The sequence below is a fragment of the Amia ocellicauda genome, chromosome 7 (assembly GCF_036373705.1).
Source record: "Amia ocellicauda isolate fAmiCal2 chromosome 7, fAmiCal2.hap1, whole genome shotgun sequence".
Lineage (NCBI taxonomy): Eukaryota > Metazoa > Chordata > Actinopteri > Amiiformes > Amiidae > Amia > Amia ocellicauda.
The window spans coordinates 46054535-46198713 of record NC_089856.1 but is presented as its reverse complement, the minus strand read 5'-3'; the positions used below and the strand labels follow the sequence as shown (position 1 = coordinate 46198713).

Below are 144179 nucleotides of genomic sequence, written 5' to 3'. Positions count from 1 at the left end.
TATAAAGAAGTACGGTGACATTTACCGTGTGGGGAGAGAAAAAAAAACAGTGAAGGAGATGTGGAGCTTGGATGAATTTCTTTAATCATATCTTAATTACGACGGCTGGGTGTCCTGCATGATAAACCAGGGAGTGTATAGGTGCACATACATCAACACACGACACAAACAACGTCTGTGTATAATCAGATATGAGCCGAAACTCCGCTTAACCTGTATAATGGCCCGACACTAACCCTGAGCATAAACAATTGACTTTCTTGCGGTAAAGACCTAGAATACCCCACCAATCATAAGAACATAAGAACATAAGACAGTGTCCAATCGAGAGGAGACCTCGACAATACCCCATCACTGTGACCTGCACTTTAAGAAACAATCTTTACTAAACACCTCAATGGACGAATCATGTTTTTTCAAATGTAGGGTGGCAACAAATGTCTGCTGCTGAATGTATAAATACACACACACATACTGTATATATAAATATATCACCATAACCATCAGCCTATATCGATCCACTGCTGGATGAAGGCCTCACCAAGATGTTTCCACTTGCTTCGATCTACAGCTTCTCTTTTCCATGTCACGCCTGCAAAGTTTATGATTTCATCTGCCCATCTTTCATGTGGTTGACTTCTAGGTCTTTTTTCATGTCTTGGTTATATATTTATATATATACACACACACACACACACACACACACACACACACACCTACTATCTCAATAGTCCTGTTACATTTTTCAGGCCGAGGTTTTTTTGCTCCTGCCAACACGAGACATTCCTGACACTCTTTCCAACTGCAATATTTTACATTATTGACGTTTCTGCTGTTATCTGTCCGCTTTACAGCCCAGAGAGAGGGGAGATAAAAACGAACACACACACACACACACACACAAAGACAGAACCCACTCCCTACCGATCTTTATATTTTGTTTTAGTATTGGGAGACTGTTCTGACTCCCTCCTCTGCAGTTTAGACTTGTAGGTTTGTAGAAACGCCAGCTCTGAAATCACAGAGGGAATAAGTGTTTGTCTACATGCCAATAATATTGCGTTGCCTGCAATAAACCCCACTGAAACCACACAGTACGACTGAAGCCAGACGGATTCTCACCCGTGTTTGGCAGTAATGGGAGCTGGACAGCCCACCTGAGTTTGTGTGGCCAGAGTACGTGTTTTTGTTTGTGTGTGTGTTTGGGTTCCCCACTGCAACCACGCAAGCAACCTTTGCCCAGCGTACAGAGCACCAGATGGTATTTGTCATCACGAAAAGGCTCCCCTTAGGAGCCAAAAAAAGGGAACAGGTTATATAAGACAAAAAAATGTCAAACTCCGCTGTGACTCCGGAGATGACCATGTTTAATTCATGCTGGAAACAGAGCAAACAAACAAAACAAAAGAAAACAACAACAGAAACAGAAAAGCTGACGTACGTCGTTGTGCTTTGTTTCTGATCGACCCTTGTGGGCCGTGGCACTGTGGGGGCACTGGGCGTGGGCTTCTCCCTGGGTTTATGCAAAGCAGCCCACTAATGGAGTGTATTCCCTGCACTTTGACGAAAGGTCTATTTCTGATTTCGCCGGTGTTTTCCCGTCTGCGCTGGAGGATGGGGGTAGCGCAGGGGAGGAGGGGATCTATTCCTGGTGGCTGCAGTGACTTGCATGAAGCAGGGTTTTATTTCTGGTGCCTCTCATCCTGGGCTTCCTGGGGGACTGATCTATTTCTGGTGCTCGGAGTCAGCGCACACTGCGGCGAGGGCTGTCAGAGAGCGCCGCCTGCACCGCACCGCCCTCTGTGGCTCTTCAGCTATTCCTACTGCTCTCATTTCGCCTGCATTCACTCCTCGCACTTTTAATTGCCTTAATTGTAACTGCCTTTGTTACTTTTCGCTAAATAGGCCTGTCTGTCCCCATGGCATGCGCTACCGATTTAACTATTTCCGCATTCCTGCCAGCAGTATCTGGATTTCTGGCCATATAAGGATCTGGCACGGCGTGTTGTCCCTGCTCTGGTTTCAATTGTTTCAGTGTGGAAAATCCTCGATGTAGCTTTCTTCTTCTTTCACTTGAATGGACGTCTCTTGGACTGTGTCATGACTCCATGCTTTGGTCCCTCTACTCCCATCTCTTTGGGGAGCTGTAGACTCTTTGGTCCACCTCTCTGCTTTGCAATCTATAAACTGGTATCACCACACTTTTCCCATGGTTTTACTAAGGTGATTTTACAGTGGTTTTAGTGTGCCTTCACTGTGCTTTTACCACAGCCTACAAGGAGCAATGCAGCCCACCACAGATCAATCAGATGTCCAGTTTGGAGTTGAACATTGTTTGCTGTTGACGTGAACTTCATCCCTGCACCTTATTGGCTGTATCTGGCTGCAGGTGGCACTTTATTGTTCTCCAGTGAAAACCCTTTGCATTTCGTTGTATTGTATTCTCGTGTTTGTCTTTAACTGTTCTGCACTATATTCTTCTCTAATGCTAGTCATATTTTACCAAGGTATCAGACAGATGAAACATATGATTATAGCTCCCTGGCTGCTCCCCTTTTCCCCTGTCCAATATATACACAGTACTGTGCAAATGTTTTAGGCAGGTGTGAAAAAATCCTTTCAAAAATAGACATGTTAATAGATTATATTTATCAATTGACAAAATCCAAAGTGAATGAACAGAAGAAAAATCTACATCAAATCAATATTTGGTGTGACCATCCTTCGCCTTCAAAACAGCATCAATTCTTCTAGGTACACTTGCACACAGTTTTTGAAGGAACTCGGCAGGTAGGTTGGTCCAAACATCAGTTCTTCTGTGGATTTAGGCAGCCTCAGTTGCTTCTCTCTCTTCATGAAATCCCAGACAGACTCGATGTTGAGATCAGGGCTCTGTGGGGGACATACCATCACTTCCAGGAATCCTTGTTGTTCTTTACGCTGAAGATAGTTCTTAATGACTGTTGCTGTATGTTTGGTGTCATTGTCATATTGCAGAATAAATTTGGTGCCAATCAGATGCCTCCCTGATGGAATTGCATGATGGATAAGTATCTGCCTGTACTTCTCAGCATTGAAGAGACCATTAATTCTGACCAAATCCCCAGCTCCATTTGCAGAAATGCAGCCCCAAACTTGCAAGGAACCTCCACCATGTTTCACTGTTGACTGCAGACACTCATTCGTGTACTGCTCTCCAGCCCTTCGGCCAACAAACTGCCTTCTGCTACAGCAAAATATTTCAAAATTTGACTCATCAGTCCAGAGCACCTGCTGCCATTTTTCTGCACCCCAGTTCCTGTGTTTTCAAGCATAGTTGAGTCGCTTGGTCTTGTTGCCATGTCAGAGGTAAGTCGTCCATGAAGGCCACTTCTGACCAGACTTCTCCGGACAGTAGATGGGTGTACCAGGGTCCCACTGTTTTCTGCCAATTCTGAGCTGATGGCAGTGCTGGACATCTTCCAATTGTGAAGGGAAGTAAGCATGATGTGTCTTTTATCTGCTTCAGTAAGTTTCCTTGGCCGACCACTGCATCTACGGTCCTCAGTGTTGCCCGTTTCTTTGTGCTTCTTCAAAAGAGCTTGGACAGCACATCTGGAAACCCCTGTCTGCCTTGAACTGTCTGCCTGGGAGAGACCTTGCTGATGCAGTAGAACTACCTTGTGTCTTGTTGCTGTGCTCAGTCTTTCCATGGTGTCTGACTTTTGACAGTAAACTGTCTTCAGCAGCCTCAACTTGTTAGCTGAGTTTGGCTGTTCCTCACCCAGTTTTATTCCTCCTACACAGCTGTTTCTGTTTCACTTAATGATTGTGTTTCAACCTACATATTGCATTGATGATCATTAGCACCTTGGAGCCAGACTGCAAACACACTGACTGACTGCTCTGACAAGGGCTGCTTTACCACCTGATTACAACAGGAACCATTGCTTCCTCTGACAAACGCCTGATCAAGCCTCAGTAATGTCTTTGCTCCATTTGCCTCCGTGACCCTTGCCCAGTTCACTCTCGAGTCTGCAGCGCAGCAGGGACTTCAGCCTGTGGTCAGCAGGTAGGAAAGCAATGGGTTTTCTTCAGGAGTGGATGGCTAGAAAAATGTCAGCCAAACTCTTCGGCAGATACCCGTGATTGAGTTCAGGAATGGCCATGGTTTAATAGTGGCAATTACAGGTAGAGTGACAGAGAACTGGTAGCTGTATCGATATTGACATCAATGGTGCCAGAAAAGACCCCCTTTTCCATTTGATATCTCTGTGTCTTTTAATCAGCACATCGTCAAGTGTTACAGAACGCTGCAAGTGGTGTGATTTATTTTAATAAGACCTCCAGAGGAATGAGGCCAACTCCTTTCTTTTCTTGGCCCCAGACACAAAAGGAGGCATTTTGCATATTCATATTTCCAGTGATGAGACAAAAGAGAAAGGATCACCCTACAGACTACATTTCAAATGCTGGGGATTTAAAGGTTAGAGTGTTTACAACTGCCCTGATTCTTTCAATAAAGCAGCACCACTATATATATATATATATATATATATATATATATATACAGATTATAGCACCCTATGCATAATAGGACATTTGTACATTTAATATGGTTTTACTAGGATTGTAACATACTTATAGTTTCCTATGATTTTAACTGTACTTTACTTCCATATAAAATGTTCCTTGGAAATAATGATCATGGTATACCCATAGTCCACTGTAGTAAAGCACATTGAACCATGGTAAAAGTAAAACACTCCTGTGGTAAAAGTAGCAGAGTAATTTGCATGAGAGTAGGACTGGGGTGAGTCCTTGGTTGAGCACTTTACACAAACTTCCATAGCAATGTTAACGAGACAACCTTCTTCCCAACAGCTATGAATCGTACCAGGGGTCGTGCTTTGTGTGGACACTGGGTTCTGTGAGGGACACCCTGTCCACCATGCATATAGACATCACGGAGAGTGGGACACAGGGCTTATAAGAAACTCTGCCCAGCACTTGACTCACTGAACACAACAATAATGGAATCACCAATTTCTTAAAACACCTGCTTGTTTGAGAAAAAAACACAGGGAGGATCTTTAAACATGGTGTCCAATCACTATCAAATCATGTCTGGAGACTCAGTTTTAAGCCAGGGATCAAACCCATTATTTTCCGAGAGCTGTCAAACCCTCCACCGAGCCAGGTTACAGGGCCACGGCGCGATAGACGAACAATGCCGGAGCAGAGGAGGACAAGCCCGCGAGTTCAGAATAACATTTAAACAACGAGAAAGAAATTGCAAACCGCAATCAGGCTGACAAGCCCGAGATGAAGGGCATGGTGCAGTGTACAATTGCAGCATAATCGCACGAGCCTCTGGAATTTAAATGAAGCTGAGGATCTCGGTGAAATCCCAATGCACTGATGAACTGGGGACGGCTCCCGGGAAGAGAAACAGTAAAGATCCGAGACAACAGTTTAATCAGATCTATCAAATATTAAGACGTGGAGGAGAGGGACAGGCTGTGAGCTGAAACCACCGCCAGTCCTGCGCTGGGGGCTGAATAACAATGGATCGGACGCATTCACTGCTTGTTCAGCGCTACCTATAAAATACATTATCACCGCACCCCGGTCAGCACTGATTGTCAGCGTTTGCCATTGACTGTGCCTTGCAGGGTGGCAGGAAGGATGGGAGCGAGGGAGTGACCGCCTCTCGCCCTCAACACTTTTTCCGCAATCCGCAGAGCAGAGAAGTGTCTATGATTGCCAAGCCTCTCTGTCTGCGCTGCTCTGTCCTGATGTCTCTCCTTCTGCACCCCCCCAGATCCAATAATCCTGACTGCCGGCACGGCGAACGCCAACCGGCAAACCATATGTCTGTTGTTTTACCTTTCAAATGTCTGGAGATCCACTAGTTGAGGTTTGTTCTAAAAGTTATGATTGATTTAATCTGCCTCATCATTCATTATTAGAAATATTGAGGAATATCTGCTAAGGGAATAAAGGTCGTAAACTATAGCTCTGTTAGATCTTATCCGTATGGTTAATAAACAAACAGTAACTTCGGTTTCTTTCTTCATCCAAATCTGCACTATGTAAGCAATGGCATTTTCAGCTGGGCCTTCTGGAAATCATTTGTAATACAGTTGCCAGACAAATAAAACACAACTAATACTAATAGAAGGATTGCCCTGGTTTTCGCATTGACCCCCGCCGGCATATCTTTAATTCAGTCACAGGGGGCTGCAAAAAGTATTTTTCATTTGGTACAGCAGGAAAAAAACATATAAATGCAAGTTGTACAGTGACGGGAGCCTGGTTTTGGGAAATCAGGTCACATCTTCACAAATTTGTATTAAAAAAAACTCACATCATGAGCCTGCAGGAGGAAATTACTCTTTCTGTGGCAGTCAACAACTACCCTCCGCCACTCGCTCGCTCCAAACAATTTGTAAGAACTCTGACTCATTAGTGGGACTGGAAATGGCAGCACAGCAGTGAGTGCCAATCTCACAAAGAGCATTTTCCCCTTTGTGCTGGAGAGTGTGTGCGTGACTGAAGTAAACCAGCACGGTTAAGACTCTTCTTTGAAGATTGTGATTTGCGCTGTAATGACACATGTCTACCTGGGCTATAACACATGTATTACTATTGTATAACACATATAATACCGCTGTAGTTTTTGACACAAAGCCAGGAGCAACAGAATATCAATGGGTGAGTTTTGTTATTCATCGAATCATCACATCATCACATAAGGGAAATACAGTCCTAAGTGTGAAACACGTTTGAGATGTCCTCCTTTCTGTGAAATGACGCGTTGAATTCAAATGATGAAACTCTGCTGTAGCGCTTGCAGACTTTCTGCAGGATTGAAAACACGTCTTGCTCAGTTCGGAACAATATCAACACCGCAGTCCCTGAGAACAGGAATGTTATTCTCCAGAAGAGCGAGGTAAACGTTAGAACAGTCTGTGTCTTCAGCAAACAGGGGTAAGAATACACCAGTGCTCGAAAGGGCAACTCCGCACCGTAGCTGGTCAACAATGCACATCACAGACGCACCGTGGGTTTTGAAAAGATCAAAAGCCAGCATTCTGTTTCTTCCCATCTAATGTTGGCAAACTAAATTCCCAATAAAGACTGCAACTAAAAAATTTTGACCAATACAGGAAATCACCTGTGTGCCTGGTTGTATGATTATCTGAATTACTCTCCTTTGCACTTTTTGAATTGCACTTTTACAGCTTGAGAAGGAATAAATGTAATGCAATAATTTTCAGCATGTCACTTTGCATTAGTGCAGACAGACAGACAGACAGGCAGAGACAGACAAACAGAAGCCTTGAGGACCCCCACACACAGCTATCTTAACCGCTGAAGGAAAAAATCTTCATCAGTAGTACAAATCGGCTCCAGTTCAAAGTGCTTCTTTGCTTCGGTAACAGTTTGGAAGCAAACGTGTTCAGCGAGATTACATTGCATAATGAAACACATGTGGATAGTCAGCAAACGCCGGAGAGTAGTAGGGTTTCATTTCTAAAACACAACAACAGATTCAAAGAACAATAAAAACACACATACGAGCCTGGCAAACAAACAGATTAGAGAAGGAAATCCTTACAGATTATGCACATTTCAGGTTAGAATCAAGTCAGGATGTAAAAAGTAAATACAAGACAAAGCAAAAACAACACGAGACACAAAGCTGAATGCACACTTACTCGGTTTAGAAATTCAATATAAGATACAATTTAGACAAACTGCCCAATCTCTAGTTTCCTTTCCGAAATGGGTGGATACCATCTGTTATAATGAGCTGCCTCTGACAGACAAAAAACACCAAGCACAAAATGGAGCTGTCACAAACACACCTGTATCTGGGATGTCAGCAGATGCTCAGATAAGAGGCAGATATGTATACCAGCATCATGCAGCATTCAAATTCAGTGTATTGTCTGGTGGGGCCAAAGTACAACTGTTTAGTAAAACAGAACTAGTTATGAAATCACAATTAGCATCAGTCTCCTCGGTGCTTCATCGCTGAGATCTCTGCATCCTTGGTTGTCCTTTCTATAGAAAGCTCTTATCTTTAAAAATAGCCCGGGACAGCCGCAAAGCCCAGCATTTTTCACCTCACACAAAAGCATGTTTCCCGCATGCATGACAGAGCATATTGAATGTCAGCCCTGCAAAGTCAACTGATTTTGTATTTTTTTTATTTATTTATTTGTTTATTGCTCATCTTACCAAAGTGACATTGACTATCACCTTGTGCACAGAGGAAGAACAGCCACCTCTTGGGATTCGGGTAGGCAATGTCTCGCGGCTGACCTGCTACTTACATCTACAAAGCCCGATTTGCCCCACGCCCTCGGCCCCCAGCCTCTTGGCCAATAGTTCTGCTCAAGCGACTTGTGGAGCTCTTCAGAAGAAAGTGAGATGAATAAAAATGATATAACCCTGGTTCAGAAGGATTAGTCTAAGCAGTTTTGGGATTGCCAGTGGGATTGAAGCTCAGCCGTTGACGTAAAACGAGTTCTTCTAGACCTCTCTCTGTCTCTCTGCCCATAGTAAGTCTGACTGAACCCTCTCCCACACAGCGGTCTGACGATCGCTTGGTCATTATGTAAGGGGGAACAGATCACTGCGGCCTCCCAGAATAAAATGAGCAAAATGAGCAAAAGGGATAAGTAACATTTAAGACACAAAAAACAACCCGAAAAACCCCCACAAAAACAAACAACACAGAAGGTATCCAGCTTTCTCAATGTAATTGCAGCCCAATAAAATATTAACAGTAAGTTTAATTACTGTAGGATGGGTAGGTGATTGGGTCCTTCTAGTATACAGCCCTCGATTCAGACTGCTTTCTGACTTCTCTGATTATAAAAGCCAAAGAGGAGAGACACTGCATCATGTGACTGCTGTGTCACTGTTGTTAGGTACTCAACCCTATTTTAAAGTATGATTTCTACTCTGCATATTTCCTTTTTTGCACATCTTTCTCTCTGACGGTAAATACTGCACTGCTACAAAGAGACGTTTTTTTTAACCGAGACAGTCTGCCACAGAGAAGCCGAACGCGAGGCTATTAACATTTCGCTCCCGCAAGAGGGAATTCCACAGGTAGCAGCAACAGCGCGCACTGCGTCCCGAGAACATGGGGGGTGAGGCGTTATCTGGGGCGTGATGTAGAGGAAGAAGCAGAAATACTGTCACTGCTCGGCAACTGCTTTGTGTGCTGTGGGTTTCTCATTTATGTTTCTTTATGGGGAGGTCGGAGGGCAGGCCAGAGAGAGATACCCCCCTCTCCGAAACCACCTCCCCATCTCTCCACCCCCCTGAAAACTAATACCACCATTCCCCATCATGTAGTTATTCAACCTTTTAAGGAACAAGAGCTGAGTTTAAGTTAATTGCTGGGGTGGGAGGGGGAAGAGTTCCAATGAATCAAAGAGAACAAAATTTTTAAAAAACGTTGATGCTCCAGTGCTTTTAATGAAAACTGTAATTGAACATCAGGGGAAAATAGAGCAATGCAAACGAACAAACAGAAAATAACCTTCCAATACTCCGTTCCAACCCCTTTAAGGAAATGTTGCTCCTCAGCACACCGTCTCTGTCATGTCCCGCTATATGAATTATTAACGTAAATAAACAGTAGGGCAGCGTGCCCAGCTGTAATAAAGCACAGTGCGATCCCCCTGGCTCGAGTGGCAGCGTGATGGACGGCGCGGACCGATGCCAGAGAGGCACCACTCTGCCCGTCAGAGCTGTAACGACTTTAGGGATCTTCAGATATTAATAAAATAAAAATAATAACAACAACAAGCCGGGCCCCCTGACTGTTGTTGTGATTATTACTGTTACAGGCATCTCTCTCTCTCTCCCTCCCTCTCACTCACTCTCTCTTCTTCTCTCTCTCTCGCTTCAATCTCTTACTCTCTATCTTGTGATGCTTCCTGTCAAGCCCATCCGACCACCCGCCCTCCCACAAAAGAAAGCCAAGGCTGAGAACGAGAGAAAACAGCACATTTGTGGAATTAAAAAAGGAGAATGGAAAACATTGACTGGCCTTGGCGAGGGAGATTGTGTGAGCCGTTTTCCCCACTGGCTCTTCGCCCTTCCTCTTCGCTCAGTGTGCGGGAGCAGAGCAGAGCTCAGGGCCAACGTGGAATATCATCTTTCCCAGCATTCAACAGTTCCCAGGTTGACGTCTGGTCCCATTTTGTTCTCGGTAAAGAAAATGCCCTGTTGTACAAATTGGCTGCACAAGTACAGCCTCTCTCTATTTAAGGAGGTGAACGGTTCCTTATCTGTTCGTCTCACACAGACAAGACTTCCCAAGGTCAGGACCTCATGTTAGCACGTGTTCGAGTGATGTTAAAAAATCCGCCCCCGTTTAGATTCTATTCTACAGGTTTCGTCTTGTTAGAAGTCTTGTCCAAACATATGAAATAAAGCTTTCTTGTAATTGTAAAGATGGATCTGGAAACTTGGTACGCCGGGACCTGTTGTATCCCTCACCATGTCAGGTTTGTGTAAAGTGTAAAGTCAAGCAGATGAGGTAACCGGTTTTAATATAGCATCTCCTCCCTTTTTAATGTTTTGCTTAACACCGGGTAATACATGTAAAATAAAACTGTTCACAGTGTGTGAAAACAGGTTTGACAGACATGTTGATAGACATAAACAGGGCAGTCAGAGATTGATCATCAATACACACTCACGTACATGTACCTGCCTACAGAGCTGCCGAAGGAATCACAACAGACTGACTGAAGACACAGGGGTCCATGTCTCTCTCGCAGTCTGTTCTATAGGGGCCTGTGCAGGGCTGCGTCCTTGTGCAGCATGTGGAATATAAATACGCGCCCATGTTGGATGGGGTTGTATTCTTGTGTGTCTAGTCCCCTGTGTGATTGTGTTGTGCTCCTCTTGTGCCTCACCCTGCTTCTTCTACCTGTGAGGGAATGAGCGGGGCCAGACAAATGCTTCCTGAACAAATACTGAACTGACAGCTCGCCCAGAGCAGCTCTCACCCAGCGATCAGTCCATTAGCATTCGTCTAACAGCGGCGTTCTTCCTGAGGAGGGCAGTTGTAATGAGAAACGGGGGGGGGGGGAAGGCGTAGAGGAAGACAAAAAAAGGGTAGAAAGGTAAGAATCATTAAAAAGCTATTTGAAGCTAATCACTAAGCTGTGCATAAACAGAGGACACCTGACAGTGTTTTGCATTCAGCGCTATTATCATTGTCATTGCTGTTGTCATTAATATGCATTTTTCCATAACGATGGCCTCTCTGCAATAACCTTGGATGGCAGCGGCACAGAAGACAGGCCAGTCTGTCCACATCCACCGCTTTCCAGTCGACTTGTTCGGATGCACCAGTCCAGTCAGGTCCATCTGGGCCACACTGTAGCCCACCCAGGTTACTACAGCCAGAGACAAAGCTGCTGTCCAAGCCATCCCTGTGAGACAGTGATGCATCTTGAGCCATACATCCCTTAATGCTCATGAGATACCAACATCTTAACTGCACTTTACACCATGCGTAGTAGGACCAGGGCACAGTATCGTATTCCTTCAGCCAGTTAAAGCGATTGAAGACTGGGGCTGTACCCTGATAAGTGTGTTGTGAACAGCTGTCATTAAGTGTAAGTCTGCTTGCTGATTCATAAATAGTGCATCACCTGTAGTCAGCTGCGCTTGACATGCACTGCAGGTCTATGGATAGATAAACAACAGTTGTCCCAATGCCCTACCGGGTTATACATGCTAATGCTGTTTATTGCGTGTTTTCCTTTTTGCACAGCTTGCACAATGGCACTTTTGTATTTTATATTTATGTCTAACAAGCAAATGGGCGGAAAACTTGACACCGTTTCTTTTAATTAAAATGCTCGTACAAGCAGTACAGGGTTGTTTGCCAGCAAATGGGAGCCGTGGTGTTTACAATACAGATGGCTGTGCACGCTAGCAGCTGGTAAAGTGAACTCTCTCTCGATACGTACAGGGGATCAGACGACAAAAGTGTTATTATTGTTTTTTGTTTTGGTTCTTCCGTGGATTTAGAGAAGGCTTAAAAATTCATCTTCTGAAAATAAATAAAAAGCATCATATTTAAAAGAAAGAAAACCACAAAACACCATTCGACTCCCACGGCTTATGCAAAGCGTTTTGTCAGTTTCTTGAGATAAGGACACAGTAGTAACACCTATCAACGGTTTCCAAGCTATGATTGATTCGCTGCAAATAACAAACGGGAAAAAAAAGCCGAGTACGGATTTAGCGTCATACGTTTTCGATAATCCTCTATTAAAGGAACATGAAGCGCTGAGAAAATACAATATTTGTTCTTAAAATCAAACCAGAAAAAAGGAGCATGGCAGTAAATCAATTTACAAATTAAAGTGTGAAATTTGTTCATATTAGAGATGTAGTACATGACTGAGAATTATAGGATGAGGAAAACTCTCATAACAATTTAGCTGTGTGGAGATTTTTTGTGTTTGATTAATGTATGGCCTGTTAAGAGTCCTGACCTCAATCTCACACAAAGAGCACATGTGGGAGGAACTGGAACAGTGCCTCTGTGGACTCTTCCTTCAGTTGAAACTGCTGTGGATGGAACGGCATAGCATTTTGTATTCTTCCACTCTTTCACCAAAAGGATTGTGGCAGCAGTGATTAAGGCAGACCTTCCTCCCAGTAAATGTGATGTGAACAGCTGTCTTCTGATATTTGGCTGCTGCCCCAAAACATTTGGTTATATAGTGTAGCCTTTTCCCTGTAGTTAACCAGAGCTATTAAACAGTTGTGGATTATTAAACCATGTTAAACACGTTGCTGAAAGATTAGGCTGCAATACCTAACAGAGATCAACACAGAAAGAATACACCAATCACCCGGCAAAACTTTCTCTCGCTCTACTTCAAACTTATTATTATAATTTTGTCGTTCCTGACCTCATTTTCAAAGGGCTACGGCATTAGCGGGAGCAAGAGAAAATTATAATTGATTTTTATTTTCTTAAATGTGGGGGAGAGAACGGAGAGGAATAAAATGAAAATGCTACAACGTGACATTATTCAAGACCTGACCTTTAAGCTGTTCTCGTGCTACAATACGTGCTTTCCGGAAGATCAATGGCTATTTTCTTAAATCTGGTCCGACGTGGAGTCCGCGGCACAGAACAGAAGCGCTACGGGAGTCGCAGTACAGAGGCTAAAGACGCTGTGGTCCAAGAGCAGAGCAAACCAGGCTTTGAGGCAGAAGAGAGAATGTTTGAATCAAAGGTGTGTGTAGTGGCTCTTGGAAGGGGTGCAGGGATGTAAAAAAACATACACAACAGGACTGTATCAGTGTTGTATCAATGCTGTCAGTCCAGCTGCTTCATTCGTCCTGGGAAATCTGTGTCTGTTTTGTCACTCAGGCCATCCAGAACAGCGCACATCGAAATCCCATCAAGCCTGTCATTGTAGATCTATTTATTTATTATTTATTAAGAGGCAGGTGTATCAGGAGGGGAGGGGGAAGAAAAGTTGACATTGGCAGTAGTTAATAAACGACCATCCTGGACTCAAATCTAGAGCCGATCGATAAGCTATTTGTGGATGGGGGTAGAGACCTGCTGTGAATCCCTCTATGATGAGCCGTTCCCAACCCCCGCACCCCCACACCACACCCCCAGAGCTGCCCTGTCGATATTTCTCAATCAAACACAGAGATCCTGCTTTTCTTGACTCAGCTGGTGAGTATATATGATGAAAAGAGGGACACAGAGGAGCCCGGTCGGAAAACAGGCATCAGAGTGCCTCGACACACAGACTGGAAAACAGTGCTTCAGCTGGAGAGGTTAGACAAAGGTTTTATGTCTCGTCCTCCTCTTCACTGCAGATCTGCCCTCCCTCCCCGGCACTCTTACTGTATTATTATCCATCTGCCTTTGTCTCTGCTGTCTTTGTTGTTTGCCGGCTCGTCAGATTAAGAAAGCCTCTCAAACTGCAGAGGGGAAACAGGTGGAGGAGCCTGCAGTCGTTCTCGCACTTCCCCGAGTGACGGAGTGAGTGGTGATGCTAACTCCTCAGGGCGGCACGGTGGCGGTCACTTTGACTGTGGTTTTAGTGCCTCCCTCTCGTGCAGAAGGCCCGGAGATGTTTTCGAAATGCTTTGCAAAGGGCAAGGCGATGAATTTGTAACACAGAGACAGCGGCACTTTCAATATCCTTAAACGGTTCCACTAGCGAAGGCATTGACTGCCTTTCTGAAAGGTAACTTTTCTTTGAGTGTTTTTTCATTTTTTGTATTTGACACAACATGCCGCTAAAAGACTCCGGGGCACATCCGGCACAGAACACGCAATCTCTTAAGTTCTGGAACCTGTCGGGCATTAATCATCTATTGCTACTTAAGGTGTAGCAGCAAAAACGTTTTGTTCATTTCCATTTAAATGTAAAACATGCGTTCAAAAGCGACGTGCTCTATTACAAACATTTACATATACTCTGCAGGGCAAATATTAGTAAATTGTTTTTTTTCTGCTGTGATACGGCCCTGTTCCTGTGATCTCTATAGCTGTAGGTGTGAGTTCATTAAAGATTGCTTGGGAAGGAAAAAAAAGGAAAACGAAAGCAATTGATTTTGAACTGCTGGTTACGGTGCTGCCGGGGGCAAAGCACATACCTTCTGTGATTGCAGATGCAGTTTGTGTGATCACATTTCCTGTTCTACTGAAGGGGAGCAGCGCAACCATAACAGCCTACAGTGACAGCATTGTAATATCCTGTCCATTCAGACAATAGCAGGGGAAAAACACTTGCACAATTAGTACAAAGACGGTATACTTCATTAAAAGAACCCCCCCCCTCTTGATGTGAATTTGATTCATTCACCTCCGTACCGCTGTGCCTGTTTCGTAGCGACAGAGCCCTTAGAAGCACATCCATCACACGCATGCAGTGCATTATCAACATTAAGGCTGAAAGCGCTATAACTCTGGTGTGTCACTGCAAGGGGAAAAAAAGACACTGTGCAATACTGCCTGGCACGGCACAGAAGGGAAAAGCTTTTCATTGCCGCACAGACACCGTTCTCTTTAGTGAGGGAACCTATAAATGAATTGTATCTGAGCGCATTAGGAGTAGACTTGGGGTCGATTACAGCGGTGCAGTTCTGTAATTGATATAATTGATGAATTATGGCGCACGTGCCGTGCTCAAGGTTTCGGAATTCAATAAACACACCGTCCTCGGCTGGCTCATTTTGCTCAATGACCATTATAATATACCTGTTTATACTGCATGCCGTATTACCCTCTATGTCATTGTTCTGTGGGATAATTGTACTTGAACAGAATATCACAGGAGTCACTACAACAAATGTTAATGCTATGATTGTAGTTTAAGTATGACTGGCCCCAGATCTGATTGAGAGCCACAGGGCCTCCTGTAAGAGGTTCTGAGAGGCCTAACCGCGCTCCCATAAATTAGGTGAAACAATCAGGCAACTTGTAGCACCTCAAGAGCAGTAATCACACAGCCATTCAGAGCCACTCACACCAAATTGTGAATGTCGGGAATTGGGCATTGTTGACAACCCATGGTGACTGGATTAGTGTTTCCCTGCGACGGGCACCCATCGTTCACTGCTGAGGGATCATGCACAGTGACAAGTATAACGAAGCATACTGGAGCAAATCCTTGTGGCCTGTGACATCACAGCAAACACGGCAAGACAGGATTCACTGGCTCAAAGTATACCAGATTATATTATATATATGCAAAACATATGATATTGCTCTGTGCAGTGATGTTAGTATTAAAGGTTTACATATTTTAATTAATATCAGCAAAAAAATCTTAATAATAAAGATTGCACACTTGCATTTCTTCTGCAAACCATCTATTTGTTACAATTTATCAACGGTGGTAATACATTCGGAGGGCAATATATACATACGTATATATTTGTTTGCTATTTATACATTGAAGTGTAGTTGGCGAAATGAATCCTGGTAGCCTGAGGGGGGAATTGGTCTGAAGATTAGCATAATTCTCGAAAACCTACTGTGGCATATTAGCTCGGTGATGGTTTATGTGAAATGATTAGGCTAAAACGGCAGGAGATTAGAAGATAATCAGATGATGAAATTAAATAAAGGAGAATGCAATAAAGAAGAAAACACGGAAAAATAATTTACAGTGTGCATGGCTGGCTGTGGTCCTGGTAGCCTTCGTTACAGTTTTTAAAACCTCAATAGAGATCCAGCCCCGGGATCTGAGAATACTAGGTTTTAATCACTGATTATATTTAAGCAAGTAAGAGCTTGAGTGGAATAAAAACAAGAGTTACTCCCCTCTGGACCCAGTCTTTTACCATTTCTAATATAGGCTGTGGGGGAATAAAATAATAATTATAATAATAAACAAACAGTGAGCCAAGGTTTGCTTTGTATCAACAATCAAGGAGAGTAGAATAGCATTATTTTAATTTCAAACGAATGCGGTGCATGGGCACACCGCTTTCAAATCCCACGAGGATGAAAATGCTGAGGGCTTTAATTGAAATGCCATTGCAGACAAGTGTGATCCGGCTCAGGATTTGGAAGGAGTTCCAGAGCTCTGGCACAACCTTCACAGGGAGAAGGAAAGTGAATAAATACATCTAAACTCACCTGGTTCTGTCAAAGGAATCAAAGGGAAATTGTGTACACTACGAGAGCCAGATGCTCGAAAGGGAAACCTGGACTGTCTCTAACTGCTGTGGTTGTTCAGCTATGAAACACAGTTAATTTGTCTTTAAAAGTCACACCTAAGGAACTCTGCACAGGGTTCTTGTTTTAAGCGAGTTGCAAACATCAAACAGGCTTGACGGAAATATATTATCCCTTTTTACCAGGTCTATCTATCAGACATATATGCTACACTTGGTTCCAAAAGTATTATTTCAGAAGCCTCTCACAAATAGGTTTCCTATTATCACTGACTGGGCTAAATCTGTAGCTACACCAAACCAGCGGGAGGCATCGAAGGATCCCTGCATGCTGTACATCTTCATCTGACTCATATGGCACCTGAATCAAACTAGTATGAAGGAATTAGGGTGTCTTGTTCACACAGTGCATCACATTACAGATAAAGTGGTGGGTGTGCCAATTATCTCTCTCACACACACACACATCATTAATTCTTTATTTTTTGCACTAGTCTATTCATTGATTTATTTTTCTTTCTGTGAATCAGATCACCGTCTGCACAAAGGGAATATGGGGTGGTGGATTCTTGCCCAACATTATGTATTAAAGGACAGCATTAACATTGGTCAAAGGTATGGGAATTAACTGACATAATCCAAACAACCTCTGCCTGGTTGGATCCTCACATAAACTCCTTGCTATAGCACTAAGCCTCTTATGCCTCATTGAAGCTTGGACATGTGAGCTTAACTTTGAACTATACAACAGGTCAGGAATTAGGGAAGTCAGGTACAGGTACAGGGCGAAGGCACTGTCTGTCTATTATTGTCCATGCATATACCTGGATGACTTATATGCAGGCATCCCTGAAAAGATGCCCTTCTCCTTTTTTTCAAATCCCACTCTAACACCAATGAGCATGTTGTCTCAGAAGTGTGCTGGCTGCCCCATGTGCCCCTCTATTACTAGGCAAAATATCAGGAGTTTATTTTGGCCTAGACTCACTCCACTGAGGGAAGGATGATCTGACCATGAGGACCAGGCCATCAGCCCCCCACCCACTAGGCAGAATGAGCCAATGAACTGCTGCAAAGGTGTTTTTTGGGGTTGGGGAGGAGGAAAAGCAGTGGATGCTGGGGAGTGTGTTAGGAAACTATGTGTTCACATAAATTGTTCAGTCAGTGCCAAGAACAACCTGTGAAAGTAGGTCTCAACTCCAAACCCATGGATCTTCATTCTGCAGGTGTACACTGTGTGGCAGCAGTCAGACTTGGCAGTAATCTGGCAGTGTTTTGCCTTCGGGATCAGAGAGAGATCCAGCTCTTATTCTGCACAGAGTCAGAGTCCTATACTCATCAGGAATTCAATTTTTTTTAAGCAGGTTTATTTTTTCCTCCCCTTTCCAAGACGTTTATAAAAGAGTAATTTTGCAAATGTATGCAGGAGGAGATGGTGTGTATATATTAAAGTGTCAATCTGTGAAATTCAAGCCCTGTGGAAGCATGCTAAGTGAGAGCAAGGGGAGAGAGGAGGCAAGGTAGGCAAGGAGGAAGAGAGAGAGAGAGAGAGAGAGAGAGAGAAATGAGGCATACTCATTTTTAATACAGAATTGATCTTCCTCAAGGTGTTTGTTTGCTTAGGAGATTGTATGGGAACAAAAGGATCTTTTGCACAGAGTGGCCTGACTACAAGCTGTTCAATTTGAGCAGCGCTGTGTTAAACAAGATCCCAGTACAGCAGTACAGTACAGAGATGAGATGCAGCCATTTAGTCTCCATACACTCCACCTCTTAGTATACAGACCTGCTTTACCTATTCCAGTCATTGAGCCAACCTGATCAACTGACCAGCTAAATAATTCATTTTTACGAGAGATTTCCGGCAATATATATATATAATATATTTGCTCTGTGGTCCAGTGCTGTAAGACATACAGTCGAGGCAAAGAGTAGGAAATCAGTACCCAAAGTGCTGATGAAGTTTTGATCTTGGTCAGCAAATTAAAATAATGCACAGAAATAAACACAGAAAACTGACGAAGTAGCCCATTGTGTGATTGTTTTGGGGACTTTGATACGGCAAAAATTCGACATTTAACATGAAGGATAAACAGTGGATAAAAAAACAAATGAGTCTGTGCTTTTTTTTGGAAGTGTGATGGAGATCGTCACATTGTAGCTGGGACTCACAGATCCCAATGAGGCCTTACAGAAATGTAACACGTCATGCCATTGCTTCTGGGAAGAGAAAGACTTCCATATTCCCCAAAGATGCTGAGCCGCATCCAAGAGCTGTTAACATTATCCTCTGTTTGCAGTATGAATGACCCAGCTCCTTGTGTTAGCTTATTTTCAGCCGCCTGCAGCTTGTAGTGAAACCATGACTCAAACTGCTTTGTGAAGGGAATCCCATTACCAATTTGTGATCTGCGTGCGGATAACAAGCTGTGTCTCGATAAAATGGACTTAGAAACAAGCCATTAATGCTGCCCTGCCCTGCCCTCCCTGCACAGGCCTAGAGATCTTTGGGGTGTCTGTGAACTTGCCTGGGTGAAATATTGACCATTAAGGACCCTCACTGGAGTGGTTCCACCGACACCTTTAAAGAATTAAGAAAAATACATATATTTTAAAAGACTGCGGGCAAGATGGGCTGCAAGCTATGGAATAATGTGTACGGGGGGTTAGGCTGACGGGCACAGGGCTTACGAATGATGCCCAAAGCAGGCAGGAAATGGACTCGTGTCTTTGTGTCTCCTGTGCAGCGACAGAAGGGTTTCACACACTCAGCATGCAGGCGGCAGATTGATGATCTCAGGGGAAAGGGAAACACAAACAGCCAGGCCGACCCAGTAAGTCATCTGGCCGAGGGAAGCACTTTACTTCCGCAGTACACTCCTGTGATGCGTAATTAAGGGCCCCTCTCTCGCTGTCCCTGCTTTTTCTCTTAACTGCACATATTCAATCATTAGACACTAAATGCTGGGGTCCTCTTTTCTCTTTTTTCTTATCTTTCCCAGCTCGGCAATTTTAATTAATAATGGCTATATACACTTTCCTTTGTCGCTCGCTGTCACTGAGTCTGCTAGCTCATACTATATGATTTACTGCCAATTTAAGAAGTAACACATTCCATGAATATGCTTCTTGCCTAAATTTTATAGGTGGCATTTTAAGAAAGCAAGGAGGGTACTATTGGTTTAATATAATTAGGGATCTTCAAAATCAAGTCTGGGGAAGTACTGAATTAATGTTTAAGATACATATTCTTATCGTTGACTACAATAACAAACCCGTTAACTCTGATCTGATCAGACTGTCGATGGTCAGTCCGATCCTGCTCTGGTTCTGGCTCTAGTTCACTTTTCATCATCTTTCTCAGGGTTTGTTTTAAGACTTGGAGTAGATGTGAGATTTTGATCGATACATTGTGTACACTCTGTTCAATTACATCTTGAACTCTGCTCCCCATAGGCTGCAGCCTGCTCAGGTTTTCTTTCCAAATGATATCTAAAACAACTTAATGGGGAGAAACACCTGCTTAAACTGTCCAAAATGAGGGTTTAACAAGCCTGGTGAATCTAATCCTTTAAAACTGTCAGGGATCTGGCTCTCCCGGTCCAGACTCATGCTAGAACTACTGAGGATACAAATATACCTAGAATTAATGAAGAAGTAGCTTTACCTTTGGGCCTACCTTCACTGGTTACATTGTCCAAAACTTGTTGGGACTGTGAGTCTCTATTATTGTTATGAAGCTCTGTCATTAAATCGATTATTTAGTTAGTTTACTGGTTTACAATGCTTTGAGATCATATCTGACACAAAAGCACTGCCTGGGTGAGAAAGTTCAATAACGTCCTGGACTTTATTAAAGGGGAACAACACTGCAGTAAAGACCTGAACGTTCCCCGTTTCTCACACTGAGAAAGCCGCCAGGGAAGAAATGCATGAGCCATACAGTGGCGTGATGAAGATTGACAGGTGGTAGCAGCCATTCGGGGGAATGGCGATGTGGGCGTCATGCTGAAGACGTCCTTGATGTGTCAGATGGGTGTCATTAAAGAAAGGAAATCAATAATTTCTGTGGAGGTGATTTACAGACCTTCTCAGGACACACAGTTGGCCCTCTGAATCTGCAGATTACCTGGACCAGGGGTGGCTAACCCTGGTCCTGGAGAGCCGCAGTGCCTACAGGCTTTTGTTCTATCCAGATTGTTAACTGCTTTATTGCACCAATTATGGGTCTTAATTAGGAAAAATGTCTCTATGTTCAAGGTATCCAATGATTGGTGATTTAGAGAGATCTGGAAAACTTGCAGGATTGCGGCTCTCCAGGACCAGGTTTAGCCACCCCTGACCTAGACCCTCTCGGGAGCCTGGAGCTGTGATGTCACTCTGACAGGCGCACGTGACATGCATAAACACTCGCGTAAGTGCACAGGAGTCAGCCAATCAGAGACCACACACTGAGCCGCGATTATTTACATGAGATGTTGACAGCATGTGTGCTGAGAGTAGGACCATCCTGCAGTACTCGGTATAAAGAGACGACAAAAGAGAGAACGAGAAGAAAGAAAATAATAGTAAAGCCTCGGGTAAGACTTGGTAGGAAAGGAAAGATGTGCATTAAGCAGCTCATTGATACTGAAAACACCTTCTGGAAATGCCATAATGGACTGTGATGCTCAGAGCACAAATCATGTGACCAGGATGCCGGACGGTGAAAGCGTGCCTCCACTGGGCTCTCAAACAGCTTGGTTGATGTGGCTGTACCACATCCCTTGACTTCCCCTTTCCCCTACAAAGACACAAAGCTGCACTGCCAAGATCGCCTGGGACTGCCAAGACTGCCAAGAAGACAGAACCGTGGCAGTAACATCTGCAAAGAGTGACTCTGGAGCTCTGTTGCAGTCCGTACAATCATGCGAAACAACGACGACCACAAACAACTGGAGAATTACTTATTCACGGCAGAAATATGTTGTTTTATTTTGTCATCCCAGCTTTGATTTTCTGGTTGATAGATCAGTGGTAAGTCCTTGTACAGATGTGACCTTTAATTAAAATCCAAACTCCCACGGGCTGGCAGGATTGTGTTTTAGCTCCCCGCTGCACCGCTTTTTAGTTCAAAGGAGAGACAATGATCTGATATTTAAATGGGCATCTGATTTACATGGGAAGGAACATTATTTCATGCTGCTCCATTCCACTCTTAAGGAGATGATGTAGGAAAATGAAGAGATAATAATAATTGCACTTTTCCATCTATTCATGGCATTATGCTTCACAGTGTGGGCAGAGAATAAAAAATGTCGTAGGTACAGAATATATAATGTAAATCAGACTTGGAGGAATTGCATGCACCATATTATTCCATGTGACAAGCACAGCCCAAAACAGAAGACAATCATTGGTTACTTCAAAGATCATACACACAGATCAATGCATAGAAACATTTAGAAATATGTCTCAGTATCTACCACAGAATGCATTTTAATGGCCTGATTAGAAGCCCACACGTTATTTGTTCCCCATTCATTGTGCATGGAAATTTGCTGTTTTATTGTAAAAAGACAACGACTCCATAAAACCACGTCTTGCTCTGCAAAACCCGGGCATTACCACAGATGCATCCAATTAAGGAAAGAGCAGCAGATTTAAAAACAAATCGAGCATTCGACTTTCCCCAGGGTTGCCACAGCTGATTAAGTTACACATCTGTCATTTTTGTCTCTGTCATTCAAATCCTGGCTTGTTGAAATCGCTGCTCTTCTGAAAAAGGCGAGAGGGCACCTCTAAAAACGGCACGCTATGGGATTACCATACGACACATGTAGAGGATTGTGAATCAGATCAATATGTCCGTGTGTTTTCTTTCCCTGGGTAGATGTGTCCCAAAGACCTTATTGGGTGACCTCTGAGGAGCATTTCTTGAGGACCTGACGAAGCCGCAGCTGAGGGATAGTGAATGGTTGGGCTCTTAATCCATTACAACACAAGCCTTGGAGTCCAAGACCAGGCCCTGGGGATCAGGCTAAATATCAGGACTTCCTCCCATCTCTGTGCTGTATCTGAAAACCTGACAGGAGTTGCCGCCCCCTCTCTGTCACTCCCTTTAAAGACTTCAATCAAAACTCCCTGAAGCCTTCTCTGTGTGAGGGAAAAAAAAGTACAAATCACTTAACCTGTCTGTGTAAATCAAGGCAATTAACCCGGGGACGACCGCGGCTGCCCCTCTCCCGTCTTCTTGTCTCATTCTGTTATATATTTATGACGACCTGCGTGGAGACAGTTCTGAAGAGGTCTAACCAGAGTGTTATACATTCAGCAGCGTGTCAGTGTGCCGTACATAACTCCCACTGCTCAGTTACAAAGTCACACGCCAGCTCTGCTCTCAGTGCTGGAGCTCAGGATAGTCATATGTGTTTCATACTGAGTACTTTCACCCATGTAGGCAACAGGCCCTTACAGAGGGTCCAAAATAAAAACAAGGAACCGATCCATTTCTAAACTGCTGCCATGGTAAATCTGCATTCAGGGACTTGCATTAAACACTGGCCCAGAGGTGTCTGTGCCCGCTCTGTTTTCTCCTAGGTGTTGTGTTGCAAACTGCAGTGATCTCTGAGACCAGGCTACCGATGTCGCTGCTTCTCTGGCTCCTGAAACGCTTCCTGGACATGCCATCAATGTGAGCTGGGCCTTCAAGACACCGTGCCCTCCTTCTCTGGTACAGAGCCCCTGCCACGTGTGAACCCATGGCGCTGACGGTATCGGATTATACACTGGAAACTCCTGATGACAAGATGCAGAGAAGCCCTTCGTACAGGAAGAGAATGAGAGACTTTGATTTCCTAAAAGACCATCAAAGCTTTAGGAGGGGATATTATGGAGTGATGGGAGAATTATAATTTATTTTGCCTTGAGAGAGCAGGTTAACATTTATATCCAGTGACTCCATTTATTTATTTATTTATCCATCCATTTTCAATAACCACTTCACCCAGTATAGGCTCACGGTGAACTGGAACCATACCTGGCTGACACTGGGCACAAGGCAGGGCACACCCTGGACAGGATGCCAGTACATCACAGGGCATTAATTTATTTGGGAAATCTTACATGGCAATTCTTGGCTTTGGCTCGTAAGTTTGGTTGTCAGGGCAGTCGGCGCTCACAAAACAGAAACAAAGTTAACAGCGATTTCCACTTTACAGCTATTTATTTAAGTGGTTTCAGCTGAGGGGTATCTTTAGAGCAGGATATTGCTGACATATTGACTTTCTTCAGGCCAATAAACAGCCCGGCGCTCAGAGCACCCCACAGGCAAGCGACGTGAGAAGCCTGCCTGGCACAGCCTGCTGTCAATCACTCCCCCCACTCCGACAGCGCCTCTCTGCATATCTATGGAAGGGCCCTCAAAGTCCGGGGTGAAAGAGGCTCGGATTAGGATTTGGACAGCAAAGAACAGCAAACTCAAATGTTTAACTACACCTCTCTACAGTTTTCCACACTCTACATTGTCTCCATTACTTCCTCAATAGTATTGAAATGTCATATGGGAAAATATAATTATTATAATAATAATACCATAATACCAGCCCCCATTAACCCCCAATGATATCGTATAATGTTATGGCAACATCCTCTGTTGCTGCAACGTTTTGTGGTTATGTGGCCACTTTGTTACAATGTTGCCTCACTGTTATTTGGTTGGCTGGGTGCTGAATCAGTTCCATCCCCTCCTGATTAAACCTGCATGCTGTGTACATGTGTGACTCAGTGTTTAGTCTGCATGACAAACAGAAAGTGCCTGAGATTTCAGCTGAACTCTTTAAGAAGTGACTCCGTGTTCAACCATGGCTCTGACAGTCAGCAAAACTGACTGTGGCACAAACTGAGTGGAACAGGGATACTGCTCCCTGCGTGATCTCAGAACCGTGCTTCTCCCCAGACCGACATTTAAGAATACCTTCCATTAGATATTCAGCCTATTCAGGGGATATTTAAAAATGGAGATTACTTGATTTCAAGCTTGCGTTGTCGCTTAAACAAGTGGAAATAAAGGGGCAGTTTTATTTATAGAGTTTGTGCCCAGCTTGACACCTCAAATACCCACTCAAACTTTAAATGTTTAAATATTGATCAGTATACATCAATAGAGAATAACATAATTTGCATCAGACAATTTGGAGGTAAGTGCTGGCAATTAAATGGGGGGGAGACTTTGCAGCATTTGCACCCCATTGAAAATCATCGACACAAAATCATTAGTTGCATTATGCCAGGAAATCATTGTAAAGAAGTTTTCATCTGGGTAATAAATTCCCAACCATTCATAACTGCACCATCAGCAGAACACGATTCTCTGAAGATGTTCATTCACTTGCGAGGGTCTATTAGAGATGGATTAATGATCGGCAGGTATATGTATCTAAATATATATTGAGCAAATGGCAGACAAGATCAATCCCACACTCATTAAGTCAACCTCCAGCCAGCATCTCTACGGGCTCCACATACACTGCACTGAGCAGAGAAGTTGTTTCGAAACAAGGACATTGTTGCACTCTCTTATTGTCCAGTTCAGGGGTCTTAAAAGCACAGGGAAGTCGACTTGGTTGTCTTCATGCTTTACCACTTTCATGACAAGACAGAGAGACACATAATTGATGAAGTAATGATCATTTGTTGCTTATTTACCCCAAAGTCACCATCCCATTAGTGATGCTGTTCTAATTCTTCAATAAGCTAATTGCTTAGGAGGTGCAGTGGGGAAACGATGGTAAATATCAGGAGACTAACTTGGGGGGGATGGGGGACAATGACGGAGGATTGGCGTGGAGGTGGAATGTGGAGAAATGAAGAGCGCAAGAAGAACAATGAAGTCAGGGGAGGAACCAGCAAGTGGGGACGACTGGAAGGGCAGCATCAGACGCATGCGTAATGCCGGCCATCCATTATGTATGGATGATGATTCTGGGCACTGCAATAAAAATCCACCGTAAACGGACATCTCATGTCAGACTAATGGTCCTGAGTGAAGGTCTGATTCACACAAAGAGCCTCACAAGGATGGCGAGGCCGCAATGAGGTGGCAGGAGCTGCGAGTCAATTAGACCTCCGCCACGACCCCCGGACCAAGCCATCGAGGGCTGCTGCAACTGAACACACACAGTGTAACTCATGTGTCACTCGCTTTACACACCGTTCACCTTCTTCTTTCATCCACGCTTTGCCTCCCTCCCTGTCTGTCTGTCTGTCTTTCAATTAACACTAGAGTTGAGCCTGATTGCTGCATGGGCAGTCTTGGTTTTTGATCTTTGAAGTAGCAGTAAAACCACAGCATGCTTTATCCCTGTGCTACAAAAACTATTAACTATGTTGCCACATTCACTGCAGACTTGAAGTGTATTTTATTCCAAAGAGTATAGCGCAAAAGCATAAGCTCTTACCCAGCACTCAACTAACAGGGCTGAGTTGCTTCTTTTCCTCCAGGATGGCCCTGGAAATGTACAACACATATCACCTGGAAACTCAGCACTCCCTCCTGCACACATCGATTCTTTGAGAAGTCTTCAGAAACGATTGTGCTGCGGGGTTGGATTCATTATCGCCGCGGGAGCCGAATGAACAACGAGGGATAAGAAACGAACAACAACATCAGAAGCTGCTCAGGTGGAAACTGCTCCTTAAATGCCTTGCTTAGTTAGCAGTAAAACGGATAATGAGTATTGAGATTGAGGAAAGACAAGCTGTTTTTGTGTTGGCTCTTAAACTCATTTGATTTTATTCTATTCTATTCCTGTTGTGTGGTTTATTTATTCTGCGTCGAGCCAGCAGTGAAAGATCATCACAGTGTGTGCGTGTGCATGTGTGTGTGCGTGTGTGGGTATGTTATACACAGCAATGGCGAGTAAAGGCAGTCAAGCACTCAGCGTGGGCATCACACAGAACTGAAGACTGACCTCTGGGCACGGTTTGCTATTGTGAGTCCCCGAGGACTTCCTTAGAGTAGAGCCTCTTACCTGTGGAAGGAAAAAACACAGCAGACTGGCAGGGCAGCAGGTTAATGCAGCGGCCGCTTTACCTGTGCCGCTGATTGAATCTGGCTCACGCTTTATAAGGAGGTCACGCAGCACAGAAGCTAAACAACGAAGGAAGAAAGCACCACGGTGTTCTCAACCGTGTGAAAGAACGCCTCTGCTCTCCCCGTTGTTATTGTTACTGCATTCTTGCCAGACATCCCTATTGGTGTCGCCTCGCATTCAAACCACTGCACATGACAACAGGGAACTGCGAGGAGTTAAGATGGCATGGAGCGGATTAGCGGAAATGCGAGTACAGAGGCAGCAACTGGCCTCAATGAGGTGAAGGATTATAGCCCAGATAGGATTCTGAAAGAGCAATCTTGTGGTGGGACAGAGAATGAGACAAAAAGGTGCCCGTGATCTCATCCCCCAACGTGGGATGGGGCAGTGTGTGGTGCTGGTGATAACAGTTTACGGGCTGCAAGGCAGAGAGAGGATTGGTAGGGTCCACAGGGGTGGATTGGATAGGGGAGGTTCGGGGAGTTTAATACCCCCTTGATCTCTTTAACCACCAACTCCAATCTGTCCTCGAACCCTTTTCAGAGCCACGGCAGAGGGCACTGTCTGACTCCACAGCTCAACGCTGAGGCGAAGCAGAGCAGGTTACAGCCCATCCGTCTCCCCCACGTCTTAATGTTTGATTGATTCGATTAAACTACCATCTGCGATCGTTACAGTTTCACTTTTCGCAAGTCATCCTGCCATCTCAAGTGCACAGAACTTATCCAACTTCCCTGGCACATTTCACGAAGGCCGCGGTGATGTTTGAAACCTAAAACACCTTGAAATGCAGTTCTTCATTTGCGGCAGGGAGACTGTATTTGTTATTTTTCATCTGAAAGTGGATTGCTTTGTGTAATTTGCTCCTGTACTGTAAATGGGACCTGAGTGTAACTTTCTAAAGGGCTCGGAGATGGTGCTTAATAAGAAAGAGACTGTATAAAACCCCAATGAAACAATCAATCATGTGACGACCAACAACTCATTTTGGCCTCTCCGATCCTGCCACTCAAAACGCCCAGGTCCGACCTCTTCGCTAACAACAACATAACAACCACACAAAATAAAAGCCTCTCACACTCAACCTTATTAAAGTGAGCAGGTAGCGGCGGCGCATTTGTTGACTGCACCTGTGGGAGTGATTACTCAGATTGCGGAGCTGTCAAGCCTCTCCTTGCGCTCGGATCTCCGTGTGCGGGAATCGCAGTTGTAGCAAACGATTCAGCCTGACAATTAAACATCTGCTGCCAAACCAAATAACTCTGTTAATAACTCATACATCTGGTGCCCGAAACCAGTGCCGACTGAACGCGTGGGTTGAGGATGGAGGTGGGGGGTATCAATGTGCCTCTACCCCCGACACAGCAATAATGGGATATTTTATTACACATCCTCTGTAATTATCGCGGCAAGATCTTGGGGGGTTTGATTTTTGTTTCCTTTGTATCAAAGCGCAGCCATGTTGTCAGTGACTTGGTGATGTGTTTCTCATCCACCTCCCCTTTCTCTGGAAAGAAGCATCTGCGGAATAACTAATTGATATTATTTTTAGGGTCATTAATATTTACAAGATGTCCTCGGTTAGAAGGAGAAAGACTGAGAACACATCCCAAGCTGCTGCAAAGTGGCAAAGCAGAGTTCGGAAGACAGACAAAGTTTGAAAATGTCAATTCGTTACAATGTATGTCCTCTCATTTACTTGCATTCAAATTATAATAAAGCAACAGAGCGAAAACACATATATGAATCTGTTACTTTTTTTAAATGTCACAGTTGCCGAGGGTAAGAAAGACTGAAATGAAGTAAGCAAGACGTTTTCTCTGCTGTGCATGGATGTCAAAGGAACAGAAAGGTCAAAGGTAAAGAAATACATACATACATACATACATACATACATACATACATACATACATACATACATACATAAATACATTCTTTAAAAAGCAACTTGTGCTGTGAGGTTTCACCCGAGACCTCGGCACAGACAGGTAACCGAGGAATCGAGCGCAACCAAACATGGCCCGCAACAGCTTGTTCTGAGAAGTTAATACCACCAGTTACTGGTATGAGGTGTTGATAAAGCTCCATTAAATTTAATTTCATGTTTTGCTCACACTCAGAAGCCATTTGCCATTATAGCTGTTTCAGTAATTGAACAAGCCCGAATGAGCGCGTCCGCTAGCTTATTACAGAGAGTGCTTCTGTAGGCTCAGAGGTGGAGTGGGGGGATTGATTCCACTGTGAGATCTCCAACTAAATCCACTGCGAAGAGCTTTAGTAGGAGGAAAACTTTACCCCCAAAAAAGTACGTCCCAGCACAACAGTGAGCTGGATCTCCGGTCACTACAGTGAAACGATCCCCACAGACGTTTTCATTAAAGGACCGTGAGATAAAGGCCTGTGATTTTCTCTCTCTATCCTGGTGATTGAGGCCTACTCTCGAGTGATCCCAGTCTTTATTCCCAGCAAAGCCCTTAATGACATTGGCTTATTGAGCCCTTTGAGTGAAGGGTTCCCTTCATTAGCCCTTCCTTAACAGTGGTTCTGAGAAAGAGCGATACAGAGTTTATTACAGGAGTGAGCAATACATGCAGTTCCCACCTGTCTCTGTACACAGGAATGAAAATCAGACAGATACTCTGGCCGCCATAAAGAGAAGGCCGGATAACCTTCTGTGCTAATGATCGACACTTTCTTTGCCTTAACTCGCTCTTCCCTGAGTCACAATGGTGTGTAAACTACCAGAAGGTCAGTCACGTGAATTCTTTCCCTTGACACTGCAAAGGTCATACGTGTCATGTGCATGTGTGTGTGCAGACACGCACTGTGCGGCCCATTGTCTTGAGATGTCGGACAGACAGATTTGCTATTGTACCGTAAACGTACTGTGGCAAGACCGTAAACCTGCCTCTAGGGTTTGGCGACGGTGGAGAAGTGTTGTATAAAATGCCAGCAACTGATCAGAAGCAGGAGCACCAGGATGTGAGGTTCGGGTGTCCAGAGAGGTGCCTGAGCCCAAGTGCAGACGGTTTCACAAACACTTGGTAAGATCTGCCCAGTCATGCATGTGGTGTTTTAATGAACAAAATCATCTGGAATCAACCCCCCGATATCAAACATGCATTCCCTATCTTCAGAAAACCGGAGAGTTAGGATGAGCTATAAAACTCCCCGGACCATTCCTCCAGACCTCATTAGGGGCCGCCAGTGGTCATCTATCAGGCCGGACTCTATAGATGTCAGCAGCGTGCAACCGCAGCGCCGCTCAATACCCGATACATCTGGTTTCCCGGCAGAGATGGAGCGTGACACTCATTAGCGCCTCACAGAGGGCCATCGATCCCCCCTGCTCCGTGTCCAGGCCTGCGGGAGGGGAGCCGGGAGTGTCAACACCTCTGACATGAAGCTTGTGTCAACACTGCTGCACTTGTGCGTCGGTACGGGTTCAATCAATTGCTGGAGAGTCCTGCAAGTTTATTTACATACTTATTTCTCACAAATGCATTATATAGATACATAAATATTGTTAGACCACTCTATAAAGCATTTGCACTAGGTAACACGTGTTGTTTTCTTTATAAGTTTTATTTTTTGTTGAGTTCTCTTGCTTTGCTCAAAGGTAGGGTTAACATATCCATCTTAAAAGCACCTTCAAATGATTACTACAAATATAGTTCGCTCTAGACAATGAAGCCAACAAATCATAAAAATTGCGTATCTCCCCTTGTGTTCCCTCTTATTAAACTGCAATTCTTGATCAAGGTTTTAAGATCGATAATCCCCAGACATCTGACTGGTATTAACTCCCTCGATTTCATCAAACCTTTTAAAATTCTGTAAGTTTCATAAAACATGATGTAAAAAGCCTGATGCATCGATCATACTCTCCATACAGATCTCCAGACGGGCCTCGCCGGTACTGAGACACGGCCACATGGAGCCCATATGTGCAGGTCAGAGGAGCAGCCAGCGATGAAAACATATTAAACCCTCTCTTAAACCTTTTTAAAATGAGATCCTTCGACACACATCTCTCACCCAGTTTCCTGTCTGAAGCTTAGCCACCCTGTTCCCGATCGCTGTCAGCAATCAAACCCAGTGCATGTGCCCCCCAATTAAGGGAACCTCGTAAAGGACTCAGCTTGGCGGTGGGTCTAGGAGGTCCCGGTGGTCTTAGCATGCACAGTGCCGTCTGAAGGGGCTCGTTTTATTCTCCACAGAAAGGGGAGCAAATGCAGAGCAGGGTGCCCACCACCAGCCCTGCCACTCAGTAATTTACACAGCGATGCCATGTTAAACATCCTTGCAAATCAGAAATGCCACACTCGGCTACACAGATACAATGGTGCCCTGGCAGAGCACGGTTTTACTGCTCAGCGCCTGTCAGGTTCAGGGGGCTTTACATTTCTCTTTTTATGACCACCCCTCCTCCCACCCAGCCCCGTATTTAAGCATTTCGGATGCATAATCACCTCCTGGCTCTGATTAAAACCTCCCTGCTAAGATGGCGTTCCCCCATGCCCTAACCTCCTCCATTTCCATAGCAGTGCAGAAACCTTCCTCCGTCACCTCATTGTCATTCACAAAGCAGCCATATCAAGATGCAGGACACAGTCCGAGTTGAAATCACATTTCAGAGTTTCCAACAACGAGCGGCTAACTATAACACCTGCCTGATTGCATCCCATTAACTCTGATAAATACGGGCTGCTGAGATTTCCAAGTCATCACCCTTATTCATTAGCACCTTACTACAGTGTAGCATCTGTAGAGCTGACAGGATCGTTCCGGTAGATAGGAGGACACCCCCGAACACAGAGCTGGCTAATTTAGAAATGATCAGTAGAAATTATCAGCCGTGATTTATTTTTAACAACACATCAGTCTGCACAAAACAAACAGGCCATCGCTGTCTCGTCTGGGCTGATTTGGGGACGTATCGAGCTCTCGCCAAACACAAGCCAGTGTGAGCAGACTGCCTCCCGCGGCTGTGGGCAGGATCTCCACTGCAACACACAATGCCAAGGGGTTTTGTATGAGCTAAACTGCAGTCTGTGCCACCCTTCAACTCCATGAATACTTCATCACATCAGGAAGCTTGCACAGCACTGGCCTGCCTTACTACCTCCATAGCCCAGGTCAGGGCCAGACTGGATGCACAGGTGCACGTGGCCACGCTGGACTCACAGGGGTCCGGGGCCACATTGGATCAAAGGGACCCGGGGCCAGAGTGGTCTCACCGGGGCCCAGGGCCAGACTGGACTTTACAGTGCCCAGGGCCATGCTGGACTCACAGGGGCCAGGGTTTGAGGTGGGGGGGGAGGGACAGGTCTCAGTTTCACAGACCCTCATGACTGCAGGAGCGCATTTAGGAGACATCTTTACTGTTCACTTGTCAAAGAGAATAAGAATACTGTTTAAGATTCTTCAGATCTTTATAGATACTTCCCCAGTAATGAATTACAAAGATATTAGATATAATTTATTTCCAAATATAAAAAAATGAAAAAGGCACTAAGTGTAACATACATCAGAGAAATGTACTGAAATGCGAGAAATGTAATCTGATCAAGCATTAATTGAGTCAAATTGCCTCGGGGTAGCGTTGTGACGCTTATCCATCTGAATGTGAAGCATATGTGTGCAATTACAAATTTTGTATATGGAACTTTGCAAAGGACTTTGTATATTTATATATTTGTTTTCCACAGATGTGTGAATCTCATTTCATGCAACATTTTTCTTTTGCAATTCCTTAAACGGTTGTGAGAAAATCGAGAAAAAAACAACAACCACATCTTGTCTGACTGGCAAATCATTTTGTTTCATGGTTGATGAAAAACAATTTCCTTTTGCATACATTTAGTTCAGGAAGAAAAGTCACGCTTTTTAAATGTCTATCAAATACTCTCAAACACACACATGTATAATAAAAACATAAGATGCTGTCCTGTGCACGATTGGAACTAGCTCTCTTTGTAAAAGGAGCAGAATTCTCCTCAAAGTCAGTGACAAAGGTCCCGGGGATCCACATCTTGTTTGCCAACACCAGTATATTGGATTTCAGATCTTCAAACAGGTATTTCCAGCCTCTGACGTGATGTCATTTAAAGTGCGAGATTGCAGGAGATAGCTGTCTACGATGATGGGAACATCTAACAGCTTCTTAACAACAAACCCCGTCCCCCAACCCCCTCACCACCACAAAACGAATCATTGTGTCACTGCAGACTCCTCTGAAGCGCCTCAGGGTGCTGTGTACAATCAAAGATAGGCTGATTGATCGATTGATTAGACACACACACCTGGCGATGCTCTTCCGTGAGTTTGATTCAGAATCGATTTTGCAGTGACGTGCCGAGCACCCAGTTAATTTCCAACATGATCTGATATGTACGGTGAACACAGTCGTAAATTCCTTTATCCTGATACGGTTTGGATGCTTAGAACATCTGTGCCGAATGTATATGCTATACTTTTTTGCGGGATCTATATTAATTGTATATTAATACGTGAACATTTAGCGTAAATATGTAATTAAGAAGAATTTGAACAGAGATTGACACAGAAATTAACCGTTTTGCTAACAACGTGGAAAATGATTTCCCAATGCATTGCTATTCTAGGGGTGAGATTAATTCTCTCCATTGCTTTGACTGCTTGGTTGGGAAGATAGGTAACAGATTAAGTTTTATTTCTCAGTGCAGGTTGTGCAGTGCCATTAAATGTTTTGTTTGTGTGAGGAGGTGGGGGTGGCTAATGTCTGCAGGTGTTAATAAAATATCTCTCCAAACCCAATAGAGAAAATAACAGAATGACATTTACCGCCAATGCTTTTCTTCAGTCTCATTTTGTCCTGAGAAACATGGGGACAGCGATGTCATTTACATTTCTCTAAAGGTCAACTCCGCAGCCTTGGCACAATATAAAAAACAAATTGCTATTTTATACCTCTATTATATAATCCAAATTGCTCCATTATGGCCTCCAACTGCGGCCATTCAGGTGGAGAGATAACACTGGCCCTGCTTCTGCTGCCTGGGCAACACAAGGCCTCCAAACCTCGATGGACAGCGAGTGCATCCCTTGCGTGTTCACTGGACACATCCCTGCAGAAGCATCATACTCCGTAGTGTCAAGACTGTGTTTGTCTTTTACTGTGAATGTGTTTCTTTATATATGGTTACTTAAAATATGTGTACATATATATTTCATTTCCAATAAAAAAAATGTTCGAGGAAAGTATAGACTGACAGCGAACCAAAGCCCTGAAGCAATAAAACAGGGACAATAATGCAGCGCAGAAGTCGTTGGTTCTTACATGAAGGGAGCTGATTGCATTACTGTGGCATATTCATACGCAGCGAATGTGTGTGTCTTATTCCTAAAATGTATATCTCTGCCAGGCTTTTTTCATTAAGCTCCCGGTCTAGATATGTAAAATGTGTTAGCGGCAGAGAGCGGTACCTGTCCCTATTCCTTTCTCCTGTCTTCCAGATTAAATAAAGTCATTTACAACTCGGGGGTGGGGGGGTGAGGAGATGTAAAAGAGCGGAAGAGAGGCAAAGACAAGATTAGATTTCGCCGCTCCCTTGGAAATACAGCGCATGCATCAGCAGTTTCCTTTGGTGCGTTTTGTTTGTCAGAGTGGTGGAAATGTGAAAAATCACTACGAACTAAACGCTCTTGGCTGAGCGGCGAGAAAGCAAACGAAGGGAGGGAGGAGGGAGGAGGGCGATCTCACCAAAAACACACCGAGAGCCCCGAAGTCTTGCTTCCCATTCTGCACCATGCCCCAGCAATTATCATCGAGCGCTGCCTTGTCCGAGATAACGGGAAAGAAAAAGGATACGGAGCTTAGAAGAGTGCCCGATCTCAAACAAAACTAGGGTACCTATAAACCACGGTTTAAAACAAATCCCCACCTGTCTGCAGCAGTTCCCCCCCGCACTGTTCGTGTTCTCTGATGCCCTTTGATTCCTTCAGACAGCGCTGGATTAAAGGAGTCGAGAAGGTGCGTTTATACTTTTGGCTTCCTCTGAGGGATTCTTTGATAGTTAGTGTACTGTCTGCAAGACTGAAGGCTTGAAATTAGAGATCTGACGTTGTTTTTCCACCTATAACAAATACTAGTATGAGTACATCAACATTTTTCCTGAATTAACTACAGGAATAATCACTCAGGAAGGGCTGAAGGTAGGAATCCAAACCCAAACACTGTGCCCAGACCTAATCTAACTCATTAAACAGAACGGATTCAACTAGTGTAAGTAAAGCCAAGCTAGAGTGCCTTGACAACCCGTTCCACCATTTGTAAGCTATATTCAACAGCCTGTGAAAATGAAATGATCGAGAAACATGCAGAATGTGTGCATTCATTTAAAAAAGGCCAGCACAGCTACAAACACATTTTGATTTCTGTATGGCGATCTATTGGATGGTGAAAAGCAACTAGAAGATAATCTGGCCTTTTTTTTTATTGCACAGAACAAATTCAGGCTCATCCACTGCAACGTCTGTGAAACTCCATCCAAACATGCAGAGCGGGCCAAACGATGAAACACATTAGATATTACATTTCCGGGCGCCCATTGTCTCAGCCGGACTATTGATATCAATGTGTTTTACATCTACACTTACAGAACACTTAGAGAGAAAACGAACTGGGATTTTAGGTTTAAATGCTTCGATACACGAGCAAATATACGATTAGGGGTTTGCCACGAAGACCAGCAAAGACTAAACTGAACAAGGGTTTATCCTGCACAGGACACAGATGGCTGTGATGGCGTGAAAAGTGCATCTTACCTTTCTGCAGAGGCTCTGAGCTCTAGGGATGTCAAGACAAGATCCATGTCTGTCCAGCACCACGGAAAGACCCCAGGGCCAGTGGAAGAAGCTGTGGGTTGCTGTGGCGTTACACCGGATGCTGCTGTAGGAGGTAAAGGGTTATTTAAATAACACCAGCTGATGGTTCTGAAGACACACATGCTGGGTCCAATCTGGGCTCTTAAAGGAGTCACTGACCTTCTTAGACCTGAACTGAAAGTTGACTAAAGATTTGCAGTTTTTTTGCAGTATTGATTACTTTCTCCCCTTCTTTGTGTGTATGTGTGTTTGTGTGTGTGCGTGTGTGTGCGTGTGTGCGTATGTGCTTGTCTTTACTGGGGCTGTGGGTTTAACGTGGTTCAATCAACAGGACTCCTGACAGCGTTCTCTGGACTGAATCAGCGCCAGGCATGTGTTCACAGGCCCGAATTCACCGGCTCCATTGCCGTTACCTCAGCACGCCTCTCAGCGGGATCACGCAGAGCCCGTCTCCCATCTTTCAATCGGCTGGAGTTCATTATTATAACTAATTATTATTTTAACATTATCTATTTATTTCCAGGTGGCATGTAATTTATTATACTGCCGGCAGATGTATAATGAGACGTGGGATTTCTCAGGCATGCTGCCGATGCACTGCGTCCGTGTTACTAACGAGGGAAATCTCACCGGAGCCCCCAGAGAAGACATCCGTTATCATGTCGGCTGATCGAGGGTAAAATCATACACGTGTGTGTATAACAACTAGATGAAGATCAGAACCACATGGTGTTCACATGGAAATGCGTCCCATTAGAAAGAAATAAACACACACACATACATACAGTTGCCATGGTTATTCCAATGACCATGGAAAACAATACTATATTAAAAATAAAATAGTCAATCAGGCATTGCTCTTTTATATCACAGTTCATAATTGTACAACTATGCTTAACCTGCTCCATGCACATTCATATTTACATTTAAATATATATTCTATAACATATAGTACCTGCTGTAGTATGTATATATTTCTTCCTAGATATTGTTTGGGAGATCTGTAATACATCTGATGAGCTATGGTAGTTGACTGGGCTCAGAACTGCAGCCATCTGAAAACTGGTGCAGGAATCGCAACACCACACTGATACTGCAGCCCTGGAAAGAGTCCAGAGAGGCAGCATGGGATTGATATTGGGCTGGAGAGGCACATCATATACAGATAGATTCAAATCCACACACACACACACACAACTTTTAAACCCAGAACAGAGGAGACTACGTGGGGACTTGATCCAAGTCTTCAAAATCATGAAAGGCATCGACCACTTCAAACCAGAGGAGCTTTTCCAGATCAGCAGGGACACACGCACCCGGGGACACAAATGGAAATTGGGCTTCAAGGCATTCAAGACAGAAAACAGGAGACACTTCTTCACAGAGAGGCGTCACAATCTGAACAAACTCCCCAGCGATGTGGTAGAAGCTGAAAGTTTGGGAACATTTAAACATAGTCTGGATAGGATCCTTGGATCACTTAGACATTAATGGAGACCAAACGAGCACGATGGGACGAATGGCCTCCTCTCGTTTGTAAACTTTCTTATGTTCTTATGTTCTAATACAGATGACTTTTGAAATATTGAAAACTCTAAAAGGAACTGAAATTACGTCAATGCTGATTTCAGATCTTAACTGCAACCCCAAGCTTACAGAGAGCAGGAGCTGAGGGGATTCGGTTTCCATCCAGGCCTGAGAGCAGGAACAGCCTGAGATTTGGACTAGGGTTGGGGTTTAGGAAGAGAATGGACAAGTGGGATAGGCTGGACTCAACCTGTGCTGGCACCTTCAGAGTTGTACCAAAAACCAGGAGTTACAATATGTTTCGAAGCTGTAGATGGGACAGTAAAAAAGCAAAAGAAAGGAAATAGGAGCAGTGCTTTGCCTGTTGCTGGTGGGTTCCTGGTGCCCTCAGACCCCCAGCCAGCGAGACTCGCCTCACCGAGTGAATTAGGGGCCAGTTATTCCATCATCTGATCTCCGTCCACTGTGGCACTGGAACCGGCAGGTCAACACAGTGTTCAAACTGGGGGGGGGGAGATAATGCAAATGTAAGCGAGTCAATGTCAGCACTAATCATTGCACTTTGAATTATGTCCTCACCTGGCTTTGATTACCTTTGCTATGGCAACTTTAGGCAAGCTGCAATTAATGTTAAATAGGGTCAAGCCTTTCCTTTTCTCCCCTCTGCTGTTAAATATAGCAATTATCCTTAAAATGTCTGGAGCCCTGGTGGATAGCCGGCATTAATTGAACTAATTATTTTTTCTTAGTTAAAGGGAAGGAGGAGAAGTGTTTAAATAATGATAGTGATATAGAGAGATTAGGCGTTCACAGACAGACAGGTAGATAGCGTGGGAGTGCGTCAGCCATCGGGCAGATCTACACACGAACAGGCATTTAAATATATGTGTGTGTGTGTGTGTGGGCTCAGAATGGGAATCTATTTTAGAAGCTGTTTTGAGGGTTGTGTGCTCTTCTGCAGCACTTCAGTGACAATAATGTGGGTGTAAATCATCAATCTCCAAATACAAGCGCAGCTATCGGTGTCACAGCACAGCCTGTGTCCTTATCCGAGTGTAAACCCAGTCTGGCTCTTCCCACACTGTTTCACTGGATGACAGTGTAACTATTTCACTGGACTCAGGCTAGGAGATGGAAATGAAAATTAGTTATCAGGGTTTTATTAAATTGAATGCAGATTCAGCATTCGAGTGCTTCAGCTCTACCCTGTGCACAACTCAGGGAACACAAATACTGTGGAGGAATTCAAACCAAATCTCTCGTCCAGAGGTGGAAAAGGGCAACAGCAGGAAACTCGAGTTGTGTGAGTGTTTGTGAGTTACACTCGAATCAGAAGACTATTGGCTCCAATGGTGGCTGTCAGATATTGATTCTGGCCAAATTGCCTTTGCCACTGTATCCCAGGGGAAAAGAAGGAGAAGAAAGAACACAAAATCTGTTCCCGCCAGCCCCCCACAGTTAGGTTATGATAATAATCGTGGTGGGAAATGACTATTTCTTTCCATTTCCAACGCTAATTACAGGCTTGTAGGACTCGATTTCCATGGATTAGAACAGTTTAATCATCCTTCAAAATATGTATTCAAGGTAATGAGTTATAATCCCTGTTTTAAGAGCCACCACACCAAACCTAAATTGCCACCCAATTATGTGATTTGAAAATGATTAAGTATAATTAGCGTGAGCTATCACTCCTCCATAAAGAACATATTTTGTCCTGGTAATTTTGAAAATGGATAAATTATGTTTTTTTTATGAATCTTATGATTAAAAATAATGTATTGTACATAGCAAAGAACACAGCAAGAACATGAAAATTATTTATAAGCAGAACAAGGTGGTGCAGTTGATAAATCAGATGCAGAGGCAGCTCATACGATTAGGCAATTGAGGCACGGCTTCACTAAGAATGAACGGTTTAATCAGAATACCACAACATTAAAATAAAAATAATAATATAATGCATATCCCTTTTTTCTTGTTCTTGCACCCGTTGAAAGAAAATACAAAAAACAGTGTTCGAATTGAGGGGGGGCTGAGGGGGTCTGGGACCCCCCATAAGAGAAAAAACTTTGAACTTGGGGGGTCCCGATATTTCAGTGAATAAAAATATTATTTATTGTCGAAATGAATGCCCTGACTCAAGACGACTTTGTCAGATCTTCCAGTTTCCATCAGTGTTCCAGATTCGATTTTATAATTTTTCTCCAGTGACGTTCTAAACACGCGCATATGGGGAGCATCTCGTTACGAGTTTCGTGTTTTGTCGTGAGGGCGGGATTTACAGGGAGGCGTGGATCCTGGGTCTCCACTGGTCCAGCAGGTTTGAGTGACGGGTCTTCTGACCCAATCAGCGCGCAGGTGGGCTGGTCCGGATGGTGTCGACCGGTTCAGCGACTCATTAAACCCCTGTGTGCGCAGACCTGCAGTCAAGAGCTGCACAAACACTGATCACCGCCATTGAGCCCAACATACAGCACTGACACACAACACAGGACTCACCTGCTGCGTGCTCAGTGACATGTTTAATATCATGTGCATATTAATGTCACCTGCAGAGCACTTTCATTCAGCTGCTCAGATAACACAGCGCCAGACTGATGGAGATCACAGCCTTCAGCAAGAGGCAAATGGAGGGGCATCGCATTCATAAAGAGCATGTGATGCCCAGTTTATGTGTAGAAAAGAAACGCACACACACATACACACATACATGCACACTATATATATGTCACCTACAAAATTACTGGCGCCATTGCTAAAGATGCGAATAAAGGCTGTATGAAATAAACACATGTAATATGTAGAAAGCGATTGTCCACAACTTTTATTAAAAGCACGCTTTGTTTATAATTAAATTCCGAGGCCATGTAGCGGCACCGCTCAGTCTATGGGTCAGTCAGTGTGACGTCAGATGTGTCGCAGTGACTGTCAGACCAGCCCACCTGCTCACTGATTGGGTCAGGAAGAGCCGTCACTCAAACCTGCTGGACCAATGGAGACCCAGGAGCCACGCCTCCCTGTAAATCCCGCCCTCACGACAAAACAGCGCCAAAACTCGTAACGAAAAAAACAAAACTGAAAGCAAAGAAACTGGCAGCGAAAGCAAAATTTCGATACATTTTTGTTTTTGTTTACAATTCTATACATTTTGCATTCGATTTTTTTTTTTTTTGATCTCAACATCAATTTTTTCTCAAGTTTTTTTTTGTTTACAATCTTTTTTTTTGAATGTGATATATATTTTTTTAATTTGAGCCCATGGAAAACTGTCCAAAAGAGCTGCAAGCGTGTGGAGAACTGCACAGCGCAATGCGTAAACGCAACTGTACATGAGTAAACGATGTTGAATGAGAGCAGAACTGAATAGCAAGCATACAATAAAAACCGCAAGTGTAGTTTTGCACATACAAGTTGTATTTCTGTGCTCACTAATTTTGACAGTGAATTCACTCCATACTATTCTCCTTAAACCGCCGTGTTACTCTGTGTTATGCTGTGTTGGAGCATTTACTTTGACCCAGCCTGTAAAACCTGAGGAAAAAGTACACAAGCAGTACCTGCACCGCAGTCACCCTCCTCCCCCTCAGACATCACCGGCAGAGGGAGGCTGTTCACATTCATTGTGGTAATGTGGTTAATATACGAGAGAGAGAGAAGCTAGGAAAGCAAGCAGAGTGAGGGAGAGAGCAAATATTGTCTCACCCACAGAGACAAAGCTTTTGAGCATGCTGTGTTTCTCTTCTCATTAAAAACAAAAGCAAGTGGATGTTCTGCATGGCCAGAAGACACAAGGCATTTCCATTGGGACATCGGGGGGGCAGCTTTTTACCACTGTGGATAATAGTAATATTAAAATAATAGTGATAGATGAGAAATAGTAGGCAGTGCTCGCTTTGCAATGTGCACAGATAGGTGTGAATTTACTTATGACGGATGGGGAATTATCGGATTGTGTTTCTCATGACAGTTAGCTCAGAAAAAAACGTCCGGCAGAACCTCAGCTCAAGGGGGGAGAATAAATTGTACTGCAGGACTTCAGTTCAGCTAGTATATCACACTCTTCACTGAACCTTAATTACTTAATTGGTATATCTTCTGCAGATGACTGAAGGGCTGGGTGGGAACATTAATGTTCCCCCTGGGCTTTATTGTAAGGCTCTTGGGCAGTGTTATACTCACCAGCCATGCGTTTACAGCATGTGAGTATATTTATAAAATAAAAAAGGGAGAGAGGGAGAAAAAAAGGAAAAAAGCCCAGTAATGTGATAACATTATTCATATTTGTGTTGCACTCCCCAGTTTTCCCATATTATTCATTATAAAGTCAAATCTGATCATTGCAAAGAGCCTGCAGAGACAGAGAGACGGAGAGAGAGAGTACAGGGAGGGGGGGAGAGAGAGAGAGAGAGAGAAACATGTTACCTTGTTATCTCCTCTCTCTCTATCTGCTGTGACTGCTACATTTATTAGATTAACGACAGCCAATCTGTGATCTGAATGATCGCATCCAGTGTTTTCAGATCAGCGATCACAGCATGTGCTGTTGCAAGTCTCTCTCTCCCGTGTGTCTGTCGGGAGTGCAGGGTTTGTTCCCCTTGGCGTGCAGCGCTGCCCACAGTGATTACACACTTAACAGCTTCTGATCTGAGAATTTAGACCACCGTGCGTCAGACATGACTCCCAAGACCCTTAATCTGAACTCAAAGTGGCTTTTTACTGTGCAGCCCGAGCAGAAGCTAATGCAACCATCCTGATTCCACTGTGACATTCACAAGGATGGCAGTAACTCTGATTGACCACAGTGTGGCACTGCATGTCATGTGACAACCTTCAGAAATTACATGTAAAAAGGGTGTGGCTAACATGTTTTGGAATCATCTATGAGAAGGGCCCATTAAACCGGACCTGTTTTACAGGACTTTATTTCCACTGTTCTCCAATTGTAGCTCTTCAGCCACATGCTGCCAATTTTATAGGTCTGTTTAATCCATCACATGCATTGGGGACCAATTAAGTAAGTAAATGAATTAAATAGTAAGGAGATCCTTTAAACACACTGAAAACATGTAACCAGGATGTGAGTGGAGGGGTAAAACACAAGAGAGCCGTGCTGGGCTTGCACAGTGGGACCCTGTACTCAAGCTGGGCGCTATTGGCCACATCAGTAATTGCTACTGTTCACACACAAGTGAAATGGGATCCGATGTCTCAGTTGTGGGAAGCGACACAAGCTGAGTTTGCAATGTTTGAAAATGGGTTTACTGCAGAGCGTGGACACATTTTCTTCACCGAGTCTCAATCTGCCATGACTGTGACCCATGCTTGCTTTTTTCATTTTGGTTTGTTCCTAATCACATGGGACTACTGACTAACTTTCCCCCAGCTGGACAGAAGTAATTATTTCTTAGATTTGATTTTCCTGTCGCTCAAGTGCGACACTTGCAAACAAGAGGCTCACGAGATCCCATTTCAATTTAAAACGTCCATGTCGTCAGATTATATTTCTATATCAATGCTCTGGGGCTGTTTCCGTGCCGTGGCTCAGTCAATAACCCCCCAACTGCTCCAACAAGATCAGTCTCTTGAAAGTGGTCTGCATTGAAAGAGGTGGTCTTTGTTTCTTTGTCAATGGGGGCAGACCTTTCACCTTTAAAATGTCCCTCTCCGGTCAGCTGTCTGCTGCGATGTGCTTCACTGTGTTCATGGTTTAATCCCTTGACAAAACAACAGTAACAGAAACAAAACAGCTCCGCGATCCCTGCGCCTGACGGAAAGCAGTCAAGCAATTAAACCTTACATACGATTCAGAGTAATTATGTAAATTAATTACATAAAGAGTGTACAGCAGGGGTTCATAGCTTTTTTAAGAACCTAAAGAGGGGATTAATTGGGTTTTTTGGTTGCTTTTCTGTCGTTTATATTGTTGTTCATGTTTCAGATGTTTTTAATAAGCACTTTAGAGGGATCAAGTGGCAGATGAAGAAGAAGCTTCTCATAAAAACGCACCCTTTATCAGCTGCACTGGTGGTAATATTGGTGCAGATATCTCACCTCAAATGAATGCCAGCTGTCCACCGGGGCAAAGGAAACATGAAGAATCTGGAGAGCCCCAACCAGTCACTTTTATAGGACTTCAACCAATGGCTGCCAATTTTGACCAATTAGGCCACAAACTGATTCGGTGATGTGACCCAAGTGCTCAGCTGGAATGACAACCAGGATTAAGGATTCAGGCTAATACTGATTTCCTGCACAGCTGAGACGATTGACGTGTTGAAAAGTGGATATAGACTCTCTGAGGTCCCTGTATTCACCAAACAGACACCGGGGATCTCCAGTCCGTGACAAAAATGGAAATAAAAGTCACAGCGCTCAAGGCAGCTTTTGTTAATTGTGGCGCCGCTCCACAGATGTCAGGAACAGGCGCGACTGAGCTGACTTACCCTCAGGCCTCCTCTTCTCTCCTGGAGACACGACCTTTCCTGCCCTCTCTTCGATGCTGCCGCCGACAGGGCCCTCCCAGCTCACCGACGCAGGGAGGGGGGAAAGGCATCATCTCTTTGAATTTTGGGAGACCCTGCCGACCCTGTACCTGCACCGACGTTAACATGCACCCTTAACAACTGATCCGGAGACCCCGTAGCATAATAGGAAGATACTCACACAGACAGCAGAAAGAAAACACACAGAGACAAGGACGATTAGCACAATGATATCTTTTTTTATTACACTATCCCATCATAAATCACTTTGTTTCAGTTTGGTTTGAATTGTCCAAGCCCTGCCCTCCACCTCCCCCTCCCTCTGAGACTCATTCTTTATTTATTCATTCAATTAATCTGCAATTCCCCCCTTTAATTCACATTTGAACTAAACCTCTCAATGAAGAACGCTCTTGCAAACCTGAGACATGCCTGTGAAAAGAATCTGTGAACACACAGACCAAAAGAAACAAAAGAAGAAAAAAGAAGAAGGAACAGAAGCAGAAATATTTCTTTAACACCCCCTTTCCCACTTCTTCTTGTAACCCGAGTCCCCTATACAACCAGCAGAGTGTCTGTATTTAAAGGCTGAGATTCAATTTGAACTATGGCACTCAATCATATTCTCCTGCAGATTTCCTCAACGGTATCTGTCAGATGCTTCGACTAACCCTAATTCTAGCTTCCATTCAGGAAAAGTCATTCAGACTCGCTTAACAAACCCTCTTGGCTACCCCCCACCCCCCACCCCCCAAGGTTTCTTTGGAAAGTGGGACCAGATTCGTCAAATATGGACCAGCAAGTTTAAGCACCTTTCTTTCTCTTGATGGTGTTTAAAAAGGGTGACGTCATTAATATTTCATGCTGTTTATTCCACCATCTCCCTCAGCTAGACTAAACAGGCACTGTTTGATTCTGTATTGTTAGGGAGTATCTTTGTCATTTTCCTGCAAACAAAAATACACAGACGGTACCTTCAGTTTAGCATTAGCCTTAAAATAACCCTTTGTGTTTGAAAACAATGCCAATATACTGGCTCAGGCTGTGCTAGAGAGCAGGTGTGTGTGGCTGGGCGGTGCAGAAAGGCTGTGTGCGTTGTGCTGATTGTTCTGCTGTCACGTAAGCTGTCAGCTGTGTGTTAGCGGAGGGCCGCCACATTGTGGGATACACTGCACTACCCACTGCCAAGCACGGTACGGGGGTCACCCACCTCTCCCCTGCGCTTTGTGAACCTGAGACTGGGAAGAGGACAGGAGATGTTCCCTCTTAGACAGAGCTGGATACACTTGTGTCTGGCGATTTTCAGAAGGTAGTCGTCCTAAGAAAGACGAGCCTTGTGTTGGACAGCCACAGTTCTGCAGGTTGTACAGCTCGTCTCAAACAGTTGACGGATAGAGCCCTGACACAGCAGGGCAAATCTGTCTTAATTAAGCACATCATCGGTTAAACTGATTCATTCATTCATTCACAGCTTGAAAGCAGAAGCCTGTGGTTCCTAATCCACTGCTTGTTTGCCGTGAGTGAGGATGCCGACTGAAGCTATAAACCTTAAACATGGCAGATATCACAGTATATATATATTGTCAGTAGAGTTGAGAAATGCCGTGAGTGAGAAACATTAATTTATAAAAGATTTGTTTCTGGTGATCAAGTGTTTTCCATGCACCCCACTGCAAGGAAAATGTCATTTCTAGATGTGGTTTGGGAATTCGGTTTTGAATTTTCAAACCAGTACATACTTACGGCATATTTATGTAAATCGACTCGCATGGCTGTAATCCTGGTAAAAGAAACTTTGCTTCTTCCATATATTTTTCTTTAAAGGAAACGGAATCCAATTTCTCAGCCACATCCCAGGGTAAACCAGTGATAAGTTGTGCCCAAAGCTTCTCACAAAGCACTTTTCCATTGACAGCGCCTCAAACACGAATCCTGAAAATTTGCAATTTTCCCCCCCTGTGTGCTGTCATCTCTACTTCTTCAAAGCTTTTAGCCACAGTTTTAATAAGTGCTGCCCATTTTCTAAAAAGCTTCACAGGTGCAAACCAGGACAAATTACTTTTTTTTTGGTCGCCCTTCCCCCCCACTCACACCAACAATTTACATTAGTCGTGAGGAAAGTAGCTGGAGTTAACATGGAGCTGGAGAAAAAAGTGGCGCGGATTGTGCAGCTGGAGCGGGAATGCTTTGCAGATCCTCCTGCGCAGAAGTTAATCGGCATCAGACAAAAGCAGGAGGAAGACAAAGAAATAAAGCTGTTGTTGGGGTACCTGAAAGCTGCGTGTTAAAACAGCCATGTTATTAAAAATCCTGATACCCGTCCCCGCCTCCATGAATAACGTCGGCATGCGAAAAGGACCGCAGCCTTCGGAGGACTGGGTTTAGAAAGAGGAGCTGTGTTCTCAGTGTTGGTCCTGCTGATGTGAGGATTGTAAAAGGAATTACACTCGTCTCTTTACAGTGCTGTGGCAGTGCGGTATCTTCCCTCACGGAAGTCACTGTTCAAATCAACAGTCAGTCATGTTTCCAGCCATACCTTGTCAAACCCAGGCTATATTGGTGTTCTGTACACTCCCCCCCACACTAGTGTTATGTCTGTAATGTTGTGCTCTATATTGTTACGATGATTAGATGTGATAGGAAATAAAGAAACAAAAACCCAGAAACCCATCTAATTTTTTAAGCTTTTTTTTTTTTTATCTCATCCCATAAAGCAGTGGCACCTTCAATCTCCTTGACGCAACTTAAAGATATACTCACACACAAGGAAACAAAACAAAAGACAGAAACGACACAGTGAAAACGATCACAATCCCTCCCGAGTCTCCCAAAGCAACGCGGCCCAGTCCCCTGTCAGGGCCCCCCCTCTGCACACACAAACAGGCACCTGCACCCCCCGGGGTAGCAGAAGAAAGGGTTCCTGCATAAGGGAGAACTGAAACTTTTTTTGGGACACTTGGATAGAGAAACTAACATTTCCCTGCAATCTGCACCGGCACTCATAGTATCATCTGTCCATAATCACAGTCTTCCTACAAGGTCCCCAGTCTGCAAAATAAATGTGACGGAGCCGAAAGCAGCTTGGATGGATCAGCTATTATTACATTCCCGGGGGAAGGGCCCCCTGGATGCCCAACTGTCCTCTCGGTGTTTAAGTCCTATTTAGGCTTTTCGCGGCTCCATATTTGCATCGGGATGGGATCAGATGACTGATTATTTTCTTCCCCCGCAGTGATGAAATTGAGCCAAAAGCACCACTTGCTTTGCATCCGATTATCTCAACACACACACACAGGTGCGCACACACAAACACGCACAGAGCCGCTGCCATGTGTGAATGGTAGGGGAGATATTTTTTTTTTAAGAGCAAAAAGAGGAAGGGGAAGAAAAGAGAGAAAAAATAAAAAAGCGATGAGCCAGCAGAGTCCAGTGAAGTGGCGAATGTAAATTGTTTTCCTTTCATGGTCGCCTGAGTTTCTTTCAGGAGGTAATCGCTTTTACAGGCCCCTAAACGCACAGGTGTGACTGAAGTGGGGGGCGGACAGGACTTCCTGTCTGCTTTATCATCGCCGTTATTAATAATCTGGTCAGGGCAGGGCGGCTGTCTGGTGACGCACGCAGAGCGCTCCCCCCTGCCGGACCAATGTCAGAGAGGTGACTGTGGGGGAGAGGAGAGAGGAGATGCAGGAGAGAGGTTTAACCGAGAGACCGTGTCAAAAACAAAGCTCGTGCAATTTTGGTTTGCAGGAAACACAGAAAAGATTAAATGTAAAATATATATATATAAGCGGTCAAGTTATCTGTTATTGTACAACTGCAGAGGAATGATACCCTTCGCCTTGATTGATCTCTGCAAGACTTCTCTCTATCTCCAGATGCGCCAGTGGGGCCCTTTTTGGGGGCAATAAATCAAGTTCTACAGGAAGTATTTCTGAAAAGCTGTGAGGCTGGCAGTGTTCAGAGAGAGGGGTGGCTGTTGTACAGGGCACATTTCAGAGGCCAGGTGTAGGCATGTGTCCAGGCCGAGCCGAAATACTTAAACTCTCAGACCAGGGGAGTTCCAAAACGGCTGGAAAAAACAAATTTCCAATTCCAAGAAAAAGACGTATGCAACAAGATTCTCAATGCTGAGCCCAAACAGTCTGTAGTCGGGCTTTCTTCCTAATGCCATGCTTTCTAATTAGCTCCCACAGAAATCGGCAGTGACATTAATAAGGGTCTGTGCAGGGCCCCCGTGTGCAGTGGAGAAAATTGTGCCACCCAAGAAGGCTTCGTTGTCACCGGCTGCCTTATTAGCGAGCCAAGCACAAGCTTAACATCTCTTTACTCCTCCACATTTGGATCCACAACAGCTGTTTAATTCAGGGGAGACAATGACACACAACTGAGTGTGTGTGTGTGTGTGTTTGTGTGTGTGCATGAGTACATGTGTGACTTTTTCTTGCTCTCTAAAGCAGGGCTTGCCAATTATCAAGTCTGCCTGTCAGTCACCTGTCTCTCCTGCAAGACTCCCAGCATGCCTCGGGGGAAGATTTCAAATTGCCAAGTTGAGCAGGATCTTGGGAGAGCAACAGTCTCCACGGAGAGGGGAAGGCCAGCCGTTGCACTAAAAGCACAGCCTACAGCTGCGAATGCATGTATAGGAAGCCAATTAAATTGGTGAAATGTGATCAATGCCTATCCATCCAATTTCAATAAACACTTCATCCAGTACGGGCTCGTGGTGAGTCTGAGATGAACCCAGCAGGACACAAGTGAAGACACAACCGTCGTATCCAGCAGAGATAGACCGTACTGAACCATACTGTACTTTGATTCTTCAGGTCGGTACAGCTGTACAGATGAGGAGCAGCTTTGAGGATCTATAACGTCCCATCCAGGGGCCGGCCGGCCGGCATCCTCATATCCCTGAATGTTATCCAAGGGGCGAAACAATCTGGCCCCTGGAGCACCAGCCTGGTTCAGCACTTTAACCTGATGAGAGTTACTCTTGCCGAGGTCACCTAACACAAATCCTTTGCAAACAGCCTCGGTGCATGTTGTCCTGTCTGGTGAAAAGCCTCTTGCAGTACAGGAAGCCCCCACACTAAGGACAGACACTGTGTGCCGGGCTCCCCGCCATCGCATCGCAATTCATATTTCACAACGCCGTTCCGCTCAGAAACGTCACGTCCACGCTTTATCTTAATCTGTGCTGGCAGCCGTTTGCACGCCCCCTCCCCTCCTCCATCTGTTCGCGCTGGTCCTGCTCTCTCTGATAGGCATGTGTTGCCTCCTACCTGGCTGTGTGAAGCCCAGATGTGCGTGACAGTCCCCGTTCGAGTGCCAGGTAAACAGCCTGACGGGTTGCATTCCAACACACGCAGCCACTGGAGACGCTCGGTTTCACACTGGAGTGAGGCGTCCTCTGGCGCAACAGCTGTTGCCCACAGGAGGCTAAATTAATCCTACAGGACTCTCCCTAGGGACCAGGGACATGGCGGTGCTGTCTTCTCCCGATATGGAAGACACTGCTGTCAACGTCCAGATAGACACGGGACTAAAAACAATCGGGCAACTCAGCTGTTGAGGAGGGGCGATTACACTAAATAAGTGGTACTATCAAAGGACTGTTTACATGAATCTCAGCATTGGCCGTGTGATTGGGGATGATGTCACAGTGAGGTTGAGTGCGTCTACCTGGATCGATTCAATTAAAGGAACTATTAAAGACAGTTTTGGTGTTACTATTACATTTGAGATGTTGCAGTGTCATATATCATCATTATTCACCCTAACTAGAGCCAGAACCCCCACAAACAGGCAGCAGCAAAATCTGAGCCCACAATCCACAACTCTGGGCCTGTTAGATATCTCAAACACAACCTGAACCAAAATGGGAGACTATATTTCCTAGGATATCTTACCCTAACCCAGAATATAAGCCTTGTCTGAAGCCAAACGTCAGTCAAGTGCAAAATTCCTAGTCTATAGGCCCAGCTGGAACCAATGCATAACTGAAATGGTTAAAGAGGACAAGCACAAGATTTTGATTGTTCTAGATCACTATTCCAGAAATATTTAGGAATTTCTTTGAATGACTCCTCTCCTGGTTGGCCTCCAGCAATGTCCTACAATCATGTAGTGTGGGCAGCCCTACCTCAGACCCACGGTGGAACAATCAAGCAAAAGACAACAAAAAATATTGAAAACAAAGCAGAGGAAATGTTCAAAAGAAGGATGAATTACATGTAAAGGGCCCCGGAGAATACTCTGCAAAAACAAGGCACCTTTAATCTCCCATACGCAATCCCATCAAGACCCTAACTACCCTGCACGATTATAGACTTGTTCCACGAACCATGAACACAGCATGATTCTATGATGTAAAAAATCCCTAATAACTGGCTAATCAATGCAGAACATCGTTAGCCTCATAGCGAGGTCAAAAAGCAGAAGCACTCATCCAGTCAGCTCCATTAATTACTTTGATTAAGAGGCACAAGACGGGGCCCGAAAGACAATTGTGTCGATTAAGCACAAAGCAAACTGGTGTGAAACACAATCGGACTCGGTCAACGGGCTGTTCATTACGCACGTTCCCCTGATCAGATAACACACAGCACGGTCCGAATGCCTTCCCTGCGCAGCGATCGAGGGGCGGGAGCTACACCTTTAGGACCAGAGAGTGGCCGGAAGTTGTGCCGTCTCCCCCCTTCTCAACTGGGTTTGATAGAGATGCAGGTCTCGGTGGATCCATCCAAAACGAAGGTGCTTAGTGGAGATTGTCTTCATCATTAATCAGGCTGCTACTGAGCAGAAGTGATAGCCATTATTTAAACAGCTTTAGGCCAGGCTTCTGCCTCTGATAGCCAGCAATGAATTGTTGAGGATCCTTCTGCGTGTGCATTTATCTAACCAACTGCCTGAGGGAGCTGTGTGTTTTTCTAATTAATGTGGAGTTGCTCTCGATGCCAGCTCCGCAGATGAATCGCAGGACCGAGCAGAGGGGGAAAGAAGGTAACTAACGGAGCATTAAGTAAGACCCGCCTCCTTCCACATTATAAAGTCGATTAGCCTTTTTCACTGTTCTATACATCACCTCTGACATCCCAGTGGAATGCTGCAGAGCCACGTTTTGTAACTTGGAAATTGCGCCGATCACTGCTTTCTTGGTTTCGTTTTCCTTAATGACATCAGTGGGGCAAATAAGAACCGTCAGCTCGCCGATATGGGACCGGAGTTATGAATAAGAAGGCAGCTTTGTTTCTCTGATTGCAAAAGCAGATCTGAGTACAGCACTGCAGTGAAAACATTGCTGGTGGATGCACTTTTATAGGGTTTTGACAGTGTAAAACCTCAGAGGAACAAAACACGCTCCTGCAATATAAACCGATCAGATATGATACCCATCCGAGCCTTGTGTTGCTCTCTCTGGTATCACAACAAGGACGTCGCTGATACCTTGACTGTCAGCAGAAATATCTAGCCTATCAACGCCACCGTCTGTTTAAACAGGTTTGATGAATTCATTGTGGGTTCGCAAACAGCAGATAACTACTACTGTGGCATGATTGTGTTGGTATTCTTCCAAAGCTTCATTTTGCGGACGAACCACAGAGCTTGAGATGGGTGTAATTTATCAGCAGCGGTAGATATGCACAGTGGTTTTGTGAAGTATGCTGTGTTGATATGCCTCTTCCAATAACACACCTGTGATTTGTCTCTCAACAGTTATTGGCCTGACAACTTCTTTAACTTAATGGCTCGACCCCACTTTATTGGACGTTTCACCACGTGGGAGATTATTTCACATTATTTAACTTGCTATTCTAACTCCCTTACGCGGTGCTATTACCATCTGCTTTATGCAGGGCCTTTTCATGAATATAGATTCATATCGTAAAACTAAACTAAACTCAAGCTTATTGAGCAGTTCCCGGTGCTCCTAACACCCAGGTGTTCAGAAGCGCTAAGAGACAGGACGAGTGCTGGATCTGCGCCAGGACACAGGGCCCTATGCAAATGTGATGCCAAGTTTGAAAGAGCGGGCGTTAAATTTATCTCTGGCCTCACCTCCTTCATTTTTTAAGTCAGCACCCCTGTCTGTCAGCCTGCAAAACCAGAATCAATCAAGGCCGCTGTGTGCTGCCAAGACTGCACCCCCCCACCCTTACCTCTCCCCTCAGCCCCCATCACCATCACGTCTTACTTACAAACATACAACTGGCTCTGACTACAGGACTTAAGCTTGTTCTCGGCTCTCGCATCCGGTCAATTAAGAACGCGGCTGGCTGTCTTCCAAGCTGTCGATCCCAACCTCCCTCTCCCTCTCCCTCTCTCTGCCTCCTTCCCCTCCCTCCCTCCTGCACATGCTAACTGTTATAACAATCGGCATGATTAAAAACATACTGCTCACACTTTTGGCTCAACAAGGGCCACGGCTGAGCAACAGACCCCCGTCCCGTGCTAAACATTAATAATCAGATGATTGGTCAAAGTTAACCTGCCCATAGCACTGAAGCTCAGAGTCATTGTGAACCAAGGAGTCTGAAACAGAGAGTTTTTTCCCAATATATATATATATATAATGATGTGCAGGGAGTGATGTAATGGGAGATGCACCCGGACGCAATGAGGGCGATTGACAGAAACGTTTGACTGACCACCTGAACTCCGACCTCAAACCACATAAGAAACCCCCCCCGGAAAAACGACACGGACTGAATACAGACAACGAGACTACCTGGTCCCCAAAACAGACCCCGACTGACTGCGATCTAGAGGCGTGTCTCTGCAGGTGTACTGAGGAGAAGGAAACATGCTTTCATGATATCCAGTACCTGCTGCTGGAGATTTAGAGGGAAATTCAGAGTCTTGTTAATTGTAGAATTTGAACTGTGGTCTTATCTGTCTCAGGGAGATTAGCAGAGCAGAAGAAACCAACCCATTTCAAAGGAAAGATTTCCCTCACCACTTCGGGAACATTTGAAAAAGTTAATACTGCTAAATAAGAACTAAAGAAAACACTTTAGCAAAACTAGGATGAAATTAACATAAAATAACTTATTAGCAGTAGTATATATATATTTTCCAAAAGCCGTATGGCATCAAGGCAGTATTGTCAAACATGTATTTGCTGCTTCAAGAGCCCCTCTGTCCAGTATCTGTGGGTGGCTTTTGCAGCAGTTGACATGCCAAGAGTCACAGAGACAAGATCGCAAAGGTTACCTGGCTGTCAGGAAAATGTTGTTACTTTCACCACATATTTAAGGTATTATGTTCTATAACAGGTATATGAAAATAAGTCCAAACCATGTTAATTTACATTGGAAATGTTCAGGTATGAGCAGAGATAGGATATGGATGAGCATTGTTCAAAGGAGCTAAACCTATAAAACAATGGAAGTGGTTGGCTGTGGTTGTAATGGCTGCTGGAGTCAGACACATGGTCAAGGAACTACTTATGAGCGATCAACTCATGTAGATCAGCAAGATCACTGCATTCAGAGGAGACTCCAGCCAGTGAAATGGAAGGCCAATCTGAGCCCTGCTCTCGGACTTGAGGTGTGAACTGGTCTAACTGGACCATGGAGCAAGAGTGTCTATAGAAATTGGTGACGAGGTCATGGCATTCCAATGTTGTACATGACAGTTCTATTGTTCTATGTTCTATGTGACAATGTTCTGTTATTAAGGGATTGGTGGTACACAAAAAGGATGTACCTTGGAGGAGAAATGGTAATACGATCAAATCCAACAGTATAAAAAGTACTCAACTTCATGCACAATTGGGGTCACATATTCCTCATGAAGACCTTCCTATCCTCTCTGACGCTCCACTGTGCTCACCTGTTCTCCCAGTAGGTTCAGGTAAACAAGCTTATTTGTACTACTGTCAAGGCTGGTATTTCATTTACTGTCTAATGCAAGTCTTACTCTACATGCAATATCGTTATCCTAGAATCAATAAATGTTATCTAAAGTTATGTTGATCTGTGATTATTTAAAAAAGTATCTAACTAACATGAAGACGATACATTTTTCCCTACAAGCCACACAAATGCTGGGAGTAAGAGCTCAGCTGGCCCGACCCACACATCGGCCCTGGCAGGCGGCACTGATCTGACACAGACAGGGTGACGACAGCAGCGCTTTGAACACAGCTGCAGGTGGACACAGTGACGCTGCTGATCCACACTGCAGCTGAGAGCAAAGAGGGGATTGGAGGTGGGTGGGGTGGAGAAGTGGAGAAGAAGAAGAAGAAGAAGAAGAAGAAGAAGAAGAAGAAGAAGTGAATTAATTCCCTGTGTAGCTCAGGGAAGCGCTTCACTCATCATTAACCTTCAGAGGCTTCAGGAAAGTTCTCATCAATACAGATTTAGTGTAGAAAAACACCACAAACACCATCGACTTTGGCAAACTATTCCCAAGCCATAAATAAGCCAATTATACTATTTGATCTGGCCCGATTAACATACCCATAAACTGATCTACAGCTGTTGTACTAAATCCGCAAGCTCCCCACGTTTTGAAAGATCACACATGACCCCTCTGTGGTTTTCCACCTTCACTCCTGCCTACCTGTATACAGCATATTCCACAATGGTGGTTCTGATGTATATGTTTCTGTCTATGGCACTAAGAAACAACACTTCCCTCATTTTACACTAAGGGGAAAAACACTTCACACTTTACAAACCAGACCATATCTCTGTGCTGTATACACTGTGCAGAATATTATAAAAATGTATAAATAAATAGAGACTGCATGGATTCATGTCTAACAACCTGAAATCTGCCCAACTCAAGTCTCCCCTGCCACTCAATCAATGAAAACCCAAGCTGGATGATTTCCATAGCAAGGCCAGGTGAACCTGACTTCACAGCAACTGTAGGGATTTTTGCATCTTTCCCCCTTTGCTGGAGAATCTCAGCACTGCCGCAATACTGATCTGCCACTCACAACGGAAACGCAGCGCCGAGTAATAACCACCCTACACTGAGCCGATCTCGTCTCTCTCTGGAGCTGGAAAAGGAAACGTATGAGGAGAGGAGGGGAGCGGGCGCCATCTCATTCATTTAGGAGATGAAATGTAAGTAAGGCCATAAAGATCATTGGTTTTCAATGTCAAAGTATTAAAACAATGGCCCATAAAACTGAAGTTGTTAACTGAAGACGCTTCGCTGGAATGAAATATCAGTCTGATGAGAATCGAGTTCTGTGGTGTTTGTGACTACTCTGCTACGTGCTCAGTGTTGTGCAGGCTGTGGGTGCTGTCCTCTTCATTTGTATATTTTTTAATATTTTAGGTATATTAATGACATCAAAGAGACTGTTTTACTTTCATGGAGGTGTAACTCTTTACTCTATGATGGTGGTTACATTTTTGTGGACATCCTAAACCCGGCTGCTGCAAAATGTGAGCAAACCGAACTTAAAAAAAACTTTATTTGCAATGAAAATAAGTGGTATTTCTCTGGTTGCTGGGGAAACACTTACATGTTGAAAGCAGAGGAGTGTGAATTGTGTGTGTGTGTATAGTGAACATAAATTGAAATGTCATCTGCAGCAATTTCCTCTGAAATCTTTAACCCCGCTTCCATCGATAACATATTTCCAGCCTAGCTTCTCTCTGAGCCTGTAGCGTTGTGCAGCAGCCTCCGTGCTCTCACATCCCGATTCCTATCATCTGTGGATACCGTGTCATTTTCTGGTACCCGTCAAAAACTTGCTATATGTTTGCCCGGTTCTGGCTGCAAATAGTTTCCAGGGATTTAAACTGAGATGGATGTCAGAGAGCTGCACGTGACTTCAGTTGAGGAGCAGAGTTACACAGCAGCAAAACGTCTATCAGTGTGAGTGAAATATAGCCGAGGCACTTGACAGCAGAACGTGAACGAACTGAATAAGACCGAAAAGGCCACCGCTGAAAATCACATCTCCCAGACACGGTTCATTTTCCCTCTTCCTTCGGCAAAATACAATCACTAATCAGGAATAATCTAGTGTAGCCCTCTGTCTCATTTGCTGTAACCGCTGTAGCTTCATCCCAGAAACTTATCAGACTGCGCCGTATCGCACGCTGCTCCGTACACCATGCAAATGAGCGCAGGAGAAAGCTGGAGAGTTTCGTGTGGATTTACAACGCAGTCACGGCATCGCATGTGTGTGGTATTGGAGACAGGCGTCAGCCAGATGAATAAATAAATACATTAAAAAATAATTATAATAATTATAATAGTATTCTGCCTGCGGGGAGCTTGCTGTGGACTTCATTTGCATTAGCTTTGGTTGTTTTGACATCTGCCAGCTGGGTTTTGCATTCCTGAACAACTCATTTATAATCTGCTATTAGTACCATGGTCTTATTCTGCCCTGGGCCCCTTGAAGAATTCGCTGCAGTAGTTGCGTGTGCTATTGTTGCTCTTGTACCATTGTCTGCGTCACTTTGCTGTAGCCATGCGTCCCTGAAGTTTAATTGTGTGTTTGCAGTGCTGCCAGACTACACTGCAGTGGAAAACCATGGTAAAAGTCGGTAAATCCATGAGGTGAAAAGGAGCACAGTGCTGATGCACACTAATGCTGGGAGATCTCAAAATAACCATAGCACTGGCAACGTTCGCCGCGACACTAAGACCGTCAGATTTCATCTAGATCTACAGACGTCGGCACTCGCTCCCTTACGTTGGGATATATGGTCAGAGTCAGTGAAGCAGCTGGTAAATCGTTTTGTTAAAGCACTCTGGATTAGTTATTGACCACAACCAGATTGGGTATAGTTTTAAATACACACAATCTCACTTTAGTCAGTCTCTTGCTTAATTAACACACGCTCAGTTTTCTGATAAAGACATTGTGCCTACTACCCTGGACAAATCACCCATCAAACGCATGAGGAATGGGAACAATAATGCTTAGCTATGCCGCTTGTTATACTGCGTTTAAGTGCTGATGGATGGGGTAGGAGAGATATGCAATGTGCATTAAAATAGTATTGATGTTTTATAAATGTTTAATAAATGCTTAATAGATCGGTAATAGCAGGCAAATGCATCATTCCATCAATCAATACAAGGCAGGAAGAGAAGTTAAAGAATTTAGTGTTAGTAAAGCACTGTACAAAGTGTCATAAGGAATAAACTATGTACAATGCACACTACGCCATTAGCAATCCTAATCAGTTGGCTTTGGCATAACCCAGACTGGAAGCAGCGGCATCTAAAACATACAGGCCCAAACCACCTCTGAGTGCACGCTTTTAATGGCTGATTCACTTGGGATTCCTCTAGTTAGCATGGGTAAATATTATTAAGTCCTGATGATCGATCAAAAAATGCTTTATTTAAATGCCCTAGTTCATTAAATACTGCTTAGATGGTTAAGGAAAACTAATAAACAAAATCATAATGTAGATCGAGACCACGGTATTAATCTTGGCAAAGGCAATCCGGGCTTCTCTCTGTGACTGCGTCGAGTACCCAGACAGAGCCGCTCGGCAGAACAGACTGCTCCCCAGCCACGGCCTCCTAGGGCCCTGGTGTCTCCTTTAACAGAGACACTGAAGGCAGGCCATCCATCATTGGCAGCGCTGCCTCTGCCAATCACCCTACATTACGTTTCAAATAATTTAGATCCAATAAAACTCCCTGGGAACCCGTACTTTAGTGTTATTTGTGTTTCCCTACTAAAACTATCTGGTAATACCCTGCCTTGACAGCATCCCCTTTGCTAAACTCCAGTAAACTCCCTCCCCACAGCCCTGAAGTGTTTATTTGCGTCTCATTTTCTTCTCTGTGGGCAATTTACCATGCTGAACAGCCAGGTGAACTTCGGTGCACATCTGGTTAGAGAGTGTTTTGTTAGGACTTTGGGAAGACTGTGTGTGTAACTGTGTGTTATTGTTCTTGTCTAGCTTTGTCATTCCCTGTATCGTTTGGTTGAGGTGATGTTTTTGTGGAAAGCAGACTTCACATTGTTTTGCCCAGCTTGGGGCTTTGGAAACATACCACCTCTTCCTTGAACTGTTACTGGCATTTCCTACAGGTTTTATTTGAGTTAATTTGTTAATCCGTCCCTAATTCGAATGACACCGTGTGACAACTAGGACCTTGGCAGCCATACTTGGGAGAGATGTCGACAGCGTACACGCACGTCCTGCGCATTCACATTTCTCCAGAAACATGTGAGCGAATCACCTGCTCACAACGCACAGCCCACAGTGCAAATGCGCCAGTGGACGCAGGACTGAGGAGGGTCACTACAGACACACCGCCACAGGGGGCGCTGTTGTGCGATAAGCTGAGGATTAACTCCCTGAGGAATCGCAGTTACGGTGGCTAATGCCATGTCCCTGATTAAAGAAGCGAGCTCTGGTTTATAAGGCTCAACCCACACTCTGATGAGTGGCCTTTGCCCGCCATCCAAAACATAGATCTCTTTACAATCTAGATGTGCGTGCATGTGTGCGTTTACTGTGCGTGGTGTGCAGTTGGGCTTCTTTGCTTCTACGAGACTGGTAGACTCAAGCGAGTGGTCTCAGCAGCCGATTAGTATCGAATTAGCAAAAGGTTCTGGCACTGCTCAAAATCCAGGCGGACACCTGCAGTTACGACTGCGGCACTGGCAGGAAATCCTGTTAGAAAGACACGGGAGGGGGCAGCGCTTTTCAGAGGCAATTAGGAATCTCCCAAGCAGCAACAAAAATGCACAGTCGGAGGGTGAGCCCATGTACAGTGGATACCAGTCTGAGGGCCTGTGACAGTGCTGGTTTGGAGGAGTGTGGGGAGGGACAGATAATAATTTCAGGACTGTACTCATAAATCAGCTTCAGTCAAGGTATTAGTACCTTATTTAAAAAAAAACTAAATTGTAAATGGAAAAAACAGACTCTGAAAGTAATCCTCTTCCGTCACGATTAACAAGCCTGAGAGGACGCAGAACTGGAAATGGGCAGGTGGTGTAAAAATCGACATAATATTCTACTAGGGGTATTTAATAAAACATACTCGGAAACCATCTTACAGCAGCTCTCTCTGTCTGTCTCTTGAATACTCGCTCCACAGTCCTGTCAAACCCTCTCTCTCTCCTCTCCGGTGCCAGGTTTGTAAATCACTCTGTCACTCTGTGCTACGGGCCAACAATAAACAGATTTAAAAGAATCAAAAAGAAAACATGCAGATGTACTTATCTGCTACCCAATTTGAAATGATGATAATTTCTTTCCCCCTCTGTATTATCTTGCTAGCTCTTTGTACCACACTGCTCAGGAGAGTTGAGTCTGCTTACCCTACCTGATCCCAAGAGCCCATAGATACCTATTCCACGGTGTCATGGATTTCTGGTTAAAACTGAAAGCACTAAGAAAGCCCCGGCTCTGAGGCGAGAGATGTGAGGTGTGCCGAGTGACAGTAGCCTGTAGCACAGCGGCACAATGTAAGTGTTCCAGTTTTTTGGTCTTGACAGCACAAGGTGATCTACTTAGTTTCCCTGTGCAAAGGCAGTGACAGAAAAGGAAAAAGCTGATCAGAACTAAACTGCCAGGGAGCCGGGGAAAGCGGCGGGGCGGTAGCTCATTCAGTCATTCACTGCCTGACACCTGAAGCTCAGGTAATTAAAAACGTTTGCTAAGGAGGGTGCCCAAGAATTGGTGGGAGATTCTGAGAATGGACAGAGAAGGAAATAAATGTTTTCTCCAGCACTTGGCGACTGCAGTTACAAACTTGGTGCCGGACGCCAGATTTCCGGTCGGGAAACGGCCAACAAAAAATCCGCCACCAATCACAGAGTTTGTGTCTCGTCTTGTTTTGTTTGTCTGGGTGGGTTAAACTTTCAATCAAAACTCCGCTTCGGCTACAATATCGTTTTGTACCACTGCTTGAACCCTTTATTAATGATTTTCTTAACAAGGAGGAAAAAAACACTTAAAATACCTATAACGGTATCCATGCATATTAGTGATGAGTTAATGTCATACCCCCCCACATCGCTCACACTCACCTGCGCTCACTCTCATTCATGCTGTCAGTCTCCCTCCCTCTCCAGGAACATGCCTGTCTTTTATTTTATATCTTTTTAACAATTATCTTTATTTATTTTTAATCTCTTCTATGGTACAGTTCCGGTGCAGGATTTTTAAAATTATTGTATTTTTTTAATTCTCATCATCACTGTTATCAGAAAGAAAAACACCCCCCGCCCCTCCCCCAAGAAAACAACTGAAAAATATTTACTTATCATGCAAAGGAGGCTGGGATAGCAGGTAACATCTGCCGTTTCCACCTCGTCCTCCTTGAGCTACAATAGCATGCACTCTTAGTAGTAAGCTGGTCAGCACACTGACAGATTCTTCTTTTTTTTCTTTTTTTTTTTCCTGTTTGGAAGTTTGGAAGATGCAAGTGAAATTGAGAAGTGTGATACAAAACATGTTAGTTTACTGATCTTCAAACTAGGTCTTTTTTTCTTCTGATCCTTGTGTGACTAAAGCTAATGCGGAATACAGTATTCATATCTTTCTCTGTAATTGAATATTTATATAGATTTATATATTTATTTATATATATCTCTCTTCCTTTCTTTTCTTTTTTTTTCCAGTTTTTATATTATGTTTTATCCGCCCGCCTGCCTCAACCGACTGGACTCAAAAGGCATTGGGCCCCCTTCGGGTTTTGTTCTTAGTTTGCATATCTTAAAAGTGATTTTTCTCTTCCCCGACAGAAGCAAGTATTTCTTCCACCTATAAAACACTCTCTTCGAAACGTCCCCCTCTTCCTCTCTCTCTCTCTCGTCTTTCAGTCTTAAGAAAAGTTCCACCTTTTTAAATTCTCACTAAACCAGGTTCCCCTCGGCCTCTGTCCTGTCCCTCTGTGTGGAGATTTTTAAAAAATGATGTAAAAATCCTTTCTCATACGAACTCCATTATCGCCTCAGAGCGTCTCTGTGGATAAAATGCTTCCAGAGGTGACTTGGTTGTTTTGTTTGTTTGTTTGTTGTTGCTTTTCTCTGCTTGTCCTCTCCCCAGAAACCCCTGTGGATCAGAACTGAAATCCAAACGTTTAGCTTGAGATGCGGACTCTCCCGTCAGTATCTGTGCAGTGACATGGCGTTTTCTTTCCTTGCCATTTATGAAACCCTGTAAAAATGTTTTATCTTTTTGCGGTGGGCTTGGTTGGGATGGTGGATCAAAGCAGTTACCAGAAGAGTAGAAGTCTTTTCTTCCTCTGTTTTGGGTGATTCTTGTCCGGTGGCGATTATTGGATTTTGTGTACTTTCTCCGGTAAGCCAGTGTAAATCCTCCTGGAATCCCTCCCTCCCTCCCTCCCTCTCTCTCTCTCTCTCTCTCTCTCTCTCTCTCTCGACCCCTCCGCGGGGGTGAAAGGCAGCGCCGGCGCAGGGGTTATAAGGAGGAGATCTTGACCGTCTCCTGGGTGTAGGTGCTGGCCGTGCTGCCCACCTGGCGTGAGTTGCGCAGGATGCCGGGGATGGCGGGCGACGGGGGCAGGCTCTCGTCGGGGGTGTTGGCGGGCGGCGTGGGGATGCTGATGATGGCGGCGGTGAAGTCGGTGTCGTCGCAGTTCAGCTTCAGGTCCTGGGTCCTGGCGTTCAGGCTGGAGCGGCTGCGGGGGGCGAGAGGGAGAAGCTGAATTCCACTGGGGGCCATTAAACCCATCACACGCCCTTATCATACGATTTGGGGCATCCTTCCATTTTGGGCAGACAGAGGAAGACATTTTAACTCTGATTCGCAACACTCTGTAGAGAAAGGTTAGTCAAATCCCAGGTGAAAAAATAAACTGTGGTATACTATAGTAAATTATGGTAATGCACAGTATATTGTGGTGAATATTTTTAATGGCATTGAATCAGGATGTTGACACAATACACAGTGCTTGTTTGAAACATCAACGTGTTGTAAATACTCTAATACTGCACTGATACTACGGTACTTTCTTATTGTAATTACAGTATCGCTCACACATTTTACCGTAGTACTTTTTTAACCTGGGATGCTGCTTAGGCAATACTGGTGTTGGGGGTTAAAGGCAGAACTCGCACAGTAATGTTCTTACTAATGGGAGAGAGAGAAAACAAGTGCTTATTCCTGCGCAAGGAGACCGTCAGACGATCATTAATCACACACTGATTAATAAGACAGAGAGGGAATTAGGTAAGCTGCTTAACTGCGATGTCAACAGTGTTTTTATCCTCTCTCTTTCTTTCCTTTTCTTGAAGTAACAACATGGTTGTCGAAGCTGCTGAAAAATACATAAAACTGCACTTTAACTGCCAGGTTAAACTCGGCGCATGTCGCTGGCACTCCTCCATTTTACTTACTCTGACACGTCTGACAGGTCATTTTTCTGTCTGCCACTCAAATGGCACTAATTACATTTGGGGGGGGACAGTCTCTGCAAAGTATGAAAAATGATTTCAACTTCAATGCTGCAACATGGCTTTTCAGATACTGTAGAACCAAACGAAGTGTGAGTGTGTGTGTGTATTATGTGGGTCTGTGCTGTACAGTTGCACTGTGTGGGTACGCGCAAGATACCTGTGTCTGGATTTAATCAATATATTGACCTGCCTGCCAACTTTAAAATTCAAAACCCGATACTTGATGGCAGCTTTCCAATAAGTAAAATTCAAAAGCCTCTGGCAAATTAAGATGGTGCTTGGAGAACTGGATTTGGAGCTTGTACATTTAGGGGAGATTCAAGATTTTAATTTAATCTAGGCCCTGCTTCGTGTAATGATAACTTAATGGTGAGGGGCTTGATTACATTTCTGAGCCTTTTTTTCCCAACAAATTGAGTTTTCTGCAACCCCGCTTCAAAATTGTCAACCGTGCATCAGCTCAGCTCGTTGCGACAATCAGAGAAGACAAGTCTGACGACACAATACCTGCACAACCCCAGCGAATGAAGAACTACAGTTTATAAACCACCAAGCTGCATTATATTCTTAACATGATTAATCCTCATTGAAAATAAGCCAGCAGAGGTGGGGGTGGCGCAGCGTTTATGATTGATTTACATCTCAGGCACCCCCCAACTTGTGCCGGTGAGTTTGATAAAAGGGACCATGCGGATGTGGTTCAATCACAGGATGATACGAGAGATTTGAAGAAAAGCCTCTGCTGACAGACAACTCACAATAAGCCAGTGGCTCGCAATAAATAAATCAGAAAGTAAGTAAGTAAAATAAGAATGTCAGTGGAGGAGTAATTTGTGTTTGCCGTGCCTAATCCTGTGTCAAACATTCGGAGGCGCTTTGGGGAGCGCATTGTGCTGAGGAGGGAGAGACATCCCACTCACCTCAAGAGAATATACTGACCTGTTTAGGCGAGTTTGTTTGTTTGTTTGTTTATTTATTTATTTACTCTGGACGTGATTTCAAAATTAATATGTGGCAGGCTGAGCGAATTAATATTCCTTCTCCGGGGATTAGAGATATCGCTGCTGCGGCTGAAGCTCGTTGAGCACTAAGAGGACGGCTCAGCGGCAGAAAAGGGGATTTACAAAACAGAGGTATGGAGAGACTAGCACCTCCTTCACACACTGCAAACTGGGCCAATTCTGGTACATGGAAAATACAAGGATGATACATCATCTGCCATATATTGAAATTACACGATTTAGATGATTACCCGTCAACTGCAGACCGCCCTTCAGTGTAGAATCGCGATCATGGTAGACTAGATACACCCCCAGACTAGAACCCAGGCTCGTCCCCCAGTCCTTCTACCACCACACCTCCCCCACCACCTCGAAAAACGCCCGGCGCCTCACCTCTGGTGGCCACCGCTGGTTTTGTGCGCGTGCAGAGTGTCCAGCTCCTGGACGCTGCCACGGCTGACCGACACGGTGGAGTTGGCCAGCCGGATGGCCCTCCTCTTGGCGCGGCGCGGGCAGCAGGAGGTGGAGAGGCCCTGCTGGCTGGAGATGGACGTGCTGCGGCTGGTCCGGTAGCCCACCGACTCCGCCATGCACACTTCACTGTAGGTGTGCTCATCCGTGAACTCGTGGTTCTGCAAAGCACAGGGAAGGAAGTGGAAGTTAGTCATGATCGTGAGGTCGGGCTGCCCCTCGATCAAGGAGGCAAACGTCTAATGCGGTCACAAAAGATCAGTCAAAGCACTGAACTAATGTGCGTGTTGTCGCTTTCGAAAGGAAAGCATGCCAATCTCTTTCCATTTGGTATGCTGATGTGTACTGCTCCGCAGGATATATACTACGTGCGTGACGGCTACTAAGACAGCAGGTTACACGGCCTGGAAGTGGCCATACCGAGACGTCACAGATAGTCTGGAAATAGTCTGGATAGTGTGGAAATGTCAGCTCCCAGACTATAATTTGTGGTGCCATGCTAGAATTAATTTGTATAATGGCAGGGGAATGCACCTCTCTGTTTGACATTTCAGGTTATTAAAGATATTGACCATGTTCTGCCGTGCGGGCAGGTTAAGACTGGGGTCCATCCTGCAGAGAGAGACACCAGATCAATGATGCACATTTCCGTGAAGCCCACAATTTTAAAATGTCCCAGCTGAAAAAGTCACAGATAATTCCCTCTCAGTGTGTATTACTGCCAAAGCACCAAAGATGTCTTTCCGTTCGTAAGGGGAGGCAGCGATATTAAAATAAAACTCAATGATGACAGAATTCCATAACGAAAACAGTTCCATCAAAGTGTCCCAGACCTCAAACATTGCAGATTAACTTCCACAATTTAGGTAAGCATTAAACGGTCTTTGTATGAAGCATATGTTAATCTTATTTATAGTGCGTAACTTTCTCCTGACCCCCGTCCAACACACAGCAGGATTTTGAGTTTTTTCATCTCGTCCGGGGTCTCCGTTCCAAAGCTGCTGTCATGCTCGTCTGGTTGTCATCACTTGGCCTCTCCAGCCGGTGGTGTAATGCGCTTTAATCCCACTGAGGGACACGTGGTCAGTAAGCAGCCGATGACTCGAGCGATGAGTCCGTGTGATTGATGGCCGCTATAAATATATCGATATGACGGCTGTCTGCTCGTGGAGATGTTTACATCTCTTGTCAGCTTTGACAACGTGTGCTCCATGTCCCTCATTCATGTTGAGCCCGTTATTAAAGAGCATTTCATCTTCACACACACACATACACATCACCAACACTGAGAAATCAATACGCATGTCCGCGATGGATTTTCAGTGCCAGGCTGTTTATGTTGATCCTCCCACCAGTTCTCTTGAGTGAGAGCATGTTTCTCATGCAAAGCCTTCATTTTGGACACCTGCCTGTAGAAGAATTAAACTCGGCTGTTAAATTCAGTTTGTAGAGATTTTAGGAGGTAGAGAATATTATTACATTATGATTTGTCCTCTGTGCTCGTATTCTACGCCGATCTCATGAAAAGGCAGTTACCCCAAAAGGCAATAATATACTGAACAGGAATGCTCTTCACATAAATCTTGACTGATTCAGCTCTCGCTGGCTCAGTAGTTGACTGAGAGCCAGGGTGGAAGACAGTCAAGAAGACCCTGTAGTTACCCATGACTGGGAGACCTCTGATCTCCTGCAGTCTATACTGTACTGGTCTTGATGTAGACACTCAGCTGTAATTGTGCCACACCAGGGGAGTTGGCGGCAGGTACTCACTGTGGTCTTCTCCAAGCAGTGCAGCAGGTGGTGGTGCTGCTGCTCGAAGGAGGACCGGTTCCTCACACACAGCGCCTGGTTACCGGTGAGTCGGTCTTGCTGTGAGGCGGGAGAGAAGGGATGGGAGAGGCGGAAGGGAATGAGACGTAGGTAAAGAGGGGAGAGGGCCAGGCAGATAGAGGATGAAGAGGAAGAGAGAAGGGGGGAGAGGGATAGGAGAAAGTGGGGGAGGAGGAAGTTAATTAACCAGGGGTAAAGAGGGGAGATGGACACAGATAGTACAGGCAGGGAGAGGATCAAGGGAAAGACAGAGAGAGAGAGAGAGAAGAGAAAGGGAGGGAGAGAGAAGGAGGGAGAGGGTGAAAGGGGCAGGAGAGATCAAGACATTAGATTAGAAAGGCACATCTCACTCCTGTAATCCACATCAAAGGCTTCAAAAACAGCAACATCTCTACCACTTCAGCTCAGGCATAATAATGCTGTTTTGTGACCCTGAAAATGATGTACTCCGCACTTCACAGACCAGGAGCGATTTAAAGCCAGAGAAAGAGAGCCCGTTCAGTTGCAGCATTTTGTCGTGTGGAAGGTATTGTAGCAACTCTGGTGCCTGAAGACGGGCAGCCAACAGTACACATCTCGTTCGTTTCTCGAGAGCCTGGGAGACAAGACTCAAGGAGAATGCTATTTTCTTGTTGTGGATCCCATCCACAATGACTCAAGCAAAGAAGTGGACCCAGGCGCTACATCTCCTACAACACACTTGTCTTAGCAATCTGTTACCCTGTGTAATGGGTACAGCATTGTATGTATGTGATGTCATGCATTATGGATGTTGTAGATGATTTTCAGCAACATTAATTCAATTGTGTCGTAGTCCATATATGAATTATATATGGATTGTATATAAATGTTACAACAGGAAGTCCTCTGCAGAAACACAATCTCTAGTGCTGAAATATTGCCCACCTGCCTTGTGTGCTTATGTTCGTTTTAGCCCAGAGGATTGGAGTACAAAAATATTATTTATTACTAACTTGTTTCCGAACAGAATTTGCTTCTTTGTTTAAGTATTCAACACACTGCAAACAGCCCGCGTTATCCAGAATCAGCGAGGCTTTTAAGACCTCAAGGCAAATGTTCAGAAGCTCCCGACACTGTACTGTTTAACCATGAAATACTGGAACAAAAGACTAATCCTGAGACATCTGTTCACAATCTAGCACAATAGAGGCCTACACTGGGCTGTAAAGGATGCTGCAATCCATTTAAAACACGATCTTCTCAATGCAGTTTGGTCTGATCTGGAATGTGGCCACCCTAGTTCCTTCCAGAGCAGAGGCGATTCTAGGGTATGTGCGGGCCCCAGGCAAAATAAATCCTGATGGTAAAGCCGGGGGGGAGGGGGGGGCATGTGCGGCAGAGTTTTCTTCTGTGAGAGCGGGGGGGGCGGACCGAGGGGGGGGGTTCCCATTTGGGGGCCCCCCTCAGCCCGGGGCCCCAGGCAATTGCCTAGGATGCCTACCCCCTGTCGACGCCCCTGTTCCAGAGGCGTTCTGGGGGATCGGCGGTGGGGACCAGGCAACTGGAGGTTCGAAACAAATGACCTCACTGGACTGTTCATTGGGGTCCCTCCAGAAATGCTCCTGGGACCCATAAGGTAACCTTTTCAAGAAGTAGCTTGATGGGTTCCAAAAATATATCAATCAAAAACTATATGTGATCAATTTTTAAACCTTTAAATCTTCTTCTCCTGTCTGGAGAATTATTCTTACCCTCATGGGGAGCATGTTGGCTTACACGTGAAGCCACGTTCCCCTGAGAGGATGTCAGGGTTTCAGATGGGAGTTTGACCACAGTGCGTAGGAGGTTTATCGGCAATGTTACTGTAGACGAAGGAAAGCCTGTCAAAGTCACTGTGACTCAGCTGATGGTATCTCGGCGACAGCACACAGCAATGGGGGCGATACGGACAGGCACGGATAAACCAAGCAGTGCCGATACACGCCGCAAGGCCACAGACCAACTGCTATACACTGATCAGACAAGGAGACCAGCTTGACTCAATTACAGAGATGTCTGATAAGCCCAGGGTAATCTAAAAAAAGAGCATCATTGGAGGAGTGAAAGCCACAGGTCAAATAAACAGAAAGACTAGCCCCTGGACAATTTAAAAATACAGAAATAAATAGATATGTTCTTGGATTCCTGCAAAATGATCACTGAATTTTCAAAAAAAGTAAAAAGAGTAACAAAGGAGGCGTACAAAATGGCTGACAGGCTGGCACTACAACTCCCAGAAGCCCTGGGAGATTGATTAATTGGTTGGAAGAACCTGACCTGCAGGGCTACCATGATTGGACAGTGCCTGCATAGAAGCAGGAAGTAGGCATGCACTGAGGGAGAGGGATCCCTAAACGAGTGCCTGTACCAGGGAAAAGGATCTTGGCTTTAACCTGTGGTTCATGGACTGGAACATGTGAGGATCACAATTTGAATTTCATAATGATGGTTTGTTTGTGTTATAGAGAGTGTTTTGAGTTATAGAGAGAGGTCGGGCAGAAGACCCAATTAAGAGCTAGGCTTTTGTTTGTCTTGTTTTCACACGTAATAATCACACAGTATCCCTGTCCTCTGTGCATCTGTCCCCTAGATCTCTTCTATTTTAAACCCAGCTTATAAACGCTTGATTTTATTCAGAAAACACTTTGAAACAGCTTTGACAATACCCCTGATAGTTAAAAACTTTGCCAAAAAACGAAAATAAGTCATAAGTCTGCACTAATGTAATGGCTCAAAAAGATCCCACATCCTTCCTAGCAGGAGAGAAATCTCAAGCCCTCATTTGGAAACGGGGCTCTCCGGTTATGCTTTTCTTTTTTGACTTTTGCTGCCTGCTACCATCCAAGACCACAGCCTAGATTTGGAAAGAGGAACATAGTGTCAGAATAACACAATTGGCTTCCTTGCGTTCCCAGAGACTGCAGTGCCAACTCGCTCACTCTCCCATATCGATTCCTCATTTACACCTCCGAGTCCACTATGGATGGGGAAAGAACACTCACTCAATAAGGCCAGGCATGGCTACACAGCTTCCCTTTACCATAAAGAAACAAAACATAACAATATATATAGATAAATATATATAGATATAGACCCAGCTCGCATTGCCCCAGTTACCTGCCATACCACTGCACACTCTGGGCATCAGTGCAGTATTGCACGGCAGCTTTACCCATTCCATATTCCTCTGTGTACCATAATACACCTGCTGTGGGGATTAAACCTGGGCTAAGCCCCTACAATCACACTCTCCAGGAAACTACTTGAAGCTAATCCCTCTTCATCACAGAAAAAAGGGAGATAGAGAGACTGATAGAGAGAGAGAGAGGAACAGAGACCGAGACCAAGAGATAGGAGAGCGATGGAGGGAGAAGGAGAGGGAGGAAAAAGAGAAAGGGAGAGAGAGAGAGAGGAGGGTGAGATAGGTAGAGAGAGCAAGAGAGATACAGACAGAGAAAGACCAAGAGAGGGGGAGAGAGAGACAGACATGGTCTCTTGGTCTCTCCGTGGGGCAGGCCGCTTGCATGAGCTTGCAGGTCCTGCTCTCCTCCATGCCGGTCGGTTCTGTCTGAGTAATCTTTATTCTGCTCTTCTCTGCTGAAAGCCACGATAATCCAATATTTACAATCCCCTCGCGAGCAGATATTTTCGCACGGATCTATAAAGCCATTACTACTGTGCTGCAGTGCTATTTATAAACCAGCATGTTGTTCTTTCAGGTTTTTCTTTTTTTTGCCTGCCTCCTCTCTCTTTACCTCTTCTTTCCTGCATCTCCCTCTCTCTCTCTCTCTCTCTCTCTCTCTGAGGGGTGATCAGATACAGGACTGTCCCCAGGAGCAGATATCTCAGCATGCTCTACAGAGTGGAGATGTCTCGTGTGGGTTTGGCTGCCACCTGACGTTATTTCCTGTTCACCCTGGTATATTTGAGGCCGGTTCCCCAGTTCTAAGCCTTAATAAACTCTGCAGCTCATTACCTAACATCAGTAAATTACCAAGCTGTCACACATGCTGTGTTGAGGACCGTTTTCGGGATGGGGCACCACAATCCCTGGCATTGATGGGATTGAAGGGCCAAAGCGGTTCCAACACAAAAAGATGCTATGTCACAAAGCGAGGAGACGGGCTTCTCACTGTACTAGAAGAACAACACAGTTTCTATTCCTCTTGCTATCTGCCAACAGGATTGCAGTGGCCTGTGCTACACCCTATTAAACACATTATTACAAACTCTCTGTATTTCTCCATTTCCCCTGCTAGTAATTTGGTAGTTTGGTAAACACTATTTCTTTAAAAAGTTTACCACAGTCTATTTGCAGTGTATTTTAGCATCTATGGGTATACTTTCATTTTACTTTGCTCTGCCAAGTTTTTCCCTGATGTTTATCATAGTTTACTGTAACTCACCATACTTTTTTCATTACCATGACCTAGCTTGATCACAGTATAGGAAAGTCAATGTTGAGGTGGTGTAATGTCATAAAGAGAGAGAGAGGAGATGAAATATCTTCCTTTCAAACAATCGCTCTGTGGAGAGAGAGAGAGAGACGCATCGAAGATGAAGCGTGTTCTGTTAAAAGGAAGGAGAAATCCTCTGTCTACTCTCTCTAACAGCGGGAGAGGGAGTGAGAAAGAGAAAGCCATTGAAAATCAATCCTCTTCATCCAGTTGCTCTTGCGTTATTGATCTGCAAACCACATGTGGATCGTGCTGGAGAGATCACACTGTCAGCATCCCGCCCTACCCTCGCCAACCGCCCCGGCCCCTGGCTGCACGCAAAGGAGCCCCCGCTGTAGAGAATGAATCAGTCTTTCCTCATATCCTCAGACACCTTGTTGTGGTCAGTCCCATATTCAAAGCAGACTCATAACAGTGTGTAGTAAGTGTCTAATACGAGGGTGGTGAAAACCCTAGGCTTGGGGGGGTGTGCGTGTCCTCGTCTGTCACCCTGCAGGTCCATCAGTGAGATCTGCGTTAGTCCCCTCTGGATGATGCCGTCTCTCTACAAACTGTCAGAGCGTTTTTTGACAGGCTGTCTCTCTGTCGTGCTGGAAGAGGGTGCGAGCAAGCAAGCCAAGACAATAAAGACAACTATAAACCACTATAAACCCCCCAACATGTACAGGCTGCTTTTACGAGCGTCTGCTCTCGCATTCTCACCTACATTATACTGTCCACTTTCAGAAAACATAACATTTCTCCTGAAATGCGGTGGCAGTTTCAGCAATGGCTGCAGTAGTTAATACTCCTACAGGGGCTTTTCCATCATGTAATACAGTGAACCCGGTACAGTCTCAGTGAGGGAAGGTGAGAGTTCAAACCACTCTATTCGATACAAGTGTATTACGCGGCTTTTCAGAAATCTCGCTGACCTAATGAGTTCGCAAGCAGATTATTTCAAGAGTCCTATAGCTGTTTGTCAATGGGGATTTCTCGCCTTATAACACGCACTCTGGCTCTGCTTTTTCAATGACTTAAGTGGATCTGAAGCGACGAGAATCCACTTACTCTAAATCTGATCACGGCACGAGTCTGAGTTCTCCGTGTCTCCAAGTGTGTGTGTGTGTGTGTGTCGGAAACACATTAACGAGGGCCGTTCAAACACAGCGCTTTCCGTAACTCGAAGTGAGCAAATCTACGCTGCAGGTTTCGGAAAACCAACAGGATGCGCAGCTGAAGTCTGAACTGTTTTCACACAACAATCCAAACCGTTCGGCTCTTGTAAACACGACAAGAGAGATGCTGTCGAAATACTTGCTTACAGGCGCACTTTCTAATTAACGGTCAACTGCAGGGTATCTTTTGGAAAGGAAAAAACATAATCCAAAACTGTGCTTCCTGGTGGCTGTCAAGATCATGTGGTGTACTGCTGGCTTTCGCCTTCTTGCGTTCTGATTAAGAAATGCAAAAATCGTACAGCTGGCAAGTCTACAACATGAAATGTGCTGTCATGTTATGTCTCGACCAGTAAGCAGAAAACAGCATCACCACCAGCCTGAGCTACGTCTAGAGTCCGAAAACAACAAAATACATCTGAGACAGAGACAGGGAGGGAGGGAGGGAGGGTGCTGTAGTCAAGGTCAGGGCTGGCGTCGTGCCGTGTCCTGGTTTTACAGAGAGCACACACACGCAACGAAAGGTGTCACTCTTATAAATAACACTAGAAATTGACTTTCCAGAGTGCCTTTATATTGCACTGGGAGGTTTGAAGTTACAGAGGTTATTGTCGGATCTCAGAAGCTTTGAATATAAAAGGTTTCAGTCCTGCTCCCCTGTCGGCAGTACAGTCGGCTCAGTGCGTAAGACACCAGCACACACAGAGGGGTGAATCCCAAACCCACCCACGTGCCCAAGCAGAAGGACTACACACCCCAGAGTCGCCACTCATCTCCTCTCCTGCAGAGTTTCCAGTCTCCCACAACCACTCGAGGACCCGATTGAAGCAACACTTCAGCGTGTATTTGATACTCTTCACTGCGTACACTTTATTTGAAACGCCCACGGGTTCTGGGCCCTGAATTGACTGCAGCAATTACTCACCGCGCACAAACAACTCTTTCATTTTCAAATTATTTCAGATTTCCCGGAGAAGAAAACAAAACACTCAAGACTCAAGTGTAGGGGGTCCCTTATAGCGGTATCAGGATAATAACTGGGATACATAAACCATTAGGATAAATAATATGAATATTAGTAAAACAGCACCTACAAACCAAATGAGCAAGATTAATTTGTGTCTCTCTGGGTTTTGTCCACTGAACCTGTCCGTCAACAAGCAAGAGTTGGGAGTGGGCAGAGTCACGCAAAGCCCCACAGTCTGTCGGCGCCACGGTCCGCCCCCTCCCTGGCAGCACGCCCCGCACTGGCTCTCGACCCCACATAAATAACACTATGTCCTGCTATGTTTGCACCGATCCGTTCTCCCCACCGGCCTGAAACACAATGCTTGATATATAGTGTTTTGATGTTCATAACAGGCCCAAGATCAATTACAATCGTGTGATTTGTAACTGACATAACCAATCGATTGCTTAGGAGTCAAAAACTCAATAAGCATCCTCTACAGGGTCATTTTGTTTACTGATAATTACAACACACCTGTACACATTGTTTTGTGTATTACCTATTGCAATTCCACAATCCTGTCACAGTAATTCAGACATACAAAAATGATTGTCATCTCAATCTGAGTTATAATTGACTCCAGGTCTGGCTACCGGTAAACCCTGAACTGATATGATATCTGGAAATGTAGAACCAGAAGAAATAAATGTACAGGAAAAAGGTATTGGGATTAATGTTCTTAGTCTCTGCTTTTAATGGCTTTACGTTCTTAAATAAGTACGAAACACACACACACGCCAGATCTGAGTTGCCCAATAACATCTGTTGCCATGCACTGCACACCGGAGCTGTAAAACCACTTACAGATGTAATAATAATGCAGTTTATATTGCAAGGAAAGTAACAATTGAAAGACGATGTCGAATTGTGTGAATCGGGCCGGTCAACCGCGCTCGGCTTCAGCGGCTCTCTGTATTCTTTACAAAGCATTTTTCAGGCTGCAGCTTTAATGTACTAAATTTGTTTTGTTTAATCCCCTCTCCCCCCGCCAAATAATATTTTCACACCTGAGTGCTAATGCCACGGGAAAACGGCCAAGTAAATGGAGGCGACAGTGTGAGGAGGCCTCTTAGACTGTCAGCAAAGGGCAGCCAGTGTAAACAAACCCCTCTCCACTTCCTGTGTGTCGCGGCAGCTCTGATGAAGACACAACTGTGTTCGATACAGGCCTCAGAGTGGCGGCACTCCGGCAGTGAAGATACAGGCAGCTCCCCCACGGCAATACCAACAGCGTGGCTCTGTCGGCCGATGCTGGGCTCCTGTAAAGACATCCTCCCTCGTTTCTCCGCTCTCTCATGCCTAGAGAATTACCGTAGCAATTTTCAGAATATGAATAAAGAATAAAACATTAGTCTGAGCATCAGGGACACTCCGGGCTGCAGGGTCTGTCGGTACAGCCGGGTGTAATGATCCGTCTCTGTCTGTCTCTCTATCACACACGGGCACACACCTGTCTGCAGCATCGGAAACTCATTGCCTGTCGCTCGTCCCTTCCTGGACCCCCTGTGGCTCCTGCTTCCTCCACGACGCATAGAGAAACACAGGCGAGGGGAAGCGGCTCAGGGATAGCCAGACCCCCAACAGTACACTGCACTGCCCCCCACCAGCTGGCCGAGCCAATAACTCCACTGCCTCAGTGCAGAGGTGTCCAAAGGCCTTGGTCTGGTCTGGTTTTTGAGTTTTTTTTCCCTTTGAAGTTCTGCAAACTCAGCCTGGACTGTTACCTCCTCAGCCCTGCTGTAAACGGGGAGCTTTTTTCAGTAAACATAGCGGTTACTGTGATCTCTAAACAGCATAATTCAATTTGCCTGTACACAAAGAGCGCCCCAGAATATGTTTAATACACACTCCTTTCAGACACGGTTTGGTGCAGTGAAAATTGCCACTTGTGACTGCAGTACACACACACACACACACACACACTCACACACACAGTAAAAACCTCCACTAACAAATGATTTAATATACATTCAGAAAATGAGTAAATTCAATAAACTAAAATATAATAAACACAGTGTGAATGCTTTTCTTTTGACTGCTTTACAATCTGCACCAGTTTCACGCAAATCAAATTTGGGAAAAGAGAGAGGGAGAAAAGTACTGGGTATGTTTTTGAAACGTCTGTAGTCTTTCTAATAGAAATAAAAACAAAGGTGCAGGCAGTGAGCCTAACTGCTCAGCGCTGGGACGGCACTGTTTACCAAGTTGTCGGGGATCTGGCCGGGCTGAGGAAAACCAAAGCTGTGTCACACATTATCGCCGGGACCATCGGGGAGGGAACACTAACGCTTTAAAGCAAGAAGTGTGTTGCCAGCTGGCACGCTAGACGCGGAGAGCAACTCAGGGGTCCCTCTGAGCGGGGCAGCCACGGGGTCTGACAGCAGTCCCTGCTCAGGGTCCTGCACTCAATCCCCCGCACATCTCGGTAGAAATGGAGTGGGGAATTGCGAGGTGTCCAAGCCCTCTCGCCACACTAGAGAAAAACTGCGCTGGGTGAGGAGTGGCACAGAGTTCAGTTTTCCTCCAGTCGTCATAGAAGCCCCTCTCTCTCTCTCTCCTCTGCTTCTCCATAACTCTGAACATCACCCGGCCTGGGCCCCGGTCCTGCCCGCACTGAGTACATGGAGAGCCGCGTAGCGCTCTGTACGCAGTGTCCTGTTACTGTGCCCTCAGTGACCTCTCTCTGAGAACACGCCACTCACAGCTGCACAGCAGAATACCATTAGTGAACAGCAATGTAAAAAAATACGGCACGCACTGTAGAGCATCGAGAGAGAGAGAGAGACTACCGTACAGCCCCATCAGGTAGGAAAGTGAAGCCGTTGCAGACTAGCAGACACTCAACAGGCGTGATTACAGGATGAATCAGTGGCTCGCTTCAGATTTCCATATAAACCTGTTAAACTTCAGTGGTCAAGAGCAGGCCCTTTGGCACAGCCGCACTCGTAAATTCTCAACATCCTGTTGAGACGTGATTTTATCCCAGAACAAGACCAATCTGAGCCTCTCATCACTGAGTTGAGAGCCCAGATATTGGCAGTACCTGCTGAAATGCATATCACCACTGAGTGCTGCAGAAATACGCACCGATATCAATACAGTAATATACATATAAACATTCTTGGGAGGCTGGCTTTAAAAAACACCACCACCACAACAAATCCAATGTGAAACGCATGAATGGGGCCAGTGCATTAACCTCTATGACTTAGGAAGAGGGGAGGCTTTTCCAGCTTATTCTCCATGGCATCGCCAGGAGCCAATTCACACAAAACACGCAGCCCAGAACGCTGTGGAGCGAGACCCCACGAGATGACGTCTCCCACTGTCTTCCACTCTCGCACGTTTATAAACACGGCAGCGCGGACCCCTCAGTTCAGACACACTTGCTTCAATGAAGGCAGTTTCCACCTTCGCCTCATGATTGACAATTTATAACAGAGCAATTCAGCCATTCATACGCCAGGGAGGGGACGGCCTGCTCTCACCCGTAAACACCGTCTTTATTTTTGTGCTCATTTACAGAACACATACTACTTCACCGGACAGTGTGCCGTATATATAATAGATTAAGCTGAGGGGGAAAAAATAAAGATTTAAAACTATGCGAGGTCCTGTTCATAAATCCTGGGGAGTTTCGACATCAGACTCTCTGTCTGCCCTTAAAAATGAATTACAACAGCGCTCTTATCGGTTATCTGTTATGAAAAACAAAACAAAACAAACTGTCTCAAAGAGTTCCCAGCAGGCGCAGTACATTTTAACAAAAGTCCCGATCACACTCCATTTAAACCACACTGGCCCTGGAGAGGAATCATTTATTAACCTTGAATCTCGCTCGGGCCTGACAGAGGCAGCGATTCTCAGCGGGGGGGGTCTGTGGTTGTGCACAGGGCAACACGACTGCATCTTTACAGAAACAAAACCAAATAATTATGACATTCATCTCACATTTGGGCTGTTTATTTATGTTTAACCCTCCGACCGTAGAGAACGACTGCTCTTTGTCTCCCCCCCGAGAGAGAGCAGACGGGAATATACAGCGAGGCTGAGCCCTTTCACCCGCTTCGATCTGGAGACGCCGGCGCTCTGAGCTGCCCTGGGTTGCGAGCGAAAGTCCTTCACAAGGTTAAGTGGCTCAGAGGGCCGGGTCTGAGCCTGGATATCAGCCCTGCATTACAGCGCAATCTCTCTCATCCCAGTGACACTGTGGCAGCACCGTCACTCAGCTGGGCTGTATTAAATACTGGAAGACTAAATCTATAAAAAGGCTTCTCCAACTCACATGCTCAGTTCTTTTCTTCACTTCCTGTGAGAGGAGCGCTCCCGGGTTAACCTGTATTTATTGTGTTGTAATAAATGTGTTACTTCTTCACCGGGTGTATCCTGGGAATTTCTGTAACCTCTACAATGTCGACACATAAAGTAAAAAGAAAACAGACCATTTTTTGTGCAGGGGGTTATCTATCCTTCTCTATCAAAGATTCCTGACTGTCAGCCACACGTTTCTCTCCCCTCACACAGACACAATATCACACACACCCATCGCAGAATGACACCCCGTCATGAAACAGAGGGGCCTGTGTTCACGGGAGCCAAAGCCCACAACTTCCTGGGGTCATTCTGTCTCTCGCACACGCACACACACATGCACACTTACACACACACACACACAGCAAAAGCCTATGAACTTCTGCCCATAGATTTTTATTTCTGTATTTTTTTCCTCACGGTGATCTTGAATGGAATGAGTGAGAGGCAGGGTGGTGGAGTGGATTGAGGAAAAATATATTAGAGAGAGAGAATGAGAGATGGCAGGGGTGGCGAGTGCCGGGTCGGGTTCTCGTGGGCGCCGTCTAATTCACCGAGACCGATCGGCGACGGCATGAGGTGTGAGATCGAAGCCAGGACGGCGTGACCCCGGCCGGCCAGCGGTGAAGGGGGTGGCCTCTGTCTAAATGTCATACCTCTAAACCTCCATGCTCCTTGTACTGCAAGAAGGCATTGGTGGTCCCTGTCTTGGCCAGGCGAATCCTTGCTAGTCTCACTTTCTGAAAGATCAAACAGAGAGTCAATGAGAGCAGTGCAGGGGCGGCTCCACACGCGTGTCCCTGGGGGGTTGTGTAGCAGAGGGGGCAGACAGACAGGAGTCACAGAGACAGGGGGAGGGACACGCACAGCGCAGGAGAGATAGCGTGCCAGTAACGTGGGTGTTACGGCACGGGCTGCTGTTTGCAGGAGAGTGGAGTTGCCGAACCTGTGGTCAAAACAACGGTGCTTTAATTACAAAGTGCATTTTAAAGAGAAAATTGCGAGGTTCCAGAACAATGTACAGCATTGTGTTTCCCCCCCCTGCTGTTTAAGTCACATACCTGTGTATTTAAGTTAAAATCCTGTCCTGTATGTTTTTGGTCAGGATGTTAACTGCGGACAGATGCCCCGAGAGGTGTGTCCTTTAAACAGCGGCACACAGGGAATTGTAACACTGTCTTGTTTGGAACGGCAGGACTTGCTCTTTAAATGATATGAGAGGTGGATGGGAGAGCACTTCACTTGTGTAGTTGTGAGCTCCTGACGCAGACACACAGCGGAGTTTACAGATCACAAATATGGGAGGTTGTTGACTATCACAGGGATACAACACTCGGCCAACTGCTGCCCGGGGTGAACAGAAGTTGGCTTCACAATCAAAAGACACATGCCGACACAAACACACACACCTCACACGCACACTCAGATAAAGGTGTCTACTAAATGACAAATAATAATAACAAACAATAGCCACCAACCATAACCACCACAACCACAACACACAAGTAAACACATCACAGGAAAAAAACAAAAACAAACAAGCAAGAACGTGAAAGAGGAATCAAGATGCTGAGAAGGATGTAAGATCACATGAACAGCTCTCTCTGTGTTACAAGCAGAATCTAGGTCCTGTGGCCAGATGTGTAACAGCCCTGACATTTAAATTAATACATGAATAAATAACCCCTTAACACTCCGCCCCATTGTTTTCAACCCGCTGGCGGGATGAAATGCATCTACCTATTACCCTGGCATTATTATAGCCAGCTACATGCCTTTTATATCCTTGACTAGAGGCTTGGGGCTTTCAAATGATTCCGTAACATAAGATCTGTTGCTGCTATGTGGAGATATTTACTGTTTTTTGTTATTTTTAATAAATGCTCATAACTCCTTAAGTTTCTATGCAAATTTCACCCACTTTGTCTTATATGCTTCAAGACTATCCATAAATCCAAAAATATGAACTTAATTAAAAGCATAATTTACATAATTCATAATAAAGCAATTATTTTTCTTGAAAAAATTTGGTAGAATTGTAATATAGTGTGTTAAATCCTGAGCAACTATGCAGAAACACCTGCAGTTTGTCTGCTTTCATTTGAATGGTCCCACGTGCTTGTGGCCCTTATAATGGAAGGGCTACATACTTGCGAACATTTAGCAGAACACATTTTCTCAAAATTGGTCTGCATAGGGCTAAGTTTGTACAAACGCGCATAACTCCTTCATTGTTTATGCTAATTTCACACAACCACTTCTGCAAGTTCCAATTTCAGTGGTATTTAAACATTCATTTTTCAACTTAAAAATTCCTATAGAATTTAATGGAGGAAAAGGTCACAAATATCAAAACTTCAAAAAAAGTTTAGTTTACTTTTTCTAATCATGATCAACTATACAGAATATTATAGTACAGTTTGTCTAGTTTCACTTGACAAATGTTATACCTGTATTCCTTATAATGTGACAATTATAAACTTGCAAAACAAAGTCATTCAAACCAGGTGGAAAGGGGACAAAGCCTGGAGTTAAGGGACAAAGCTAACTTAAGTGTGGGTTTTAATACTGAAGATGTTTGACATAATCAGGGATCACTGTGACCAGTTATATAAGAACACACCTCCGGATCAGGGTGGTCTGCGCTTTGTATTTTAAATGCCAGGCGAGAGGAGGGGGAGAATCAAGGGCAGGCGAGAGACGCCGCTAGCAGGGCTGTTCTTGAGGTGCTGCCCTTCCGAACCTTTCCTAAAAACCTAGATTGATTTTTGTTTTGTTTTACCCTGCTGAAATCAGACCATTCACATAAAAGTGGAAAGAGTTGCAGGGAGGGGGGTTTGATCAAAGCTAAAGGATTCAAAGCTGTTGGTGATTGAAAAGGCCTAGTTTATCTTATGGTTTGTTTTTGTGAGTTTTTTGTGTTATATCTGGGCTGATTTGTAAACGCAGTGCAGTGATAACGTCACTGTACAATACTGCGATTAACTGCACAGCCAATAAAGCCCTTCCCCCTGGGCGCAGGTGTAAAGGGGAGTGGGGATTGTGGGTTTATAATAGACTGGAGAAACTGTGACAGCCCTGAATGTGGGGGGGTCAGAGGCAGCTGGGATGGGTCTTTGTTTTTGGCGTTTATTTCCTGCTGGCGTACCTGTCATTTTCACCTGCTCTCAGTCCTTATGCAACACACTGATGTTTATTATTAGTTGAGTTTCATGTGTAGAACAAATAGGTGTTGAGCCAATGTGATAATATGTTTCCATTCTGTCTAGAGATTGTGTTAAATCTGGAAAAATATAGGCATGTATCTTTAAATATGTGATGTATGTGTATGTGATAACAGCTACTGCAAGCTTCATACTGAAAATGCTCGACTTGAACTGTAGCCATTAGCGGTGTTAACAGTGTTTAATTAAGAAGCTCTTTTGGCATTAAATGTATGAAAGGCAGGTAGACGTAACAGAGAATAAACACCAAAAACAAACACAGACTATAGGTGGTGGCTTACAGACTGTCCGGGAGTCAATGACTATCCACTGGCACTGCAATCCCCCTCTGGAGTCTAGATACGAGGGTGGCTTTGCAGTGAGGGTGTCAGAGTGAGGGTCTTGGGCAGAGATCCGTGGATGTTACAGGGGCCTCCCGGAGAGTGTGTAAGCCACTAGGTCCTCCAGAGACGGATATCACAATGAAAACATTGAAATTCTGTTTTCAGCAAAATAAAGACACACTGAATGCTGAAGTCCTCGCACAGTCACAATACAAAGCACAAGAACAAAAAACAAAAACCTAAAGCTATAACAGATACGCGATGGCTGAAATCAAACACACAAACAAAATGCCACATCGCCGACACCACACAAACCAGACACCCGGCCGGTCGGTGCCTGGTCTCGTCCCGAGCAGGGTCGGTTTTCCTTGGCTGGCCGGTATCTGTCCTGGGGGCTCTGATGACCTCACAGCCTGTGGGCGTTTCATGGCCCTCTCACGCCAGCCAATCGGTGAAGCAGACGATTGCCAATTGGCTGATAAATGGGCCACGGAGGCTCTCCCTGCAGAGCTGCTACGAGGTGCCCAGTACCCCCCAACGACTTACCTGCTGTGCCCGCCTCTTGTCCGCCCGCTGGTTCTGGTGGTAGATGCGGCTGAAGTTGGACACGATGACAGGCACGGGCAGGGCGATGACCAGCACGCCACTCAGAGAGCAGATGGAGCCGAAGATCTTCCCCGCGATGGTGTTAGGCACCATGTCCCCATAGCTGCCAACAAGAAGAAGACAAGGGCACACTTTAATAAGGACACAAACGGCAGTCAGATATGGCAGCTTACAGCTCTGTAATTATATAAATGAATTCATTATTAATCAGTCAATCCACTACGTGAGTTTCCCTGCTCCCTGAGTCTCTTAAACATATTGGTTCAGGAGAAGGAAATATTATTATAAATTCATACTACAACAGTGCAGGTTGCAGCGATTCTCAGCTCCCTCTCATTACGATGTGTTGTTTCTGAGGCCAGGTGTTTGGAATTTAATTTCATTTTACTGGAGCCGAGCCAAACGAATCTCATTGCATCTACCATTAGTTTGTTCCTTCATCAGAAATTGGTATCTTGTTAAGAGAGATCCAGATAGTGAGGGAACAGATGCGTTCGGAAAAACACCGACACGGGAGAAGGGCGAGAAGTGGTCTAACAAAGGCATCTACACAAATTGCTTGTCTTTAAAATAGGCATAAATCGCCGTGTTACCAGTCCTTTCTAGTGGGCAATTCATCCTCATTGGTAAAAGGCCCATTAAAAAATAAAACAACAACCAAAAAAACCAGCGAAAAAGTAGCTTCTTAATTAGGAGTGTGCCTGGTCTCGAACGCTGTGAAGACATAAAATGGGGGAAAAAACAATCCAAAAGCACAAAGATCTCAAACAAGAATCTAGGAGTCTGACTGCCAGAGTCTGGAAGCGAAGCAGCGACCGGACCAATCTCTCTCACCGCCCCGTCACCTGCCCCCTCGTTAGTACGGGGGAATCCGGGAAATCGACGAGCTCAATTAGCACGGGGAGGAGCAGGGCCCACTTGGAAGATGCTCCCTGCGCTCAGGGGTTAGCCATTATCCTGGTAATTAGATTGCAGGTCTCCGCAGCCTCTCACGGGCTCCAAACCCTCATTAATAACCAGAGAGAAACACAGGCACCCCACACACAACACTGCAATTACCCTGCCACACCTACTGCCCTAGTCCTCCTCTCCTCTCGCCTGTGAACACAGACACCGAAGGGAAGTTAGAGAAAGTGGCGCCTGAGGATTGTCAGTTGTGTTTCTGAGGCAGTGCTACTTTGGTGCCCACACCTCCTCCATGGGCCTGCTCTGATTGGTCAGGCTGCCGGACGTGCCCGCGCCAGGGTGGCGTGAGACAGGAATGGAAGAACAGGGACCCCTGGAGACCACCGCTGCTGTAGAGGCTGCCAGTCCGTGTGGACGCAGACACCTCAGTCTCCACAGCTCAGATTTGTTTGTTCCTTATTGAAGCTCTGTCATGTGCAGGTAGAGCATAATGAAATGTCTATCAAAAAAGGAAAAGGATATATAAAAAATAGCTGCCAGGGAATACGTGATGCAAAAGAACCCTTTCAATCTGTGTTAGAAAAGCAATCTCTAGGACAATCAAGGGTGTATTCTTTTCCCCCCTAAGTGCTGGTGCATTGCTAAAGCTGATCTCACACAAAGACTGTTGCACAATGCTGCAGTGCAACACCGTTGAGTCTCGATCTGGAGATGGGTAGCTTTTAAACAGTGTGTGCTGCGTGTGTGTGGCCAAGGAGGTCCATGAAATCCCTTAATTCCTCCACATTAACCACGTTATAAACATCACCCTTTTGTGCGACGTCAGAGTCAAACCATCCTGCTTGGCACGCGAGACCCCACTTCACCCACTAATGCAGCATTTGTAATCAGGCATTTTTTGTGCCAGGCATTGCGTAGTAAGCCGAATTACCTCTGCATCAAAATTTAAGAATCAAATTAATGTATGTTCTCCAGTTAACCAAAGAAGGCTGCTTTTGTAAACCCCCCCTAACAAGTGACAGTGTTTATGAAGCATTTTTCACATCTTTCAAAGCCGAGCTTTCCCAAGCGGCCGATCTCATTGTTCCCTCTGCACAAAATCCCCATCGCCTATCAGTTATCGGAGGCAGGCTGGGATAGAACGGTGCTCAATCAAGGGCAATTGAACAATGGCATTGTGTTCAAGGGTGAAGAAAACAGCAATGACAATGGACTCGGAACATGGGAAGAAACAGCAAGAATGCAAACGGGAACGGAGGCAGGGTAAGCGTTTCCCTGTTTAAATATAACGTTTCCATTCTAAATTCTCACATCTGCCAGTTTTCCAATATTAAAGAGCCTTTTTAAAACAGAAAACTAAGAGCACCAGGAATGTAATCCTTTGAAATATCAATACAATACAAGAGGCAGGGTGAATCAACATGCCGGCGAATGTGAAACAAAGAGGTGAGAAGAGTTTGCAAAATTCAATACGACTACAGAACTAACATTTGAACGTGTGGGACAGGAAACTAACTGAAGATTGGATCAGGAATACCACCAATAGGAAACCCAATGCAGTGGACAACATACACACACCTCTCAGAGTATAGCTAAGGGGTGCAACTCACAGTTTATCACGAGCCGCTTAAAATATCGATTTAGCAATTTCTTAAAACAGGCTGCAATATTTGTATTCAGCATTATTATTTGCAATACTTAACGTGAGCTGCGAAACACAGGCTATGATTATTGTTCTATCTTGATACACATGGCATTAAATCTACAGTACCAGAACAGAAGCACCTGATACCAGAACTGCCGTCAGCGCATGGATCACATTGTAGTGACGTCAGTCGCTAACAACTTTGACAGGTGTAGTTTCTTGTTGTTGGTACCGTAGTTCCTGGCTCATAAATCATTTGTATCATCTTGTACTATCAAATACTGTCTTGAGTGTGTGTAAATGTATTTTCCGTACAATCTTTTATATTGTATTTTAATTCTCTTTATCCTTTATTGCATTTGTTTCCGTCTAAATTACAAACCCACGAGTGAAATGGAAGTCACACACGGGCCGCAATCATATGATAAATGGGCTCCCTGGATTACAGCATCACAGGGGGTCAAAGGGAGACAAGCAGGAGGACAAACCTCAGCCTTTTACTGTCTCGGCACGTGAACTATGTCAAGGAGGATTTACAGGTAGGGGACATAAACAGCGGCGGCCGTATTGCCTTGAATTCGACACAGACCTCGTTCAGATACACTTCACTTTACATCCCCTATTCATTGCACCGTCACAAGGGACATTGTGGAGAAATATAATAGATGGCTTGACAGATTAAGGGAGAAAGAGGAAGGAGATCTTTATTACACATCACACATGCATGCACACAAGCACAATCACACACACACACAAACACACAGCCACTCCCCTGTCTGCCCCGTCTCGCACCATAAATCATCTGAACGTAACAGGAGATGAAATGGAATAAAATGCGGAGGTACGCCTGTAGTCAGGTAGGTACAGCAGAACTGAAATTACCCCCATTCATCATTCTGAGGGAAGGACTGTGGGGGGGGAGCGCTCCCCAGCTTTAACAATCAACAGCCAGACACTTCAATTCCCGCAGTCTGTGCCAAGACTGGGGAAAGAAGAGGGGGAATGAGCAGAGAATGGTGCGGAGGAGGGGTGGGAATAGGACTAGGCCAAACAGCACTACCAGACTACCAGATTTTTTTTTTAAATCCCCTTCGACTTTACTGAGGCTGCCCTGCCACCTGACCCCATGTGTGCTGAAATGGGCCAGGTGTGATTCTGCCGTTTTTTGAGAAGAAGCCTTTTGTTTGATTGCGGTGTTGTGGACGACAACACACTTCCACCCCCCCAGGACGTAGGACTTTCCCTGCAGCTGCTAATGTTTACAGTGTGAACTATCGCAGCCACTTCCCTGTACGGCTCGATCGTGGTTCAAGCACAGATCCGCTGTCATTGTTGTTTTCTCTGGCCCGGTACTCAGCTTCCCTGCATGACTTGCTCTTCTCTGGCGTTTTCAACACTGCTTGTTCAACTCTTGGATTTTCACTGCTCCCACTATGTTTGTGAAGCAATCGGTGCTTCAAATGCTCACAGCTTGACTATATTACTAATAATACCACAATTAATTAGAATTACACACTATCACATGCCATTTTTCAAAAGTTGTTATGAAAAAGTAACTATTGTCATACAGTAAGGTTTCGAGGTTGAGATATAGTAAGAAATGTCTAATATCTGGAGAAAAAGAACATATACAGAAAGAACAGGGTGGGGGGGTTGGGGAAAAAGGCTTTGAAATGGAGCCTGTTTATGTTCCTCCTGTTGGCAGTGATCTCTTTTGGGTGGCTATCAAAGACATGCCCTGAAAGGCTTGATTCCACTTAAAAACACACACCCGAGCATATAAACGCTCACACACTGGGCTGCTGAGATCAGCTCAGACACACGCCGCCAGCCTGGGGGAGAGGTTATGCGCTGTGTTAATTTCGGAGCCTTTCATGTTGGCAGCGGGATCCTTCCTGGACTGAACAGGAGGAGGGCGTGCAGCAGTGGGGAGGTGAGGACACAGTGGGAGCTGGGTCTCAGTACATGAAAGAGTTCGAGTTCTCGGTGTCCTCCTAGCAAACAGTAATCAGCCAAATAACAGACACTAGGAGCATGGTACCTGTCCCCATCAACCACAAACAACACCGAAGTATTGGTGGCAGCAGTGGGATCGCAGTCCAGCTTCCTTCAGGCCAGAGAGGTTCATCCAGGAAAGTGTGGATGAGGGGTGGAGTATAATATTCTGAGAAAATAATAAATCTATCACCTTCCTAACTTTCCCTTCTTTTATTTATCTGTTTGTTTCCCTTAGCTGACGATTTTAAATCTGCCATTCACCATCTGTCCTGTGCACGAGTGTGTGTGTGCATCTCTGCTCCTCTCCCCTCCTGGTAAATGAAACATGGCAGGGGGCCAGGACTACAGACCGTGCTCGAGAAGCCGAACACCTCAGCAGGACTTTTTATTAGGAGAGAATGAGGGGGGGGGGGGTAAAAAAAAAAACAGCCAACGGTCACTTCCCTTTCTCTTTTAATTTGTTCCAGCAATTATTTAGTAACTGTGAGTGGGAGGGGAGGAATGAAAAGAATGGCGATGGCTTTTAAGAGTCTGCCGCTTTCACTGTATTGGTGAGGTGGAGGCGGGGGGTCACAAAAAAGGAGAGAATAAAAAGGTCTGGGTAAGGATAAGGATAAGGAGCCTGATAATTCCTCGAGGCAGGGCCATTCATCACAGGGCCACTCGGTGCCGTAAATCAGGGCCTTGCTGTCACCGTGGCAACCGTGGTGACGACCCCCCCCGGGCGATGATGAACGAGCCAACTGCCAGTCTCCTCCACAGCCAGGACAGTCCCAGTGGCGGCACACTGAGACACAGCCGGCACTGTTCTCGCCGCCCAACACTTACCCAGACCTGCTTAGATTCAGTACAGTGCCAGTGCTGAGCTGTAGGACGGTACGGCTACTGCACAGGGACACTCAGATGCTCTCTCTCTCTCCTGGGGCCAGGTGAGTGGGCGAGGGAGTACTGCCCCAATGCCCAAGTCAGCAAAATCAAACAATCAGAGCCCTCAGGCAGAACAGTCTCCGCCCCATGCCAGGCTCTCACCCCCCTCTGTATGATCTGCGCAGTGTGAACGCACCACTCCACAGGAAACACTGTTCTGTTCCTTTGCTTCCCTTCCAACAAGTTCAGGCAGGCGTCTGGAAAAAATCACCCACCTCACTTAGTCTCTGAGGACTGTAGAATATTTTTTTTGGAGAGAGTGCAGTATATTTCAGCAGCAGGATATGACACAGTTGTGTTGTCACACCCTCTGTCCAGTGAAATGTCACGGCTAGAGTCTGAAGCTACTCCACATTTCCTTCTGCGAGTGTCAGTCAAATTCATTACAGCAGAATGCCAACAGTTCCTGTGGCATGTCTTCCCAGAACACCACTTTGCAAGGTGGCCATTGTTTGGTGTCCAGCCAGCTGTCTAGCACTGCTCACTGTGACATGCTATTTGAGCATCCCTGTGACTCTCAAGCGGACGCCAGACGAGCCACTCTCAGTCTCATCCCTCTCTCCTCTGACAGACGCCAAATGCTTGTGAAAGACTGCTTTGTTTCTACTGACAGCCCAGGGCTGCCCATCTGACCCCTATGTAAATCTAGAGTGCGGAAATCTGCTATCACTAATTACTAGGTTCGCCCTGAATGGGCAAAGAGTCAGAGCACTTTGGTGAAATTAATGTAGTCTTCCCGGAGAGATGGTAGGAGCCGCCCATAACTGAATAAAAGCCTATGCAATCGGCTGACTCGACAAGACCCATCTTGAGGGATCCTTGCAGTGGTGAAACAATATACACAAACTGTAACACAAAACAAATCCTTGATATGCGGGGTCAAAATACGATACGCAACACAATACGTCAGAAGGCGCTGGCGGACCGCATGGCACAATCTCTGCTGAGATAAGAGAGCCATCAGAGATAAGCCCCCCTGGTTAAATGATATGGAGAGAACATGTGTTTATACCAGCAACAAAATAACATCTATTTATCATTCATGAATTGTCTAGTGGCTTGTGTCTGTGCTTTGGGGGTGATGTTCTGTGGTGCGTAGCTCTTCCGGGACTGCACTCTGCATTGTGGGACACATCAAGGAACCGGCTGCCCGAACCGGTGCCTGTGGATCGAAACCGGGAGTCGCTCTGATGTGACACGGAGTTCATACACATCAAATGGAGATCATGAATAAATAAACAGGCTTAAGGAAATTGGAAAGGGGCTCCCAGTACAACTGCAGTGCCTCAGCAGAAGTGAGATTATTTCTTCTACCTCAACCCGACTTGCTGATGAGTCAATGGCTATCGATCCCTCTGCCATCAATGGCATCAGGGACTGCTATGATTGGTCAAAAAAATAGCAGCAGCCGAAGACCAGACTCTAATGAGATCGGTGTGAGGAACACACACAGTCTTTATTGTGCAAGACCATCTCTTTTCCTAAGCATGCCTGGGACGTCTTATTAGTGGATGTATTGACCTCCTGATGAATAGTGACCTTTGGGACCATCCCCTGATCCCCTGGCCAACAGGTCTGAGTCCCTTCAGGGTTCGGAGTGACAGAGCAATCAGTCTATGAACATCTGGAAGACCGGCTCAACTACAATGGGGGTCTGCAGCCTGGGTCCTGCTGAGCAACGTGGTCTTCAGTGTCTCACTCCAGCTGAGCCCTAAAAGACTTCATCAGACTGGTTTCTTTGCTTCTTTGGTACCAGTTCTCACCTCTCCCAGGTCACTTCTCCTTGATCATTTACCACCTGTCATATAACCCTACAGGTCCAGGCCTCCAAATGTGCAGGTTCTTTATCTTTTGCAGTTCTGCTACAGCACGCTACTTCCAGTGTGTTCGTTGTAAGCTCCCACTATCCCAGCTAAATCAAAATACTATGCGCTTAATCAGACACAAGTAATAGGAAACAGGTATACTGAAAAACAGCACACATGCAAATCGAAATCTTGATTAAACCCTTATCTGCAACCGACAATCGATGTGCTTATGTTTTTGTTTTTTCTTTTTTCTAAGGTGCTATTTTTGGGAACACACAACACTGTCAGCACATCTGGAGAGCAGCCATTTACCTGAAGAACTGTACCAAACCAAAACACTGCATTTCAGGTTGCCCGCCTCCACACTTCACCAGGCAGGCTTTACGGGCCGCGTTGCTGGCTGTGTTGCTGGCCGTGGGACGTTAACGCAGATGATACAGGTCTCCCCCGTGCTTGCGTGCGCTCCAACTTGGCAACAGCCATCAGACCAGAGGAGGACCTTAAAAAAGTAATCGTCAGCCTCCCTAATTGGATAAACAGCTGACCTATCAGAATTGATGCTTCTTAAAAGCAATCAGCATCCAGCTTTCCCCCAAGCCCAGGCTAATCATCTTTCAGATAATCAATCGCTATATGTCCAGTGGCTGAGAGAGCGAGTGCGAGTATCCCCGGGGGCTGGGACGTCCCAAAGGAGCTGCCCGGCTTTTTTACCAAATCAGCCCTTTGTTTAACCCTTCCAGTACCTTATCACAGAATCAGGGCTCAGTGGCAGGAAATGCTTTACAGCTTTCTCACTGTTTTCCAGTCCCTGGACATGTATCACTTTTTGCCCTGAAGGTCTGAACAGCAGGATTCAGAAACGCATTGCATGAAACATTTTTAGCAACCCAAGGAGACGTATCCCAATCTTTATTTTGGAAGGCCGCCATTTATTTCTTTTTGAAGAGGAGCCTGGTCTTCAATTCAAGCCCAAAAGCTAAGCCTTCACCTTTGCAAGCGTCAAATAAACTACTTCAGTTGCCACAGAAGCTACAGACGACTGCATGTCTGATAGGAATGGATAATGGATAGTGAAAGTACTGCACTTTGCTCAGAAATAAACTGTAACCTCCATCAGACCCATACTTATTTCCTCCCAAAAAGGAATTGAGTATAATGGCTATATCTCTCTCTAAACTTCATTAAATGAAAAGGAAAATTGAAAAGCTTATTACGTCCTGTGCTCCAGGCCAGCAGCTGAGGGGGACTGAGGGACTGAAGCAGGGTGGCTGTGTACGAGGTTCTGATGATCGCGATGATGATGATGATGATGATGATGATATGTTTTTAAGAGAGCAATCCTGACTATATTTATATTGGATCCATTTAAAGGTAATATTTAAAAGACCAGCAATAATAATGATCACGATATTAACGCAAATACAACAAAGATTCACTTAGCCCCACTCTCTATCTCGCTCTATTTTTTATTTCTATCTCAAGTGCTTTGATGTAATTACCCCCCCCAGTTTCTACTGTTATTGCTCCCCTCTCCCCCCCTCTATGTGTTTCAGTGCCCCATAGGGAGCCATCGTGTCCCCCAGACCACCCCCCCACAAAATCTGTCTAATGATCCGGTACAGTATTGGAAGACGTCCAAACTGTAAGACAGACAGAATCTGTGCACGGCCTGGGGCAGGGAGACACGGAGGGAAAATGGGATGAAGATTTACTTTTCTCAATTATTACCATTATCATTTGTGTGTGTGTGAGAGAGAGAGAGAGAGAGAGAGATAGATATGTGACCCAGAGAGGTCAGGGCGATGGGAGCACTGGCTGGTTTGCGGTGTTGTGCCGATGGTGGACTGGGCAGAAAAAGGGCGCTCGCCGAGAGATGTTGAGGAAGTGTGTACAGACTATAGGTTAGAGGTGGGGGGGGAGGCAGCACTAGAGCAACAAAGCCCGCAGGGTAGAGAGGAGGGATGGGAAAGGCTAGAATACGGTGTTGAGGAACGAGGGAGGAGTGGAGGGGGGGAGGGGGGAGGCAGTGTGGCCTATTGATTATTTCTGAAGAACCAGGAGAGGAGAAAAAAGAAAAAAAATCAACAGCTTTAAAGGTCAAGAGACTACCCTATGGAAAAACATTAAAATATCATTACTTGTATATTATTCTCATACCTCGTGTCACCTTTTGAAAAAACTGTGTTCCGGGGGCGCAATTGTGAATGATTTATAACTATGCAAAATCTCTCTCTCTCTCTCTCTCTATTTTTCTGCTGAAGAAAAGTGCCCGGCAATGAACACAGAGTCAACGACAGTGGGTTGTTTTCACAGTGGATTTAGAAATAAAATAAATGCAAATTAGAGATATTTCTTCTCCCAACAAGTTGCAGGTGGCTGGAATTCAAAACTTGACCACAACGAAGACGCTTATTCAATGAGATCATTCCTCAGACTGATACAGAGGATTAGTAATGCAAAAATAATAAAGAATTATAATAAAGACAGATGAGCAAAAACAGCCTGTGACCTTAACCAAAACTTTGCATCGAATTCACAGGTTTTCCCCAAAGAAAGGATTTTCAGCGGCCTACACTTTCAATAACTTTATATATAGCTGCTTGTCCAAAACATCTTCCCTTGAGATGGTTTTATTTATTTATTTTGTACCTTTTAGGTGGAAAAGTGACAGGTCTGTCTGTTTAAAAATAGAACTCCAAGCACACAATACAAATATGCGAACCCTAAAATAGTCCTTGAACAAAGAGAAGGCGCAAACTTGAACACTTACGATTGTTTCTGTCTGAAGCAGAATGCTATTTCTTGACTGTTTGAAGTTAATTTGATCTGCCCATCAAACAATGTGCTCTATAAATAAAAATCCCCATCACCGCAAGCTCAATTCATGATCACAGTACGTGAGGACAGAGGGAGGTCACCTAGGTTGGCTAGTCTAAAAAACGCTACCTTATATACAATTTAAAGACGTATTTCCTAAGAGTTTGTCCAGAACAGCCAGAAATAACTCTTGGAACAGAGAAATAACAAGTATGTGTATATGTGGATTTTTTTCCACTTAGAAATGTAATCGTGGGGTAAACTGTGACTGATTTTTCTTGGGAGACAGAAGGAGCACCAGAGCAGAACAGAACCCAATCGAATAAATAAAAACCACCCACAAGCCAGCTGTGAAGTTCTCCCTCCAGTCCAGATGTGTCCTGCAGCAACAGGGTTAAGGAGGGAAAGAGTCGTCTCCCTCCCTCATCCCTCCATCCATTCCCGGCTCCGCACAGAAACCCGAGACGGCGGGGGCGGTGATTGCTGTGTGGAAATGCTGCGTGTGGATGGCTCGGGCTCTGCGATTTCTGGATGGCTGGAGACCGATGCATGTTTCGCTCCCCATCAATCAAGAAGCTTTTTTTAACCTCTGTCCCGTTCGTGCTGCCTTCCCTGCTGTTGTTCTACTAACCCAAAGCACTACATTCACCCCCCCACAGCCAGCGTCCCAAGCATCACAGAGAGGAGAGCAGACATATCAACACCGGCACGCATCACACATTTTTTTCTGCAGGAGGAGAAGCCAGGGACTGAAGCTATTGCTGATATGCTCCCCTGGTGGAAGAGACTCCATCTCCTTATCCTACAATGCCCCATTTCTGCTTTGCTCTGGGGGAGCCCTGCAGCATCAGAAGGAGCCTCACTCATGTATGTTACAAACTGTGGTCAGCAGCAAGGTTTACACGACGGCAGAAGGTGCATACTTTGCCGTGACGAGCCACGATGGTGAACGCAAGCTCTTCGAATCAGGGATGGGGGGATGTGTGTGGGGGGTTTCCAGGACTCCTGCCCTCAAAGCATAGTGCTTCCATCTTTGAGAGCACCTGGATTTCACATACACACAATCACAGGCGTGTGTCACCCGAGAGCTCCCATGTAACTCAGACAGCGTGTTCTCTCCCATGGAAGCCGTGATTGATATTCTTGTGGGTTATGTCATGTGTCTATGAACATCAGCAGCATGTTATTGTGCAGCTACATGTGTATTGTGAAGACCTCATCAACACATCAACAGTCCCACACAGCTCTGGATCGATTGGGGAATTAGGCATCCACTCCAGCCCAGACTGAATAACGCCACTCAAAAGTGTGTCCCCTCCACCCCTACAGTGAACGTCCCCTTAATCTCATGTGATGAACATTCATCTCCACAGTCCTGTTCCCTACAGTTCTGTTCAAGTGAGTGCCTTTCCTTTTCTGATTACTCTGCATTTCCAGGATCCTTCAAAAGCTAGGGGGCTTGAAATAAATCCCGAGATGCACACGATCAAACTCCACGTGCCGAGGAGTTGGCAAAGCAAATCCTGGAACAGAGAACTCAGGGTTTTGGCGACATCCCATCACGATACAGGCTGTGAGTGTTTCCACGCCTGGCTGGCCCGAGCCACAGTGTGTGCGAGTGTCTGAGGGAGATAACCCCCTGATTTACTGCCCTCCCCCGTGTCATACAGGTCGGAAATGAACCTTTGACATGCCGATTATGAAACAGTGACCCCTGACCTGTGGGGGAGCCCATGGGAGAGAGAGAGAGAGGGAGAGAGAGAGAGAGAGGGGAGAGTAGGGGTATGTGTACAAAGGCAGAGATGTTTTATCTGCCTGACAGCTTCCTCTTAGGAGGCTATGGCCCCCCTGGGAGGGGCTATTATGCATGTGAAGCTGTCAAATGCAGAAAGGCTGTGTAAATATCACGAGTATTATGTGGCAATAAGAAACAGAAAGACACTAAACAAACACAAGAGGCGTGGGGTGATGGATACACACAGGCTGGTGGGAACCACACTTGTGGGAGTCAGGGGATGAGTGTCGTGATCCCCTCCCACCCCTGAGATCCGAGCCAGTGGATTATAAGAGCGAGGGAATATCAGCACAGAGGGGCTACGGCCATTTTTTCACTGGCGGGCTGTTATTTGTTTCTGCAGAGGAGTGACATGCCTCCCTCTCCATTCCCAGACCACAAAGGCAAGCCCTGACAAGATGAGGGTTTGCCTTTGATCCCCTGGGAAAGTGACAGGGGTGGGCTGATCGTCGCGGTTATCCTCGCAGAGCCCCAGTTCCGGCTGGTGCCCCCCGTACCCCTCTGCGCAGCCTCCTCCGCCCCGCCTGACTGCGGCGTCTCTCTGTGCCGCACAAAGGCTGCTCCCCAGCCAAGGAGACGTGGGTGTCTGAGCTCTGAGAAACAACAGGCTCCTTGCTTCCCCGCAAACTGTATTTACAGTCCTATTGACTTGAGAGGCGGCTGAGCAGAGGCTTCACCTCTGGTGAACAGAGGTCCAAACAGGAAGCACAAAGAATCCTGCTTCCTGTTTGAGAATATCAAACACTGAGGCACTGCAGACTAGACCTGGAACAGAAATACCTGAAGTCATTTTCACCTGTTTTCAAACATGTAGCAAACAGTAATTAAAGCCTCGTTATCATCTCATACGCCAAGCAAGTTAACCGCTTGTCCTCAGGAGCCTTTCTTCAATTACTAATAACATCCTCTGCTGTTAATCCAATACAAGAACAGCAACATCAGTCCTGGGTCTGTTGGATCCTTTTTGGGGGCACCAGGTAGCCTCTAACACGAGGACTGCACCGTCACCCCTTTCTGACCTCATCAAAACTTGCTCGGTACCGACTGGAAGGTAAAAGACCCTTCCATGCATCCCTGTGCTTTCGCTTGCTGCTGCCTTGCAAACTAATTTCTCCACCGATCTAACCACCTGCACTGCCCAGCATTACCTGTCTATTAGGAACCAATTAATACAGGATCCGCATGCAGTCCTTATGACACAGTGCTCAAAACTGGCAGTGTGCCATGTGCATTAGACCGGCACAGGCAGGGCGAGAGACTCCTACGATCTAAGGGAAAATAAAAAGACAACAGATGAGCAAATCGTCCATCGACCCCGGGACCAGGGTGTGAAGAGAGAGTCAGACAGGCCTGGTACCGTCTCCTCTGTGACTGGAGCGAGCCATCGATAGCCTGAACAGAGATGCTCGACTCAACACACACCGTGAACGATTGATCAAATCTATATTTTCCCGCTTCAGTCTGAAAAGTGTGGAGTGGTATTCCAAACTACACAGGCCCCGCCGTCACATGATTCACTCAACGGGAACTTTACAACCTCCTTGAGGCCGAGGCTCGAGTCTTGAGCCTTCCAAAGTGTAACGCTGATGAGTGACGACCCTTCTCTGACCGACACACACTCAACTGAACAAATTGCTGATTAATCGCCGCACTAGGCTGCAATTATGCAAATGTGACCGTGAGGTGTGCGTTCGGAGGGGGGGGGTGTACGCGCTGTCCCGTAGAACACGGAGAAATTAATTTTCCGAGCCAGCGTTCCTTTGAGTGGCTGATTACTTACAATCTCATTTTCGGCGGCCGCTCTTCGGAGGAGAGAACACAAACCTTGTCTGCACCAATCAGGTGTGACGTAAATAAACAGCCTGCAGGAGCAATTAATTTACACGTACCTGCGCCTGCCTGGGATGCTGTAATGTGTGTCCCCTCGGCACTAATAGAGAGTGTTTACATTCAATTTGCTGGCAGTGCAATGTCTGACTCTGATGCCGTACACCGCGCGTGAATAGCAAGTGTCTGCGCTGCCCGACTGCAATCTCACACACATCAGATCCGCTCCAGCCTGCTGTCACAACTCCAATAATCACTGCTCGACAATTTATTTATTTTTTCTGTCTACGGTAGTGGAATCTTACTTTGTGGGTTTTTGTTTGTTTGCTGTCTTTCTTTAGGTCTTTTTTTGTATTTCCCCGTACATTTGAACGCTAGTATTATTATGATATCATCATTAAAAGATAATAAGCATCCCGCTGCGATTAAATCACACAACTGGAGCAAAGATCCCACAAGAGCAAAATGCTGGATATCTTTAAATAACGGCAATGGTCGAGTGCAGTATCACAATGCATAGGAAAGCATAGCAATAGCGTGGCAAGTATCAAATGCACGGTGTTGCTGGTCCAAATGACAATACAAACCCACAATGCAACGTCTGCACCAGCATATCTGCTCCTTCACTAGCTTTATGCATGGTCCCAAGCTGGGATATGAGGAGTCGAAGGTGTGAGTGGTTTTCTACAGAGTGTGCGGAGGGCACGATAGCCGTGGCTGCGTTACACAACGGAGAAGATTGGCAGAAGGCGCCAACTCCACATCCCACACTGGCAGCCCGGCGGAGATAAGTGGCTGAGCGTCAGATTAATTAAAATTGAAATGGCAATATCGTTTCACAGGAGAATCTGCATATCGGCAGAGGGAAGCGGCGGAGGAATGCCGATAACGAGAGAGAGACAGAATGGAGGGATTTGGGCTTTACATATTCATGAGATCAAAAGAACGGGGGTATAAACTGATCCATCATGTGTGGTCAAAAGCGACAAAAGGAAAAGCGGTTTGCCGACTCTGACCGAGACTGCGGAGGGGACGCCTGGCTCTGAGATCTGCACTGCACGCACGTTGTCTTTTTGAGGATTTAAGTCTGGAATGACTAGAAAGGCTTTGGGAGACGCACAAAAGTTCCCCTTAGTCAATTGGATGAGACGTTTGCAGCAGTCTCAACATGGCCTAAATTGCCGTGTTCAGGCCGTGTGGTTTATCAGCCCGGTTCAGACCATTCACACGGGAACACATCACCTGACAGACTGACTGACAACTTACTGATCTCTTGACTGACTCACTACTGACGTCCTGACCTTCTTCTGCTGAAAGAGCTTCCTGGAACCAGAAGAGTGAGATGAGCCTCAATGGAGCTCCTCTCCTATTTGCAACCGGGTTTATCCTTTTAAACAGGGCAGTCCTGGGGTGGGTGGGGGGCATTTTAGTCAGTCTCCCAAAACATTCCTTCCAGATTACAATAAGCAACCCCAAGAACAGTATAATCCATTTTCTCTCAAAATGTGTCACCTTGTAAATGTCTGTTTTCTGCATGACAATCTGCCCAAGACTAGGTATAACAGAAGTGAATATGTTTGAGAATGCTCCAGTTTGTGCTTGGTGCTTTGCTGTGGAATTATCTCTTTGCTACAGCTGCTCATCTTCCATGCGGCAGGGCTCTGATAGACTGCACCACTGCCATGTTTCTTTCTTGTAATCAATGTCACCGTATTCAAAGAGACCGTGTTTGGATGTTTACTCCCCCTCCACAGTCGCTCCCAGAGCCACAAACGGCATCGCAGCCGTCACAAGAAACTCCCGCCACACTGACGTCTGCTCTGACACTTTACAGATCCTATCAACGCGCAACGTTGGTGAGCAGGAAAAGCTGAAGCTGAAATGGCGTTTGAACTGCAGGAGATCTCTTGCCAACTTCAGCAGTGGGGAGGCTTGGACTCTGACCGCGAGCGCGTTTCTGACGTCTCCCCACATCAGACGCCGATGAAAACGTCAGCGCAGTGATTTATGTCGCTTCGAGATTAATTGCCCATTTTAATCTCTTTAATAAGCCGCGATTAACTCCCATAACTTTGTTGTCCGAGACCTGAAAATTAAATTCCATTTCAGAGGAGGAAGAAAACAATTACATTTTATATATAGAATATAAATATATAACTTTCCCTGAGTAATTACAGCAATCAATAATACTGTGGAGGAGCGCTGATTTAGAGCAGGGACTTGAACTATTGAATATCCAGTACATAAATAAGTGGGGGGAAAAGGTACACTATTCAAATATTGTTGGCCTGGCCATTTTTATATTCGACAAGCCACCAGCCAGACCGAGGGACTGATAAAACTGGTGTTTTCACTATTAACACTACCATCCTCAGACAGGAAGTCCGGTCTACAGTGGCAATGCAAGGAGAGGAGAAAATCACAGAGAATTAGTGCATGGTACACCTCCAAAATTAAGCACTCACCTTAGCAACACCTCAGGTTGCAGGCAGAGCAGAGACCGGTGTTATTAATCACGAGGAGCACGGCGCTTAGCTGCTCACAGGCCAGTATTAAGAGCACGTCTCTGCCTCTTCGCCTGTGGGTACGACTCAACCCACATTTGGGAAAGGTGACCCGAACAGCAGGAAGCGAGGCTGTGAGCCGTGGGGAATGTATGTTTGGACTGAATTTATCCCCTGTAATCCAGACCAGCCTGCTTTTCCAGCCTGGAGCAGAGAGTACCCACTGCCACAGCCCAGACTTCACCTTCAGACGCATCTGCACAAGGGTTCACGACTCTCAAAAGCCAATCAGCTTGTCTCCATCACGTGACAGTGGTCCAGGAAGAGCACATGAGGGTCAAGGCAGAACATGGTCTGGCTGTGTTATAGCTGGGGCAGCATGTGGGAACCAAACACACAAACAAAAACCCAAATTGGTGCCCATGAAGGCACCCACCAGGCACCACACAGCTGGGGTGACCAATGGAGACCTTTTTCCCTGGACCACTACAGCATGTCTGTACAGCCACCGCCACTGAAGCTGCCCCTACACCCAAACCCACACACACGCTGGGCCACTTAGCACCCTGGCACCCATATACTCCCACGGCTCAATGCAAACAACGCCAGTTTCCATCACTTCCCAATCTGGAAGCAGCAACAATTACATTTCTTACCTTACCTCCTCACCCCCTACACCCCCACACCCTTAATCTGGAATCTACAATTCTGGTCAACCCCCTCGGCCGACCCCAGCTGCCACAGAGGGACAGACGGAGACCACAGGGGCGCATTGCCTTCTTAATAACCCGTCCAGTAATCACCATAGCTAGTTTTCTGATGCAGGTGCATTAGCCACCCTACTGTACACTGTATCAGGGTGAGTGTGTACACTTGTTCCTCAATGTGTCTTAAAAGACTTTGTTGTGCAATGAAAGAAGATGCAATTTTAATGTAATTGCAGTGGAGGTTAGCCAGCGCCCTCACGGGTCTCCCTCAGCCAGAGAAACACATTGTTTAAGTGCTGTAGCGCTGCGGAGGACAGTGATCAGAAATCGAGTCCGTGCGCCGGGGTTTTCAGTTTTCATCGAAGACAGAGGCTTCTGCTGCTGTAATTCCAAACCACAGGGACGTATCTTGAAAGCATATCTAAATATCAGTACTGTGAACAAAACCAGACGGTGTTTCTGTGTAGACTGCTCCAGACTTTACTGCCACCTCTTTGAAATCAGACACATCTCTTGACTACAATCCAACAGAAGGGGAATTGTGTGTGTGTGTAGATATTTAGTATACATATACATATTTATGCATAAATATAAATATGATTCATATCTTTCCGAAGGGCAACAGCTTTCAAAATGGTCTTTGAGAGAAAAAAAAAGCTGTATTTACTATTTTGTATGATAAACATATTGATCCCACTGTCCTATTGAGCAAGAACAAGCAGGAACTAAAGACAGCTGCAGTGCAGGCCTGGCAGAGCATCTCCAGGGAAGAAACCCAGCATCTGTGATGTCTATGGGTTCCAGACTTCAACCAAGTATTGAAACTCACAATTGAATTCATGATTAGGTTAGTTTGTCAAAATACTTTTGAGCCCCTAAAATTGGGGGACCACATAAAAATGGGTGAAATTCCTACACTGTTCCCCAATTTGGATGTAACTGCCCTCAAATTAAAGATGAGTCTACACTTAAAGCACATCTTGATTGTTTCCTTTCAAATCCATTGTGGTGGCGTACAGAGCCAAAATGACGACAATTGTGTCACTGTCCAAATATTTATGGACCTAACTGTATATCAAAATAAATACAAAACAGAATGTAAAAGACACTGAAGCACAGCGCGCAGTCCTGGTCCTGTTTTTTTCCCGGTTTTCATTCCAGCTGAGCTCCTTACTGCCTAATGCATTTCAATCCTGACACTAACCACCACTGCGCTGCACTAATCAGACACCTGCCTCCCCGTTATTGCATTAGCCTCCAGACCCGGAGAACCAGCGATAAACGTAGAACCAGAGCCTGAAGCTGCGCCCAGACCGGCGCTACGCAGGCCTGCACCAACCACTCAGAGTCATTTCACTGGGGACCCCGAGCCCGACCAGAGCCCCCCAACCAGAACGACACTTTAGCTTGATCCCTAAGTGGCATTCAGGTGCAAACATGGTTAAGATCAATCACAATCCATCTAAAACTCAAAGTGAGAGTAACAGTAGTACCTGCCCTGCCCCTCGCTGTTTCCCTAATTAAACAGCTGGTCTACTTCTATTAACGATGCCACCTTTGCCCAGACCACCAGGAGGGAGCAAGCGGAGACGCAGCGATGCTCCAATAACAATCTGACAACAGCTGATACAATACAGGTGTTGTGCCACCGGTCACTTTGCCAGCAAGAGAGCAAATCGGGATTATGGTGCCGCCCCCTCCCTCCCCATCCCCGGTGTTGTGCCCAACCTCTGCCGACGGGTAGAAGACAGCTGAGCAGCAGGATGCGAATGAGAGTCATTATCTGTGTGGCGCAAAGCCAAGGTGCCATCACCAGGAAGCAGCTCGGAGAGGGAGCAGAGACAAGTCCGGGAGAGAATGACGAGGGAGATGAAAGAGGCAAAACCGTGAGGAAAGGGGAAAAAAAGAGCGCCAGAGCGAGAGAGGGAGGGGAAAGACGAATGAGTCAGTCAGAGCCGGACTCGGGAAAATGCAGCAGGAACATGATGGAAAATCAAACGGTGGAGAGAAGCCAGGGGGATGGGGAATAATAGAGAAACAGAAAAAGGAGACTTGAGTGAGCGGTGGAAGAGTGAGAGGGGAGAGAGGGGAACTGCTGAGTGGGGAGGAGGGAGAGGGATGAGATCAGATCTTCAGATGAGCCCGAACCCTCCGAGGCAGAAAATAAAACGAGAAATAAAATAAAAATATCCAAGGCTTCAGTCTGTGTCGGTATAGGAAGCTCAGTTGCTGCTGTGAAACTCATTAGCTTCAACACCAGCTCTAGAGCTCCTTTACTGTTCCTCGGATATATGTGGATGCCTTTATTCACCTGATTCGAGAGACCAAAACTTCTCCCCTCAAGCCAGCCAAACATACAGTGTGATCGGTTACTTAATTAGCAAGCGCGTCGGCTAATGGATTTAATTGAAAGAAGAACACTGCCAGGTACACTCTCTAATAGACGTCACCTCCTCCAAGTGTGATGAGCATCCCTAGTAGAAGAGCCAATGGAAATCATCCTATACCCCCCAAATGAGCCAACTGTAGTGCCAGGAAGCTCAATCATCTTTCAATCCATCTCTCGTTTTTGTACCGACATGAAAGAGTCTCAGAGGCTCTCAACATCACAGGGACAACTAAGCAGCTCCTTAGTGAGATCTGTAGCACCGCCGATGATATATTTGATAATTTTTTAATGAGTCTGTTCTCAAACCACACATCCCAATAAGGAGATGTACAAACAAACAAAGGCCATGTTTAATTGGAGTCTCTCAAAGCCACCGAAGGCAATGGCGTCGCAGTGGCTCTATTTGAGGGGAATCATAACTCAGTGGCGCAGCACTGTAGGGGGTTCAAAACTAAATAAAAGCAATAAGCCTTCCAATTCCCTTCTCTGCCCACACTTCTATTATTGCCATATCATCATCGTCATCATCATCATCGACTCGCAGACATTACATGAATCAGAAAAAGATATACAGTATAAAGACCAAACCCCTTTGCAGACAAGATCATGCCAAGGCTGCCGATTGGTCTGAACACCCCTCGTGGGAATTCAAGTCATGAGAATGGTGTCTGAGCCAAGTAGGAATATTCAGCCACAGATACTCCCCCCGACCGCCCTCACCTGTCCCTCTACGTACCCCCCGCAACCTCCACACAGCCCAGCACTGCAATACAACCCAGCGTACCTTGACGAGGAGCACATGTATCATATGCAGAGAGAGAGAGCAGTAGTGACAGGTTCTCAATGAGTTACAGCTTAGCGACGCATCGCTGTGCAGGCATCCTGCCCTCGCTCGCAAATGGCTTTCATTACACTTGACTGCAGGCGATTTCATTTGACTAGAAAGAGCCCAGCCCAGCACCGAAGAGTTAATGCAGCTAAGCGGGGTCACTCGCTGATTGGAGGGGTTACCCGTCAGACTCCTGTCACGTCTGTTCTCTCATCTCACCGCAGTCTAAGGTTTGCCAAATCTGATCGCTCCCGCACCCAATATTTTGATACTTGTAACATGAATCTATGCGGAGAAACACCCAGCGAGTGGAAACGTCCTATTGTCAGGCTTTCATTGGCGGCCCATAAAGAATTGATGCACGATATCCAGTATTTATAACTGGGTAAAATGATATATTCATGTTTAGCATACGTATAATAATCCTATTCAGCCACGCACAGGGGCCAATGCCACTCAGCTGGGCTTATCAACCTCAGATGTTCCTTCCACTAAGTGCACCTTCTTTTCCTCCTTTCAGCAGCTTTTATTGACTCCCTATACGTCCCAATACAACGCCTTTGTGGGTCATTATTGCCCCACATTGTGCCTTTCTATCGAGCCCCTCACCCACGGAAAATCATCCTCGGCCCGGGATCTGGGCTATCAATTTGGAAAACAACAGGGCACAGAGCAAATTTGCTTTATCCCTGAAATTGTATTTGTACATCTGGTAACTGCCAGGAAAGCTTTCAGATTCAATGTGAGATAATTGAATAGCAAGATCGCAGGGAGAGCGCAGAGAGCACTGCAGCAGAGCGAGAGAGAGAGCGAGACAGAAAGAGAGAGGGGGGAGGACGACAGAGGGAAGAGGAGCGGTGTGTCAGTTGTGGACAGCTGACCAATCGTGTGTACCGCTGGGTGGGGGGTGTGGGGGTAGCACACTTCTGGATGTGAAAACAGGCTTCTTTAATAATGACCCGTGTGATACAGTGGGGTGTCAGTCTCCGGCTCCGAGCGCCTCGTCCATTAACCCAGTGGGCCGAGGGCCAAGAGTGCTGGGAGCCTGGAGAGTGAGCTGGGAGAAGCCACTTCCACTGTTATTATTATTATTATTATTATTATTATTATTATTATTATTATTATTATTATTATTATTATTATTATTATTTATTTATTAGCAGACGCGCTGACCAGGGTGACTTACAGTTCACACAAGAAACATGGAGATGTGGGAACAGGAGACGTTACAGTAAAGTGATGAAAGTGTTGGAAATACACGAGTAATCAGATTGGAACCAGCCTGCTCTGGGACCACAAGGCCGGAGCAGCGCTCAGAGGCCAGCCAATCAGGAGCCGAGGCACGGACTGACACGGCCCCTCGCCACACCACTGCAACCTTCCACTCTTTTCTCAATTAATTTCATCCAGCTTCATGGATCGCATTGCACGTTCAACACCGCCCCTCCACCGCCCTCCCTCCCTTCCCAAGAAGCCCCCAGCCCCCCATCCTTCATCAGAAAAGCAGCGCAATCTCTCTGTAATTATTTATTGATAGAAAGCTTTATAAAACTTGCAGGAGAATGGATTGGGATTCCATGTTCCTTCCCCGGCCTCCTTGAATTGACTTGTTTACCAGCACGGGCTGCGTCCCCGGCTCTCCTCTGAGAGACTCCGACAAGCCTACAAGCAGGCCAAGTGAAATAATAACATTCGAAACCCCACAAGTCCGCGCTTGAGAGGATCCAACCGGAAAACCCCCCCCCCCCCGCCACCTCTCTGATGCCATGACATCACAGGCCACTCCAGTAACGCTCCTGAGAAAATCTGACACATTAAATCAAACACTCCTCTTTGCAAACCAACAGGATCGTTCAGCTGCTACACGTGTGCATTTTTTACACTCCGCCCCTCCACCTGCGAGCGTTTATCCCCAACGCCGCTCTACTGAACGCGCCATGCTCGATCAGAAGCCGCTATTGTACTCCAGTCTAAATCCGGTGACGGCTGCCCGACCTGTAATCTGCACTAATCTCAGTGTGTTGCTCAGTTATCCCGTTGTACTGTGAAATGTACTACATTGTGTGTGTGCACATCTTTATTGTAATTCCTCCACTTTGCATGTTTCACTGTCAGCTGCGCTCTGGTACAATATAGATAATCTGTTCCTGATTACAATGCAGTGGCTTCCTAATGCATTCCTGTACATACAGATACACAAGTAACCTGTCTATGTGTGTGTGTGTGTTTTAAACACACACCTTGTTGTGTGTCACTTCAGTCCAGTGCAACGCTGATGAAACAGAGAAGGGGAGAAGAAGAGAGACTGCATAATCCTTATCACTGTAAAATCATGAAGACCTGCTGCTAGACACGTCACAATGAGGAGCTGCACCGATTCCCCCCAAAACACCCCATCCATTATTGAACGTTTGTGTCTTCTGCGCTCATAGTTTCAGAGACAGGGGAGTGCTGCGGGAGAGACAAAGTGATCTACTACAAGAGCAGCAGGAAGCCACTCTCGAGGAAGTAACAAACCAGCCGATGAATTACTCGTTAGTTTCTGTTAGATCGTGTGTTTTTTCTTCATTGTTAGTCAAACGTACTGGGACTCAATCTCTGACCATTTTATGGCATTGGTGGCAGACAGAAGACAATCATGTCTGTGATAGAGAAAAAACATTTTTAAGAATGTACAGCTCTGGAAAAAAAGAGACCACTGCAAAATGATCAGTTTCTCTGGTTTTACTATTTTTAGGTATGTGTTTGGGTAAAATGAGCATATTTGTTTTATTCTATAAACTACTGACAACATTTCTCCCAATTTCCAAATACAAATATGAATGGAATGGAATGGCTGCCATACATGTAGAGATGCTGATTTAAGAAACATTTGCAGTGGTCTCAAGTTTTTCCAGAACTGTATATGTGCTCAGGTACCTTTGCAATACACCCTCCTATAACAAAATGACAAGTGTGGGAGGCTGTTGCATATGATACAGACTTCAGTCCTCAGTGGGTTACATCACCAGCACCGCCCGTCTCTCCATTACTGAACGTCTCAGAATAATCCCGGATCTGTTTTTAGCAGGAGAAGCTGACAGGCTGCCTGGCATCGTGTTAATTCCTGTTAACTGCACTCTTAATGAGATGGGTGGTTTAAGGGGCTCCTTCCTTCCACCCCCATCCCTCTCTCTACATCCCTCTCTCTCTCCTTTCTAGTCCAATTGTGATGACCGAAGTAGCGGGCAATACTCGCTCAAGTTCACCGATGGCGTAGAAAAACATTTTTAAGGACTGAACCTACATCTCCGATGGGGAATGATACATTTTCGACTGGATCACATTTTCCCATCGGTTGCATACTTCCCCCCCACCAAGAAAGTAAGGATACAGATCACCCCCTCTCCCCCTGTGCCCCAGCCTCCCTAATACACTCATCTGTCAGAGCGCTGAGAGTTAAATGGTTTTGTTTGGTCTACTGAAAATCGTATAGGCCTCCTCGACCAATCAGAACGGTCATTTACCACCAGGGTGAAACTCTCCCGTTCTCGGTGGCAGCTGTGCAAACTGTGCCGGCGATTAAGTCAACGCGGGAGTTAATCAGCGCTGGTCCCACAAGCAGATGTCCTGGCCAGGGAGTCTGGGCAGCCGCTCTCTGCCTCTGGTGTTTCTCACCACACAAAAAGCAAAACCCTCCTCTGCTCTGCCCTCTATGGCTGCTTACAAGGACCGGAGGGGGCAGGAGCGCTGGGCTCAGGGGCCTGGGGGCAACAAGCACAGCGTCTCCCTCTGAGATCGAGGATAAGATGTGGAGTGGGTTAACAGGAGGTAGGAGGACAGCATACACATTACATAACAGTGACTGATATACTGTCTTATAGACAGACGGACAGACCTTCTACTTCAGCTTTAGAGATTCGCAGGCAGGGCAGAGGTGAGGTGGGACAGAGGTGGCAGTGACAATGCATGGGCTGCGATTCCTACGAGTTTATCAATGTCGTGCTATAGCTTGCTGTTTCTGGACTGCAAAACAAGGCCCCCCAGTCCACACCGCACTCCGAGCAGGGTGGTCCTGGGGGACGAGAGCTCTCCCACACCCCGCCATCGCGCCTCTCTCCTTCAGCCACCCTCTGCAGTCACTCAGCCAGGGCCGTAACAAAGTCAGCGCTCTCCCGGGGAGGGGGCCAGGCGAGTGAATGACAAGCTTGGCTGATTATTATGATGATTCCTTTTGATTCTCCAGGGCGCCGCAGAGCCGAGCACGGGGGGGATTGGAAGTCTTCAGTCTGTGAAAAGTGCAGGTGGAGGGGGGGGGTGCTGTGTGGGGGTCCGCACTGCCAAGCGCCTGCAGCTGCGCCAACGCCAACCGGAGTGTGTGGGAGACACAGAACTGTGGTGAAAATCACTGTTGCTCGACTATGTTTCCTCTCAGAGCAGATGCGTCTCTGTAGCAGAGCTTATTGATCTTGGAGTCACGTTTTTTAAAGCAATACAGTGCAGTGGGGGGGGAGATCCGACTCCAAACTTGTGGCTGACCTGTCTGTAGTTCAGCGCAGTCCAGACACCAGCCTGCCGAATCACAGCTGGACTCTTCTCACCTGGGCTCACACGGGGCAGGTGGCTCGTTTGTACTCATTTGCATGTGAAGTCATTGACGCTTTCACTCGCTCTCTCTCTCTCACACACACAAAGCTCCTTTGCAACCTGAGCCCCCCCGCCTTTCCCTCACAGAGTCGCACGCAGAGAGCAAGAGAGAGAGAAACGGAGGGACCGCGGCGATTGAGACTGTTGGAGTGTGCAATCCTGCGCCGGCGGCCAAAAATCTATCACTGAGCCTTTAACGAATATGGCATGCAATTAGTCAAATAGTGGGTGGGGGGGAGGGAGATTACTTACACCAGCATATCCTGGAAGAGAACACCACTTACTTGTGGGGGGGGCTCAACTTAACTGGGATACACTGCAGTCACCAACACCCACATCTGCGACATTGTGACAGTTTAAACAACCTTAAAAGATAGAGAAATAAATAAATAAAACCCTGAATCATGTTGAGGTGGACGGCAGGATTGAAGAGGGGAATAACTTGGATACAGCAAGAGTTGTGCATGTATAAAACAAACCGCCTAACCGCCCTTTGGAAGCTGATTTACTGGCAGACCGCATGGGCGAAATGCCCGAGTGCCCCCGGTCTCGAGTCTAACTTCCCACTTAGTGTCACGATCAAACATAGCAGTGAATAAACTGGCATGTCTGGCCTCCAGCGCCCAGCGGAGTCCGACAAATCACGGGCCGGACCCCCACTCTTGGCAGATGCTGTCCCATAATACGGGGGGACACAGATCCCGCGTGCACTGGACAATTAAAACCGTTTTCGGAAGCAATCAGAGCGAAGGCCGGTCATTGTCACGGTCATCATAAGACAACGATATTAGCGTGGAGGACGGTGGCCGGGGCCGCAACGGGAGCAGGCCAGCAGTGCGATTACGCCTTCTAATTATTTTACGAGAGCAGGGACTCTTTCCTGGGATGACAAATTGCTAATTTTGCTCTTCATTTTTCACCCACTGAGGGAACCCATAAACAGCCATTATAGCATCCTGTGCCACAGCAATGACCTCTATTCATCTCCTCTCTCCTGCTGCACTCCAGAGAGCAATTTCAGCTGTGATTTGTGAGAGGAACACTCACTGGTTAATTCGACCAAAATAGAGGCAGGAGCCCACAGGAGGACAACAACAACAACGAGACGTCCTTCGATTGACTGGCAGGGGGGATGGGGGGGGATGGGGTTAACGTTTTGATTGAAACCGAGCTGTGAGCTGTTATTGTCTTTGGAGAGAGCTCTGTGTAAAAGTGACATGAGAGAGCAGCCTGCGCGTGTCATCTCGCTCTCTCGCTCTCTCTCGCTCTCTCTCCTGTGCCTGTACAGGATGGCTGATTAAGAACTGCTCAATTTGGGAGGGGATGAAAGTAAAGATAATTAGCGACTCCAAAATGAAATTGGGGCGGGCAGGCAGCGATACGATGCGATGGTTGTTAGGCTAAATTTTCTTGTGCAGTTTGCTAAGCCTTCACATTTATGTATTATTTTATTTCATGAAGAGCCAATTCACAAAAGACAACAAATTAGTGCAGTGTAAGGCAATCCAAGTTTTTACTTTCAAACGTTAAATGGAGCTTGTAAACCCTTGCATTAATACTGAATTAAACTTCACCTCCCTCCTAGCCTCCCCACACTGGCTGCCAGTGAATATAAGACTTTTGCTGAGGAAGGAAGTGCACAGATGAGCTCCCAGCTTCTCACACGTGCCCACACATTGTGACACATTGAATATCATGGCCTATTGTTATTATGGCCTATTGTTATAACAAGGGTACAGTAGGGCACAAAGCTGATCACCCCCCAGTTTTGCACTCTTAGGAGCATTAAAATCAGTAGAATTGTGACAACCAGAGTTATAATAAGTCAGCATTATCTCACTACTGTACTACTTGGGGGCAATCTAGTCAAGCAACACATCTGATGCAGGCGAGAGTCCATTGGGGTGTCTTGAAAGACAACAAAATGCATTCAAACGACAATTGGAAGTCTCTCATTGCTGAAGAAGCACAGGCTGTGGGAATAACTTGGCAGGGGAGACAGGCCTCGCAATGTGCCGTTATTAAACAGCACTCTTTAGTTGCAGAGACTCCATTAATCCAGGGCTTTTAAGCACTCTGACCCGGTGAAAGACACTGTCAGCTGTCCACTGCAGATCGGCGGTGTATTAGACGTAGCCAAACCATGCCATAAATCAACCTGTGTGGTGTGTTTGTACAGTCTGCAGTATCGGTGTGTATGACGGTGTGTGCAGTCCTATTGAGACACAGGGACTCAACTTTGGTACAACTGGTAAAGCGCTCACATCGTGGCCGCCTCTGCTTTCGCTGTCAAACCGTGGAGACGACGGCGCAAAGGAGAACAGCAGGAGTCGGCAATTATTCTTCTTTCTGACAATTTATTGTTACGACTCTTATTGTTAGATTCTGAGACTTTCTTAATTAAACAAAACAAAGAAAAAAGTCTTGCTAATCATGCAGTTGGCTTGTCTCACTTTCACTACACAATGGCACATTCAAATAAATAAATAACTTCTGCCCCCCGCCGTGATGTAAACCAGGACACAAAAGCTCGTTAACGACAAGCACACAAACCTTGTTATTGTTGTTGGTCTGGGTTTATTGTTCATATCCTTCTCTCGTTTTATTTTCCTGGTAATAAACTCACTCAGTCGTGACAATCAAAAGAAAGCCACCTGAGCTCAGAGGTGTGCACAAACTAATTCTTCTGTAGTTCTGGTTGAAGTTCTTTCATCGAACTGATGCGCTGACAATTGGACACCCACAAGATCTTATTAACTACTAACAGACTCTATACTCTAAACGAGTCTATAACTCTAATTACAGTCTATCACCCTTGCACCCTCACAACAAGATCGGAGGCTGAAAAAGTGGTTAGCCAGCTCTCAACATGGTGGTCACTACATTTTAATGCACAGAAATCTACGAGGTGGATAAATATTAAAATGTTTCCTTCCCGTAGGAGAAACACAGTCCGGCACGCATCTCCCTCTCTCACTCCCCGTGACATTGAAACTAGCGATCAAAGTTGAGCACCTCACAGAGCTATTAATTCTGGCGCCATAAAAAAAGACGCCCTTCTGTGATTAAAAAGCCGAGCGCCCATGCGCGGCTGATGGCGGGGTGTCACGGCGGAGGGAATGATGGGGGATCGATCACTCAGCGCTCTGTTCCCGGCCCGCTTCGACTCACGGGGACGTATGACACGGGGCAGGGCAGGAAGGGAGACGGACAGGCAGGTGGATTGTAGAGTGGTGGGGGGCCTCTTTCTGGGGTGCCTTGAGGCTTTCATTTTTTACCCACGGAAATATGCTAGCAGTTCTATGACCGATGAGACTGAAGACTAGAGACTGAACCATGGCTGAAGTCAAACTTAGCTGTGCGTTGATTAACCTCACCCTAAATGTGCCGGGTTAAAGGGAGATTTCACCCTTCGCAAAGGAACCCACAACCAGACCTGACAGTATCGAGCTCGAGGTTTGGACACATGCGGGGCAGGTGCCAAGTTCTGTCAGGCAGGTTCCTCACTAGATCACATGGTCGACAGGGAAAGTGATCATTTTGCCTTTAATGCTAGCTATATTGACCAATATTTTCCATTTAATATTAAACATCAATAAAACATTTTGCTATCGAGTCATTGCAGTTAATTTGTTTACACCCTTGCGACCTACAAAGTATTAATTTCCAATGACTGGCACTGGCACTGGCACTGGCACTTGGCAAGTCCTCGGCAAGTTTCCCTACCAACCACTCGTTTCCAATCATGGCCAATCAAAGAAGACGTCACACGTGAGACACATGCTGATGTGAGGGTGAACACAGATATCGACAAGCATGTCCAAAGCACCCTTTGCATTTGCCCCGCGGGCTACGATGCCTCTACACACACCGCCAGCTTTTTGAAAGAAAGACAGAAAGAAGGCAAGTCAAACACAAAGAAAACATAGAAAGAAAAAGAAAGAAAGGAAGGAAAAATGAAAAAAACACCTGCGAGAACTCCCTCTCGTTTGAGGTCTGCGGTCACGGGCCACACTGAGGCTCGGTGTGAGAGGAGGGAAACACAGTCTGAGTGTGTTTGTGTGTGTGTGTGTTCAGTTGCTCATAATGATATACACTTTACACAGGGCCATTTGTGTTGCTCTGGTTGCTGCATGTGTGTCTGAGTGTGTAGTTTTGTATCATTGTGTGTGCGTGTGCGTGTATGTGTGAGGAAGAGTGTGCAGTTTCAATCAGTGTGTGTGTGTGTGTGTGTGACTGTGTGTTACAGATGGTGACAGCTGGGTATTTCACTATTTTATTACTTTTGTATTTACTTTCAACTTTTCACTTTTTATATACATTATATGCATATTTTGTTTCTATATGTATTTAATCAATTATTCACTTTACACTTGGTTTGCTTTGTTTAATTACTTTTCACTCAATTGCTTAATTGCTTTATTATTTGCACGTGTGTTTTTGTTATTACTTTATCACCCAGTGAATCACCTGCCCTCCTTTGGACATACCGCACACGGTCTCTGGAATCCTTCAGCGCCCCGACCCCCAGGTGGATAAAGGCTGGTTGGTCGGTTGGTCCAGCAGAGAGGAGAGCAGACCGGAGAGACGAGAGCACAGAAGGGAGCAAACAGACCAGAAATGCGCAGCTGTAGCACAATGACGCAGTGGGAGGTGGTAGTGGCTGTCTCTGGGCAGTAGATGGGGCTGGGCAGTGCATGAGGTGAGGGCAGAGAGGAGAGGCGACCGAAGAAGTGGGTGAGTGACCAGGCACCCCGTCCGGGGGCTGAGTGGACGGAAGGGAGAGCAAAGGTGGGTGCGTGCCTTGACTGTCCGTGTGGGAGCTTGTGGCAGCGCGGGCATAAGAGGGGCAGCCCCAGGGCTCCCAAACCCCTGACCATCCGTTTGGGTGCCCCGGACGGGTGGGGGAAGGAGTCACAGACCCCAGGGTCGCATTGCTTCTGCGCCTGCAGACCCCCAGCCGAGAGAGCGCCGCCTCCAATGGGCAGCAAGGTTGCACCACAGAGTGGACTGGAGCCAGGGTGAGGGCAGCAGAGCGGGTTGCATGGGACTGGGATGAGACAGGAGGTGACGGTGTGTGGCGGTGGTGGCGAAGACGGCTGTCCCTGGTATAGTGGATGACACACCTGTGAACAGAAGACGGTAAATCCTGGTGTGGGTGGAGAATGGCTGGTGAGGACGGTGAACCCGTGGTCAGAAGACGGCAATCCCTGACGCGTGGTGGAAGAAGCCATTGGGTTGGAGTATAAGTGGAGAGCCGCCGCCACTTGTGCCTCCCGTAGTTCTCCTGGCTGCCTCCCCTGAGGATTGTGTGTTTTGCACAATTTGTTCCTGACCCTTAGATCGCAGCACCAGGCGGAGGCACTGTAGTGGTGAGAGCGCCACCTGGCTGGGAGACATCTGGACGAGACAACAGACGAGGTAAAGAGGTAATCGGCTTGCGAAGAGGAAATCCCACAGAGCCCCGAGCGTGGTGTTGCTGTCTGTGGGGCATGCGCACGGTCACTGTATTGTGTAGTGAGGGAATAGCTTTAGTTTAGACTTTTAGGGCTTTTAGTTAGGATCATTATATTTTCTTTTCCTTTTGGTTTAGATTACGGTAGGGATTTTATAGTTATGGCCCAGGCTAGCATGGCATTTTAAACTGGTTTTGGTGATTAGTATTGTCCCTCATGTATCGTGATTGTTTTGTCTTTTTATGGATCTGTACTGTGTTAATTGTACATGTATTGAACCTGGTGTCCTGTTGGTGTGCCGAGATCCAAACGTCCTGTGCGGGGAGGGTGCGGAATGAGTTTTCTGACTCAAATCAGGTACAAATCAGAGTGGCGTAGTCGGATGTTAAAATGTAGGTTGTTTTTTTTTCGTGCCAATGCACCCGTGGCACGAGACATGTGCAGTCTGTATGTGTGTGTGTGTGTGTTTAAGCCTGCTCGTGTGAGTGTGCAGTTTGTATCACTGTGTGTGTGTGTTTAAGCCTGTGTGTGTGAGTGTGTTCGTCCCTGCACAGCAATGGAATGCATATCGATTTTCTCCCGACGTCTCTGAGTGAAAAACAGCCTCTTGCTAATGTGTTCAATGGCTCTGTAGCAAAAGAGATTGTGAAAGAGGGAGGTGGAGGGGGCTGTGCGCATGCCTGTCTGTGCGTGTGTGCGTGTGTGTGTGTGTGTGTGTGTGTGTGTGTGTGTGTGCATGTGCATGTGCATGTGTTTTTTGAGTCAGGTTGCTCCCCCATTTGAATAAGAAAGCGAGATTGATTTAACCCTTGGCAGCCACTGCAACAAACAACACAAACTCGAGGAGGTCCCAGGATTGTGGTTCTCCCCCACAAGAGGCTGTGGGCAGCATCCCTGCGCTGAAGGAGAAGAGAAACCCCGCGAAGGGAGACGCACTGTGAGTCACACCGCCTCAGCGCAGGAGTGAACAGCTATTCCCATTATTTATGTTACAAAGACATGTGCAACAATCTCTACAAACTCGCATTCTTATCGAGTCTGAAGCGGTGACTCACCCTCGTGATGTAACATTTAAAAGGAAACAAAAAGACTGACACGACACGACACGTCACAACAGAGGGCAGGGTTGTACCAGGCAGTCAACACAACCCCCCCACCCCCTCATCTTGAAAACACGGTGTCACACATGTCTTGGGAGACGATGAGAGGACACTGCTCGGTCCCTCTCTCGCTCGGGGACGGTACAGCATGTCAAACGGACAGAGCTGCTCTCGGATATGAATGGGGGAGGAAGGAGAAAAGAGAGCATGTGGTCATCGATCACAGTCAGGGGCAGAAAGCGCTCCCGAGCCATAGGGGCTGGCAAATGGGTTGTGAGGAAACAAAGCTGAAACTCATTACAGAAAGGGTCGGGGGGCTTTCTGGGGAGATGTTCTTGTCAACAGTCAAGCCGCTGTCCTGGCCCCGAGACAGCAGGATCATGGGATGTGTGTTGCTTTTAAAACACAACAGAGAAGGACCCAGTTCAGAAGACAGACCGAGCCATAGACATCATTTGCGTTGCTTTTTAGGTTTCCGTGCCGAACACCGGGGCAGGCGGGGGAATTTGAGATCCGGCGCGGGGAAAACGAACGGGCCCGGTCTGAGCACGTGTCTCTGTGCGCCTGTTAGGTCTGTCGGGAGTCCAGCTGTTTCAATTAATGTTCCCCTAAGTATCTGTCTGAGGCGACACGTCAATTTCAAAAGCGGTAGATAAAACAGGCGAGGGGATATTGCTTCCTGTTTTAATCGCAAGCAATCAGGAATCAGGAGATGACACACACACAGAACAGCCTAATTGGGTGGTTTAAGGGCAGAACCGGGTTCAATTGAAGTGTCGTTCCGAAGAAAGGCTTGAAGGGAAATGAATGAGAACAGCTGGACTCCAGGCAGCTGTAACACAGGCTGTATACTTCGCCTGCTTTACATGACTTGTTATTGTAGACCTGAACGCTGATAAACGTTAAACTAATCGAGCGTTATTGCACGCTGTAACATTTTTATAGGTAAACGTGTGAAAGCATGGCCGGCGTGCTTTTTACATTCAGATGGAAACAGTCAACTCTAGCATTGTTTCAGATGACAATACAACTCTGTTCCACATTAAAAAGACATGGATCGAGTGGTCCATTTATTTGATTATAATTATTGATAATGCGTCTTTAATTTTAATTTGGGAGTCGTATTTTGTGGCTTTTAAACCGACATAGTATCACTTTAATTCCCGAAGCAAGACAGTTAAGTGCAGTTAAATCTATTGTGCCGTTATGCACACACTGGTAACTGCACATATAATGTTTAATATTATCCAATTGCCTTTGTGTAAAGCTGTCCATTACGAATGCAGCCTTTCCCATTATTCTCTCCCAGAGGGTTAGGGAGCACTTCTTTTAAACACACAGGTATTCAGCATGGCACCCATTAATGCTGTTAAATAACACAATCTGCCCGTGGCGGCCACACAACATCCCAGGAGTTATCTTTTAAGGGCGGAGCAGCCATTCGGATCATCGCTGGAGGAACTGTGAAGCCAAGAACAGCAGGAAACAGGATCCACGCTGTATGGCACACCACGCCCCAACCACAGCACCCGGCTCATACGTGTGCAACTCCCCGTGACCCCCAAGACACGCCAGCCTTCCTCACTCTAACCCGACTAAACCTGGCTTGCTGAAAAGTGACGCAGCCACACAGGAAACGGAGCCCTTGTGATGGATTGTCAACCACGAACGCCAGCCCTGCACATACAAGGACAGGACATTCAACAGGTTGCAGATCCACTCCATACATGGACCGCTGTGCCGAGAGCACCCTTCTCGTTGGGGATGAATGAGACACTGGGTGAAAACGTCCCCGGAGAGAGACGGACGCTCTCCTGGTGTGAGACATCACAGGCCATGGTCTACCGTGTAGATCATCCCCAGACAGCCTGCCTCCGCTCAGCCTGTCTTGCTTGCACTGTGCACCGGGGCATTGTTGGTACTTAACCCTTTTGTTTTGAAGAAAATACTGAGCTCCAGCAGCCCACACTTGGGTCAGGTGACTGCAGGTACTGTTGTGAGATCACCGTCCCTCGTAATGGTTATGCAAATCACTACAGCACACCGTGGGGAGCGTTATAATAAGCATAATTGTGTGTGTGTGTGTGGTTGTTTTGTTTTTTTGAAAAAACTAATTATTATCACCTAAGGGGCTCTTATGTTTACATTAGTTGTTTCTTGCTCGCCTTTCAAATTACGCAGTTTGTTTTATCTTTTTTTTTCCACTACGTGCGTCCGGCAAAGAAGCCGCTCGGGAACAGGCACAACTCACACAACACACGACAACACCTCCTGCCTCGGCGTCCCGATACCATCGCTTGAATGGAGCAGCCAGCACCTGGAAATCAGACCCGGACACGCTGACCCCACGGCTGAAGTGCTTAACTTCACTGGAATACAATGTTTCTGTGCTCGGACGCGATCGCCATGCTACGCAGATTTCAAACATCTGTCTTCCCTCGCCCGAGCGTTGCTGCTGATCTGATTGTGTCCCTGAGCCTCCGATCATCCCCCCCCAACACACACACCTCTGGCTGACCAGCGAGACTCAATCACCAGCTGTCTGGAGAGGCTTAAGCACACAGGGTCAGACCAGGGTCACTGCCGAGGGACGCGCTGCCCGTCTTGCTATTTCTGTGGCTACCTGACCCTCTCACCCTCATGGGTTGGGTGTTGAACTCGGTTTGAAAGACCATGAATGTGTTGGCAGATTGACTGCCCCCACAACCCCCGGCCACCTCCCCCACACCCCAGAGAATGGAGCCTCCTGTGCCAGCTGAATAAACAGCCTCAGTGAGCACCCCCGCCCCGACTGGAGCCTCTCTCCTGGGACACCATCGAGCGCGTCGGCATCAATGCACCTTGAGTCACAAAGCAGCGGTGTAAACATTCATTACAGCACCTCAAGAGCTGGATTTAAAGAGCCCTGTATGCGCGCACACACACACACACACACTCAAAATGTCAGAATGTATCTTTAATTTGAACAGGATCACAGACACTACCACATTCAGACACACACTGGCGTCTGTTCAGCAGTGAAGACACCCTTCTCATACCATACCTGAAGACCCCGGGCAGCGAGAGAGTCAGAGACCAGCCAGCGATCAGAGGAACTGCAATAACAGAGAGCAAATGTCAGCCCGCTGCGAGCTTTAATTAGTTATCTCAAACGACTGCGAAAAAAAAGTCAGCGCTCGCGGCCATTGGGGGTCTGTGTGTCACTCTCCTCTCTCAGGTTCAAAGTGAACGTGTGCTGTGGGACAGCGGGTGAGGCCAGGTGGGAATCCAGCAATAAGAAAGAACGATTCTGCTGAATTCTGTAGATCACCCAAACTGACACCCTCAACCGAGCCCAGACTGACAAACCTAACACCTGCCTATCTGTGTACACAATGGAGACCTTATTACCTGGCCAAACGAATGGATGTGGCCTTGGCTCGTGTCTGCGGGTGAGGCATAAAGCAACACTGCATGCACAATAACGCACAGTGTGAGGCACGGTGTGTTGTCTGGGCTGGCCTTTTTCACTGGGAGTCCCGCGGGGGAGACGTGGGCATGGCCGAGGCACGCTTTATCTCCGGAACAGCAGCTTTGGCGTCACGCTCCACGCTGGCAGTAAATAGGTCAGGCCGCACAGAGACAGAAGGGCCACAGCGAGTGGTCGCCCGGCTCCGAGACGCCAATTATTTTTAGACGGAGCAATGAGAGCTACCTACGTCCTCCTCCTCGAGGTACAAGCGACGGGGACAGTGAGAGAGTGAGAGAGAGACACAAACGCAAATGGACACACAGACAAACATAGACTACAGAGACAAAGACACATAAACACAGACAGACTGACCAGCGCAGACTGACACACAAGCACAGACAAAGAGACACACACACGGAGATGAAGAGACACACACACGGAGACGAAGAGACACACAAGCACAGACACACACACGGCACCGTTCACTGCGGGTTTGGACACACAGATCTGACTGCACACAAAAGCAGGAGAGTGGGTCAGTCTGTCCCTTTAAGCCGGAGCTGGAGGCAGGACACACGGGACTCCTGGTGTGTGTCCGGCCTAATGCATTAGGAAAACTGTGAACTGCCTGTTAGGGATTCACGGGACCATAAAATTGGTTTGTTTGTTCCTATTTGCCAGTCGTCTGTGCGCTACAGAGAATCAAGCGGGAGCGAGACCGCCGCGGAGAAATAGGTTTCTTCTTTGAGCTTATTAGCAGGAGCAGGAGAGACGAGGAGGAGGAGGAATATGACACATTCGACACACCTGACATTTTGCTGCTGGCGCTGGCTAACCCGTAACGAGCGCGGCAGGAATAACAAACGGCTCCACAGCCCGGGACATTACAAACACTTAGGGGGAGTTAAAGCGTTTGAGATGAAGAGGAAGACAGATGACCAGGTGGGAAGCACGTGGTGTCTCCCTCCGGCACGGCAACAGGAGAGTTACGCTCGCCAACAACTCCTATACCTACTACTACTAATGATAATACTGATAATTACAATGTGTTTCATTCATCATACGTCCGATTCCACAGCTACTTCATCACAAATCTGTTCCCAGTCCCTGACATAAGCTTGGTGGCGTGAGTTGATTTAACACGACCGAAAAAGGGAATTGGTGGCAGATGTTCCCTCATCTGAGAGTCTGTGCCTTTGGTGCAGAAATAGCATTTATACTTTTAAATACACTGTATATATGTGTTCATGTTTTCATTGATGATTGATTGTGCTTTCTGCAATGTATATTACTGTCCTCAATGTGTCCTAACCAGGTGTTTCTCTGCAAAAGTGCTTTGATGCAGAGTCCACCATCGGGGGGAGGGGGTTGTGCCCTTTTCTAAAAAAAACATGCATGCTGATTTAACCCTTTGACCTCCTGTTTCTTCAGCCACGTGTGTGCATGTGTGTGTGTGTGTGCGTGTTGCAGTTGTTGCAGAACGGACAGATTCTGGGATCAGAGGCGGCAAGAGAGTGGGGAGCATGAGAATGAGGGAGACACGGGGGGAGATTGGACAGAGAGATTTGTATTTTTTTTTGCCAGTTGTTCTCACTGCTTTGGCAATACTTTTACTTTAGTTGTAAAGCTTTATTGAATTCAAAATAGAGAATAAAGGGGGGGAGAGAGAGGGCACAGAAAGAGAAGAAGAGGAGAGGGAAAGAGAGGGAGAGAAAATAAGAGGAGAAGAAGAGGGTGGAGAAGAGGGGAGAGGAGACAGGAGAGAAGAGATGAGGGAAAGATTGAGAGTGAAGGTGAGGGAAGAGACAGATAGGGAAGAGAAGGGAGGGAGAGTGAAGCGAGAGAGGGAAGAGAAAAGATAGAGGAGAGGGAGACAGAGGGAGAAGAGGAGGGGAGAGAAGACAGGAGAGAGAGGAGAATACAGAGGCAGAGGAGAGAGGAGAGATAAGGGAAATACTGAGAGTGAATGTGAGGAAAGTGAGGGGAGAGAAGAGGCAGAGGAGGGGGAGGGAGAGTGAGAAGAGAAGAGGGGGGAAAGAGAAGAGATAGATATGGTTTGAAAAGTCTGGAGTCTGACACAGACACAGTTTTCTGGCGATTGCCAGGCTTTCTGGTTCCCCAGCATCCCTCAGTCTACCTGCGAGTGAAAAGCACACTGAACAGAGCGACCCAGAGCCGAGAGAGTCTGAGCACAGAGCAGGAACGGGAAGAGGCTGCAGCAGAGACTGTCTCTGGTGTTTCCTTCTCTGTGAGGCTGAGAACTTCAAACCACCCTTGAATAGCATGGTGCCCAGAGGGGGGAAGAAACCGAGAGAGTGAGAGAGAGATAGAGAGAGAGAGAAAGAGAGAGAGAGAGAGGCAGTCTTACAGCACATTGCAGTGCCTGAGGAAAGGGGGAGAGCTGCTAACTTCCTAACAGCATGAGAATGAAAGAAGGAGAGAGGCTAGGAACGGACAGAATCTGAACACATGAGGGAGAGACGCAGTTCATATAACCTGTGTAGAGTGTGTGTGTGACGCAACACCACGCCCAAAAGAGAGAAAGCACCAACACATCAATGAGTGCACAAATCCAATATCAGTGATAAACTGGAAGGTGCAGACAAGTTTCAGATTTATTTTTACACACACATCCCATACCATATGAAGTCTTCAAAAATGTCAGATAAAATTTGTAAAAATTGTGGCCGCATAACCCTTCATTGACACCACTAATCCTGTCCCACATACGGCCCACTAGCCAAAAGGGACAGTAAAGAGAAACATCAGCAAAGTATATCTGTTATTTCTTATTTCAGCAGAAAGAATGGATTTGTGTCACCAGCAGCATCAGAAAAACAAAAAACGGAAAGTTTTCCATAGACACGTATGCCGCAGTGGGAAATGACTTTTCGGGTGAATTTGCCACTAATTCCTCTGATCCTGGCATTGTTTGAAGGGCATGTTCACTCCCCCCGGAAGATGCTTACGCAACACCACAACAGATGGGCACCTAATAGCTATTAGGAAGGGGGACACGCAGGTTTGTGCAGGTTTGTTCTCGTATTAACTCTTGACACGGTTCACCTCAGAAGCCCCTGCCGAGGATTTGCTTCAGCATGGAATTTGGGGCCCAAGGTCGTCAACATAGAAGGGCACAAAATCAAGAAAACCTGGAGATACGAACTCCATTAATGAGAAACTCTAGGCTTTCACCACCCGAGACAGAATCAAGTGATTGCAAATAGAGAGTGTAAGGGAGGCCCACGGGAGTCTGTTTCATCCCGGTCGATCAGCATGCACTAATCGCCACGTACGGACGGAACCGCAGCCCCCTGGCCGAGGGAGCCATCATCAATGAGGAGTTAATCTGGGATCGCAGGGCTGAGAGATGCAGAAATGCACTGACATAATATTTGTGTGTGTGTGTATGATGTATGATGTCATGGAATCACTGTGACATCATAATCACGGTAACCGATTGCAAACATATATTTTTCTTGTCCCTGTTTTTATAAAGAAAAGTTGTGTTCAAATGTTTTCCTCTAGGAAGTTCGTTGTTTATAGTTTTTACATACTTCTCAAACAGGGGAGAGGAGGGGCACGCCACACTCACGGGAAGACCACCTGTTCCTCCCAGTACATCCACACCAGAGGCGAGGGTCTAACTGGGAGCATCAGTGCCATACAGGGCTCTAGACCACCGCATTGTTTCCAACAAATGGTTTGGAAGAAAACGAAAGCACTTCCAATTGAATGAAAGGGGAATTTTAGATGGTTTCTCTGCCCACATAATATATTTATAGCGCCCTATTGTTACAGGCGGTATTGCCGATGTAAATGTAAAGCCCAGCTGATGATGCACTTCTGCTGGGTGGCAGGCATTGAATTATTGAAGCAGATTATTAATATAGAAGCCATGGTATATATATTTATGCTATATACACACACCACACTGCTAAACATCTGACATCGTATTAAATACACCGTGAACCTCATTTTCCCTGCTGTCCCTGGTGGGTTTATTTTATTTTAAATTAATTAAATAGTGTACATGCATCGGTTCAGCCCATCACAGGCAGATCTGTGTGAAAAGATGAGGAAACAGCACAGCAAGCCGGGCGGTGCTCAGAGGAGCCCGATTCCCCGGTGCCTCGATGTGCTATTAAAATATTTCCTCAAGAGAGCATGTTTGGAAAATGAGACATTCAGTCAATTAAAGCACGGATTCATTGTTTAAATGTTCACTGCAGTGACCACTGCGGCGGAGCCAGGCTGGTGTGTGGGGCTGTTATCACAACACCGCCGGCCGCAGGAGTTTGAAGCAGGCGGGTGACATCACAGCAGACACCGAAAAGCCTGTGAAACTGTCCTCGTTTACGGACTTAAATATCTGCCACCTGCAACAGCTTTGTAATAACAGGAAGATGGAGCTAAATATACTTATCCATTTAAGAAGTGCATCATCACAGTAGATCACAGATAATGTGAGAACTAAAGTATACTTTAATCCATCTGGAAGGAAAAATATCTGACTGAATGGCATATTAGAACATAAATGAAATAGAGAAACATTAAAATAGAGAAGAAAAGGGGGAGAGAGATGGCACAGAAAGAGAAGAGTAAGAGGGAGAGAGAAGCAGAGGAGAGAGAACGAGAGAGGGAGAGAAAATAAGAGGAAGGGAAGAGGAGAGAGGGGGGAGAAGAGGGAAGAGAACAGAAGAAAGTTGTACCTATGTTTTTCAATTGGTTTCGTGTATGAAAAGCCTGCAAAAACGAACACCTGACTGCTGTTCTACATGAATATTATTATTATCATTTATTTATTAGCAGACGCTTGTCCTGGGCGACTTAATACGATAAGAGCAATACAAAGTGCAAGAATAAATGAATACATGAATACGTTTCAGTCCCAGTGAACGTCTGAGCTCATTGTCACAGGTTCAGCCCTCTGTGTGTGTGTGTTGTGTGTGCGTGTGTGTGTGTGTGTGTGTGTGTGTGCGTGTGCGTGTGTGTGTGCGTGTGCGTGTGTGTGTGTGTTGTGTGTGTTTTGTGTGTTGTGTGTGTGTTTGTCTGTGCGTGTTGTAAGGGCACCCATGTCACCTCCACACATCTTCATAGGTGCGGGGAAACGCCAGCTGTGACCGGCAGCATCTCGCTGGCTAGGGAAGCGACACTAACAGCAGCAGGACGGCTCTCTGCTGCTAAAGGACACCTTCCCCTCTGTGTGCCACACAAACGCCGTCACGCGACGGGATAAGGTTACGCTGGGGGTCGTTTTGACATCTGCTGGCAATGTGACCACCCTGTAAAAAACCTGGAAAGACACTTCCGTCTCCTCTCTCTCTCTCTCTCTCCCCCCAGCTCCTGGGTGACACAGACTCTGGCATCACCTGTCGCAGAGATGCAGCCCTTATCTGACAATATGCAACAGTATCCCTATTTCACACTACACACCTCCAGAAACTCAATTTATGTATCGCACAAAAGCAGTGACTGTGGGTTTTCTACAGAGGTTAAAACTAACACACAGGTGCACACAACTGCAGGTATCGCAAGAAAAACAGGACACCCTCTCGTCATTGTAACTCAGTGCCGAGCGGTGGCAGGGGTCAGTGTTTAACAGAGAAAGACTTCACAGGAAGAAACAAGCGGGTGACGTCCCAGACGAGCGCGTGAGGGACGCTGTGTCTTACATGTCACCAGCACTGACAGCCTGCCACAAACATCCCTGCCTTGAAGACGCTCTCTGAGAAAATGTGAGTCGAGTCATTTGTTTCAGATCAGGTTTTATGAGCTGCAGGTTCTCAAAATGACTAAGCAGAACAGCAAAAGTGCCCACAAAAATAGTCAATATGAAGGTTGCAATTAGAAATGCCACACCTGGTTGAGGCTACAGTAGAGCTCTCTCACTTATCCAATGTGCAATATCATTTCAAATACATATTTTCTTGTATGAAAATATAAAGAGCTCACAATAAATACACCATCTTCGAAAGCACAGAAACACAATCAACAAGCTGGATGACTATTGGGTTTTCTGTATTGTCTATTTGACATACACTGCCATCATGTGATTAGGAACAGAATGGCGATTGACAAAGCACTCCCAGGACAGTCCCAATCGTTCCCCCCCTCAGAAACCATCCATTCTATTCTCCAGTACAGGAATGTGAATTACAGGAACAGTGATGTCACAGCACCGGGCCTCGATAGAGTAGTCATGGCAACGACCGTGCTTTGTGGTACAATATACCAACTTTAGATACAGACTCTGATCTGGGGCAGGCGAGGACACAGAGGGTCTCCGGCCCCCCGATTACTGCACTCACCCTACAGACACAACCCCAGCGCCACAGAGGGAACAAGAAAGCAAGGCTTACCCAAGCGTGGTCATGGTGACGATGGTGTACCAGAAGGCCGCCGGGATGCTGGTGAAGTTGGTACCCTTGGTGCCCTTCTCGGCGTAGAACATGACGGTGGCGAAGATGATGATGGCCATGGTGAGGGAGAAGAGCAGGAAGCCCAGCTCCGAGGCGCAGCTCTTCAGCGTGTAGCCCAGGATGCGCAGGCCCTGCGAGTGGCGGGAGAACTTGAAGATGCGGAAGACGCGGAAGACCCTCAGGGTGACGAAGGCGCCACTTACGTCCTCATTCTCGGGCATGACCAGGCCGATGTAGTAGGGCATGATGGCCACCACGTCGATGACGCTCATCACCGAGCGCATGAACTTGCAGCGGCTGGGGGCGGCAAACAGACGCATCAGGTACTCAAAGGTGAAGATGAGCACGCAGGCTGTGTCCATGCAGAAGAAGGCCAGCGAGTACTTCTCCCCGCAGGGCAGGTCCTTCACGCGGCCCTTGGGGGGGCGGCAGGGCACCGTCTCCACTACGTTGGCAATGACCGACACGGCGATGAAGAAGCCGGTGACGTAGTAGAAGACCAGGGCCATGGTGCTGGTGTGTGGGTTCTCGAATGCCCGCCACAGGCGCTCGCGGGACGAGCTGTCGGGGGGCAGCGGCGTGTCGGCGGCCATCTCCGCCTCGGTGTCCTCAGCGAGGCGCTCCAGGTTCTCCTTTTTGCGGTCGCGGTACTCCTCCATGCAGCAGTCGCCGATGATCTCGGGCACGATGCCGTAGAAGGCCAGCTCCTCATCGAAGGCCTGGATGCACTCGTGCCGGGGGTAGTGCAGCTTGCCGGTGCGGTAGAAGTTGAGGATGTGGCGGAACATCTCGGGGTCCCGGTCGAAGAAGTACTCCTGGGTCTCCTCGTTGAAGAAGAACTCCTTCTCCGAGCTGCCCAGCAGGGTGTCGGGGTAGCGGTCCAGCGTGTTCTTCCACGTCTGGAAGCGGAGGCCACTCACGTTCACAAAGAGGATCTCATCGTTGCGGCTCTTCTTGTCCACGGGGGGCTTGGGCATGATCTTCTTGGCCAGGGGGAGCCAGCCCACTGCCGCCGCCCGGGCGAAGGGCAGCCAGGTGGCCACGCCAGCCGCCATGGTCTCGGCTTCAGAGTCCCAACCCTACTGCACAGGGACACTTCCACGAGCCGGGGAGAGGGGAGCCGACAGGTCTTCGGTGATCAAACCTTTTCGGATCAAGAGGAAAAGGTCTGCCTTGTGCAGTCTGGTCATCCGAACTGGTAAAGACCATAGAAGTCGAGTAGAGCAGACTGGTGTTGTCCTCCCGAGGGATTTTCTGTTGTTGTTTTGTCTTTTTTGGTTTTAAAAAGAACCCTGGGAGATGATCTCACAGTAGGCGGAAGGGATCCAGAGTTTTCCTCTTCATGACGGGAGGCGTGTGAGATGGGAAGCCCACTGGGAAACGCCGGCAGCTGGCCGAGCCATGGGCAGCGCTCAGAACAGCAGGGACCCCGACATCTGAAGTGATGCCACTCGATACATCCAAACACAACTAGGGTCTTAGGGGGTACAATTCCATGGGGAATTAAAAGTTGGTTTCTTTAAGAACAACAAGTTGTTGTATTGAAATACTAATGATGATGATACTAGTAATAATAATATTAATAGAAATACTGAGCGACAGTAAGCAGAAAGCAATGGAATATTCTCTAGTCCTCCCTCTCTGCCTGCTGTCTCTGCGGACAGAGCGGATGCAGTCCTGTGGCTTTCAGATTCACATTAAATTGAGATGATGGTCTCAGAAGTTGCAAGATAGACAATTTTCCTTCTCTCACGCTCTCCCTCTCTCCCTCCCTCTCTTCGCAGCTCTCCTGCTTCGATAGTATGGGTGTCCCTCTCTCTCTTTCTCTCTCTCTCTCTCTCTGTCTCTCTCTCTCTCTCTCTCCTCCAGCCTTAGATGTATAGGTTTGTCCCTCTCTTCCGCTTTGAGATGGATCTGTTTGTGCAGAAGTTTAGAGTTTAGGCGTTTCAACTCCTTCTATGGTCGTCCTTCAGCATGCCTGTCAAAATATGCAATACATGCGACTTAGATACTATGCAGTGCAAGCTTCACAAGGCAGGGTGAGCTACCCTATACTGCTGCTACATGTCTGTGTACGAAGACTGTTGATATACTGATCACGATGATGAAGAAGCTGACTGTTATGGAGACTAAATGCACTTTCATCATCTTTATTACGTGTTAAACATTCAACAGCTTTGTAATGCAGGCATACAATATATCATGATTGCACTGTTTGTACGGCGTCCAAACGCCTGTTGTGAAAAAGAGGACAAACGTCCGTCCCAGCTTCAACAGACCCTGTATACAACTAACTCTATACAGTAATAAAAGCAATTTAATGTGCTTACCTCAATGAATAAGACACCAGCATTAATATTTATTTAACCCAATGACTCAGTGCACACACAACAACACTATACACTTAAAAGTATCCACTTTAAACAGCAACAAGATCAAAGTTTAACGTTAAACAAATGTTGCAGCAGGACATTAATCGCTTGCTGTTTGTGTCTAGTCCTCCTCACACTTTAAACACACATCTATCAACATGAAAGATGATGTTATAATATAAAAAATGTTATAAACCAACTTTACTATCAAGTAAATATGAAACATTATACAGTGTGTAATTACCAACCCCAATACACAACCCTGCAGAAGTGAACATGTACACACACACATACGTATACGTATGTGTGTGTCTGTGTGCACATATACATATATGTGTGTGTGTACATAAAGACACATACACATATATACACACACACACAAATATATGTACATATATCTATATATATGTATATACAGCTCTGGAAAAAATTAAGAGACCACCTAATTTTCTGAACTTGGAGTGGTCTCTTAATTTTTTCCAGAGCTGTATATATCTGTACACTGCACTAAAACCACTGAATGTATATATATATATATATATATACATTATGAAACACCTTAAAACATTGCATTGCTTTCTGGTGCTCCTGCACAAGCTGCCTCTATACCAGCAGTCTCTCCAGATGTCTGTATGCATGCTTAAACACAAGCTTTTTAGGGGGAATCCACTTTAAAACTTTAAAAGCCTCCCCGCAAGATCCCCCCGTGGGCTGGCTGTCCAACAGGCAGGTCTGACAGCGCCGGCACCGCAGAGTCAATAGCAAGCAGCCTGCAGACGGGAGCTTTACTGGGAAGACCTGGAGCAGAAACATTCCCAGTGCAGTCCCTATGTAGGGGGGGGCATGGTCTTTAACAGGGACGTGGTTCTCCCAGCAGGACCTGGTTCTGCGCCCCTCCAGGAGATCCAGCCGAGCTCGTCCCTCAGCCCAGCACCTGTTTTACACGGCGCCACTTTAAACTGGTCCCAGTTCCAGCCCAGCGGAGGCGTCTTCTCCTCAGCTGTGACTGCAGCGCAGCGGCCGAGAGGACGGGTGAACTAGCACTGCTCTCATGCAAGGTGCTCACAGTGATGAAGCCAGCAGCATGCTTTTATTCCAGCTGTCAAACATGCCAAATACATGCGGATGTATATATGGAATATATATATATACACACATGCATGCATATCATATACATATATATATACACACAAATATATATAAATGTATACAATATCTTTTTGATAGTATATAATATATAATGCAGTAGTTTTACCTTGTAGGTTTTTTGGTTGTTGTTTTTAAATTACCTTCAATAAAAGGTGGAGCTGAACTGGGTAAAAGTGTCCAGTGTGGGAGGAAACAGGAAAAAGCCCAAATAATTGTGAAAATGAGCGGAGGAAGCCAGCGCTGTGCTGCAATCGGATCATATCCTACATAGAAAGTGCAGGAGCGACTGTAATTCTCTGTTCCAGCATCTCTCCCCTCTCTCTCTATCCTTCCCTGCTCTGTGCGGTCTCTCTCTCGCTCTCTCTCGCTCTCTCTCTCTCTCTCTCTCTCATTTGCTTGCTCAACCCCCCCTCCCTTGCTCCTCTCTCTCTCTCTCTCTCTCTCTCTCTCTCTCTCTCAGCAATGCTCAAGACATCATTACACCAGATAGAGAGAGAGAGAGAGAGAGAGAGAGAGAGAGAGAGAGGGAGGGAGGGAGCATTTTTAAAAATAGTTTAGATTTCAAAGTACAAAGAGGGTTAAGCGCGGTGTCGGGCGCAGGTTATGCTCGCCTGGGTTGTGGCACTCAGTCCACTCACATCTTGGCCGCCCAGCGATATGGTAACACTATATTTAGGCACTGTTTAAGATTTAATTACGAACTGTGAAAGACAGAGGGTGTTATTAACAAGGCTCCCCGGGAGGTGCCAAATTTGCACTAAGATTTTTTTTTTTTACATATGAAAGGAAATACGAGCTGCTGTCTTCCTTTATTTCAGCTCCCCCCCCCTTCCTCTCCCTCCCAGTTCGGTGCGAAGTTGCCCAGTGAATACAGAGCACAGTCGCGCACACAGCGACACGAGGGGAAACTATACAAAACTCACACACTGCTGTATTCATTGCGCCCTGTTAATTATTCATTCGGGGTGAGTCCATTCAGGGCTGGGGGCTCATTCACTGGGCCCGGGCAGCGGCCGCACGGAGACACCGGTCCGAGATGCTGGGGAAGGATGGCAAGGAGATGCAGTCCTTCTTCTATCTGGTTTGGGGGGGATTTGAGGTGACTTAATAGTGGCTGGGGTTGCAGAGCTGGAGGTTTCAGCAGATGAATAAATACATGTGTGTTTAGCCTCGTTATTGGATTGTTTCAGGCACCAAACCCTGCCGCTGCAAACGCACGCAATTATCACTCACTTAGTTTCCTAAAGTGCATACAGGCCGTCAATCCCACTACAGTAGTGAACAGTGAAGCTGCGGTGGATGCAGTTCCAATATTTTCGCCAAGGCTGCTCCCAGACAGGAGGACATGGCTTGAGAGGGAAAGGTGCCCGATTGATTTCTGTTTTCATAAGGTGATCAACCGCCTCGGGTCCTGAACGCCGAGGCTCAGAGTTATTTAACTGCGCTCAGCGACTGTGGCCGAGCGAGATCCACCAGTCCACGAACTGGCAGGACGGTCTCTCCCACTGAGTCGTTTCCACCTGTCTAGTGAACATCACATTTTATTAATATGGCGACTCTACATAGGACTGCCACATTAGAATGAGCATGAAATGCATACGTGGTGGAACGCTCTCACTTCTCCCCTCTGTGTAAATATGAGCCTGGCCCTACGTGAGGCACACAAGGCCGAGCTACCAGGCACTGAGGCGTGCGTGCATGCGCATGTGTGTGGGCCCTCTGAGTTGTGCTCAATGTTGTGTCAGTTACGTGCAAAAGTGCTCATTTTAAAATGGCAGGGCTCTGTGTCTAGGCAGGAAGCCTGACAGTGGATTCAAGCTTAACTCTTTATACTCAGCACCATTGTTTTCAACACGCCAGCAGATTGAGATATATCTATTAATAATGCTGGCATTATGGCATTAATGAAAAATCAAACTAGAGACTTAGGGCTTTGAAATGATGCTGAGGCTGTGAAGATCGGATGTTGCTCTTTTGAGATATTGACTTGCACAGTAGGGGAAACATTTACTCGTTCTAGAATTGCAATTTTTTATACATACAAAAGTAAATGATCATAACTCCTTAAGTTTTTATCCAATTGTCACCCAGTTTGTTTTAAAAGATGTATTTTGACTAGTACTTTAAGGCAAAATTGTAAGAAAAATAAGTTTACATTGATATTTGTTTCATAAAATCCTAAAATTAATATTATGCTATTATTTATCTTAGAGAAAAGGGTGGTAGCCTTGCAATATAGTGTGTCTAATCATGATCAACAATACAGAAACTGATTCTGTAGTTTGTATGCTTTCATTTGAGTGGCCCCACATGCATGTGGCCCTTATAATGAAGAAATGGCCCTCATGAGTATTTTGTGGTACACATGTACTCTAAACTTTTCCGCCTTTCCGCCTTTTTTAAATGCAAATTATTCCTTCATTTCTTATGGTATTTTCACCCAACAACTCCTCCAAATTTCAATATGAGTGGTATTTCAACAAAAACATTTCCCATAGACTGTAATGGAGGAAAAAGGTCAAAAAGGTCAACATTTCAAAAACACATTTCTGTTTTTGTGAAAAAATCTTGGCAGTACTGTAATATAGTTTGTCTATTCATGATCATGGTCTGTGAGGGTCCTCTCCATATGAAGCTCGGGCCGTCTCAGACCTCTCTTGCAGGGGTCGATTACCTCAACAAACAGTGTACGACAACAGGTCAGCTCAATAAAGGCAGTGTTAGTCAGCACTGTAACAGAGGTCTCAAACCCGGTCCCAACCCCACCGGACTCATACGGGCTGCGACGCCACCGGCCTTTCGCTTGCTCTTCATCACAGAACAAAACGATTCATTAGCGCGATTGAAAGAGGTGTTTTCCTGGTTCCTGAGGCGCTGGAAATGCAGAGACCAACAGAGCCTTCTGGATTCCAGCACCGCAGGGCAGAACCGGCCTAAAACAGAAAACGTATGGAGCTCTAACAACAAAAAAACAACAAAGCACAACGACACTGTTATCTTGTAGGTGTTTAATGGGGTGTGTATAGCTCACACAGGCTGGAGCTGCGTGATACAGTGACTGGTCTCCATAAAGTAAAAAACACATTAAGAGGCATGTGAAGTATTTTTAATAGAATGAATCCACACCAACAGCAGGGTGCAAGAGCGATTTTCAAGGTTATGACACGATACATTTGTACGGCATCGGTTTTGCTGCCTTTCCCTTCTTGTTTATCTTATCCTTGGAGGAAATCACTTCTAGGAAAAAAAAAAAAAAAAAAAAAGAAGACCATACAGCAGTCTGCGTTGTGTTATTATGCAGCTGACAGAGCAGCGACAGCCGATTCAGGACTCCCATTCAAACACAACTCGCGGAGCCGCGTCTCCTGTTGGTCTAATAAGGCGACAATAATCGCTGCGTTTAGTCAAACACCTTGCGCGTCTCCCTGCCGCCCGGGTCAGGGGCTTCATGTTTAATTCATCCAAGCGCTGCAGAGAATGATGGAAGCAGGACGGCAGAGTCGGTCACAGCGCCAGGCCGCCAGTGAGGGGCCGGGGGGGCACGGTGCCGCCTGTAAGGGCATTTCACACACAGGCCCCGATCTCCCGGTGCTGCCCCCGACATCTGGCCTTCACCAGCTGCTGCCTGTCAGAGTGGGACGCCTGACACGAGGAGGAGGGTCTGTGCATTGATGTGCTTCAGCTGTCTGTAAAGATGTGCTGTAACACTCTCACCACAAGGAAGTACCCCAGTCTGAAACTCACAAAGAAGGTTTTCCAATTCCAGATGCTAAAGAGTGTCATGTATCTATATCATATAAAGTGTTACCAGAACTACAAGGACAACAGGTGGATATTGTTGGGCTCCTGAGCAGCTCTTGCAGGGGACTGTGTGGCTTTGTGCGATGGTGTGCTATCACACTTTTAGGTGGCCATCGATGTTGGCTGCACAGGATGCTTCATAGTATTCACAAGACCTGGAGGAAATCCAGACCCAAGCACTGGACAAACAAAGCTCTGCAGAATTAAAGTACATAATCCAGCAGAGTAGGGGGTCCTACGGGACCAGGGTTGGGACCCCCTGTTCTAGGTATTTTCTCATCTCTTGGGAGCCATTCAATATCTTCCTTTGTCCATCTTCGATCTGTTCTTCGTGTCCGGCCCATTTCCATTTTAACATGATCACTCTTTCAGTGATGTCACAAATCCCCGTTTGTTCTCGGGTCCATCCATTTTATTTCTCTATGTCTTCTTACAATTCCAGGCACAGACAGACACAAACAGAACGGTAAGTATCACATTCCAGGGCGAGGACTGCAGTTCGCATTACTGCTGTGATGAGTGCGGAGAAACTCATTAGTCAGACAATGGCAGAACACGCAGGGCTCGGGTCTGGTGTAAACGTGACAGAAATACCCCGTGATTGTTTGACTAATTTTATCACACTTTCATAATTAAATTAGCCAGGCTGCATTAGTAATCTACTGCCTCAGACAACTTGCGAATCCTTAACGAACAGATTTAAAGCCCCGAGCTTGAACGTTTGCCAATTACGGAACATAATAAATAATTATCCGATAGACCCACTTCCTCCGGCTTTTGAAGAACAATTTAACTGGATATTAATCCTCTCAGATGTGTCGACTCTCACCAGATCCTGCGATCAGTGTCAACTGCAGGCCAGTCCACTTAACACAGACATGTGACCAATTAGCCTGAATCTGCCTTAACAAGGCTCCACCTACCCACTGATTTCTTACAACACCTAGTGAGCGTTCCACACAAAACACAACACGGCAGTACAGACGATGCGTGTTTGTTTTGGCAAAACTCATTACTTCTGTGTTTCTCCCCCTAATGGAAAATGCACATTAATACATATATAATTCTATTCTATATGAAATTATATAGTTAAAGGAAAAATGGCTGTAAATACACCTCTAACCCTTATGGAAAACTGATACATATACAATTACATTTTAATACAAATTAAATTCCCTATATCCCTATATTTTTAAGTCACCTGAACTCCGTGTCAGGGTATTCGAATTGTGCAACAGATGTGCCAGATGATAGTTCCCTCTCTTTAAATATGGCATCAGAGCTGCGGTATATAGTTCAGCTCTGACTCACTACATTCATTCAGACTGGATTTCATGTGAAACATCAGCGACTCGATTCCTCTCCCTGCTCCAAGTTAATGAATGAGAACTTTAAAAAATTGATCACAGATTATGTGGTGGAAGAAAAGATAACACATTCAAAGGATTTATTTTGTGGGGGGGTATAATTCCCGTTTCAAAGCTCCACTTTAATATGAAGTGCCTGCAGAGCTGGTAAAATCCCCCAACAGCTTATAAGGTAAAAATCTTTAAATATGTAATGGGGAAAGCAGGGCTGAAGTGCAGCTGACAACACGCTTGCGATTCAGAGCACGACTGCGCAGACACAGCGCGTCCTCTGGGAAGGAAACCAGCAGCGGGGAAAAAAGGAGAGTATTGCCAAGAATTTGTTAAGGCTTTTTTTTTCTCTTCTATTATGTCCCTATTATTATAATTATCAATACATGGTCAATGCGTGTCAGGTGGGCTGTAGTACCAACTGGGCTGCAGGACGCTGGGAGAGACGGGGGCTCGGGACCACAGGGTGGGGGGCACCCAGGTTGAGAGAGTCCACGTGCGGCACTGAGAACGGGTGGAACCAGGCCAGAGGAGGAATGAGTGTCATCGATCAAGCCGATAAGGAGGTGCCTCCACTGTAATCCATACAGACAGGGCCTGCCTGGGAATACGTTACAGCTGCGGCCAAAGCTGAAGACGCTACGCTGTGTGTGGGCACACAGTTCAGCCCCACGGCATGTTGGAAACGGAGGCGACGCACAGAGACGTAGGGTGCAGTGTGGCCCTGAGGAGAAACCGCCGATCCTCTGAGAAACCGAGACGAATACGCCTTGTGTGCCAAAACCAACGAGGACACAGCCGTGCGTTGAGCTCAGTGTCCCTCAGGGCAGGGGCTTCTTATACCAAAGAAGGGACGAGAACAGACCACCCCTGTGACAATGCTGGCCTGCAATCTGTGCGTGCCAATGGAGTGGATGCTGGAAATGGTGCGTGTGTGTGCGACTGTGCGCACTCAGTTAGACGCACACACAATGATTTTTCTCAATGAAACTGTCATCCATTCAAGATTGCCCCAAGCCAACATGCACCCCTCTCCTGCACGAGAGAGAGACAGAGAGAGATTCCCTTTGGCAGGCCTTGGAAGCTGTCAAAAGCTCCCATTGAGGGAAACGACTGCTGCGGTACCGAGGCGCTGGCAGGTCTAGGCTGAAACAGGCAAGGGCTGGTCAAGAACAGGCTACAGCACAATCACGCACACACACACACACACACACACACATACTGAACTAGACTCACTCACATTCACAGAGGCCCGGGGATGTGCATCTGTATGCATGTGTCTTGAGGAAATAGCCCAGTTCAGTTCAGTGTGGCTCTTGTCACTGCCCGGCCGCATTGAGACATCACTGCCAGTCCCTTCACGCGGCGCTCTACACAACTACAGACAGATCAATACCGACAGGATGAGAAACGCCCGCAGCAAACACATTTTTGGAGAGACGGCATGAATACCTCCTCCGAGATGGATTAGCTGGTGTTTGCGTTGCTGTAAGCGTAGGTTGTCTAGTTATTCTTTTGGTTATTGTTCTCTCGCTCTCCTGTTTGCGGTCGACTCAATCTGTTTGATAACCTCTATTGGCACACGAGGAGGAATGGCTGGAGATCCTCTGTCGTTGCACTTGTTCCTGCTCTCAATCGGCCATCTCAGTGTGATTGGGTCATTAGCAAGCACGGAGATTCAATATGAACCATCCAGCAGTTGTCACAGAGGGGAAGCGACGCCAGAGAAGCTGCAGGGTTGTCGGACTGAAGAGCCAACTAAACGCGCCGGCCCTCTAACCGCCGCTTAATGATGGATGGATCGGCTGAGCTGCACAGAAGAGTCACAGAGTGATGTCACAGAGCCTCCCAATGCCACGCCCGGAGCAGGATCGTAGGTATATTTGCAAAAACAGGCCATTGGGGGTTAAATCTATCAAAAGTGACAGTTGGTCATTACAATACTCGCCACTGAAGGAATGCTTGCCTGACAAGATACAGCAACACATGAAGGACAGCTCTCTCTCTCTCTCTCTCTCTCTCTCGTCTTCCCACCCCCCACTGTCACGATCACAAAGGGAGCTGGGAGGAGGAGTGGGGGGGTCCCCTTGAGTTTCTCCTACACCAATTCTGCTGTGGTCAACACTTTTCCATTTTTTTTCTTTCTTCTTTTTCTCCTTCCCTCCAAAGACCTTGGCTGCAGGGGGTGGGGGTGTCCTTCCCAGACACGGTCGTTTGTGTTGCCGTTTGTTGACGCTGCAGGAGAAACACACGGTCATTAGAAACCCACTGCTTTCTCCAGTTCACGACTGACAATGACTGGGGCGGCTAAAACATACATACATACGAATGGGATCAATATGGATTGTAATCTTTTTAATTTATATTTTTAATTCAAGGATTAACCCTTGGTAAAATCCAGTGTTGTCAATCATAAACACTGAACATGTCATAATCATATACATCAGAATAGGTTGTTAAGTGTTAAATATGCCACACATGTAATTCGTGGGAAATGTCCGGTGAACATCTGGCCAGGAATCGTTAAATCCCCGTGAATTCAGAGTCGGGAGATGTTTCCTGGACTGCTCTGGAGCCCTGGATCGGCAAAAACCCAAGAAGCCGATTGGGCAGGATCTCACACTGCCGAAAAGACAGACTCCAAACATCCTCCGGAGAAAAGCATTTGAGCATTTGAGTTTAAGGATTACCACTGTGCCCACAGACCTGAACTGAAGGGGTTAATAAATGTGCTGCACAGCGATGACCATGTTTAACAATGCCCGAGGGCAGGTATACAACAGGGTAAAAGCAAATCCGCACTACAACACACGAAGTTGGAAATGCAAAGGGAAAAGCAGGAATAAAGGTTAAAATCAGTCTATACAACCTTCCTTCGATGCCTTAGCTCTGATGTTCGTGACGCTCAAAATCAACACACAAACTTTCAACACTAGTCAAATGAATGTGGCTTTAATTAAACAACAACAGCATCGAGCGCTGGTCCCTTTTCCTCCCTCTCTTCCCCCCGGAGTCTCAGACCTCCTCGTTTGCCAGACGGAGATAAAGGACCGACTCCTCGTGAACGCACAGGACTTTATTGGAGCCCAATTGTGTTTAATTTGTACCTCATTAAAGCGCCCGTGCGCCGGGTGCGTGTGGCTGCCAGACGCACAGTAACAAAGTTTTTAATTTAAAGACACTCGTCAGCAGGTTCCAGAGAGGGTCCATGTGGGATAAGCCGAGCTCGCTAACGAAAGTAATTACTCCTAATTAAATTATTTATGAAGTCCCGAGGACCTCTAGTTAGGCAACAAAACCGTCCCTAAAGACTGCGGGGAATCGCAGGCAAGCAAATCATGTTTTGTATTGGTTTTTAAAATCTGTCTCAGAGCCGCCATTGACCACCGCGAGTGTCAGGAGTCCACTGGCGATCAGTCGATAGTGGGATTTTCATTTCCGATAGCGCCTCGGCCAGACTCATATAGTTAGCGAGACAAAAGACAGCCGACGCTGAGCAGGTGTCGCTTCTTTAAGCATGATTCATACACCTCCGAATAAGAATTGATCTGGGATCTGTCACAGTGACTGGTACGAGCCGCCACGGACCCGTTTAATCACCTCTGCGTGGCGTTTCCTTTTTGTATCGCTCCTCGCATCTCTCTCCTCTGCCGCCGTTCAGAGCCCAGACTGTTCATTTTTCTGGAGAAAGCGATTATTGAACCACACTGATCGAATGTACAGCGCTAAGTCTCTCGGATAATGAAGTACCACAGCAGGTATGATAGCAGGAGCTTGGGGGGGGAGGAAACCAAAGACAGAGAACTGAGGATGTCCTAACAATTCCCCGGTTTGAACGTGTTCATTAGTAGATCCATTTCCAGGTGAGTGAGACAGATGTGAGGGAACTCAGGAGACCGGTAGCAGGACCCCGGCCAAGGCGGCCCCCGCACTCCGTTACAAGGGTGTTTTGCCGAGATATAGATGAATGACCTCCCTGGCAAATCTCCGCACTCATCACATTTGTGTTGCGCTGGCTGTGTCCGCTCAGGGGTACGGGATGGAGACTCTCCTGGTCGAGGGCAAACCGAGTCTATAACCACCACCGCTTTATTGTCATAATTTATTTAACAATGCCAGATCCATCATCGATATCCCGCCGCTGGCCCCGTCAATATGCTGGCGTTGTCACTTCTCTAAGCTAATGCGGGGCAGACCGGTGCAGCTCAGACAGGGAGGGACGGTTCAGACCGGCACATGCTGTGACTGTCCCCCCCCCGACAGGCCGGGCCGGTATGAGGGATTAGAACCATGATCACTTTTAGCAAAGCCATTAAAAACACATTCAGGAACATTACAATCCTTTTTCTTTTTCTCCTCTGGAGGACTTTGCTGTATTTTCTGCTGCTACGAAGAACATAAAACCAGGCCCTGAGGCATTCACTCGCCTTCTCACATTTGCACTTAGAGAAACTGCCAAAAAATATAAATACATTAAAAAAAATTGGAACTGGAATGACAATAAGTCCTCCTCGCAACGGTCCCTGGTAAATCACTATCAACAATAACGCCACGCTAACATCACCCCTCTCATTAATCCTGGGATGGATGGACGAGGTCACGGAAACACCATCGGCTCACACGGTCTCCTCAGAGCCACACGTGAAGAAGAGAAGAAAGAAACAGCCTCTCGAAGCACAGAGAACAGTGAAGAACGGCGGCTGGAATGGATATCCCGTGTCCCGGTGCACTGCGGTCCCCTCCGTGGGAGAGCAGTGAGAATCCCAGGCAGGTGAGGGACTGGCCAGTGGATGGACAACTGCACTGGCAGTGAGCTGTGAGTGGCAGCCGGGTCAGAGGGACCGCCACTGTGCAGTGATCGGCCACAGCCGCACACCGTGAGTCACTGCCGCTGTAAAATATGCGAGTTAGAGGCGGCCGAGAGCAACACCTGACAATCCTCACAACAAAGTGAGGCTGAAGGGCCTGCTGCTCACACCTGATATGGTGGCCCACCTAAATTCATCTCACCCCACTCCCCCAGCCCCTGCCTCCCTGTCATGGTGCAGTGAGCTTTACGTCCCCGCTGCCAGGCCGCCGCCACCACCAGCAGCCAGCCCTGCCCGCCCCCCCACGCCCCCACAGCACCACCGCAGTCCAAAGAGGCATCATAAAAATGAGAGAGCGCAGCCCTGGGTTTTCATGAAATGTTTATGTAGATGAGATAAGCAGCCTCTCAGCGCTTTTCCATCAGCGCGCTGGCGGGGGGCCAGGGGACCCGGGAGCTCACAGAGGGGACGCTCTGGCATACAAGAGCAATCAAATGGCACCCCATCCTGCCCTGCTATCACAACTGGTCTTGTTGTTTAATAATCCTGGCCAGTGCTTTGATCTGTAAACCTCCTGGAAGTGGAGCTCTGGTGACATTAAACTTCAGACTAGGAGAGAGCAGAGAGTTATTAATTATCTTGTTTTTTTACCCTTAGGGGCCCCACAGAAAGGTGTGCAATGGACTTCAGCTGAGGACTAGATGAGATAGCAGTTATATAACACTGCCCCCCCACCCTCCGATGTATAAGAGACACCTCATCCAAGGTCTACTGGAAATTTGAGCGCAGCCCCAAGAGACAGAATCTCACCAGCTGGAAAGTTAATCATTCGCTCTCAGCTTGTTTGATCAGAGCTCATCATGAAACCATCAGCTGGAGGGGAAATGTGGATATATACAAAAAAAAAAGATGGCGGTCTCAAGAGGAACCAGTGCGATTGCCCCCCGGGAGCAGTGGAGGACTCAAAGATCACCCGCCCTGGGGTGGTAGGAGATACAGCAGCCTGCCAACCGTATTGAACTGCTCCAGCACAGCGCTGCCCGGCTGCAGCTCTGAGTCCGGCGATCCTCCGCCACAGAGCACAGAGGGTTAATCTGTGCCGGGGGAAACAAAGGAGGCAAAGCACCTGCTGGCTCGGCGCTCGGCTATTCAGTGGAGTGAAGACTGACAGCCACACAAAGACAGCCAGGGTCAGCGCACAAAAGAGGAGCCCGGAGAGATGTCTTTATCAGCACCCCCTCCTGCCCCGACCGCTCCTCCTCCTCCTCCCTCCTCTTCTTTCCATCGCTCAGCTCTCAGGGTTAATCGGCTCTTGAGCTGTGCTATAGAAACCACTTGATAAATCACCCGGGAAGCCGCTACAGAGGAGAACACAGGCCATTTCGGAATTATCAATTTTTTATCAGGCCATCTTTCCCGAATGAAACACGTTGGCACGCCAGGCGGAGACGGGTATCGACACGGAAGACGGGTTTAAAGAAAAGCACACCCACTGCACTCCCTCATTCACCCCTCCTGAGGGGCACGGGGAGGAAACCGCCCCGTTCTGTGTCGCCCACAGGCCTTCAATGCCAGGCGTAGGCAGTCCCCAAAAGGTTCCCAAAGTCTGTCAAAGTGCTGGCACAGTTTCTTGTGATAAACGGTCCTGGAGGAACCCTGTGACGGCTGGCTCGTTCCAGCTGAGCTCTTCAGTGGACCCCTAAATGAACGAACGATGGTCTCATGGCCACCTGCTGTCAGCTGTTTTACAGGTGGAGATCGTTCAGGGCCGTAGAGCCGCCATGGGCCGCAATGGACACCAGTGGACCCCACCACTCCAGGGCAAGAGCGGCCATATCAGGAGTGGGCAGCTCATTGTGCTGAAGGGCCACAGAAATGCAGGGGTTTGTGGGTCAACAGCAGCACCACCTGCTTTCAACCTTGGAAATAATGCTTAATATGTACAATTAAACAAATGAATGCCTGGATTAAATCATTCACAGCTCAAGCGGAATAAAAACAAAGACCTGGCTGCTGCCCTACAGGACCCAGGAGGTCAGCAACCGCCTCCGACAACCGACCTGCCCTTGTGCGTCAATTCAAAAGACCGAGCCCAAGGTGAAGCACACTAGAGCCAGGGCTCGAACCCAGGATCACTGGCCAATCGAGCACTCTCACATTCCCATCCTTTCAGCTCATTACATGACATTTTCTCCAATTACCTATTTGTAAGCTATTTGTAACTGCTGACTCATCTCTCAGGGCGCATTCATTTATTTTTAACCATTTGAAAAGGTGTCATGCATGAGGCAATCAAACAGACACACAATGTACGTGATAACAATGAAGACAACTTCATTATACATTATACTCTCTGTCTCCATAAACCCTTACGATGTGCTTCACCAGGAGTTAAATTGTACGCATAATCAGTTTCCTAATGAAGAACAAGCAAATTAAGGATAACTAGCAGAGGTATGTTATTTTTAATAGATTGTGACTTCAAGCTCTCATCAAATTCCTCCAGTAAGCATCTTGATATGTAAGATCACCAAAATGACCAAATCAGAAACCTAATTCATGAACCTGTTCTCTCTCTTTTTTAACAGAGAGAAAATAAAATTAGATTGTGAACAAAATGTACTAGTTATCATTTATTGCGGAGATACGTTTGTCCTATAGCCTGGGACAGAAATCTAAGCCAGTCCGTTGTGACCTTGAGCCGGTGCGACGGGTCACAAGTGAGCCTCAGCAGCGCGGCTGAGACTCGGTGCAGCGGGCAGCGGAACAGCAAACAGAGTTTCCTGACGGCCACCGGAGCGGACGGTCTATTTGTTTGCCGCGATAAGCGCCTGGAATCATGTTAACGCTGCCCAGCTCCAATATTTGCTCTGTGTATTAAAATCTGACGTCGCCAATATTTGGAGTGTGTTATTGCTATTGATTTAGCTGCGGAGTATTTAAGAAACACGCTTGATTGCTCGAGTTCAAGAACTCTTCCTGCATGGCTGATTAGCCGCATGAAAACCCAGTGCCCAGGCTGCAGTCTGCACCTCAGACGAACAGAGACGCCCCCCGGTCCTGTTTTTCCTCTTCCACACCTGTTGTGTAAACATTAGCTTTGCGCACGAGAGTTTCGGGCCCCTGTCTCACACGCCAGGCACCACACAGACACTGCCTTGATTGTGCCTGCAGCCTTGCATACATATTACACCCGTGTCAAGGGCGCTTGCTGTAATTCGGTCTTGTTACCCTTAACTAATGAACCAATAATTGGTGCCATTAGGTAGCAGAGAGGCGGATTTGAGCACTGTTGACAGGAAGCTAACCACCATATCCTCAACTCCCAGCATGCACTACGGCTGCCACACAGCCTTCACGAGCGGAACACTTCCACAGGACTTTCAATGAATAAACAAATAAATAAATAACAAACACACACACGAGTCCGCGAGATGAGACACAGACTCCTCGGTGAACCGTTCGAGAGGATGCAGAGTGGAAAACCCAGACTGCAAAAAAATATTGTTTACCGTGGCAAATTGGGAGCATACTTCAGAGCTAAATCACGCCGCCTGCAGCAATCCCAGCCCCGTCATGTTTAATAATGTATGCAAATGTTCTCTGCAGATTAATGGCTTTTAAATCTCCTAATGAAAGCCGCAGTCGAAATTCGTTCTTTCCGTGTCGATACATCTAATTGGCGTTCTTATTAGAGAAATCACTCTTGGTGTTCCACTTTTAATGATATAATTAATTTACACTTTTTGATTTTTGGGGGGGGGGGTTACTTTGCCTCTATGATTTTAGTGCTCACTAAAAGGCCACTGACAAATCACTCCTCATCGCAGTCTCCACAAAGGGCACGATTTACAAGTGTTTATCTGTCTTTATTTTAGGTTATTTGGAGGCATATTTCACAGGCCGTTCAATTACAGGACGCCTCGTTATCCCATTATGGAGCTGGTGCGATGCATCACCGCCGCTTGTGAATGGAAGCTTTTTAATCAACTAATGGCTTCCATCTCTCGCTTCCTTATGAAGGTATTAGCGCTTTTTGTTATTTGATCGACACAGTCGGGTCATGTATGGCTGTAGACCTACAACTGCAGAAGCTGTGTGATTTAATAATCTTATAGAGGATTCAAATGAATTGGGAGAGACTTTCAAAATGTTTACAGGACCCATGATTGATCGCTCACACACACACACACACACACACACCCATCATATTGTACAGAGCTGGGAAACCAACTCGGCCCTCTTTGCACCGTAGGTTTTTCAATCACTGTAACTTCATGCATGTCTCAAAACACCTTGACCAGCTTTGATAAATATACAAATGGTACTCGGCTTTCCTACATCTATCGTACAACTCATAACACAACCTGCGCTTCACGAAAAGTGGATCGGACTGTAGCGCAAGGTGGGGGTTATCGGTTTGCCTGGCCTGTCTTGGCCTCCGAGACACAACTCTCTCCTCTGGCACGCGTCCTCAACTCCTGCCTGCCCTTGAGGAAGCCTGAAACCCAGCCAAAGAGGTTATGTACACAGGAGATAGCGGCTGATTAAGCTCCACCGCAGACAGTTGAGTGTCTGCAGGTCAAAGGCCGACCAAAGCTGGTTTCCAGAAAAACACAGCACAGAAGGAATTGATCAAAATCTAAATGCAACTCGTTAGCATGCCGAACACGTGTGCCAAACAAGTCCCAGCCCGTTCGTCACTCTTTGCCGACGATTAATGGAGTTTTAGGAGAGCAATTAATAAAGTAATTTGCCTGAATCGTATCCATTTCCTGCTAACGAACCCCTGTTAAATTTAGGGGGTTATTACAATGCAATGCAATCAACGTTGTATAATCTGCTAGAGCAGTTGTGATTGCAGCTTGTCATTCATATGCTATTTCGGTTTCGGCAGTAATCTTTCTGAAGAGGATTTTTTCGACAACAACAACAACAAAGAGAGACAAAACCTGCACACAAACTTCACTAAAGGACTGAAGGGTCAAACCATCAACAAGCACATTTTGTATCTGTTATGACCAGCAATGCATACAGCACACTTTTACATTATTGTCAACCAGAGAGACATATTTACCAGGACTTTTTCCTACAAGGCAAGGGCAATGACATGTTAGGATATATTGCACTTGTGTTAGCCAGTCCTGCTCCTCGGTGCACCAGTATTGTTTCATACTAATTATCACTGCACTCCCAAGTTACTTCATTAAAGCCAACATTTCTTTAATGTCTTCTTCTTCGTCTAATGATTATTACTGCTGTTATTATTAATTTCAGACATGTTCAACAGTTGAGGATCAGACACTTCTTCACACAGAGAGGCGTCACAATCTGAACAAACTCCCCAGCGATGTGGCTGAAGCGACAATTTGGGAACATTCACAAACAGACTGGATAGGATCCTTGATCACTTAGTTACTACTTCTTCTCAAAATCGCACGCAACTGTATTCACCGGCAGCGACACAGAGACTTCTGAAGATATCAACCGCAAAGGCCCTGCAAGAGCTGGATCGCAAGAGCCACTTATTTATTTAACTATTAATCAAAGTTTCCAAACTGGAACACGCATCTCTCAGAGGGCTTTTACTCCATCTCCTGCATCAGGGGTTATCATTGACACAGCCACACTCCTCACAGAGAGAGGGAGAGAGAGAGAGCTGCTGCAACACAACGCATCCGAGTTTGATCTTCTTAATTGTCGATGAATGGTTGTCCACCCAGCTCTTGAGATTAGCGAGCGATCTGTCTGTTGAAAGCCATGTTTTGTTAGCTAAGTGCCAGTGGGCCCTGCAGCTACCTCAGATGCTGAAAAGACCCCCACAGTCCTGGGTGTAGGTCTGGGGATGCGGGGGTGGGGTAGAGACATCACTGGTGAAGTGTACAGTTGCTCAAGTGGAAAAAACATGAATCCGACACCGAAGATAAGGAAAATGCATTTAATAAAACTCTACCACATTATACAACAGTCTGATTGGGAAAACAGCCACGTTATATAAATCTGACCATGAAAGGACAAAAGTAAGGGCATCGACTACACAGCTTAACAATCAGTCGCTGTACGACGGCAAGTCACGAACCGACACACAAAACCGCCTCTCTCTCCTCTATAGACCCGAGGGCAAGAATGTGAACTAACACGCCGGCGCCGGCACGCAGCGGGAGGAGGAGAGCGCTTTTGTGTTCATCGCTAACAATGGCAGACCTTGGCTAGTTGTGACCCTCTCTCCTCTCCTACTTTAACCACTTCCTGCCTAACGCTGCTATGATGAAGTCTGCGATTGAATATAAAACACGCCTGCCTTGCCTTTCATGGGAACCTTCATCTTTCCTGGATCTGACATGGGTTTAGAATGATTACCGAACGGTTATGATTGTAACTAGAGTAGTACAGCTGCAGGCGAAAGAATAACGGCTTAATTAATTGCCGTCAATATAAATAATCAGTTGGCTCTTTAGATGTAGTAGTCAAACTGTAGGATTATATGAGCCGTCCAGGAGCACCGATGACCAGACCGCTGTTTCATAAAGAGAAGAGGCGTTAGACATCCAGGCATCTCTCTGCCCACGACTCAAAGCAGCAATAGGGTTAAAATGGAAACTTTTGTCCATTCGGCAAGCTCTGCTTTTCCCCCACCCTGTGAAACCCCGTTTCATCAGAGAGGTCGGCGATCTTCATTAGCTGGATGGGAGACTACAGGGACAGTTAATACCGCTGCTATCGACAGCCTCACGCCGGGCTGGATTAATACATTTCCGTCCTTTTAAAGTGGCCCGATAGCATCTTTACACCGGCCACCTCTTTAATTAAAACACATTTTTGTGTTCCGTCACCAAAATAGAAACTCTTAACATTTAATTATTGCTCCAGTCATTTGGGGATTTTCTTTCTCTCTCTCTCTCTCTCTATATATATATATATATATATATATATGTGTGTGTGTGTGTGTGTGTGTGTGTGTGTGTGTGTATGGGAGAGAGAGAGAGAGTTGTTTCTTTTTCACTTAGTCTTTTTTCTCTCCTCGTAAGAAACTGCCGGCCTGCGCTGGAGAGATAATGCTTAACTTTCCTGCAGACGTCCGCCGTTGAACAACAACAAGGACGAGGAGGAAAGGAAAGGGAAGCCAATAAATAAATGAAGTGCACAGAGTGGGAACCTCTTCGGGGATGGACCCACACGCCATCCAAAAAATGTAATTGAAAAAATATCCGCGCTCACATTGAAGAAGTTTCTCTTCGGCAGACAAACTAAAGCTCGAACCTCCGTCAACAAAAACTAATGAGCGCCTCTCACTCCTGCGCCCATCGCACTGCCAGACCCGTCTCCTCTCCGGCTGATAGTGCCAGAGCTGCATCATTACCAGTTCATTAGTACGCAAGGTGTCCAGACAGATGAAAAGAAAGACGCTGAGCTGAAATGATCCTGTTGTGCCTGTGTGTATGAAAGAGAGAGGGGGGATGGGACGGGACAGGTATTTCCACAGCTGGGTGTGTTTTTATCGACACAGTGACAGCTGGGAGGAAGCCTCAACAGAATGTGACACGCTGGAAGCTAGGGAAGTGGGCCCAAAATGTTTCCTAGCTCTATTATCAGTCCTCATCTCCACCTAGGCCTGGGCCAAATCAAAGCCTACCCACAAAATCGCAAATTACAACCACGTACCCAATCCCACTGTGGTTCGAGTGTCGTAGATATTGTGCTTCTGGCAGTGAATTACAGGTCTGTACTTTGAGATTCACTGGAAGGTCAAGGGTTTGATTTGGCCGAGCTCCTAATCTTACATTCCCCTTGCGCTGCGTCACTGATCTTGTCCTTGAGGTCGATCTTGTTCTGGATTCTGAGCGCTTGAACGATGCGGGAAGCCGACCGCGTGGAATATTTTAACGTTCAGAAACAAGCTGCCGCTGAAACCAGAAGCCCCACGATGAACCCGCTCTTGCTTTCCGAGAGAAATAGAAAATAAAACGCATTTAAAACATTAGAAAAACATAAGTAAATCTCCAGTCTATCAGTCTACGCTTGTTGCCTCATCATAGAGGGAGGCTGATGGGAGTGTTTGCAAAGAGACGAGACTCCGCCCCTTTCATCCCAGCATCCCCCTCTGGTGTCTACAGTGTGGGCAGCCTCCTTACCTTCCTCGCTCCCTCTCTGAACTACACACAACTATTCACTTTGAGATCCGCATCCTACACGAGGGGGAGATCAGACGCTCAAGAGCTCAGACAGTCTTGGAAGAGAAAACCACAGATCTTCATTTTTTTAGAAGATGGGAAAGCTGCTTGATCCCCAGCAATCTGCTCAGAGGGAAACTGTTGCCTGTTCAAATTCTACACAGAGAGAGAGAGAGAGAGAGAGAGAGAAGGAGGGAGATGGGTTGTCAGCATAACACACTGCAACACTAAATGACTGGTCCTCGTCACTGGAGGCCCTCCAATAACCAACAACAGTTCCTGGTCCACAAAAATGATGACAGCCTGTGAACGTTGTCCTCAGAGACGGGTCCTGGATCGGGTGTCTAACGCTGCCGAGCCTGGTGCATGCACCGTACTCAACCCCGAAGGGCGTCGTGGGCTGGGGGCGAGTGAGAGCAGGGGAACGTGGCTGGACCACGAGGACACGCATTGGCCGACCGGCATCTCACCCGGCCCCAGCTGCTCAGACAGTGCTCCTGGGAGAAGTGATACATACTTACATCAGAGTTTGTCCCTTAGTCCTAATTACACCATATCTATCACCCAAGTTTTCCTGAATCAACTTTGTTTTGCAAACCTAGAGGAAATGCAAAGATTGCTGAGTCTTTAAACTCTGTTCTTTTGTAGTTTCCTCTTGATTCTCACGCAGCCACAGAGAAAAATCCTTGCAGCTGACAAAGCAGAAATACACACACACACACACATTATATATATATATATATATATATATATATATATATATATATACTGTATATAAAATAAAACTACAAAAACAAAACCTAACCCCCCACCCTGCCCCAATTATGACCTACAAGAGGCGGAGGTAGAAGAATTCCTCCATCAATCCATCTCTCGCCTCTATCTGCGGTGCAATATGCATAA

The 144179-nt window shown here is 46.2% G+C and overlaps 2 protein-coding genes across 2 annotated transcripts; both read right to left on the bottom strand.

Moving 5' to 3' along the window:
* Positions 1 to 60976: 60976 nt before the first annotated feature.
* Positions 60977 to 63648, bottom strand: LOC136753643 (potassium voltage-gated channel subfamily D member 1-like). Its single transcript, XM_066709926.1, has 2 exons — positions 63416 to 63648; positions 60977 to 61243 (listed from the first exon to the last, which is right to left on the bottom strand). Exons 1-2 carry the CDS (start codon positions 63610 to 63612, stop codon positions 61024 to 61026), a joined length of 417 nt encoding a protein of 138 aa, XP_066566023.1. The 5' UTR covers positions 63613 to 63648; the 3' UTR covers positions 60977 to 61023.
* Positions 63649 to 79783: 16135 nt separating this feature from the next.
* Positions 79784 to 125447, bottom strand: LOC136753975 (potassium voltage-gated channel subfamily D member 1-like). Its single transcript, XM_066710353.1, has 4 exons — positions 125245 to 125447; positions 121558 to 123595; positions 80351 to 80513; positions 79784 to 79816 (listed from the first exon to the last, which is right to left on the bottom strand). The coding sequence occupies exons 2-4, from the start codon at positions 122670 to 122672 to the stop codon at positions 79784 to 79786; spliced, it is 1311 nt and encodes a 436-aa protein (XP_066566450.1). The 5' UTR covers positions 122673 to 123595; positions 125245 to 125447.
* Positions 125448 to 144179: the final 18732 nt, after the last annotated feature.

What these genes read in the sequence shown, in the direction of transcription:
- LOC136753643 (XM_066709926.1), bottom strand. Translation starts at nt 63,612, where the DNA reads ATGGCGGAGTCGGTGGGCTACCGGACCAGCCGCAGCACGTCCATCTCC. An exon ending in ACCAGCGGTGGCCACCAGAG is followed by an intron (nt 61,244 to 63,415) that starts GTGAGGCGCCGG and finishes CGCCCCCCGCAG; the next exon opens with CCGCTCCAGCCTGAACGCCA.
- LOC136753975 (XM_066710353.1), bottom strand. Translation starts at nt 122,672, where the DNA reads ATGGCGGCTGGCGTGGCCACCTGGCTGCCCTTCGCCCGGGCGGCGGCA. An exon ending in GTCACCATGACCACGCTTGG is followed by an intron (nt 80,514 to 121,557) that starts GTAAGCCTTGCT and finishes TCTTGTTGGCAG; the next exon opens with CTATGGGGACATGGTGCCTA. An exon ending in ACAAGAGGCGGGCACAGCAG is followed by an intron (nt 79,817 to 80,350) that starts GTAAGTCGTTGG and finishes CCTCGTATCTAG; the next exon opens with ACTCCAGAGGGGGATTGCAG.